General features: G+C 44.6%; 6 protein-coding genes and 2 long non-coding RNA genes across 12 annotated transcripts in view; 5 read left to right on the top strand and 3 right to left on the bottom strand.

Annotated features, from left to right (window-relative positions):
• Positions 1–10126, top strand: part of dzank1 (double zinc ribbon and ankyrin repeat domains 1) — a 19301-nt gene extending 9175 nt beyond the window's left edge. Inside the window, 15 exon segments of the mRNA XM_041982479.1 lie at positions 3626–3709; positions 3787–3868; positions 3871–3908; positions 4477–4638; positions 5002–5143; positions 5215–5318; positions 5398–5481; positions 5553–5615; positions 5659–5690; positions 6127–6179; positions 6265–6341; positions 6417–6477; positions 6480–6543; positions 8854–8928; positions 9775–10126. Coding sequence (XP_041838413.1) covers positions 3626–3709; positions 3787–3868; positions 3871–3908; positions 4477–4638; positions 5002–5143; positions 5215–5318; positions 5398–5481; positions 5553–5615; positions 5659–5690; positions 6127–6179; positions 6265–6341; positions 6417–6477; positions 6480–6543; positions 8854–8928; positions 9775–10015 — 1362 coding nt within the window. The 3' untranslated portion in view covers positions 10016–10126.
• A 14384-nt stretch (positions 10127–24510) lies between these two features.
• kat14 (lysine acetyltransferase 14) lies at positions 24511–42589 on the bottom strand. The gene is made up of 10 exons (XM_041983995.1): positions 42331–42589; positions 41880–42001; positions 32527–32648; positions 32287–32459; positions 29806–30240; positions 29147–29733; positions 25498–25631; positions 25249–25424; positions 24986–25176; positions 24511–24910 (listed from the first exon to the last, which is right to left on the bottom strand). The coding sequence occupies exons 1-10, from the start codon at positions 42587–42589 to the stop codon at positions 24737–24739; spliced, it is 2373 nt and encodes a 790-aa protein (XP_041839929.1). The 3' UTR covers positions 24511–24736.
• Positions 42495–49135, bottom strand: LOC121638931 (protein PET117 homolog, mitochondrial). Its single transcript, XM_041984037.1, has 3 exons — positions 48982–49135; positions 42709–42856; positions 42495–42626 (listed from the first exon to the last, which is right to left on the bottom strand). Exons 1-2 carry the CDS (start codon positions 49075–49077, stop codon positions 42710–42712), a joined length of 243 nt encoding a protein of 80 aa, XP_041839971.1. The 5' UTR covers positions 49078–49135; the 3' UTR covers positions 42495–42626; position 42709.
• Positions 49136–60148: 11013 nt separating this feature from the next.
• LOC121638913 (CSC1-like protein 2) lies at positions 60149–103770 on the bottom strand. 5 transcript variants are annotated; one of them, XM_041983990.1, is made up of 24 exons: positions 103512–103770; positions 92826–93037; positions 91607–91686; positions 88706–88744; positions 86650–86740; positions 84696–84733; positions 84433–84575; positions 83050–83101; positions 81697–81805; positions 80177–80247; positions 80018–80098; positions 78114–78237; positions 76068–76201; positions 72816–72953; positions 72564–72717; positions 72382–72488; positions 70560–70646; positions 70425–70490; positions 70073–70235; positions 69819–69924; positions 69576–69743; positions 68805–68920; positions 63205–63288; positions 60149–60897 (listed from the first exon to the last, which is right to left on the bottom strand). In XM_041983990.1, the coding sequence occupies exons 2-24, from the start codon at positions 92991–92993 to the stop codon at positions 60697–60699; spliced, it is 2520 nt and encodes an 839-aa protein (XP_041839924.1). In that variant the 5' UTR covers positions 92994–93037; positions 103512–103770; the 3' UTR covers positions 60149–60696. The 5 variants fall into 5 exon arrangements, with proteins under 5 accessions (XP_041839924.1, XP_041839926.1, XP_041839925.1 ...); XM_041983992.1 differs by having other exon boundaries at positions 60149–60894; XM_041983991.1 differs by having other exon boundaries at positions 103517–103770.
• Positions 93322–94446, top strand: LOC121638051 (CSC1-like protein 2). Its single transcript, XM_041982478.1, has 4 exons — positions 93322–93341; positions 93723–93857; positions 93956–94109; positions 94185–94446. The coding sequence occupies exons 1-4, from the start codon at positions 93322–93324 to the stop codon at positions 94329–94331; spliced, it is 456 nt and encodes a 151-aa protein (XP_041838412.1). The 3' UTR covers positions 94332–94446.
• Positions 103771–107495: 3725 nt separating the features above from the next.
• On the top strand, positions 107496–111451 carry LOC121638933. The gene is made up of 3 exons (XR_006010111.1): positions 107496–107546; positions 107638–107728; positions 111007–111451. It is a non-coding gene; the product is annotated as an uncharacterized LOC121638933 (long non-coding RNA).
• Positions 111452–124208: 12757 nt separating this feature from the next.
• Positions 124209–125029, top strand: LOC121638932. Its single transcript, XR_006010110.1, has 3 exons — positions 124209–124445; positions 124540–124633; positions 124785–125029. It is a non-coding gene; the product is annotated as an uncharacterized LOC121638932 (long non-coding RNA).
• A 12898-nt stretch (positions 125030–137927) lies between these two features.
• Positions 137928–138395, top strand: part of srd5a2a (steroid-5-alpha-reductase, alpha polypeptide 2a) — a 6195-nt gene continuing 5727 nt past the window's right edge. The window contains exon 1 of the mRNA XM_041981911.1: positions 137928–138354. Coding sequence (XP_041837845.1) covers positions 138083–138354 — 272 coding nt within the window. The 5' untranslated portion in view covers positions 137928–138082. The remainder of the gene's footprint in view (positions 138355–138395) is intronic.

The raw sequence follows: 138395 nt of genomic DNA, 5'->3' as shown, positions 1-138395 counted from the left end.
ATGGATGGATGGATGGATAGATGGATGGATGGATGATGGATGATGGATGATGGATGGATGGATGGATGGATGGATAGATGGATGGATGGATGGATGGATGGATGGATGGATGGATGGATGGATGGATGGATAGATGGATGATGGATAGATGGATGATGGATGGATGGATGGATGGATGGATAGATGGATGGATGGATGATGGATGGATGACGGATGATGGATGGATGGATGGATGGATGATAGATGGATGATGTATAATGGATGGATGGATGGATGGATGGATGGATGGATGGATAGATGGATGGATGGATGGATGGTGGTGGATGGATGGATAGATGGATGATGGATAGATGGATGATGGATGGATGGATGGATGGATGATGGATGGATGGATGGATGTTATTACTTATAACAGATGTTACACCTGCATCTCACCGTCTACCTCAGGACCGTCTTTACACAGCTGATCAGTCATTGTTAAATGTTGCACAGGGCAATTTATGTACATAGATTTTTACTCAGTTTTTTGTCTTCTATCTAGTTTTGTAGTTGTTTTCTTCTATTTTATAATCTTTTATGGCATTCAGTGTGGACGGCAAAGTAAGAATTTGGTTGTTGAGGAAGCTTGTTTCCTTACTGGCCAGATCACAAGAAACACTGAAGGTTGAAATATTAGTCTGATTAAATAGAGCAGTTTCTACAACTTTAAGGTCTAGAACACTTAGAAACATCGGATCGGCTGCTGTACAAAGTGCTGTACATAGAAATGAATAGGGAAATAAATAAATACTAAAAACGGGAACAGAGTCTCATGCTGGGCTGAAAGCCAGAGAATAAAAAAGGGTTTTAAGAAGAACTGGACAATGAGGAGGCTTGTCTGATGATTTTAAGCTTCTTTTAGTAGTTTATAAATGTCTTAATGGTCTTGGTCCCTCTTATTTATCTGACTTGCTTTTTTAAATCATGAACCCCCGTGGACCCTGTGGTCCTTTGCTAGCGGTCTATTAGTTGTTCCAAAAGTGAGGACCTGAACATACGGCGAGGCCTCTTTTCGTTGTTAGGCCCTCGTCTGTGGACCAGCCTGCTAGAGAACCTCGGGGCTGCAGAGACTGTTGATGTTTTTAAAAGAGGCTTAAGACCTTTTTAGCTTTTAACAAATTTTTTTTTATCTTAAGCTATTTTTAATTATATATCTTATTTTATTTAGTTGTTTGTTTATTTATTTATTTACTTACTCTTAGCTTATTGTTTCTTAAGGTTTTTAATCTTTATTTTAACTCCAGTGTTTTCCTCACGGTGTGGATGGATCCCCATGATATTGTTTCCTCACAGCAGCGTCAAGCCAGATGTTTATCACTTTTAGTGTTTTATACTACTTTTAGTAAGAGACAGGATCTGCATGGACTCTCCGATCGGCTGCGTCCTGCTGGAATGTGGTCACATGATCACCTGCACTAAGTGCGGGAAGCGGATGAACGAGTGTCCGATCTGCCGGCAGTACGTGTTCCGGTCCTGACCTGGGCCCAGGTAAACCCCCCGGTTTAACCCGTCAGAACCATCATCTCAGCTTCCTCTTCCTCTGCAGGGACCATCTCCATGGCAACAACTCAAACCAGATTTTTCTAAAGGGAACTTCTGCAGAGACTCAACGTTTTACCTCCTGTCTGTTTTTCTGCTTCCAATGAAATCACCGTACTGACTGGTTCTGAACCAGTTCTAGGTTCTAGACCCAGCCTCCAGGTTCTGAACCAGATTCCAGTTCTGGACCCAGATTTCAGGTTCTGATCTAGATTCCAGGTTCTGGGCCCAGATTCCAGGTTCTGAACTAGATTCCAGGTTCTGGGCCCAGCACCTCTGAACCTCCTGCAGAATCTGGCCGAACCTCCAAACACAAACGTGTCTTCTAGTGCTGAGATCAACACCAAACATCAGATCCAGAACCAGGACCTCTGAGTGGGTCCTACATCAGAACCAGAACAGATTCCAGTTTTTTTGTAATCAGAACCGCCTCCTCGAGTCTGGTCCGTTTCAGCAGCTTCAGGATTAAACCAAACAAAGCTGCCAATCAGAACCCAGGTTCTGGTTCTGGTTCAGGTTTAGGTTCAGATATTTCAGTTCTTTCTAAGCAACAAAATCATCTTTACCAGCAGGTGTGTGTGTGGTGTGTGTGTGTGTGTGTGTTGTGTGTGTGTGTGTGTGTAAACGTCATCAAAGGGTTAACCCGGTTCTGGTTCTGTGATCAGATCAGATTTTTCTCTGTTTGGATCAGCTGATGTTCAGACTGAACTTTGATCCTGATCAGGGACCAGATCAGGAGCCAAATCTGGATCAGGGATTGGATCCAGGTCAGGTCAAGATCGGGGAACAGATCCAGGACCAAAACAAGATCTGGGTCAGGGACCTGATCAGGAACCAGGTCAAGATCCCGATCAGGTTCTGGGTCAGGGACTGGATCAGGATGTGAAGCTTGTTCCTCTCGTGGTCATGGTGGACCGGATCTTTGGATTGGGTCATGGTGGAGCAGGTTTTGGTTCTGTGCAGGTGGAGAGAAAAGTGGGCGCAGCTTCAACCTGGACCCTGAACCAGCTCTCCCATACTGACCCTGTGAGGGTCTGGAGCTGCGGTTTGGAATCAGATCAGCTGATTGAATTGTTGATGTGTTTTTTTCCTGAAATATGTGAAATATTTTAAAGTTTTCTGAGTGAATCATGTTGAATAAAAGTGATTGAAACTGGAAAAAAAAAAAAAAAGTACAGAGACAGAAATCAAGGAGTCATGTGTAGAATGGTGTGTGGGGGAGTGTATCTGCTTTGTGTGTATATATGCATGTGTGTGCGTGCAACTGTATGAAAGACTGACTTTTTTTTTATGTAGTCTCTTTTGATGTGTGCAAAGACTCGGTTTTGTTTTTAATATGCATAAATTGATTTTTCATGTAAAGCACTTTGTGTTGCCCCAGCATCATTTGATGTGATGTGGAGGGGGAGCTTCCACAGTTTCAGACCAGCAACTGAAAAAGCTCGGTCCCCTCTGAGCTTCCATCTGGACCTCGGTACGTCCAGCAGCAGGTCAGCTGACCTGTAGGGGTGGAGTAGCTCAGAGAGGAAGGCAGGACCATTTACAGATAAAACAAATACAAGAATCTTAAAATGAAGTCTGTAGTGCTCTGGCAGCCGTGTGAGGGAGGCCAGGATGGGGGTTATGTGCTCCCCCTTACATCCAGCTAGGAGGCATGTGAGGGAGGCCTAACCCCAACATAAAGAGCGTTACAGTAATTCAGCCGAGACATAACAAAGGCATGGACCACTGTCTGACCTTAGCTAGCTGCCTGATGTGGAAGAGCTGGACTTCGATCCAATTTAAAATCACCGTCCATCTTAAAACCCAAGTTTGAGACTTTTTTGTTTTGCATGGGTTAATCTGAGGCTGCTTACGCTGCTCCACACGGAGTAAAACGTGTTACATGATCTCAGACCTGTTGTCTGATTGTATCCTACGCTCACGTCCAAATTAAAAATGCCAAACCTTGCATGCGAATGGTCGTGTGCACAGATTTCCATAATACGTTCATTTGCTAAATGAGGGCCACTGTGTTTGAAGGTGAGACAACTGTTTTGTGTTTTAGGATCATGTGGTGTGCGTTTCCTGTGGAAGTGGGAATCCCGCCAACATCTCCAGCTGTCTCACCTGTGAACACCATTTGAAGCCGGTACCGTCCCTCTGCTCAGGTATGTTGGTTTTAAATCTGCTGCCCGGCTCGGTTCTGATGGCCTTCTGTTGCTGCAGGTGGGCTGCGGTGATGTCAGAGCCCCCTCTGTTCCAACAACCAACAGCAGGATGTCCACCTGCTCCAGGTGTGAACGTCTGAACCAAGTGATGCCAGATTCTGCGACTGGTGCGGCGCCAAGGTGAACCACATGACCAGTGACATCACTCTTAGCCGAGCTGAGTTGTTCTAGATCGGGTAGCTTAGATCAATTAATGTAGGTCAGTTAGTGGCGCTTCTTAGCCGAACTCAGCATAGACAAGTTAGTCTAGTCTTGCTCAGTTAACTTAGCTAAATTAGTCAATAACATTTAGATTAGCTCAGTTAGCCTAGCTTATTTATAATGCTACTTTTTTTTTTTTTTTTGCTTTTCTTACGTCTTGTAAATAATTTATATTGCACCTTCTTGCTGTGATGTATGTTCACCTTATTCTGCCTGCTTTCTGCACTTTATTCTGTAAGAAGAGCTGCTGTAACGAGTGAATTTCTCCACTGTGAGATTAATAAAGTCTAATCGAATCTAATGTTATTCTGTTCTCATGTTACTTTAGCTGGCTTTAATCCTTAGGTTGGATAAAAACGTCATCATGTAACCCAGACTTTCATCAGCTTCCTGCCCGTTTCTGAGCATGCTCAGTTTCCTTCTGCTTCCAGCTCTGCCTAACTGGTGGAGTGAAGCACTGTGGGAAATGTGTGTTTTGTGTTTTTAGAAGGCACAAGCTGTTAACCGTGTGGCATGTTGGAGATGTGGAGCGAATGGACATCCATATGCTCTCTTCTGTGCTGCCTGTGGTGTTCGCCTTGAAGCCCCTGCCCCGCCTACTTCCGGCAGTGACATCACACACCCCGTCAGGGACGCCACCTCCAGTCGGGTACTACACCACTGATGTTAGATCATCCACATATTTCCACTCACACGCTAACTAGCTGTGAGCTGTCAGTTTGTTTGCCGGCGTCAGCAGGCTCCACCCCTTGTCTGAAGGGGGCGGCATGGCTCAGTGGGTAGAGTGGTCGTCCTGTAGCCCAAGGGTTGCCAGTTCGATCCCAGCCAGGTCGAGCTCATGTCAAGGTGTCCCTGAGCAAGACACCGAACCCTAATTGCTCCTGATGGGTGGTGGTTAGCGCCTTGTATGGCAGCTTACACCATCAGTGTGTGAATGTATGAATGTGACGTACATGTACAGTGCTTTGGATAAAAGCGTTATATAAGTACAGACCATTTACCATTTATGAAGGTAACTCCGCCCACTGTGGATCAGTGCACGCAGACAGTAGGACTTTATTATCCGTCAGCAGCTGAGCTGGAGAAGAAGGAGCAGCAGAGGGTACTCCAGGTGAAACGCCGCCCACCGCTGACCGCCATCAGCCCCGGCCGAGGTGATGTACCGCTCTTTACACAGCTGTTTCTATGGTAACTGCTGGTCCTGAGTCTGTGACATCATCTGCAGGTTACTGGAGGAAGCAGCTGGATCACGTGTGTGCTCACCTGAGAAGTTACGCCCAAAACAACGCCCCTTTCAGGGCTCTGCTGGGAGAGCCTCGTCTGGGTCGGGTACGCACCTCACCTGCTCCTCACCTGTATGACTTCATCATGTACAGGTGTGGCTGACACTGTGTCCTGCCATCCTCAGATGGTCTCTGCTGTGATTCAGGATGATCACGAAAAGGTCAGTCTTACCTTCAGCTTCATGTCAGCTCGACAGGACGAATATCAGGTAAGTTGAAAACCTGAAGAGATGAAGAGATGATGAAGGTTGGAAACTCATCAGCTGTCGTTTCCTGTCAGGATGGTTCTGATGGACCGGCAGGTGGAGGATCTGGACCGCAGGTGGAGGATCTGGACCGGCAGGTGTAGGATCTGGACGTGCAGATTGGGCTGAGACTCTGAGTGATGTTACAGAGCAATCCATCAGCAGCAGCCTCAGTAAGAACAACATATAGAGGTCACATGATGATCACATGATGGATGACGGAGTCAGACTGGGTTCAGGTCTGTGTTAAACTCATACAGAACCAGGTTTCCAGCTCAGGACTGCATCTCAGTCTTGTTGGCCCCATCCAGCTGGGACCTCTGTGAGGCTGGAGTGGTCATCCTCACCGTGAGACAGATGGTTCACACACTGTCTGAGCGTGCTCAGTGTGACTCTCTCTGCACAACAAACTCACCTGGTTCTAGTAGTTTTTCTGATGTTTTGACCTGCTCATATGTCTGAGAAGTTTTTTCTTATCTGTAAAATCAATAGAATCTGTACAGAACCAGATCTGAGACCGGTTCGGTCCAGAAACCTTCCTGACTTTTTATATACGAGCAAATCAGCTGCACACCTGGTTCTGAAATGAATTTGCTTTGTGACTTACAGGATGTTGCCGGGCCTCATGTGGGATCAAACCAAGACTAAAGTCCACACCTGCAGTAAGATTAGCATCTCCTACAGAACGACTCACTTTCTGTTTAGTCAGAACTGAAACGTTCTCTCTGATCGGTTGTCTGGTTACAGGCGTCCAACAGCCAGCTACTGAAAGAGCTGGGTCAAGGTGGGGTCGGATCAGCACTGTCCAGCAGCTCCTCGATCAGGTTCTGATCTCTGTCCAATCAGCAGCCTGCTCAAACCTGACAATTTTACTCACCTGGTGTGTCTGTCTACCTCTTGGGGCAGATCCTTCCTGCTGCGGCAGTGATGGCCGACATGCCCTGTCTGTTGCCGTGGTCACGGTCACCATTATGTACTTCCTGTTCTGGTGCAGCGAGGAGCCGACGTGGACCAACGGTCTGGACCGTAAGAATCGCTGACAGCAGCGTCCAAATTCATCTTTAAGGTCAAAATGTTTACATGGTGTAGTGCTGAGCTGGAGCAAAGAAAGCACCTGTTCAGCATCGTGTTCCACATACGGCGGGGCCGGCGTCTGCGTACGGTAAGACCTGCGTACGGCGGGGCCGGCGTCTGCGTACGGTAAGACCTGCGTACGGCGGGGGGCGTCTGCTTACGTAAGACCTGCGTACGGAGGGGCCGGCTTCTGCTACGGTAAGACCTGCGTACGGCGGGGCCGGCGTCTGCTTACAGTAAGACCTACGTATGGTGGGGCCGGCGTCTGTTTACGTAAGACCTGCGTACGGCAGGCCGGCGTCTGCTTACAGTAAGACTTGCTTACGGAGGGGCCGGCGTCTGCTTACAGTAAGACTTGCGTACGGAGGGGCCGGCGTCTGCTTACAGTAAGACTTGCGTACGGCAGGGCCGGCGTCTGCTTACAGTAAGACTTGCTTACGGAGGGGCCGGCGTCTGCTTACAGTAAGACTTGCGTACGGAGGGGCCGGCGTCTGCTTACAGTAAGACTTGCGTACGGAGGGGCCGGCGTCTGCTTACAGTAAGACTTGCGTACGGAGGGGCCGGCGTCTGCGTACGGTAAGACCTGCGTACGGCGGGGCCGGCATCTGCTTACGGTAAGACCTGCATACGGCAGGGCCGGCGTCTGCGTACGATAAGACCTGCGTACGGCGGGGCCGGCATCTGCGTACGGTAAGACCTGCGTACGGCGGGGCCGGCGTCTGCGTACAGTAGTGTTAATTTCGTTAACGAAAACTAAACTAAAATATTTTTGTCAACGCACATTTTTCACAGGATGAAAACTAGACAAGATGAGAATAAAAGCCCCGTTAATAACAATAACTTGGACTAAAACAGAATGCATGTTCGTGGACTAATAAAGATGAGACGAAAATGTAGTTCACTAAATAAAAACCTGCAGCAGGCAGGTGCACAAACACCTGGGACAGACAGGAGGATTCATGGCAAAAAGTTAAAAGTAAAATATTAGTAGCCATGCTTTGCACGGGGCCCAGGAGAAAGAGAAGACATGACATATGGACAACCACCGGCTGTAATGTAGAATTGTGTGTGAAGTTGAATTTATGCTAACTTAGGTACGTTTACTGGTCGGGCAAGTATGTTTTTAGTTGGATTGCGAGGTTTAATTCAAGCAGACTGAAGTATGAGCTAATCAAGGAGCTGCAAGTGAACTATAGTTAACACAAAACACCTGGGCAGGTGTACATGGATGCAAACTAAACACTAAAACGTACTAAAACAAATCATCTAGATAAAATTATATGCCACACTTAATTCAAAACAACTTTAACCTCCATTTTCATACATGAAATAGTCTAAATGTGGTATAAAAGTAAGTAAAATTGTGTTTTGAATGTTTGGGGTCGCCAGAGTTTTGTGATATGAATGGGGTTCCAAGCTAAAAAAGGTTGGGAACGACGGCTCCAGGAGTTTGTTTCCTAACGTATTTATTTAGTGACAAAAATGCTGTTCTGTTTGTCGTCAGGTTACCATCACAAGGACATTTGGTCTGAACTGGCATCATATCACTATAAATAAATGGATGTAAACATAAAATGTCTGCAATTATTTCTGCATAAATAGGAAAATTATATTAGTTATGTTTTAAGTATGAGTTTTAAATGTAGTTAACAATGTTTTACTAACTACTAACAATGTTTGGTATTATCTGCTGACAAAAACACTAAAAGGGTAAAATGATTGTCCTAAAACTAGACTAAAATGTTGACAGTTTTTGTTGACTAAAACTAGAAAAATAAAATGTTTTCTTGGACTAAAATAAAGACTAAAATGCTCGACTTATAGTCGACTAAAACTTGACTAAATAAAGACGACATGACGTTGACTAAATGTGATAAAAACTAATAAGCGGGTTTGAAACTGGACTAAAACTGAGACTAAATTTAAAATGGCTGATAAAATGAACACTAGCGTACAGTAAGACCTGCGTCCGCAGGCTGGCGTCTGCGAATGGGGGGGGGGGCGGAACATTACGGCGACATGTTGAAGTTTCTCCCCCACAGTTACAGCACAAATTCAGCAAGAAACTCCAGGAATCTGGAAACACGTAATCACAAACCAACCATCACAAGGAAGTACTTCTGCAGGAACAAGATGGTCAGCAGCTGAAATTCTGAACCATGATGTCATGGAGGCTCTGCCCTCGGTGATGATGATGAAGGTTTCTGTGACTATGTTTAAAAATGAAGCAGCCAGTTGAATGTGAGCTGATCTCTTCTTCAGGATGAAGAACACAGCTCTCCATGATGCTGCAGCTCTGGGTGCCAGAGGTCTGCAATGTGCTGAAGTCCTGCTCAGGTATGTCACGCCGCTCAGGTACATCACGCCAGCTCAGGTACATCCGCCAGCTCAGGTACGTCACACCTGCTCAGGTACGTCACTCCAGCTCAGGTACGTCACACCTGCTCAGGTACGTCACACCTGCTCAGGTACGTCACACCAGCTCAGGTACGTCACACCTGCTCAGGTACGTCACACCTGCTCAGGTACGTCACTCCAGCTCAGGTACGTCACACCTGCTCAGTACGTCACCAGCTCAGGTACGTCACACCAGCTCAGTACGTCACACCAGCTCAGGTACGTCACTCCACTCAGGTACGTCACACCTGCTCAGGTACGTCACTCCAGCTCAGGTACGTCACTCCAGCTCAGGTACGTCACACCTGCTCAGGTACGTCACACCAGCTCAGTACGTCACACCTGCTCAGGTACGTCACACCTGCTCAGGTACGTCACTCCAGCTCAGGTACGTCACACCTGCTCAGGTACGTCACACCTGCTCAGGTACGTCACTCCAGCTCAGGTACGTCACTCCAGCTCAGGTACGTCACACCTGCTCAGGTACGTCACTCCAGCTCAGGTACGTCACACCTGCTCAGGTACGTCACTCCAGCTCAGGTACGTCACACCTGCTCAGGTACGTCACTCCAGCTCAGGTACGTCACTCCAGCTCAGGTACGTCACACCTGCTCAGGTACGTCACTCCAGCTCAGGTACGTCACACCTGCTCAGGTACGTCACTCCAGCTCAGGTACGTCACTCCAGCTCAGGTACATCACACCTGCTCAGGTACGTCAGGTACATGTTTAGAAAACCTGAAGCTCCTCCCAACCCTGATGTCACTTCCTCTCTTCCTTCTTTCAGATGCAAGGCAAGCATGCGTCTCAAGAACGGCGCCGGTCAGACGGCGTATGACGTGGCGGTGACCTCCAGCTGCAGCGACATGGCGTCTCTGATGACAGCCCAGACTGGACTGGATTTACTGGGCCAACTGGGACGACCTAGACTGAACCTGATGTGTTCTGACTGGTTTATCTGCAGCATCGGGAGCTTTAGTCCCAGACAGTCTGGTCAAGGTTCTAGTAAATTAGAAAAGAAAGTATGAGATCATCACAGGAGGAAGTGACCTCAGACTTTCAGCACCTCACTTCCTTGTGAAGGACCAATCAGTTCAAGTTCAAGTTTATTTATATAACACATTTTCTGCAACAGCAGAAAAACCCTCCACACTTGAAAATAAAGCACTACACAATAAAACAATAAAAACCAATGAAAATAAAACAAATACAATTGGTAATTAAAAAGATTAAATCAATAAAATAATAAAAAACAACAAACCAGAATTAAAAACTAGAATAAAACTAAAAATTAATAAACACGCGAATGTCAAGCTCAGTTTTGTTCAAATGCGACAGACTGAGCAGCTCTGATGTGAAGCTGCTCCACAGCTTCGGAGCAGCAGCAGAGAAAGTCTGTCACCCTGGATTAAGTCCGGCAGACGGGACCTTCAGTACGAGCTGTGAGGAGGACCTAAAGTCCTGCCTGGAGCCTACTGGTGTAGCAACTCTGACAAGTATGAGGGAGCCAAACTATTTATATGAATAAAATCTTGCTTCAGGACAATCTTAGTTCCCCCTGAAACAAATACCTGGCTTGTTCTCTCAGGACCAACAATCACCTGAACCTCCATTCGCACCAATCAGTGATCCCCAAAGAGAAGGAGCACCTGTCCTAGAAGAAGAGAGAAACAGGTGGAGAGCTGGGATTGGTCTAAAATGTTCAGGCTGTTTTCCATCTTGTCTAATTAATTCTCACGTGTTCTGATGAAATCCTGTCAGGGGTTCTGACCCACTTTGTTCAGCGTAATGTAGATAATTAAAATTTAATCAGGTGTGACATACCTGAGCTGGGGCGATCAGTCTAATCGGACTCTTTATCTATCAGATGAAAGGTTAAAGATGTTCTTCCCTTATAAAAACGGTCTGATATGGAACAGAGTGACTTCCCAAATATGAAGTTAGAAACAGACCAATTTTTGAGCCAGGTTGCTGGAGATTAAACAAAATAGATAACTTATGGATTTAAAACACCTCAAAAATGGTCACAAGGGAGAAAACACCTCAGAACCCCAACGTCAGCATCCAGAGCAGCGAGAATCACACATAACAAAGATTCTCTACCATGTAGACTAGACACAGGACTCCCGTTGGACGGTGGAGAGTGTGGAGACATAAACGGTAGCTTCCTCCTACCAACGTAAAAATCAAGGCATCATCAGAGATCAGCTGCAGTGTGTTTATGTGTGTGAACGTGTTCCTGTGAGGTACTGAATGACTCTGTGTTCCTCTGTATCTGGTGGATGTGAAGCAGAGGTGGGCGTCACGTTTTTGGCTTTAGGTCTGCATCCTGGTACTTTGCATCCGTGACCATCCAACGGGCTGTGGCATCCAGACGCATTGTTCTTGTTCTTGTTGTTCTTGAAGTGTCACGCTGGATGGCAAATAAATCTGACTGCTCTACAACTATTTCCAGAAAGTACTCGTAGGAGGACTTGATAGCGTCTGATTTTGGAAGGTCGGCCTGCCATTCTGGGTAATCAGTGACGTTGGCATCGTGGGTTCTCCAACGTTGTGAGTGTGGAACATCTTCCTGTGAGACTTCATCATCTTCATTTTCCTCTTCATCCACAGACTCATTGTCATCAGGCAGGTCATCTGTTTTCAAAATAAACCAGTAAGCATAAGATTAGAAAAGGTCATATAAACCTCTCTTCACCCACCGATGCACACACACACACACACACACACACACACACTTCATTCCATACAGTCTGTTACTCTGACTGAATCCTGATTTCCTAACTCTCCCTCAAACCTGATTCTGATTCTTCCTCGCTGTCTGAAGGACTGAGCCTGACCGCTTGATCCTGTTCCTTAGATCCATAAAATGTTCCTGCTTCCATTTCCTGTGAGTAACAGTAGATATTACAGCAAAAACCTGGTTATTATTATTTGAGTCAAACAAGAAATAACTACAACTATAAATAAACATCCATGACTAAACAAATTACACAAATAAAGTTTGTTTAAAAATAAATTTATGGACTTCCGGTGACGCCATGTTGGAGATAACCGCCTAAAATAGGTCTCCGTCTGAAAACCTCAAACACCCTAACAAAAAACATAACTGGTCGGCATAACAGCAGAATTCAACATGGCGACATCTTTAAGAAGCAAAAATTCAAGCAAGTAAGAAGCCACAACAGAAAAGAACAGAAATCTAAAACAGCTAACTTTGCCGCAGGCTGTGAGTAGCAACACCGACGTTAATAACCGCGTCAGTTCAAGTAACGCAGAGAACCGAATATTCTGTGAACTGGAGAAGCTAAGGCAGCAGAACAGAGAAGGACATTCGCAAACCAAGCTATCGCTAACTAAACTGGAAGCAACGATGCAAGAACTGAAAAGTGACATGATTAAAGTTGAAAAGAGGACAGCCGAAGCAGAGGGCCGCATTAGCAGCATGGAAGACATGACACAGAGACACGAGAGGGCAATAAAATATCTGCTGCACAGGGAGACTGACCTGACGGCCAAATACGAGGACCTGCAGAATAGCTCACGACGAAACAACTTGAGAATACATCGAGTCCCAGAAGAAGGGAAAGGATGTAGCCGCTTTCGTGAAGGAGCTAATTCAAACAACCCTGCAGCTGATGCCTGAAGCTAATATGCAAATAGAACGTGCCCACAGAGCGCTAGCCGCTGAACCAAAGAACCCCACATCTGCACCCCAGTTTGTGGATTACTCGGTGAAAGAAATGATTCTGAAACAAGCATGGAGCCAGAGACAAGTGCTTTATAAAGAAAGCCCTATCTTCTTCGACCACGATTACTCCCCGAATCTGCAAAAAAGGCGTGCCCAGGTACGAGACGCTATCAAACAACTGAAGCACAAAGACATCAAAGCCAAATGCATCTACCCAGCGCAGCTAAAAGTACTCACAGAGGAAGGAGAGAAGACCTACTCATCGCTCGTTGATGCTGTACGAGCTCGGTATCCAGGTACGAGCTCGGTATCCAGGTACGAGCTCGGTATCCAGGTACGAGTGGATGGGAGAGAGGATGGAGCACGAGCTGGCCCGCTACAGGTGGAACACGGTGGGAGGAAAGCGCACGAGAGATACGGCGAGACTATCCAAAAATGACACTAAGGCTTTCTCCGATGGAGATGAATAACTGCTGGATGTGCCAGCTATTTTTGCTAGAGTTCTACTTCAACAACGTTAGGGAACAACGTGATGTTCCAAAATATCAGACGGCCTTGAGAGCCGCAGCTCTACGAGCTGGAAGCACAAAGCCGAGCACGGAGCGTGTTTCCCACAGAGGAGCTGTTCCCATCCTCTACCCGGAACGCTGACGGACGGGTTTTTCACAGAATTATTCTGAATGCCGGTTGGGTATGTGGAAGTTTTCTTTACTTACTATGTTCTGTTATACTGTGTTCGTTCAGTGTTGAGATTGGTATTGGGCTACTGTTATTTCATGGTTATTAACACAAATATTCCAAGTTGTATGTTTAAAGCAGAAGAGGGAGGTGAAAATACAGACACAACACATGTAACCATTGTATGAATAGAATAGAATAGAATAGAATACTTATTAATCCATGAATTAGTTATAATGTAAAGGGCATAAACCCCCAATTAAAAAAAGAAAAGTTTTAGTCAATTGAAAAAGATGCACTGCTCTATTGCGATGATCCAGGAGACACACCTGTCAGAAAATGAACATCTAAAACTAAAGAGAGAATGGGTGGACCAGGTATATGCCTCCTCCTTTGGAAGGAAAAGGGGAGTGGCCATTCTTATAAATAAAAACGTCTATTTTAACCATAGAGATACATACGCTGATAAGGAGGGCAGGTATGTGATGGTGACGGGAAATTGGAGGTAATAAAATTACTCTGCTTAATCTTTACGCCCCAAATGAAGACTGTCCCAAATTCTTCAAAACTATAGCTTCAGTGTTAGCAGACAAAGCTGAGGGAACAATTTTGGTTGGTGGAGACTTCAACTGCGTGCTGAGGCAATACTTAGACTTCCAATGGGAGGGGGCCCTATATAAAAAAAACAAAAGCCCTAAAGGCTATGATGGAGGAGCTGGGCTTAACAGACATCTGGCGCTACTTGCATCCTCGAGTAAAGGATTTTACTTTCCAGTCTCAGGTGCATGGTAGCTTTTCCCAAGTGCATGTAACATAGAACCAATAACTATATCAGATCATGCACCAGTCTCACTCAAGCTGAAAATGGGGTCAAACAACCAGTTTAAGTACTGGAGACTTAATGTGTCCTTGCTAAATGATGAAAAAATAAAACAAGACCTTCAAAAATCCCTAACAGAATATTTTGAGCTAAACAATAATGATACAATTTCTCCCTCAACCCTGTGGGAAGGGAGCAAGGCTGTAATGAGGGGTAATGTGATAGCCATCTCCTCAAGATTAAAGAAAGAGGCTTACTGAGCAGAACAACTTGGAAAAAGAAATTAAGGAAATGGAACTAAGGTTTCAACAGACCCATGATCAGAAACTATTACACTCACTAAAAGAGACCAGACAGAAACTAGATGATTTGTTAACATACAAAGCAGAAGGAGCCTTACGTTTTTTAAATCGAAAATATTATGAATACGGAAATAGGGCCAGCCGACTCTTGGCTTTCCAGTTACGCAAAGCTCAGTCTAATAGAGTTGTGGGCAAAATAAAATGCACTCTTACAAACCGGGTGCTCACGCAACCAAAAGACATTACTAAAGTGTTCGCTAATTATTATCAAAAGTTATATGAGGAAGAACTACCAGGAAAAAAAGAAAAGATTGAACATTTCTGAAATCAGTTAAACTGGCCAAATTAACACAGGAGGAGGCAGACATAATGGCACATCCGATAACACAGGAGGAAATTAAAAAAAGCATTCTTAAATTAAAAAACGGCAAAACGCCCGGAGTGGATGGATTACCAGGAGAATACTATAAGGCCTTTTCGAATGAATTAATACCTACTTTAAGTAAAGTATATAATTATGCACTGACAGAGGGGGACCCCCCAGGATCATGGTCAGAGGCAGTGATCAGTGTGATACCAAAAGAAAATAAGGATCCAACCCTGTGCACCTCCTACCGTCCAATAAGTCTCTTATGTGTAGATATGAAAATTTTGACCTCAATTATAGCAAACAGAATCCAGAAGTATATCAAAACTCTGATTAAACCTGACCAAACAGGCTTCATTGCCAACCGACAAGGATGTGACAATGTCAGGAGAGCCCTGAATTTACAGACAATAGCAATGAAGAGGAAAACCCCGGCAATGCTTCTCAGCTTAGATGCCGAGAAGGCATTTGACCGGGTGGACTGGCTGTTTTTGGAGCAGTCGCTTAGACATATGGGTTTTAAAGATGTATTCGTTGACTGGATTAAAATATTCTATAAAAATCCCAGATCCAGGGTCAGAGTAAATGGCCATTGTTCAGATTTTTTCCCTCTGGGACGAGGCACACGACAGGGGGACGCTCTTTCCCCCTGTTTGTTTGCTCTTAGTATTGAGCCATTGGCAGAACTAATAAGAGCCAACTCCTGTATACAGGGAATAAGGGATGATGCAAATATGCAACATAAGCTTGCGCTCTTCGCTGATGACATCCTACTGTTTCTTGAAAACCCGGTCACCTCCATTCCTGCCCTTCTACAAAGCCTCAATGAATATAGCGGTGTCTCAGGATACAAGGTTAACACAAATAAGTCAGAAGCAGTGATGATTGTAGGGGAATGGCCCTCAGAATTAGACAACTTGGTTTCAATTTAGAATATCAACAGAAGGATTCCGGTACCTTGGCATCTTTCTTACACCTAAAATTCAACACAACTGTTTACTTCAAATTATGGAAAATTACTGAAGGAAATTAAAAGAGACCATTGACAGGTGGGATGTATCCCGCTGTCTCTTTCTGGGCACAATAGAATCGGTTGAGAATGAAAGGTGTCCTACCAAGACTCTTATTCTTATTTCGTTCTCTTCCCATTTTAGTGCCACAATTTGCATTCAAAACACTAGAAAAGATGATTATCCAGATTATTTGGCAAATCGAAAAACCAAGGGAACGTTTGAAAAGTATTAATGACAAAAAAAGAAACAGGGGAGGGCTTTGGACTACCTGATTTAAAGCTTTACTATCTGGTCAAGCACAACTTCGCACAATCTCGCCTGGGTAATTAATGATTGCAGAAATTCAATGGGTAATTCCAGTTGAAACAAAACTCACTTCTGGATTATTGCTGCCACACTCTCCCATTCATGAGCAAGCATGCTAGGAAAAAGGCCAAGATTAATAACCCATGGATCCTACAAAACACTTTAGGATCTGGGAACTCAATTTGGAAACGTCTTGGAGGTACAATGGGGCTATCTCATGCCATGCCCATCGTAGGTAACATTGAATTCCTACCATCTATATCAGATATGGGCCTTTAAAAGGTGGGCTGACAATGAACTGATTGTTATACACCATTTGTTCTGTGGGACAGACACAGACAATCATTCTCACAAGTACAAGAACAGTTTTCTTTGCCTTCAAGCGAACCTGTATAGATACCTACAGGTTTAGAGCTATATAACAAGACATTCGGGAGTGGACACGGTTATGAGGGAACCTACTATATTGAATCCTTTTTTGTTAACCTGTTTGAAAACCAAGCATTAGCAAAGAAATTAATATTGAAATGTATAAAAAACTGATGGCAAATATGTCAGACAACACCCTACATATTAAACACCAATGGGAGCTTGAGATGAATGTAGTTTTAACAGATGAGATGTGGGGAAATGTATGTTCTGACTGTCACAAAGGAATTGGAAGCCAACTCTGGAGAGAGTTCGACTGGAAAACAAAAACTAGATTTTTTAGAACCCCTATAAGGACATACACGTCTAAAAGTACCACTACAGACAAGTGTTGGAGAAACTGTGGCATGGTTGGTGACTACACCCATGTTTTTTGGGACTGCCCCAAAATAAGATCATTCTGGGAGAATATCAAAAAGAACATAGAGGACATCTTAAGGACAGACCTCCCCATGGATCCTCTCATATTTCTTCTGGACTTGTACACCAAAGACCTTCTCACCAAAGATCAGTGTTATATTTTGCATGTCCTACTGCTGGTTGCACGAAAGACCATCACCCTAAACTGGCTTAAGCCTTGCCCACCAACTATAGCTCAGTGGAAGAAAAAATTAAAACAGGTTTATTTGATGGAATGTCTGACTGCCCAACTACAACTTAAAATGGATATTTTTTCAAAAAGATGGTCGAGAGTATCTACTCTTTTTGACTAATACTTGTTTTGTATTGGAATGTATGTTGTGTATTTCCCTCATTCTGCATATGCCTACTGTCCTTTTTGTACCTACTAGGATGAGCCCAATCTCAACACGTGTTGAGATTGGGCTGAATGTCAATATGTTATGTTAATTGCCTGTGATTTTGCATTCTAAGGCAATAAAGTAAAAAAAAAAAAAAATTATGGTAAAAGTGCAAATGCAACTCACGTTTTAAAATAATTGAGCCACTCCTACCATAGACCACATGGACGACTGGAGGTATATGACAGTTTGACCAATCTCCTAAAACATGGACGTAGTTCAGCCAATTTACAAACATGACCAAAGTGTAAGATGTTTGGTAGTAAATATATATATATATATATATATATATATATATATATATATATAGAGAGAGAGAGAGAGAGGAGAGAGAGAGAGAGAGAGTCAAGCTGCACGCTTATCTGTGGCGGTAAGGAAGGATTGGCTGGAAAGACAATAAGCTCAGTCTTGGACAGGTTTAGCTGAAGGTGGCGATCCTTCATCCATGCGGAGATATCAGCAACATGCTGATATTCACATTGAGACGTTGTGTCGTCAGGTGGGAAAGAAAGGAAAAGCTGAGTGTCATCTACATAGCAGTGGTAGGAGAAGCCATGAGAGCTAATGATGCACCGAGTGAGGAGGTGTATAGAGAAAAGAGAAGAGGGCCAAGCACCGAGCCCTGAGGCACCCCTGTTGTCAGGTCATGTGATCTGGACACGCCCCCTCGCCAAGATACTTTGAATGATCTCCCTGTGAGGTAGGACGTAAACCACGAGAGGACAGATCCTGAGATACTGTCCAAGACTGAGCTTATTGTCTTTCCAGCCAGTCCTTCTTTACCGCCACAGATAAGTGTGCAGCTTGACTCAATCACACTTGTGCCTACATCTTCTACCAGGAATCTTGGTGTCATGGTAGACAACCAGCTGACCTTTAAGGACCATGTTGCCTCGGTTTCCCGGTCTTGCCGATTTGCTCTGTACAACATCAGGAGGATCAGACCCTACCTGACTGAACACACGACCCAGCTCCTGGTCCAGGCTCTGGTCATTTCACGCATTGACTACTGCAACTCCTTACTGGCTGGCCTGCCTGCATGCTCAGTTAAACCTCTGCAGATGATCCAGAACCAGCAGCACGTCTGGTCTTCAACCAGCCTAAAAGAGCTCATGTCACTCCGCTGCTAATCGCTCTCAACTGGCTTCCAGTTGCAGCACGCATCAAATTCAAGGCTCTGCTTCTGGCTTACAAAACAATAACCCAAACGGCTCCGGTCTACCTCCACTCCTTAATCCAGAGCTACACTCCCTCTCCACAGTTACGCTCTGCCAGTGAAAGACGCCTAGTGCTCCCACCACAAGGTGGCGCCACATCAGTAGCTAGACTCTTCTCCTCTGTTGTTCCCCGGTGGAGGAACCATCTACCAAACTCCGTCCGATCCACAGAGTCCTTATCCACTTTTAAGACTAAGCTAAAGACTCAGTTGTTTAAAGAGCATTTCCACATTTAGCTTAACTAAATGAGTTAGAAAGATTTGTCCAGCTTTTTGGCTCAACCAAGTACTGAAGAAGCTGCGTGCACTTATGCCCAAGATGATATTACGTGATGAAATCATGCACTTATGACCATGTTGATATTGTTTGATGAAATCGTGATCCTGTATTTACTTAAAATGACTACAAAAAAAAAAAAAACATTAATTCACTGCACTAGCACTACATGACAGCACCTAGGTCCAACTGGACTCAAAAGTGGTCTGACACTTAATTATGACGTCCCATCTTGTTTGAATTCATGCTTGTGTTGTTCTTGCTCTCAAATGTAAGTCGCTTTGGATAAAAGCGTCTGCTAAATGACTGTAGAATAGAATAGAATAGAATAGAATAGAATAGAATAGAATAGATACCAAGCTCCGAGAGTGTGGAGAACAGTATATGATGGTTGACCGTGTCAAAGGTAGCTGACAGGTCCAGCAGTATAAGGACTGAGGATTGACCAGCGGATCTGGCAACCCGTAGGGAATCAGTAACTGACAGGAGAGCAGTTTCAGTAGAGTGACCTTGCCTATAGCCAGACTGATATGGATCTAACAGGTTGTTGTCTTGGAGGAACTGTGAGACCTGACTGAAGACTGAAGCTCTAGTAGTTTAGACATGAATGGAAGCAGTGAGACCTGCCGGTAGTTTCCAACCTGGGCTGGGTTGAGTGTGGGTTTCTTCAGCAGCGGGGAACCCGAGCTTGCTTGAAGGCAGAAGGAAAGACACCGGATTTAAGAGAGGAGGTGATAATATGGGTTACTGCAGGTTTGATTGTAGGTAAAATGCTCTGCAGGATGTCAGAGGGAACAGGATCAAGAGGACAGGTCGTGGGTTTTGAGCTGACTAGAAGTTTAGAGACTTGGTCCTCATGTAGAGAGCGGAAGGAGCAGAGTGAGGCACCAGTAGCTGGTTTGGTAAGGCTGAGTTGGTCCGGCTCAGTGAATTGGTTACTGATGGTAGCGACCTTTTCAGTGAAGTAGGAAGCAAACATTTCTGCAGTCAGCACAGTGGGAGGCTGAGCAGGTGGTGGAGATAGAAGAGAGTTAAACACCATGAACATGTCGTGTGTTGGGAGCATTGCGGATCTTGTTCTGATAAAAGGTTATCTTGGCCTCCTTTAGGCTGGATGTGAAAGTTTCAGGTTTTTGAAGACAGAGAATTTAACCAGGAAGTGGTCTGAGAGGTGCAGCGGGGTGACGGACAGGTCGGCTGTGGAGCAGTTTCTGGTCAGAACCAAGTCAAGAGTTTTACCAGCTTTGGTGTGTTGGAGGAGTCTGAACCAGTTTGAGATTGAAAGAGTAGATGAGAGCCAGAAAGTCAGTCGCTGTGGTTTGCCAATGTGAATGTTCATGTCTCCCATGACAGTTAGTGGTGTGTCATCATTAGGGATGTCAGAGAGAATCGTGTCCATTTCAGAGACAAACTCAGCTATACTGCCACCCGGAGGCGGTAAATGACCAGAATGTATGCAGTGATGGGTGTAGAGACCTTTACTGGTGATACTCAGGTGATGAGCAGGTAGCCATAGGACGGAGAGGTAAAGTTCCACTTTGTAGAAATAAGAAAGCCCGTTCCACCTCCTCGTCCAGCTGAGCGAGGTGTTTGGGTTAATTCTGCATTGACAGAAAGGGCAGCTGGTGTAGCTGTGTTTTCTGGACGGATTCAGGTCTCAGTCAGTGATGGACTCAGACCTAAAAACCACCAACCAGACTAGAAATCTGAGTGTAGTGACTCAGACCTAAACATTGAGAACCACATGAAGGGAACCACAAAGTCAGTGAGCCCACGGGAGGGGAGGCCCACGTCACCCTTTCGGGCTGAGCCTGACCGGGCCCCATGGGCAAAGGCCCGGCCACCAAGCACTCGCCTCCATGGCCACCTCCAGGCCTGGCTCCAGAGGGGGGGCCCGGTGACCCACATCGGGGCAAGGGAAACCTGGGTCCATGATTTGTTGTCATCGTAGGGGTGTTTTTGAGCCGTGCTTCGTCTGGTCCCTCCCCTAATAATAATAATAATAATAATAATAATAATAATAAAGATGGATGGATGGAATTTAATTTCTTTAATCTTGTATTGCTTTCTGCACCCTGCTCTAATGTTTTATGTAAAGTACTTTGAATTATCTTGTATATGAAATGTGCTGTAGAAATAAATTCGTCTTGCCTTACCCTTCTGTTACCGGACTCCTGTACGCGTCACCTGCCTGTTTTCTCATCCTCACAGTGTATATATTGAAATGAAATGAAATGAAAAATACTTTATTAATCCCAAAGGGAAATTCAATATTGTAGTAGTAGTAATTTTTTAGTAAAACAATCACATTAATTAATTAAGGGCTTTGTTCTTCAGCCTGATAGCTGCTGGAAGGAAGGATCTTCTGTATCTCTCTGTCTTGCATCGGACTTGAACAAGCCTCCCACTGAACACACTCTGTTGTTTCGTCACGGCGTTGTGTAGAGGGTGTGAAGGATCTTCCATTATCTTCGTCAGCTTGTACAGAATTCTTTTTTTGATGATCAACTCCAGCGGCTCCAGAGTTACTCCAAGCACAGAACCAGCTTTCTTGATCAGTTTGTTAATTCTTTTCAAGTCTCTGGTTCTGATGCCGCTGCCCCAGCAGATTGCTGCAAAGCTGATTGCACTTTCAACAACAGACCTGTAGAACATTTGCAACATTTTGGTGCAGACGTTAAAAGATCTCAGCTTCCTTAAGAAGTAGAGTCTGCTCTGACCTTTCTTGTAAATGTACTCAGTGTTGCTTTTCCACTCAAGTCTGTTGTCCATCTGAACTCCAAGGTACTTGTATTCCTCCACCACCTCCACCTCCTCTCCCATGATGGAAACACTTCTATGTGTGTTCTTGTTCCTCCTGAAGTCAACAATCATCTCCTTTGTTTTCTTGGTATTCAAGATGAGATGATTGTCACCGCACCATTTCACAACTGACCGACCAGTTCTCTGTACTCTGCTTCTTGTCCATCACTGATACACCCAACAACTGCTGAGTCATCAGAGTATTTCTGCAGATGACAGAACTCAGAGTTGTACTGGAAGTCTGAGGTGTACAGCGTGAATAGAAATGGTGAAAGTACAGTCCCTTGTGGTGTTCCAGTGCAGCTGACCACCATCTCAGACACACAACCTTTCAGTCTCACAAACTGTGGTCTGTTTGTGAGGTAGTCGTAAATCCAGGTGGTTGTGGAGGGATCCACCTGGAATTTCTGCAGCTTCTCACACAGCAGAGCAGGCTGAATCTTATTAAAAGCACTTGAGAAATCAAAGAACATGACCCTCAAAGTGCTGCCTGACTGGTCCAGATGAGAGTGGGCTCTCTGAAGCAGGTATATGATGGCATCTTCAACCCCAAGCCCATTACGGTATGCAAACTGTAGTGGGTCCTGAAAGGTGTTCACCTGCTTGCTGAGGTGAGCCAGTAAGAGTCTCTCCAGGACTTTCATGACGTGAGATGTCAGGGCGACTGGTCTGTAGTCTTTTGGTTCAGCAGGTTGTGGTTTTTTAGGCACTGGAACAAGGCAGGATGTTTTCCACAGCACCGGGATTCTTCTCTGGCTCAGGCTGGTGTTGAACAGGTGCTGGAGAATCGGACATAGCTGTTTTGAGCAGGTCTTGAGAACTCTGGGACTGACACCATCTGGACCTGCAGCCTTGTTCTGGTTCAGTTTCACCAGTTGTTGCATGACTTGGTTACAGGAGACAGACAGAGTGGAGGTGGAGGCAGAGGAGGTTTCAGGAAGTCCTGATGTGGAGGGAGATGAGGTTGTGTCCAGGTCCTTGACTGAGCTGCAGGGTGACAGAGTGGAGGTGTGACAGGAAAGCTGTGGGCTCATGGAGGGTGTGTGGCTAGTTGGGGTTGAAGCAGGAGGTGAGCTAAACCTATTGAAGAACATGTTCAGTTCATTCGCTCTGTCCAGACCTCCATCAGTCTGATCCTCCTTTATCCCGAAGCCAGTGATCTTCTTCATTCCTGACCACACATCCCTCACATTGTTTTCCTGAAGCTTACTTTCCAACTTCTTCCTGTAGTCCTCCTTGCACTTCTTCATTTGTGTTTTAAGTTGTTTTTTGTGTGGACTTCAATAACTCCCTGTCTCCATCCCTAAAAGCTTTCTTTTTGATGTTCAGCAGCTTTTTCAGGTCACTGGTGATCCAGGGTTTGTTATTGGGGAAGCACCTCACTGTTCTTGTTGGAATGGTGCTGTCCACACAGAAGTTAATATAATCTGTCACACACTCAGTCAAGGCATTGATGTCATCTCCATGAGGTTCACATAGGACGTTCCAGTCTGTAGCCTCGAAGCATCCTCTCAGAGCATCTTCAGCTTCATTAGACCAGGTTCTAATAGCCTTTCTAATGACTGGTTGTTGCTGAACGATGGGCTTGTAGGAGGAGGAGAGAAGAACCAGGTTATGGTCTGATCTTCCTAAAGGTGGCAGGGCAAAGGAGCTGTATGCATTTTAATATTTGCATAAAAATAAGTCCAACGTTTTGTTTTCTCTGGTGGAGCAGCTGACAAACTGTTGGAAAGTTGGTAGAGTTGCAGAGAGGGAGATGTTGTTAAAATCTCCAGAGATAGCCACAAATGCGTTTGGATGTTGTGTTTGAAGCCTGGCCACTACAGAGTTAATGACATCACAGGCTGCGTCTGGAGCGGTACCAGGTAATATATATACCGCTACCAGAATAACGCATGTGAACTCTCTGGGTAAATAATACGGGCGGAGACTCACAGCTAGCAGTTCAATGTCTCTTTTGCAGATCTTCTCTTTAACAGTGACATGTTCAGGATGACACCAGCGCTGGTTTACCAGCACCGCAATTCCACCTCCCTTCAGCTTCCCACTGAGTTGTTTATTGCGGTCTGCACGGACCGTCCTGAAGCCGTGTACAGACGCATTACAGTCTGGGATGTGTTCATGCAGCCATGTCTCGGTGAAGCACATAATACTGCACTCTCTGTATTCTTTAAGAGACCTGGTTAGCACCTGAAGTTCATCAATTTTGTTAACTAGTGATCTCACGTTTCCCATAACAACCGTTGGAAGAAACGGTTTGAATCGCCACCGTTTTTCTCTCTGCCTCGCTCCTGCCCTGCATCCTCTTCTCTTTCTTTTCAACTCCGTTGGGATTTGAAGTGTTGTTTCACTGATAATCTTGAGTTTGGAGAGTTTTATCAGTTGATCCCGATGGTAAACAAGTCTCGTTGCCATGGAGACTCACAATAACAAGTCTTGCAAAAAGAAAAAATATTCAGAAAAATCTCCCGTATAGCACAGCCTCTGACCAGCGCGAAAAATCTACCCGAACAGACACAGATTGACAGCTGATATCTTAAAAAAGACGGCTATATTGCAAAAAAATCATAAGTTAAAAACAGAGCTACTACAATTGCTGCTGCCACCTAGCGGCGCATTATGAAGAATCTAATTCCTTTCAAGCCTTATATTAAAGTACTGATGTCATCACACTAGTGGAAGTATATACATGTATGCAATCAGTAGTTCATCTGTTAGTATGTGTCTTACTTATACGTAAACTCTGCGAGCTGGAATATTTATGCGCTGGAACGACATACGAACACAGATGATCCAACTAAAAACCTCCTGGAGACAACACGTGGGCGGAGGTTCTTTATTCATCACATCTACATGAGAAAAAAACAGGTTTGAAATCAGCTGCAGAGGAAACAGAAGGTTTCTGCGGGGCTGGAAAAGCCCCACCCCTTGTTTATGATTTAACATCTGAAACTGGACCAAACGGCTTCACTGTATAAAACATGTCAGCTGACCCAAACTGCTTCAACGGGCCATACAGGTCCGGTTCTGTCCATGCTGCGTCAGGCGTCAGCGTCTCAGTCGCAGGAAGAAGGCGTGCCGGCACTCGCTGCTCTCCATGGGGTAGTACTTATCGTAGAAGTCCAGGATGTACTCCTCGGCCTTGAAGCCGAACTTCTGGTACAGCAGCATGGCCGGGTTACTGGCTGACACATGCAGCGTCACATCCTTCCCCATGCAAGTCTGAAAAACCCAAACACACCTCAGAACCTAGGCCTTCAGAACCAACACTGACACCTCTGCTGGACCTGGACTTACCTGGATCAAATGGTAGATCATGAAGGTCCCTATCCCGGCCTGCCTCCACTCCGGGTGGACCAGCAGGAAGGAGATGTAGGCCTCGTTGTATTTGACATCCGGCACCATGAACCCGAAGCCGACCACCACCTTCTTATACAGGACCACCACGCTGAAGTCCGGGTACTGGAGGCACTCGGACAGGTCCACACCTGGAGGGGGAACCAATGGAGGTTTGATTCATGGAGGACAGGTCAGGAGGGGAACCAGGATACGCTGCCTACCTGGCCAGAAGCTGTCGTGACACATGGCATTGACGGATGGGATGTGGTTCGGGCGGACGTAGCAGTAGTCGAGCGGAGCATCTGGTTCAGGAGTCCAGTCCAGATCTTTCCGATGAGGGAACGCCCGGATCTCAGCCAGCAGGCGGAGCTTCACTGGGCGAGACTCGTAATCCCTCCTGAGAAACACAGGTGAGATTCTCTTCAAGTGTCAGGAGGCTCCGCCCACCTGAAGGTCACAGAAAATTATACCTGATGAATGGTTTCAGGATCCGGGACGTGTACGGACTCTTGATGCTCTGGTCCAAACCGCCTTCAGCTCCCATCAAACGGTTCCAGAAAGACACGGACTTCTGCTGGATACTTTGCCTGCTGGGGGGGTTCGTCTGCAGGGACACACACCGGGTTCAGTCTACAGGTCGGACCAGAACCAACCCACACAACTCTACCTGGGTCAGGAGGACGTTCTCAGAATCTGAGATCAAAGCTAACCGGGACATAGTGGGTCACACATGGAACTACAGTCAAGACCAGAACCAGATGGACAGAGGTTCAACACAGTATCAGGTGGGTCAGGTGGTTCAGGTAAACACGAAGATGAAAGTCATGTGACACAGCACCTCTGCCTCAGTTACAGTAGAGGAGGATCTCCAGCTGTGGTAAGTAAATGTTTATACAGCACCTTTCAAGATAAAAATCACAACATGCTTAACAATAAAACAGAACACAAAATGACAATAACACAGAGAATAAAAACAAACAAAACTAAGTAAAAGCAAGTTTAAAAAGATGTGTTTTTAGCTGCTTTTTAAAAGAGATCATGGAGTCCACAGATCTCAGGCTGAGAGGAAGGAGGGAAGAGGGAAGCAGCCACGGCTGCGAAGCCTCCGTCACCTTTGGTTTTCAGTCGTGTTGGCTTAACAACCAGCAGACCTTCATCACTTGATCTCAGAGACCTGCTGGGAACGTAGGGCTGCAGAAGGTCTCTGATACCCTCAGGTGTTTGGTCATAAAGGACTCGATAAGGTAAAACCAGAAGTTTAAAATGTACTCTGTAATAAATGGGAAGCCAGTGCAGCTAGATCAGTAATGGAGTAACATGAGAGAATTTGGTGGATTTTGTTTTCAGCCTTGCAGCAGCGTTCTGAACAATCTTAATCATGTGAAGATGGAATTCCAGTAATGAGGTCTGGATGAGATGAAGGCATGGACCATCATCTTCATCTCAGATGGTGAGACAACTGGACTCAGCTTGGCAACGTTGCTGAGATGATAAAAACAGGAGCGAACAAGTGATTTTATATGAGCATCTAAAGACAGTGCAGGGTCAAGAGTTACACCAAGGTTCCTGACCGAGGGCTTAATACATGAGGCGAGTGGGCTGAGACTCTCAGCTATCTATGGGAAAATCTGTCAGGGGCACAAACAAGACCTCAGTTTTTATATCATTACGCTTAAGAAAGTTATCATTCATCCAACTCCTGACAGCATCCGGACACCGAAGCAAGGTCTGAATCTTAAAAACATCCTGAGGTTTAAAAGAAATAAAAAGCTGAATATCATCAGCATAACAATGATAACAATGATAATAAATAAAAGAGCCTATAATGTGCTGCAGAGGCAGCAAGTATAAAATAAACAATAAAGGTCCAGAACAGATCCCTGTGGAACACCAAAATCAAGAGATGAAAACGAGGATCTGAACTTTGCAGCAGCCACAGAAACTAATCTCCCAGAGTTTAGTACATTTTCAGGGCCAGAAGCAGGTCTCAGTACTGAGTTCCTTCCTTAAATCCATCCTGATCCACCTCATCCGGCTCCTGATCCACCTCATCCGGCTCCTCTGGAGCAGCAGTTCTACTCTGATTTCCTGCTGGATGGTCGAGCTTCTCATCTTATCCCTACAGATGTCCAGATGAGGGCTGCAGCCATTAATTTGTTATAGAGATTCTTTAAAAAGTAAAGTTTTAATAACTTATTATTAATTGTAATAACTGATTAATCTGCCACTTTAATAGGTCAATTAATCTGAAAAGTTTTTTCCTGTTCCTTTGAAGATCTTGTGACTAAAATGCAACAGAGGTGTAATGGTAGAAAAGTCAGTAACAGAAATTTATATATAAGCTGTTGCTTCGGTGACAAAGGGCAGCCTTGGTGGAGTCCAACCCAACCTGGAAATGATTCTGATTTACTGTCAACGATGTGGACCAAGCTCTGGCACCGGTCGTACAGGGACCGGACAGCTCGTACAAGCGGGTCCAGCGCTCCACGTCAAACACCATCTCCAAGTTTACAAAGCACATGTAGACTGGTTGAGTGAACTCTCATGCCCACCCCAAAACCTTGAAGAGGGTGTAGAACTGGTCCATTGGTCCACTGGTCCTCCTCAATCTGAAGTTCGACTATCTGACATACTGTAAATGTGATCCCCCTGTAGGTGGAACACACTCTCAGGTTCCCCTTCTTGAAGAGGTAGACCACCACCCCATCCTCCCCCACCATCTGAGCCAGCTTGTTGAAAGCTGACAGCTCCGCCCTTTTCTTTACTCAACTGTCCAAGACTTGCAGCTGCAAGTCCAGCAACGTGACTAGAAAGTTGATCATCGAACTGCAGCCTTGAATGTCCTGGTGCCAAGCGCACATGTGGACACTTTAAAACAAGGGGCCGGTTGTTCAAAAGATTTAATCCGGATAAAAGCTATCCGGATTTTTTGAATCCATTTTTTCAGGATGGCGGATCACGTAATCCGGCTTACTTTTGTCCCGGATGTCCAAAGCAAAACAGGATTGGATCGCCCTGATCCAAAATCCTGTTTTTCAGGATCACGTAATCCGGATTTCGAGCATGTAGGTCAGTGTTCGCTGTCGGCCATGTGAAGAGCAGCAGGTAGAAGAGACGTTTGCCTGCTTTGCGAGTGGAACCACCGGGAGCAGGTAACATCATACGTGCATGTATTGCTCTGCTAACATGGCGACCGGGCGGATTCTCCCTCTCTGTGTTAATGACGCCCCGTGTGGACGTACCGGACCAACCTCGGGCGGGACGTGTAATGAGGGATGCAATCGTTAGAAATGTCATTTTTTGACAGGTTCTCCTCTGATTACGCTGTGATGAATAACAGGAAAATGGAACATTTTATTAGTGTTTGTTATTGGATCTGTTTGGTCGTTTATTTCGTGGGAACATGATGATGTCATGTTTTTATTTTTACTTTGTGCTTTTTAACCGTTTTATTTTACTACGCTGTCCCTATGTTAACTACTTTATCACTGGAACAGTTAAGTCAGGTGTAAAATACAAATATAAGCATGTTTACCGAATAAAGAGTTCTATTATTTGATCAGCTGTTAGGTTTTACCGCAGTTTCTTTCTGAAATCCGCCTGGTAATCCTTCCCTCTGCTGGGATCAGGATAATCCTGTTTTTTTGGATCAAAGTTATCCGGATTCTACTCAGACGTTTTGAACAACCCAAACTGAGGGTTTTATCCGGATAACAACCAGGATTTCAGAATCCAGAATTTCTGTTTTGAACGACACAAGATTTGATCCTATCCGATAACCGAAATCCGCTAGGATTACGTTTGAACAACCAGCCCCTCCTGGTGTTAATTATGGACAATTCATGATGAACACAGAAGTCCAATCACACAACATGTGACTTTCCACATCCCAGAGCTAACTTTAGCTTCTTGTTCACAAGAGAGGGGGCCCATGTAACAGGCTGAGGCCCACCTCTAGGCCAGGCTCCAGACCCTGGGAGGCCCTACCAACATAGCTCCTGGGATCACTGGGATGCTTCCATTACGATAAGGTGGCAGCTCAGGTAGGGGCCAAGGTAATGTTTCTATATAAAAGTCAAACATAATTTGGATCTGAATCAGAAGTGGGTCAAGGTTCACCTGAAAGCGGTCCAGAATTCGCAGTTCCTGGCTGCTGGTGCAGTATCTCCCCTTGAGTCCGCCCACCAGCTGAGACCCCGTCTCCTGGGCACTGTAGATCCCGCCCACCAGGCTCAGCGCGGCACTGACAGCTCCATCAATGTCCAGCAGGGGGAGCCCCCGCTGCCTCTTGGCCTGGCGGACCAACAGCTTCCTGTGAAGGCGTTTTGCCGGCGGCGTAACAGCAAGCGCCAGCGGGCAGGTGTCAAGCCGCCGTAGCAGCATCCTTTCCTCGTACAGGCTGAGGATGGCGTAGCGAGGACTCTGGGCAGAGCTGGAGACTCCGTCTCCTTTCTCCAGATGCGCCATCCTCCTCCGTTCGACGCCGCCTACTCCACCCCCTCCACCAGAGGATGTAGGTGGACCTTCGCGCCGCCCCACTGGCTCTTCAAAGTCTTCCTCATGCCCATGGCCATCGTCATCCTCACTCTCTACTTCTCGCTTGATCGGCGGTACTGGGCGGAGCTTCTTGCGGGCAACAAGGTTGGCGGTAGGAGGAGGGATGTACTCCATCCCAGGGTCAATCATCCCCCCCATCTCCTCATCATCTGCATTGAGGACACATCATCAGTGACACCACAGCAATGCCACCTTGACATGGTGGGCAGTCACTCACTCACCGTGGAAAAGCGCCTGCGGCGGCATTGCATCAGGAATCAGGTCAGCCTCTGACAGCAAGCTAGGTGTAGCCGAGTGAGAAGCTGGTGTTCCTGGAGCGGAGAAGTCCGGTGATGGTGACGGTGATGGGCTGGTAAGTGGCGTACGGTCTGAGGAGCTGAGGGAGGAGAAGTCAATGACCTCACCTTTCTCCAGAACCAGCTCGGGGCGCCGCCCGCCGCTCCCACTGCGACCTCCACCTAGTTTGACGGGCGTGGAGGAGGCACTGCAGTCAGTGTAGCCGCCCACAGCCTCCTTCTGCGCTCGCCGGATGTCCTTGGCCTCCTGAGTGCGGGAGCGTTTTTCCTTCAGCTGCATGGCATTCTCCACTGGGTTCCTGGTGCCCCGTTTCCTCAGGCCCTCTACAGTGATGATCGGGTCCAGTGCTGGTTTGGACACTGCGGGTCGACAACAGTTCAGCACTAGAACAGCCTCCGAGGACTGCATCGCCAGGACGTTCCTCCTCGGACCGCCTCGCCTCAGGACGTTCCTCCTCGGACTGCCTTGCCAGGACGTTCGTCCGAGGACCGCCTTGCCAGGACGTTCCTCCGTGGACCGCCTTGCCAGGACGTTCCTCCGAGGACCGTCTTGCCAGGACGTTCCTCCGAGGACCGCCTCGCCTCAGGACGTTCCTCCTCGGACTGCCTTGCCAGGACGTTCGTCCGAGGACCGCCTTGCCAGGACGTTCCTCCGTGGACCGCCTTGCCAGGACGTTCCTCCGAGGACCGCCTTGCCAGGACGCTCCTCCGAGGACCATCTTGCCAGGACGTTCCTCCTCGGACTGCCTTGCCAGGACGTTCGTCCGAGGACCGCCTTGCCAGGACGTTCCTCCGTGGACCGCCTTGCCAGGACGTTCCTCCGAGGACCGTCTTGCCAGGACGTTCCTCCGAGGACCATCTTGCCAGGACGTTCCTCCGAGGACTGCCTTGCCTGGACATTTCTCTGAGGACCATGTTACCTGAATGCTAGGCTAGGTGTGGGCAATATCGCCAAAAATTTGCCTCACAATATTTTTCCGAAATATCTCAATTTCAGACATGATGTCTTTGGCCACACAATAAGTCACAGTTTCGGTAAAATCCTTCCACTGTTTGCCCGACTTTCCATAAGGTATACAGCTAAATTTAGACTATACGTAGCTGCTGAAGGACTGCTGTATAATAAGCACTCTAGGTTAGTAACTGGTTACTGGTTAGTTACTAACCAGTAACTAGTTACTGATTAGTAAGTAGACTTCGAATGTTCTTTTTATTTGTTATCTATTTTGATGTGTGTAAAGGCTTGTTTTATCTTTAACATGCATGAATTGCTTTTCTCATGTAAAGCACTTTGTGTTGTGTCAACATGAAAAGTGCTATATAAATAAAGTTTAATTGGATTTGATTTGGTTACTAGTTAGTAACTGGTTAGTCAGTTCTAGCTTCTTGCTGGAAAAGAGAATATTTTGAGAATTTTGTTGAGCATTTTAAAAGAATATTTTAAAGCATTTTAAAACCTATTTTCTGGTTTAATGTATTCGGTGGCTCTTATAACCACGATTATTTTACGTGGATAAACATTTAGCTAGTGGAAACTCTGATCGGCCGGTAACTTTACAAACTTACTAGCCACATTGGTTTGTGATGAAAAAAGTTCATTTAGAGCCCTGTACATACTTGGGCTAGTCTTATTCAGCTGAAAGCCCTTGTATTGTTTGCCATATCGATGATTCGGGATGTTAAATGAAAAATGTTTCTCTAACCCGACAAAACGGTTGCTGCGCTGCACTGCAAATGGTATTCCAGTGGTATGGGTATCTTTGACAGGCTTACCCCAAATTTCCACTGAGTCCATGTGCGCCATGGTTTCGTTCCAACCTCTGTGGCGCATCAATCCACACCGGAAGCGTGTCAGGTGCAAAGCACATGCAAGTGCAGTCCGAAATCACGAAATCACAGGAGCATCTTGTGATTCTCCACTTCCAGGATAAATGTCTCGTCATCCACGATGAAAAAAACCCAAAAGAAAATGACATCCTGACTGGTTAATGGCGTAATGTTTACATTACTGCTGCGCTTGATACGTTCTCAAAAATAGAGCCCAGGGGTAAAACCAGCCAGGACCACCACTGAGCAATGATGGAGGGTCTACCTACTGTATTTGCTCGGATTCAACTTCAGAAGCGGCAGCGCTGTTTTAGGAAGACGTAACAAACAGCAGGACGTACTAAGGCTAAATTATTTTAAAAGGCAGATTCTGGTTTATATCACTGTCTTGTTTGGAGCCAAAATTAACATTCTATTCTACAGAATAGAACGGTACTCGCAGAGACGTCTCACCTGGACGGTACTCGGAGAGACGTCTCACCTGGACGGTACTCGGAGAGACGTCTCACCTGGACCTCCTTAACTGGATGGTCCTCAGAGGAATGTCACATTTGGATGATCTTTGGGGGAACGTCTTACCTTTAGTCTTGGTGCTGGACTTATCCACCTCCGGTCTCAGGGTGGGGGGTCGGTTCTGGACCAGCTTCCACCAGCCAGGTTCTCCAAACTCCTGCGCTCCAGAGCGGAAGAAGGTTGGACTTCCAACCGACAGGCAACCGGCAACCGTGCTCCACCATGTCGACGTCTTCTTCCTGGCAACAGAAAGACGTCAGCTGGGTCAGACTAAAGTGTTGGAGAGGACATGTAGGAGTAGCTCACCTGGTTCCCAGCAGGAAGTTCCAGTGCCGACCAATGAATGCGCAGATGTCTTCCTTCCACCTGAAGTAGCCCTGGCGGCCTGTACCCTCCAGAGACAGGTTGTACATGGCCAACATCACCACCTGACCATAGGAGACGCTTAATCAGAAACACAGCTGTGGGTCTGTGAAAGGTTTTTAGTTTAGTTTATTAAGAACCCCTTAGCTGCAGCAAAGCCACGGCTATTCTTCCTGGGGTCCAGCAGACGTATGCAAACAATAAAACAAAGAAAATACAGAAACATTATAAACGTAAAACAAAACAAAAGCCGTGTATATTTAGCCTTCACATACAGCCAAGTGAGCTTTACGCTTCCTCAGTTCTTCATATTCACATTATGAGACACATAGAAGGTGTGTCCCAGTTCAGGGTCTGCACACTTCGAAGTTTATTTTAAAAAAGTATGCTTTTTTTAACTACACTTTAGCATAAACGTTACAAAACCAAGTACATTTAAAGCATGTTTGTTAAATGGTGACATTAAAATTCGGTAATATTTGATATTCATGGGCTTTTAAGGGGTTAATGAAGTGTGTACCGGCTGGAAAACAACAGAGCCTCAAACCGTGTTTTTTTTTTTTTTTACTGTCGGTGTTGCCGCTCGTGTTCAGTGTCCTCTAAAGTGTCCTATGAGTAATTTCAGAAGTTTAAGTGATTCAGCGTCCTGTGTTGTTGCTATGGGAAACTCTTGTTGACTAGGTAGGCTGTCCCATTCCCCAACGCTAAGCAGACTTCAAAGTGTGTAGCCTGCGTAGTCTGCACACTTTGAAGTGTGCAGACCCTGAATTGGGACACACCTTATGTCATACAACGCTGTGTACCACCCTTACTTTTTATAATGTATACACGTACATACATCCATACATACATGCATACACACACACACACATATTTCAACCATATATTTGCATGTTCTCCCCGTGTATGAGTGGGTTCACTTTGGTTACTTTAGCTCCTTCCCACCTTCCAAAGACATGCATGTTAGGTTAATTAGTGACTAAATTCTCCCAAGGAGAGTGTGTGTGTGTGTGTGTATGTGTGTGTGAATGGTTGTTTGTCTCGTACTGCGTTGGCCATGCGTTGGACTGGTGACCTCTCCAGGTATACCTGCCTCTTTATTTATATATATATATATATATATATATATATATATATATATATATATATATATATATATATATATATATATATATATATATACACACACTAGTGCTGGGCAACAATTAAAATTTTTAATGCAATTAATCGCATGACATGCTGCGATCAATCGTGATTAATCGCATCGTTACACGTAAAATGTCTCTTTCCTTTAAAAAAAGGCCTACAGCTATAAAAAGAAAATGCAGTAAGTTTTGGTTTACTAACACGACATCAGGCGTCTCCAACCTGCAATTTTTTAAATCTATCTTTCTTGTCATCAGGTTGGAAACCATGGACTTTTTTTTTTTCTTTCTTTTACAGCATTTTCCACAAATATCTACATTCCTTAGCAGAAAGTCTGTCTATCCTCTTTTTTTTTTTTTTATAAAGGTTTTATGTTTTTCTTTATTTTAAAACCTAAAAATGGAAATAAAAATGTGGTTCTTCAAAAATAACAAACATCCTATGGTGGCTCTTCATTAAAAATATATATTAAGTTTCCTTTTTGAAAAGTCTGGTAACATTTGCGTCTCTAAAGTAGTTTTATTTAGCTGCTGAGGGAAAAATGGCTCTTTGGATTGGAAAGGCTGCAAACCCCTGCACTAAACACATAAACAGGTTTAGCAGCAATTTTCAGATAAAATATTTCTTCATATATAAAACCAAATATTTATGAGAAAGAAGGATGAAATGTTCAGGATTTACTAACTAAAAGGTAAAAAGTCAGCAGGATGGATTTAAAGCTGTGAAGCTGCTTCCTTCTAAACACAGAAGGAACAATATGTGATGAATATCAGCATCAGGTGAACAGACAGAAAGCAGGATTAGAATCTCACAGCTTCTAGATGGTGAAGAGAGAGAAATATTCACAATATGCACAATAACTTCCATCCATGCAGCTTCACTGCTTCATTATCCACATTTCTGGCCTATAATTTATCTAAACTTTATTTTCAGCCTCCGCTACCGGGAGTTAAGGGTTAACATCTCGTTTCCGGGTGTAGCATCAGGTCTGTAGATGTAACTATAAACATGTGTGGTATCCACAGAAAGTCCAGAATCTCAGCTACCAGCTCAGTAAAACCATTTCTATCACCAACACACACAGTTAAGACAACAAATATGTAAACACAGATGCTGTCTCCCCGTGTCCACCCCACGGCATGAACACGAACAAACGACTCCTCTACTGAAAGCTCACATCTCACAGATTCCACAGCTGGAAGTTTCATCTCGCTACGACCAAGATTCACCGAACCAGAAGCAGAAGAAGACCCGATTTATGCTTCACGTTTGTAAAAGTCAGAAAACATGTCTTACCTTTGCTGTCTGGCATAAATTAAAACCGCATTTATTAAAAAAAATAATAATAAAAAAGTTTCCCGTCCAAAAATTACGATGTTCTGTCCATCTGCATGTATTTTTACAAAGAGAAACGTTGGTTCGTTTATTCTTCTTCCTGTTCCAGACAGAAAACATCTCTTTATGTTAATAAACCCGCTCTCTCCCGGTCACGTCAGACGCACCGCTGCAGCAGGGATGAGAGACATGGACGCCATGTTTCTGTCATCAAAGCCAACGGCCAAAAAAAAAAAAAAAAAAAGGCGTTAATTAAGCGTCGCGTTAACGTGCCCAGCACTAATATATATATATATATATATATATATATATATTTATATATATATAAATATATATATATATATAAATATATATATATATATATAAATATATATATATATATATATATTTATATATATAGTGTAGTGGTCATCATGTTCACTTCACACGCGAAAGTTCCTTTTTTCAAAACCAAGCGGAAACACCAAACAAGGTCTGTGTGGGGAACCAGAGCACCCTGGTGAGAAATGGGCTACTGGAACAAGACGGAAATGGACGAGAGGCGAGAACAAGGCTCTGTTGGAATATTACTACTCCAGTAACCCTAGTCAGGGGTTACATGCAGAGAAAGTGGGAAATATGGAATCTTCGAAACCCACAATCAACACTCACTGCCAAACAACTAGTAGCTCAACGTTCCAACATCCACAGATGGCAACTGCTATCACAGCTTGAGATTAACGAGGTACAACGCAAATGCTATGGCAAGGGGGAGCCAGGACGCCAGGTCAGTGGGGAGTTAACTACAACTCCCCATCTAGAGATTGGGTACGAAGCCCCAATAAGCACAATCACACTGAGCGAGGCAGCAACTGACCTAAGAGATAAGATCATGGCAAACATGAACAGCAGGCAACTCCAACGCCAATTATAGAAGCTGAGTGGAAGGACCATCGGAAAGTTTCCTGGAAGATGTGTATGCAGCTTTGAGAACGATTCCTACAATGACCATCACTGAAACCAATGAGCTGATCTACACCTCAGCAGCAGTTATCCTTGAGGTGTTTGGCTATCAACCAAAGAGCAACCATGAAGATACATATCCACCATGGAAGAGGAGGTTGGAGGCTAAAATCAAGGCAGCTTGGAGAGAAGTGAGCCAACTATCAAAGCTCCAGAAAGGTGCAATGAAAAACAGGTACCCAGGAGGTACAGCCAGATGCCCATACCTGAAGCATACCCGCCTAAAGAGGTACACGAGAGAAATTGAAGCAAGGCGAATAAACCGGCTGTTCTCAACTCAACCAGCTAAAGTGTACTCTCAGTGGCAGGGTAATAACACCAGGGCAGACCCGCCAAGGCTGGAGACTGAACAATACTGGAAAAGCATATGGGAGAAGGAGGCATCGCACAACAGCGATGCACAGTGGCTGATGGATCTAAGAGCAGACCACAGCAACCTCCCTGAACAAGAACCAGTAACCATCACAGTGGCAGACATTCAACAAAGAGTCTCAGGTATGAAGAACTGGACAGCACCAGGGCCTGACATGGATCACACATAGGGCTGAACGATAAATTGCATTTGCGATAATATTGCGATAAGACAAAATGAGATTTTCTAACTGCAAAGGCTGCGATTTGAATCGTCGCGAGATCTGGTCACGTGACTTGCGAGCGGTGCGCAGCGTGTACTACACGCCGTGTAGGCAGAGAGAGAACGCTGCAACCTGTTGGCCTCAAACTCGACAGAAGCTGCACAAAGTTTAGTACCAAAGAGGAAAGGACGTCAGGGGTGTGGAATTATTTTGGGTTTAATAAAGAAGCTGCTGCGCAGCGTCAGGTGTTGCAGAACCTGCCTTGCTACTGTTGCTACCTCAAGACGTAACACTACAAACCTTTATCAACACTTGAAAAACCATCACAAAGCCGTGTACGATAGTCACATGACTAAAACGCCATCGACCAGTGCTTCTACTTCAAGTAAGCAAAGTACAAGCCGACAGGGATCACTGACCGAATTGTTTGAAAGTGTAACTCCTTACGAACATAATTCAAAGCGGCACGCGGAAATAACTCTGGCAATAACGGAGTTCATAGCTAAAGACATGATGGCCATCAGCACGGTGACCAAGCCTGGGTTTACGGCTTCGATCAACACAATGGATGAGAGGTACACACCGTCACACACACATTTTAGCCTGGTTGCTATACCTGAGCTATATAAGAAATGCAGACAGAAAGTCGCAGCGGAACTGAAAACACTGATCTGTGGTCAAGCCGCACAGCGAAGCCAAACCAGAGTCTAACAGTGCCTTACACTGACGAAGACTTAAAGCTCAGAGCTCGATGCCTTCAAGCATCTTATTCCCCAGACGACCACACGGGGGAAAACACTGCAGCCGGCCTGAGAGATGGGCTTACTAGCTGGGATCTACAGGAAGAAAACCACGTATCCATAACGACGGACAACACATAGAATATGGTGATGGATGGATGGACAAGACTCCGGTGTTTTACGTACCGATTACATCCTGCCATCGGTACGTAAATTAGTAATGCGACTTATATACTGAATCCATGCGTGTGCGTGATTGTGTGTGAGCAGAGAGAGGCGGTGTGTCTGTGTGTGTGTGTCAGACAGACAGACAGACAGACAGACAGGCAGGCAGATTATTTAATAAATAAATTATGGTACTTAGACCAGTACAGTGTACAAGAAATAAAAAAAATAAAAAATAGCAGAGAATTGAATAATGAATAGAAGAGTTGGAGGGAGGAATGTGAGTGTGTTTAAACTGATAACACTGTATCACACAACTTTATAAATTCTACTGTTCTTGTATTATTTTTTATTACAGGCTCTGCTGGTGGGACACGTCTCCCACGGCTGGAAGAAGGAGGCAGCAATGCCTGAAGGAGCACAGCCTCATGGCTGAATGCCCAACAAGATGGGGATCCAAGGCAAAGATGATCTCCAGGGTGCTAGAGCAGCTCAAAGCCATATTTCAAGTACTGTCAGGTGACGGATATGCCGCTCCCTCATCCCTACATGGCAGGTTATTGAGGTGTTGGAGTCTGTTCACAAGGCACTGCATCTGCTCCAGGACTTTACAGATGCTGTCTCTGGAGAGAAGTATGTGAGCATCTTCTACCTCAAACCAGTTCTTCACCTTCTGGCCACATCAGTTCTGGCTGAAGATCAAGAGGACACTGACCTGACTAGGTCAATCAAAACCAAGGTCCTGGCATACCTTAACGACAAGTACAATGAGCCCAGGACCCAGGAGCTTTTGGATGTTGCATCCTTCCTGGACCCCAGGTTTAAAACCCAGTACATCACCACAGACAACATTCCTGCCATTAAGACCCGACTCAAGACTGGAATGCTGGAACAGCAAGGTTTCTAACCAGGTTATAATAACTGTGTCTCTATTATTTCACAACACACCTTGTATTTATTTCTTCATAATCTAACTTACTGATTACTAATTGCTGTTTTTTTTCTCGCACAGAAACCCCTCCAAGGCCTGAAAGTCTGCAGCCCTCTGGCAAAAAGGTGAAGAAGTCTCTTGGTTGCTTCGCTGAGGCCGAGTTAAAAAGTTACCTCATGAGCCCGGCCACTGATGGAGAAGAGGAACCCTTGGAGTGCTGGAAAGTGCTGGAAAGCTACGTAGAACTAAACAGAAGAATCTTTCTGGCTGACTGTGCCGTTCATTTCACACTCATGTGTGTTGTTACTGCTCTTACTGAATGAATACAGTATTTTCATTAGTGTTCAAAAAGTTTTTTCTTAATTAAGCTTTAATAAAAACACACACTTGTTTAAGGTTTAATAAGAACACACACTTGTTTAAGGTTTAATAAGAACACACACTTGTTTAAGGTTTAATAAGAACACACACTTGTTTAAGGTTTAATAAGAACACACACTTGTTTAAGGTTTAATAAGAACACACACTTGTTTAAGGTTTAATGACACACACTTATTTTGTGTTCATTGGGATTTTTGATTTATCTAAAAGAAAACGTGTCCAGAACATATTAAAGAACATATTTATTCTCTTTAGTTTTCCTGCACTTTAGTATGTGTGATGTTAATGTTGGATATCCCTAAGCTTTATTCTATATATATATATATATATATATATATATATATGTAATTTTAATTTATTTATAAACTGACTAATTAAGGTCAGGCAGTGTTTAAGAAGTTTAGTTCACAAGTTTACATATCATGTTTCATGAAACATAAAAGTTGGAAATGTGGTAAAGCCACAGATTTTATTTGCGTTATTGCTGTAATCTGCTGCACTTACATGTATGTTTACACCACACTTGTTTGGCAGAGTTTTGTTAACTTGCCCTGGTGAGTACTTGCTTAATACTTTCACTTGCAGTCTTGTAAGTTCACAACTAATTAAAGTAGATAAACAGTCACAGTGTTGTGTCTTTATCTTAACATCAGCCTAACGTATAAGAAAGAACCATTTATTTACAATAAATCTGGTTGTTTATTATAGTGAAGATTGATTTATTACTTGTGTTTGTTGAAAAGTTTATAAAAGGACGTTGAAAAGTAATCGCAAATGAAATCACAATTAAATTATTTTCCAAAATCGTTCAGCCCTATTCACACCTACTGGCTGAAGAAGCTAACTGCACTCCAGCTGCTGAAGGATGGGACCCACCCTGAATGGCTAACTGAAGGCCGGACAATCCTGATCCAGAAGGATCCCCTGAAGGGAACAGTTCCATCCAACTATCGGCCACTAACCTGTCCCCCACCACATGGTAGCTCATGTCAGGCATCATAGCGGCTAAGATAAGTGGGCACATGGATCAATACATGAGCACAGCACAGAAGGGCATTGGTAAAAATACCAGAGGAGCAAAACACCAGCTGCAGGTAGATAGAACAGTCACTCGGGACTGCAGAACCAGGAATACCAATCTGTGCACTGCCTGGATTGATTACAAGAAAGCCTATGACTCAATGCCACACACATGGATCATGGAATGCTTGGAGATGTATAACATCAACAGGACTCTAAGAGCCTTTATTGCAAACTCAATGCGGCAGTGGAAGACCACCCTTGAGGCCAACTGCAAGCCAATTGCACAAGTGTCCATTAAATGTGGCATATACCAAGGAGATGCCCTGTCCCCTGTGCTGTTCTGCATAAGTCTGAACCCCCTCAGCCAAATAATCACCAAGACTGGCTATAGATACCGTCTCAGGAATGGGTCCACCATCAGTCACCTCCTCTACATGGATGACATCAAGCTGTACGCCAAGAGCGAGCGAGACATTTACTCACTGATCCACACAACCAGGATCTACAGCAATGATATAGGAATGTCATTCGGACTTGAGAAGGTGGATGGTGACAAAGAGAGGGAGGGTAGTCCATACAGAAGGGGTCTCACACCCAGACGGCAGAATAGCAGACATTGAGGAGAGCTACAAGTACCTTGGAATCCCACAAGCAAATGGCAACCTCGAACAGGCCACAAGAAAAGCAGCCACAGCCAAATACCTCCGACGAGTAAGGCAAGTTCTAAGGAGTCAGCTCAATGGCAAGAACAAGGTCTGGGCAATTAACAGCTATGCCCTGCTGGTCATCAGATACCCTGCGAGAATAATATGCTGGCCAAAGGAAGAGATTCAGACCACAGAAGACACGAAAGCTCCTGACCATGCATGGAGGGTTCCACCCCAAATCCAGCACCCTGAGACTGTACACTAAGAACAAGGAAGGAGCAGAGGACTAGTGAGGGTCAGAACCACTATCCAGGATGAAACATCCAACATCCTTGAATACATCAGGAAGATGGCCTCAACGGGCAAAGTGCTCGGTGAATGTCTCAGGCAGTGGAAAACAGATCATGTGGTGATGGAGGAACCATCATGGGAGGAAAAGCCCCTCCATGGGATGTACCACCGACAGATAACTGAAGTGGCTGATATCGTGAAATCCTATCAATTGCTAGAAAGGGCTGGACTGAAAGACAGCACAGAGGCACTGATCATAGCTGCACAGGAGCAGGCCTTCAGCACCAGAGCAATAGAGGCCCATATCTACCATACAAGACAAGACCCCAGGTGTAGACTGTGCAAAGAGGCCCCTGAGACAATCCAGAACACAACTGCAGGGTGTAAGATGCTGGCAGGGAAAGCTTACAAGGAGCGTCATAACCAAGTGGCTGGTATAGTGTACAGGAACATCTGTGTGGAGTACAGACTGGAAGCCCCGAGGTCAAGGTGGGAAACACCTCCGAAAGTGGTAGAGAATAACCGAGCTAAGATCCTGTGGGACTTCCAAATCCAGACCGACAAAATGGTAATGGCAAACCAGCCGGACATTGTGGTGATGGACAAACAGCAGAGGAAAGCCATTGACATCGCAATACCAAGCGATTTTAACATCAGGAAAAAGGAACATGAGAAACTGGAGAAAGACCAAGGCCTGAAAGAAGAACTTGAGAAGGCCTAAAGTGAAGGCAACAGTGGTGCCCGTGGTCATCGGAGCACTCAGGGCAGTAACCCCCAAACTGGAAGAGTTCCTACAGCAGATCCCAGGACAAACCTCAGACATCTCGGTCCAGAAGAGTGCAGTCCTAGGAACAGCAAAGATACTGCAGAACCCTCAAGCTCCCAGGCCTCTGGTAGAGGACCTGAGCTTGGATGGATGAGAGACCGCCCACGGAGGGCGAGGGGACAATTTTATACATATATAAAAAAATAGATAAAAATATACTTAAACACATATATACATATACACACAGACACATATGCAAGGGTGAAGGGATGTGGCTACAGCAGGAGTGATTACCTGTTGCCAGGTGAGCCTCATCCTCTCGTAGCTCTCCTTCCCGTCCTCAGAACAATCACTGCAAATGAACTTGAAGAAGTTGTCTCCTTTCAGGTAGCTGGGCTGTTCCCCACGGAGCTGAGCTGGAATCAGAGCACGGTTACACAAGGGACTCCTAATCTCAGACACGCCCCCCCCCCCCCCAAGACACACTAATTTGAGAGACCCCCTTCCCCATGGAGCCCCAAATCCCAGAGACAAACCTCTCACAGGAGCCCCTAAAGAGACCCTAACCTGAAAGACCCCCTTCCCAAGAAACTCCTACTCGCCCCTACCCCAGGAACTCCTTATCTGAGAGACACCCCCTTCACAGAACTCCTGACCTGGGAGATCCTCTCCCCCAAGAGCCCCTACTTTGAGACCCCCTAATCTGGGGTCCCTGTAATCCGGGTGTCCTGGTAATTTGGTTTACCTGCAAGGATCCACTTGTGGCAGCGGTCGCAGTAGAAGGACATGTCCTCGCAGGCCCAGCCTCCGTCTGTCTCCTCACCCACGTCGCTGGTCAGCGAGTCCCCACTCTGATCATGTGACAGATCCACAGACCCCTGGTCCTCCGACTCCACAATCAGTAGTGTCTCCCCCTCCACCTCCCCCTCCTCCAGGCCCTCTGAGGCTGATGTGCAGGCCGCCTCGTCCTCCCCCCCCACCAGAGGCTCGCTGCTGCTGTCCATCACCTTTGGTACACCTCACACCTGAACAAGAGCACACCTAGATAGAAATGCATCAGTTACCATGGTAACCTGGCCCAGTTCAGACCTGTTAAAATGCCTGAAGGAGTGTCTCTACCTACCTCAGGTGTCCTGTGGGCGGAGCTGAGACTCTCTGTGCCGCCTCTCCTCCAGTTCCTGGGTCAGAACCTTTTGCTCCTGCAGCAGCCTCAGGTTCTCCTTCTTCCGCTCCAGTCGCTCCAGATCCCGAACCACGCCCTCGTGAAGACGCTGCAGATACATGGAAGACATCAAACTTACGGTTCTGATCCACACGGTATCAGGGCTCCGGTCCAGACCTGTTTTGGTTGGTTCTGAGAGTCAGAAAGACCAAAACAGACAGAACCAGAAGTTCTAATGAAACCAAAGACATCAGAACCCTTTTAATAACAAAACCCAGTTACACGTCCAGGTCCAGTTTGACTGGACCTCTCCACCCCAGTAAATCAGGAGAGGAACCTTTCAGTTCAGATGGTCCAGTTGGAGATGTTGACCCAGCTCCTCCATTTTTAGCTGCAGGTTAACTCACCTGGAGGAGGAAACATGAAGACCCTCCTCTGTTTTCGCTCATGTTCCCTGAATCTTCTCAGCAAACATCTCCGCCTACTAGTCCCTCCTCTTCCTCATCCTCATCCAAAAATCTGTTTTTCTTCTTCTGGCTGATTTAAGTTTTAAGATGATCAAATCCTCAGCAGCCAGATTCTGGTCCCGATTCCGGTCTCAGCAGATAAAGATCATCGGGCCGTTTTTGTCCCGATTTTGTCCTTCCTGACCAAAGACAGCAAACGCCCGATTATCTTACGTTTTATAAGATTTTCCTATAAAATAATCCTGTGGTCTGAGTTGTTACGAGCCAATTCATCCTGAGAATCGCCTCCAAAACAGGTCGTGGCCGACAACTGGTAATATTTAACATGTTCAATATTCAAACCAAAAATCTTCACGTGTGAGGAAAGTCACCGACTCCGGAGTGACTGTGTGGAACAGAACGCAGCCAATCAGAGAGCAGGCTGGCAGGGGAGTAAGGAAGGATATAAAGTCCGTGTTCTCTAGTCGGTGGTTTTCACTTCTGGATTTTTCTGTTAATAATTGTCCCAACACCACCATCATTCCCTCATCTTGTATGTCCTCTTCCATGCTGGGTGTTGTGTTTTTCAGTTGTTACTATGGTTCTTCTTTGTTTTTCCGGTTGTTGCCATGGTGAGATGTCCGGCTCGGAGGACTAGATTCTAGGTCGGTTGCGGGACAGCATCGTTGTGTTTGTGTTGTTCTGTGATGAGATTATCGGCGCCACCCAGTGGCGGGCCGTGCATATCACACCTAGGCCTTCAATGCCGTGTCACTTAGTCCAGCCTACATTTACGCACCTCATAATAACATCAGTATGACACCATGGCTCGAGAATACATACGGAAGCACGCTTTTTAAGCCTATTCATAACAGCGGTGGCAGTACTACTACACTTAACTGCTCAGTCGATCAGCGGGATGCTAATTTCAAGCTCAACTGCACAGGAGACGTCTGATATTTACAGTGTGTGTGATGCGCGCAGTGTTTACAGTGTGTGTGATGCGCGCAGTGTTTACAAGGCACACAGCGCTGTCCATGGTGCTACTTGGACCCTGAACCATCTACATGCACGTATGGAAACAGGCAGAGGCCCATGGCAAATTTGTGTCCAGGGCCCTTGGTGATGATAGTCTATGTTTTCAACCAACAAGCACACATTCACGATTAAGAGCGGGAAACTAAGATCACGGATATTGTCAAAACTCCAAAATAAAAAGCTATTTTAAGAGATAAAATAAAACGCTTGCACTCACCAATGCAGATCTCCTCCACAGTGCCTGCTTATTTGAAAATAAAATCCATCCTCCTTTCCTTTCTCAAGAAGACTTCAATGGCTCTGTTGTACAGTTTATCTGTGCGTTTCAGTTCCATTAATAAGTGCTTTTCTTTGGACATGGAGGCTAACACTGAAAGCCGTGTCTGCCCGGTCGTATTTCTGGCATAAGTTTTAATGCTCTTTAATGCCGAGAATGACCGCTCAACAGAAGCAGTGGACACAGGGATAGTCAAAACAGGCCAGTGCGTAAAGTTGCCCCATACTCTCAGCGGGACTTTTCCCTTCAAAATCAGCCATGGCAAACATTACAGTCAGTTCTGTTTTAAGTCGGGGAAGATCAAACAGTATACCGTGGCTCCGTGTTAAGCTGGAGAAGTCTGAAAGTGCTGGGGGTCGAGAAGGGACAGAAACATCAGCATTTCGTGGTCCTGAAATCGATTCCGTATCTGGGAAAGAATGTTGTCCAGAATGCTGTCGTGGAGTTGTTGGTAGTGCGCACACAGGTCGCCTTGTGCCGCGCCCTGGCCTCGGCGCACGCTTGGAGCACTTGAGATGCGCACTGTTTCTTCGTATATCTCACAGAATCTGCCCCTCGCTCGCTCAACTGTGTCACAAAACTCCTTCCCCCTTGCCATGCAGAACTGTACATCCAGCGATTTTTTCTGCAGTATCCAAAAAGCACATCAGCATACTCAAATACTCCGTTGAATGTGTTGAGCAAAAAACAAAACTCAAAATCATCCAGACGTGCAATAAATCCATCTGCACACAGTGTCCTGATCATACTCATCATGGTGTTCCACAATGTGATCAAACAACTCACAGCACAGCTCTCTTCTCATAGACCGTATTCACCAAACGTGATGTGTATGGCCACCGCGTCGGCGCGACGTGAGGAAGACGCCGCTTACACAAGTCATCCAGTAGTTGAGTGCGTTTTGGAGATCTGGAGAAGAATGCAGCGAGGCCGTTCAGGTTGGCAAAAAAGACCTTGCACTCTTTCAGCTTTGAGACCCCCTGAGTTAGTACTAGATTAAGATGATGTGCATAACAGTGAATGAATAAGGCCATAGGTACCTTCTCCTTTACTTTAGCCTGCACCCCATTGAGTCCAGAGGCCATTACCGCTGCGCCATCGTAACACTGTGCCACAACTTTGTCCAGAGAACATTTATATTCCTCAAAGAAATGAAAAATAAGAGCGGCAAGGTCATCAGCTCGCCTGCCACTGGTCACATCCACAAACTTGACATAATGCTCCTTGACACCTGTGGCCGTCACATAGCGCAGAGAGCTGTGCCATGTTAGCCACGTCTGTGGTTTCATCCACCATGACAGCGACAACAGGGGCTCTCTTGATCTCCATTTTGATCTCCTCTGCCATCACTTCAGCAACAGCATGAATTAGGTCGTTTTGTATTTTTCCTGATGTCCCAGTAAATACCGTTAGTGGACAGGTGGTAGTGCAAGTCTGTGTCATGTTCAGCCAGAAACGAAAGAAGCTCCACATAGTTGCCTCTATTTAGGGACTGCGGGCCTTCATCGTGTCTCCTAAATGAAAGTTCCTGTTTACCTAAAAACATGACACAATCCATCAGTCTTTTTAATATCTCCCTATTTTTCTTTACCCTTTCATTGTGGAGCTCCGTTTCCCTCCATGCCTGTTCGCTGAGCTGTAGATCCACTCGGGTGTCCCCAAATGTTTTTACAAGCACCGTAGCCTGTCGGTGCCCAGCCGTGCTTTGGTGTCTCGTTGCTGCCTCGGTGAAACAACTTCGGTTGGCAAATCCAGAGTAGCTCCAAACACCAAATCGGTCCGTTGCAAGCAACAGGCATTCCCAGCAGTACAGTTTACAGCGTTTTTCAGACGCTGTGAGCCACGGGTACCGTTCATAGTTGCCTGTCTGGAAATGGTGCACAAACCCTTTTCCCTGCTGGGACAGACTAGCTAGCTCGGGGGTTGGGCGACCTCTTCTCACAATTTCCAACTTTTCCTGAAAGGTCCGTCTTGAAAATGGCGCTGCAAGTATATCTGCAACCAGATCTATCTCTTCTCCTCCTTCAGCCATCGTGGATTAAAAGATATAGATATAGCTGTTAGCTGTTAGCAATCGGATCTCTGGGTTTAGTTCTGAAATTTTGTAAACTGCCGCCTTTTAGGTTCTCGCAAGTGCTCATCCAATCACAGGACACGTTCATGTCCAATTCAACGTGGACCTTCTAGCTGGCCTTGGTGTCGCCGACTCGAGATCTGATTGGCTATTGCAACTTACTGTGTCCGTTCAATTACAGCGCACGGGAGCCTGCTCTGTTGATTCTTAAGGCCTTAGGCAGATTTAGTAGAGCCTGACAACACAAGTTGGCTTAAATATGATTGGATAAAAACCTCTACTGTAATATGCACAACACTGGATGCAGCTCAACCACGTATATGGATATAATATGAAAACAGACAAGAGATAAAATTTGTATATATGTATATTATTAATTAATTAATTAATGTATTTATTTATTAATTATTATTCATTCATTAATTTATTTATTTATTAATTTCCTGAGTATGCTTAGGCATCACTGGCGCCACCACACACAGTACGATCAACACTGTTAATGCCTGATTTTTATCTTCATGTGTGGGGTCTCAAAAACAGATAAAACATCTCAGATTAAAAAAAATCCTTCTGTGTATAGTATGTGTATACAGATACACAGATAAACCATGGACTGTATATAAAAGATGGGCGGAGCCTCCGTGACATCACCCGTAGGTTTCTGAAGAGCAAACGTGAAGCTCATTGGGCGGTTCCTACCATCGCCATCTTGGTAGCGTCATGCTTGCTGTCGCTCCCGGAAATCCAAAAGTAGGCAAAGAGGTCAAACTGAGAAGAGGACTGTGAGCGTGGGGGTGGATAACTGACGTCTATCAAACTCCGAGCTGCCTGTAGCTAAGAGCTAACTGAACCAACTCGGATCTAATCCGAGCTAACCAGCTAACGGAGGTAGGTGGGCTAAAGCTAAGGTGAGCTGCTAGCCGGCTAAAAACCGCGGTTGTGATGCACTCTCCCTTCTTTCTGTGGATATTGGGTACATGTCAATCAAAAGGACACACCCCTAATTATGCCAAATTTCAAGATTAAATAACATCCAAATGGATGAGTTATAACCCCCCCCCCCCCCCCCCCCCCCCCCCCCCCCCCCCCCCCCCCCCCCCCCCCCCCCCCCCCCCCCCCCCCCCCCCCCCCCCCCCCCCCCCACACACACACACACAGTTGTCATGAAGGTAAACTTGACCTTTTAATCCTAAAATGGATTTTTGTACCAGGCTTTAAACATGTTTATTTCTGCTGTGAAGTTGGTCTTTTTAACATGGGAGTATATTTGCTGTGTTTTGGAGCCCCTAGTGGACGAGGGGGGAACTGCATTTTTTTCCACATTTCACCGCCAGAGATTTCCGCTTGGTCTAAATCCAGGAAGACTAAAAGTATTGGAGAGAAATCTAGTTTAATGTGATTTCTCATAATCAGATTATGATTTATACATGATAACTGAAATAATCTGATTATTCCAGAAATCACATGATCACTGAAATAAATCACTGAAACTCAGTCACTCCAAGATAGAGGACACTACCACACAGAGGACTGAGACAGGAAGTAAACAGAATCTTTCCCAATCCTTCAAAACAAAATTCCACTGAGCCCTGAATTGGTTTAATCTCCACCACTACAAAACAGTCAAGAACTTTCAATCCACATCTCAGAATTCTTCCAGTTAGAGCTGTAATTCTCCAAAAAGCGTCACCTTTATCAGGAAAACAAAAATGCACCCTCATGTTTGTCTTCAAGACACCACAAAAAACAAACAATAAGAATAAACTTAGAAACACAGATTTGTTTCTGTCACTGGTTTATTTTCAGACAAACTGGATTCTGTACAATAATTTGTATTTCATTTTCTTTATTTTACTGGGACATTAACAATTAGAGGTTTTTTGTTAGACTTCTCTTTTACTGAATCTTCCCAGAACAAATAAGCGGGGTATTATTTGTGTTTACATTAAATAAAAATAGATATTCTGGAAACATTTCTGGATTTTTAGCCTTCTATTGAACATCTGTTTCATTTATTCTACATTTCTTCCGATTTCTAAACGTTATTATTAATCGTTTTGAGCTCCTCTGTTGTTCACACACAAATGAATTAATCAGAGGAACGTCATTCCAGACAAAAACTAAAATAATTTACTTTTTTCCTGCTTGAGGCTTGTATTTTGAAGAGCTGTGCCGGAAGTGGCTACTGTTAACTTGACAGAGGCAGCAGCTACAATAATTTTTGACCCCGCAGCTAAACGGATCGGCCCGGTTCGGTCCTTTCTGGAAAGCCGCTGCTAGTTCATTAAACAGCGACAGGTATCAATTAAAGCGGAAAACGGTGCGTTCACGTCCCGCTGCACCAAAGCTAACCGTTATCTGAACCGAACAGAACACCGGTTCGGTTCGGAGTGGCTTACCTCTCTGTCCCAGCCCTGTTTGATGTGGACCGCAGTCACTGTGCCCAGAGTCAGAACCACAGAAACTCCCAGAACCACTTTGGAGGTTGTAGACATCACGTTCACGTTAGCCTCACGTTTGCCAGCAGCTAACTGGCTCCGCTGCTCTTCTTCTTCTTTGTTGGAGGACTAACAAATTCTTCTTCTTTTTATTTATAACTGTAAACATAGAAATGAAGCAGCGCCACCAGCTGTTGGAAGTCAGACAGGGTTCTCTGTTCAGATATCACATTTATTATTATTATTATTATTATTATTATTATTATTATTATTATTAAGTAACCACTAATTAATGATTTAAAAAAGGGAGGTTTATGGGATTCATTTCTTTGTCATTTCAGCCTGCGAGATGTAAAAAAAAATTTAAATGCAAATATTTTATTTTATGGAAGAATATTGCGTTTGCCTGGGAAAAAAAGCTTAGATTTTTCTGTAATGAGATAATAAAGATAAAATCTCAATGTCAGCTTTATTTATATAACACATTCAATAACCTACTGACAACCAAAGAAGACAATCATCAACAATAACAAACAACAAAAGCAAAACAATAAAACAGTGAAATAAAACAGATTAAGATCCAGTAGAGGTGACTCTGCGCAGCCAAAGGCCAAGGTGAACAAGTGGGTCTTAAGACGTGTTTCAAAAATGAAGAGGCTATTCTCAGACCGCACAGAGAGAGTCTACGTTCCACAGCTGCAAAGGAGATGCCCCGCCCCCCACTGCTGAAGCCAAGGTCTGGCTGACCACCTCAGCAGCTTCTACTGCAGACTGGAGAAGGAGCACTTCACACCTGTTCCTCTCCTTCTGCACCCCTTCCACCCATTGACCCCTCCTGGCTCAGCACTCATCTCAGCACCCCCTCTTCAGTCCCCCTGACCCTCTTCAAGTGACTGGTTGGTCCAGAGATAGAAGACCAGGAAAGCTCCGGACCCAGATGGAGGGTCTCCCTCCTCTCTGCGGGCCTGTGCAGATCAGCTGGATCTGGCCCTCGCTCAGCTCTTCAACAGATCTCTGGAGCTGAGTGAAGTCCCTTCCTGCTTCAAGAGCTCCACCATCATTCCGGTCCCCAAGAAACCCCCATAACAGGACTGAATAACTACAGGCCTGTTGCTCTGACATCTGTGGTCATGAAGTCCTTTTGAACACCTGGTGTTGGGCCACCTGAAGTCCAGAGGTCAGCTGGAGGCCTGGTGCATTCAGAACAATCTGGAGTTGAACAAGACAGTGGAGATGATTGTGGACTTTAAGAGACACCCCCCTGCTCTACCCCCCATCACGGTCCTCAGTAGCATTGTGTGCATTGTAGCGCGCTTCAGGCCCGATCAACTCTCAGGATCTGAGGTGGGAGCAGAACATCAGCTCCATCCTCCAGAAGGCCCAGCAGCAAAGGTTCTTCCTGCCCTGTGGGCTGCTGCTGCAGGTCTATCCAGCAGTCATGGAGTCTGCCTGTGCTCCATCACGGTGTGGTCTGGAGCTTCCACCAAGAAGGACGGAACCAACAAAACCCTGAACAGTCTTTCTGAACTGCTGCCATCTGGCAGGCCCCTCAGAACCCTGCAGACCAAGACCAACAGGCTCATCAGAACCCTGCAGACCAGGACCAACAGGCCCATCAGAAACCTGCAGACCAGGACCGACAGGAACCTCAGAACCCTGCAGAAACCTATATATATATATATATATATGAACTGTCTCTAGCACTACATGACAGCACCTGGGTCCACCTGGACTCCCAGGAGTCTGACCACCACTTAATGACGACGTCCATCTTGTTTGAATTCTTGCTTGTGTTGTTCTTCCTCTCTAATGTAAGTCGCTTTGGATAAAAGCGTCTGATAAATTACTGTAGAATAGAATAGAATAGAATAGTAGAATAGACTTTAATATTCATATGGACAATAACTTAATGCTCTGTCCAAAGACTTTTCATCTTGTCTAGAAAGTTAATTTCCAGCTCACTGTAAAGGTCATATCTTGGATTTAGTCTGCTGCTCTGGTATCACTGCCATCGACTGTAAACCTCATACGCTGCCTTACACTGACCATAGACTCATTATTTCAATGTCAACCTCCTTCTGTCCAGAATCTTTCTCCCCTGACCGTCTCATTCCGTAGTGTTAAGGACATCAACACTGACACTTTTTCTTCTGAAATCATCAGTTTTCCCAGTCCACATGCCAACTGCTCACCTGATGACCTGGTTTCCCACTATAACAACAATCTCCATACTCTTCTGAATACTCATGCTCCACTGAAAACCAGATCCGTCTCTTCCACCCACTCTGCACCCTGGTTCACTCCTGCCCTCCGTCGACTCAAATCCCAAAGACGATAACTGGAACGACTCTATAACAAAACTGGACTCACTATACACAAAGAAATGTACAATAACCATGTAGTGCTATACAAGGACAGTCTCTCCTTAGCAAAATCTGCTTACTACTCTGGTGTCATTCAGTCCAATCAACACAACTCCAGAACTCTCTTCTCTCTCCTCACCAATATTACAAAGGGCTCAGTCCTGGGGCACCTCCTCTTCATTATCTACATTCTTCTGCTTGGTTTCATCTTTCGCAGACACAATATTAATATTCATGGCTACATGGACGACACCCAGCTCTACCTCTCTACCAAACCATCCTCTTCACTTCCACCAACCTCCCTCACCACCTGTCTACAAGAAATTCATTCTTGGTTTTAATCCAACTTCCTCAAACTCAACAGTTCTAAAACAGAAGTCCTCCTGGTAGGCACGCCCCCCACTCTCTCCAAATCCAACAGTTTTCCCATTTCCATAAACAACTCACCTGTCCTCCCCTCAGGTAAAGAGTCTGGGTGTCGTCCTCGACAGCACTCTTTCCTTTCACTCCCACATTAACAGTGTCACCCCGTCTGCATATTTTCATTTGAGAAACATTTCTCGTCTCCGTCCCTCTCTCACCCCCCACACCACTGCCATCCTCGTCCACAGTCTTGTTACCTCCCGGATTGACTACTGCAACTCTCTTTTCTTTGGTCTCCCTAATAAATCCCTCCAGAAACTGCAGCTCCTCCAAAACTCTGCAGCACGCATCATTACACGGACCCCTTCTACCCACCACATCACCCCCATCTTACAACAACTTCACTGGCTCCCCGTAAAACAAAGAATTAACTTCAAAATTCTCCTCAATACGTTCAAAGCACTCCACAATCTGGCCCCTCCATATATGATCTCCTGCACATTGCCACTCCGGTCCGTTCACTTCGCTCCTCCTCCTCTCTCCAGCTTCTTGTCCCCCTTGCCCGCTTCGTCACTATGGGGAGCCGAGCATTCAGCCGCTCTGCTCCCCATCTCTGGAACTCTCTTTCCCCTGATATATGTACCATAGACTCTCTTCCTCTCCTCAAATCACAACTCAAAACACATTTGTTCAGACAGTCCTACGTTGTCTAGTCACACACTCACCAACTTTATGTTGTCCTCCGTTCACTTTTGTATTTATTGTTTTTTTAACTATTTTAATGTTCTTTTTTATACAGTGTCCTTGGGTGTTTTAAAAGGCACTTTTAAATAAAATGTATTATTATTATTATAATCCACCCATTCATCCATTATCTATCATCCATACATTATCCATCCATCCAAACATCCATCCATTATCCACCGCTGCCCAAAAAGGCCCGATAGGACTCCTTCTTCAGCTTGACGGCATCCCTTACTGCCGGTGTCCACCAACCGAGTTCAGGGTTACCGCCATGACAGGCAACTTTACGGCCACAGCCCACTCGGACTCAATGTCCCCCGCCTCACCCGGGACATGGTTGAAGCTCTGCCAGAGATGGGAGTTGAAACTCTTTCTGACAGGGGACTCTGCCAGACGTTCCCAGCAGACCCTCACAACACGCTTGGTTCTACCAGGCCTGACCGGCATCCTCCCCCACCATCTGAGCCAACTCACCACCAGGTGGTGATCAGTTAACAGCTCCGCCCCTCTCTTCACCCGAGTGTCCAGGACATGCGGCCGCAAGTCCGACGACACGACTACAAAGTCGATCATAGAACTGCGGCCTAGAGTGTCCTGGTGCCAAGTGCACATGTGGACACTCTTATGTCTGAAGGTGTTCATTATGGACAGTCCATAATGAGCACAGAAGTCCAAGAACAAAACACCACTTGGATTTAGATCAGGGGGGCCATTCCTCCTAATCACGCCCCTCCAGGTCTCGCTGTCGTTGCCCACGTGAGCACTGAAGTCCCTGAGCAGAACGAGGGAGTCCCTGGAAGGAGTGCTCTCCAACACCCCCCCCAAGGACTCTAAAAAGGGTGGGTACTCTGAACTGCTGTTTGGTGCATAAGCACAAACAACAGTCAGGACCCGTCCCCCCACCCGAAGGCGGAGGGAGGCTACCCTTTCGTCCACCGGGGTAAACCCCAACGTACAGGTGCCAAGTCGGGGGGCAATGAGCATGCCCACACCTGCTTGGCCCTAACCCTATCCTGGATCACTGATTAGACTCACCAGAGGATCTGCTGAGCCACGCTTTGTCTGGTCCCTCCCCTAGAGACCTGTTTGCCATGGGTGACCCTACCAGGGCATAAAAATCAATAAAAATAATAAAAATGTAAATTTGTGGTTAGAGGCTTCATGACAACCATCTGTCAGCTTCTCATCATTCATTTCCTGCACCTTCATCTGTCCATTCATACGGAATATGCTAGTTTGTGTGGTCAGAGTCCAGCCTCATCCTGACTGCAGAAACCAGACAGGCTGGAAGGGGAGGAGAACTTCTTCTAGAACTGGTTCTAGATGCTACGATCATGGTGAGGAAGCAGTTTTATCAGACTGAATTTCATCTTTTTGTTTAGTTTTACAGTTCTGATTGTCTCCACAAACAAAGAAAACAGCAGATGAGAATCAGTTTTATTCATCATGGAACATAAATAGGACAAAATTTTCACTGTACACGTGAAGGGCAAAGTAAAAATAAATAAGTGTCACAGCAATAAATTAAAACCATGAAATGAAGCAACAGACTGAAGCTTGGAGCGGAAACGAGGATTCGGGCTCGTGTCCGTGCAGGATGGTGCAGTCCGAAATCTATTTACATTTTTATTTTTACACCTTTCATTTCCTGTAGCTTTCAGCCGACGCTTCATTTCTTCACATTTCAGGAACTTCAGCTTTAAAAAACTAAGAAAAACAAAAAGCAAACCTTCAACGCATCTTCAGTACCGAACTCTGCAGCCAGCAGGACACAGAACCAGAACCAACCCAGAACAGCTGGAACCGGGTTTTCTTGGGCTTATTTGCATAAATAACTGAGATTACTTCTGATTATCTTAAGACTACTTTCTGGTGGATCCAGTTGAAATGAGTTGGGTTCGGTTAATTTTTACACCGAGAAGAGACAGGGAATTAAGAACTTGTGAACTTTCTGTTTTGTGGGGTTCAAAGCTGCCGAGCCGAAACTGGATTCTTGTGTTCGGACCTCCAACATGCGGCTGAAGTGAACAGGAAACATCTGGACACAAACGCTGCAGGTTCTCCGGCGTGTAGCCGCGAGCGAGCGGCGGCTACAGCTTTCATAGTCCGGCTCTGTGTCAGCCACGCGCACACGCACACACAGCCGCAACAAAAACTCATGTAAACATTATAAAAAAAAAAAAACACCTGAGACTATTCCATCATCATCATCATCATCATCACCATGTCGCTGCATGTCAGCATCTACCACTGCCAGCCAGGTCAGTTTCCATCGGATAGTTTCTATGTAGAGAAGCCATCATGGTGGCGGCGTGACGTTAAAGAGCACATTTCCACTAGAGGGCAGCACCGAGTCATATCTGGTGCTCGTACTTCTCAACCCGACTCGGTTTATGTGGTTTTCTGTTAGTCAATGTGGTAGCACGGTACTGGTTGAATCCCTGTTTCCACCAGTTGAATCTTCCTGATCTCCTTGCTCACGAGTAGATGCCCTCTTTTTTCTTTAAGGTTTTAATTAGTGGTGGTCATTGAAACATCCAAATACCACCCAACAACCTGTAGAAGGGCGAAACAACCGTCACTCCCTGATCCCAAAAGAAATGGAAACCTTACTTGTGAAACAGAGCAGCAGACCCACAGGAAGGAACTGGGGCTGAGCCTTTAAAAGCAACCCCAGCTATTAGCACATTTTGGCCTCAACACGTAGTTACTGCCCCGTTCTACTAAAGATGTACTGTCTCTGACGCGTGAACATTCCTAATTACTTTATAAATCGCATGTATTTACTACGTTTCTGAACTATGGAGGTCACCATTATTTTTCTGGCACAATGCATTCTGGGAGATGACGTGTAAGGGTTGCACTCTACAATACATGGAGGTGAAGGCAAATGCGACTTGTTTTTCTGATGAGGTGGATCTGCATGAACAATGCTGCACTGCGCGGCTGTGGTTTCAGCAACGTGAGGCTTCGCTGTTTTCCGAGCGATAATTAGAGGAAAGCTGAAGGGGATGAGGTCCAAGGACAGAGCACAACTTCCCAAAGACACATGTTCTCCACACTTCTCTCCACTTCATTGACCACAGATGCTAACGGAGATAACGGGGCTAACGGACCCGACCCTGGACCATCAGATCCTGGACACTGAGGAACCTGACAAACCTGTTACCCAACAACTACGGATCATATTGAAAACTACGGATCATATTGAAAACTACGGATCATATTAATGCAGGTAAGCAGCTGGGAAAATCAGAGGAAAACCATCAGTCTTGTTTCTCAGTCTGAGAACGTTTTCATGTGCCTTTATGTACATAAAATTTCAATATATCTGTTGACGTGATGAAACGTAATCACCTTGTTTGTGTGATTTACCATTTTAATCTTACATTATTATATGAAGTGTAAGGCACTACTGTAATCTGTAGAGGAAAATATTAATCCTGGAGTGTACCGCGAACTACTGCAGACGGAAAGCAGAGATCTTTGCAGCAAACATCTCATTGCGTTTCATTGGCCAGCAGCTTATAAACAGATATTTTGGTCAATTCCATCATCTTCATCCATCTGACCATCCTCATCTTTCTTCATCATTGCTTTCCATGGTCGAGACTGCTACAACCCTCATACATCATCACCTAGAACGTAAACAACAATGATTAGAAACCAAAGAGAGTAGAGGATTTCTAATATCATGTTTATATGGCTATAAAGTTTTTTGTCGCTAGTAGCCAGAGTTGCTAGTAGGCTCGAAAATTCTTCCTTTTGAAACTTGTGTTTGTTTTCAACCAGCTGCTATGAGTGCGATTGTTCTCATCCTTGCTTGTGTACCATCAGGGGCGCATTAGAGAACTCAGACCAGATAGAAGCTGAAACTGTAGGATGGAAACACGATAAACATGGAGATGATAGAGTAGCTCAGTGATTGGTTCATTTTGAGATCAACCAAAACAGTAGCATTGTGGACGGTATACACACACCCTAAACCAAACACACCGTGTCTCGCTTGTGAAACTTTCAGTTATCGTTACCCCTCTCGACCCTGAGACCAAACACCTGGTCTAACTGGTCCCTAACTGGTCCCCCTACTGGTTGCGCTCATTTTGCAGCTTGCAGACACATAGCGCTATTTTCTGAGCATGTGCACAAACAAGTATATTCTCCCTGGTAGCGGATTTAGTTGGTCCATCAGGGGTCAGATCAGAGCAAAATCACATGCGATGGCGTCTTAAAATCTGAACATAAACAATCAACATATGAGGATCTGTTAGCGTCATGTGTTAGCTTTGTGTGTTAGTTTTATGTGTTTTACACATTAGTTTATGTGTTAATTTTACATGTTAGCGTCATGTGTTAGCTTTGTGTGTTAGTTTTATGTGTTTTACATATTAGTTTATGTGTTAATTTTACATGTTAGCTTCATGTGTTAGCTTCACATCTTAGTTTTTTGTGTTTATGTATTAGTTTGTGTTAATTTTACATGTTAGCGTCATGTGTTAGCTTCACATGTTAGTTTTTTGTGTTTATGTATTAGTTTATGTGTTAATTTTACATGTTAGCTTCATGTGTTAGCTTCACATGTTAGTTTTTTGTGTTTACGTATTAGTTTATGTGTTAGTTTTACATGTTAGCGTCATGTGTTAGCTTTGTGTGTTAGTTTTATGTGTTTTACGTATTAGTTTATGTGTTAGTTTTACATGATAGCGTCATGTGTTAGCTTCACATGTTAGTTTTTTGTGTTTATGTATTAGTTTATGTGTTAATTTTACATGTTAGCTTCATGTGTTAGCTTTGTGTGTTAGTTTTGTGTTTTAAGTATTAGTTTATGTGTTAGTTTTACACGTTAGCGTCATGTGTTAGCTTCACATGTTAGTTTTTTGTGTTTATGTATTAGTTTATGTGTTAATTTTACATGTTAGCGTCATGTGTTAGCTTTGTGTGTTAGTTTTATGTGTTTTACGTATTAGTTTATGTGTTAATTTTACATGTTAGCGTCATGTGTTAGCTTTGTGTGTTAGTTTTATGTGTTTTACGTATTAGTTTATGTGTTAGTTTTACATGTTAGCGTCATGTGTTAGCTTTGTGTGTTAGTTTTATGTGTTTTACGTATTAGTTTATGTGTTAATTTTACATGTTAGCGTCATGTGTTAGCTTTGTGTGTTAGCTTTGTGTGTTTTACGTATTAGTTTATGTGTTAGTTTTACATGTTAGCGTCATGTGTTAGCTTCACATGTTAGTTTTTTGTGTTTATGTATTAGTTTGTGTTAATTTTACATGTTAGCGTCATGTGTTAGCTTTGTGTGTTAGCTTTGTGTGTTTTACGTATTAGTTTGTGTTAGTTTTACATGTTAGCGTCATGTGTTAGCTTCACATGTTAGTTTTTTGTGTTTATGTATTAGTTTATGTGTTAATTTTACATGTTAGCGTCATGTGTTAGCTTCACATGTTAGTTTTTTGTGTTTATGTATTAGTTTGTGTTAATTTTACATGTTAGCTTCATGTGTTAGCTTCACATGTTAGTTTTTTGTGTTTATGTATTAGTTTATGTGTTAATTTTACATGTTAGCGTCATGTGTTAGCTTCACATGTTAGTTTTTTGTGTTTATGTATTAGTTTATGTGTTAATTTTACATGTTAGCTTCATGTGTTAGCTTCACATGTTAGTTTTTTGTGTTTATGTATTAGTTTATGTGTTTATTTTACATGTTAGCTTCATGTGTTTGCTTTGTGTGTTAGTTTTATGCTTGTATGTTTAATCCAAACTGAAACTTCTGCTCAGTTTGACACAAGCTCAAACTGAGCAGAAATGAATGGTTTTATATTTGTTCTCATTAAAGCAAGTCAGGCTGAGCTAACTAAACAATGACGTTAGCTAGTGATGTTAGCTGTAGCCTCAGCTTCCTAACTTTTAAGTTCCTACTAACTAAGGAACAGAGGAGCCTTTTCAGAAGCTAAAGCTTGAGAGAAATGTAAAAAACAGCAGATAACGTCATAACTAAACTAACCAAACTAAACTAAATACTTATTACTAATGAAAGCTGTTGTTATGTTTCTGTTTCAGACGGTAAAAACTATCACTGAAAAGCGGCTGATTAAAGGCGTGTTTGGTTTCCTGATCTGAACTTTGAGTCCTGCCTCGTCTAAATATAGATATATAAGCCCAGTTTCCACTGACAGGGCAGAGTGGGATGCTAATTTTGTGGTTCCTACCCATCCTATTTTGTTTGGTACCCCAACAGCAGGATCCCATCTAAACAACTGACCTGAAAGGGTGGAGTTTGACACGCTACAGTCTGTTAGACTAAAATGAGTCCCTTCCTGTGCGTCCTGGCATAAAAACAGAGCAGGAACGGCTCCTCGTTCAGAGCAACAGACTTTCTTTTTGTTGATTAAATCTCTGTTAAAACGGCTGGTGGACGACCTCCATCCTCCTCCGTAGTTTCTGAGTCATGTTCTGGTTGTGCTCTAAGGAAGCAATGGCGTCACGCTGACGCATCTATCGCTATCCGGCTGATGCTCCGCCTCTCAGGTAAGGTTACGGTTGCTGTGGTTACAGCTTACAAACCATATCCGCTCCCTAACCGCCCGACCTGGTGGTGGAAACAAGGCTTTCCTGAACAGATGGCTGCATGTCAGGAAAACTGCTTGATGGATTTGAGCATGCTCTGTAAGTCAGAGGTCAGAAGAGACAGGAAGTGAATCTTGACCCTGAACACATCTGGATAGACCTGCAGCTGAAAGCAGTGATGACATTTTTTGATGTGTGGAGACGACGTCGACCATGATTGTTTTTTTCTACCACAGTGAAGGAAAACTGACCCAACGACAGATGGATGATCCGTTAGACAAGCTCTGGAGCCTGTAAGGGTGTTTCAGGTTACCTGGAGACGTTGCTGGACTCTACATGATGCAGGTTGCTGTACAATAAGCTACCACACACACTCACACACCTCCAAACAAACAGAAAACATTTCCCTTGAGAGTCCTAACAGCTTCAGGCTTTGGGGGTAGATCTTCTGGACGAAAAGCACTGCTCTTCTGCATCTACCCGAGATCTGACAACACCGCTGCTGCTGCTGGAAAAGTCTGAGTCTTAAAGAGTTCAGTTTCTAACCGACAGACACAAACGTCCCTGTTCCCTTATTCACAGGTTAAGGTAGTTCAGGTGAAATCAAAACCAGAAAAGAAGGTATCCTCGCATCAGGGCTGCTGGTTCTGGAGCTGAAAACTCATCCAGCAGGTGGGAGGACATACTGCCAAGATGAGATGAGGAGGGAAACACAGCGTAGTCCTGCAGTGGATGACATCATCCGAAGGCAGCGACTTCGTTAATGTTGGAACAACATGCAGCGAAAGCCTGGCGGTCATCAGAGAAACAGAACTTCTACGTGGTGGGTGAAGAAAAACCAGCAGGATTGATGTTCAACGGAGCGGAAAGGAGAGGAGAGAAGGAGAGGAGAGAAGGAAAGGAGAGAAGGAGATGATGGGAAGGAGAGAAGGGAAGGAGAGGAGAGAAGGAGATGATGGGAAGGAAAGGAGGGAAGGAGAGGAGAGAAGGAGATGATGGGAAGGAAAGGAGGGAAGGAGAGGAGGGAGGGAGAGGAGGGAAGGAGAGAAGGGAAGGAGAGGAGGGAGGGAGAGAAGGGAAGGAGAGGAGGGAAGGAGAGAAGGGAGGGAGAGGAGGGAAGGAGAGGAGGGAGGGAAAGTAGGGAAGGAGGGGATCAGAATGAGTGGAGGGGAAGAGGGACGTCTGCATAAGCGAAGCTTCTACGTCTATAACAACTGCCGGTGACGTAACACCGGACGGTGGCATCACCATGGGTTCGATTAGAGGAAAAAGACAACATCAGCATCAGCAGGTCTGGATCGGACAACCTGCAGACGGATCAGGTGTCAAGACACAAGTGCGAACAAAGTAAATCCAGCCGAGGCACGACTTTAACCCTCCCCAACCAAGAAAAACAAAAAATTTGGCTTTATGGTCATGTACAGGGACTTCCTGTGGGGACAGTCTGATGTCCTTCAGGCCGCCACTGGTGTGCAGGGCTGGATGTGGGTGACCCAACGCCGGCGTCGAAGGTCAGGGTCTTCAGGCTGAAGTGGGGGGGGGGTGCTACCAGTCTGCTGGTAGCTCCAGCCAGCCTCCTGTTTGACTGATGCGTGGGTATGAACTAGCTCCGCCCCCTCCCTCCAGCCTGGCCTTCGGCTACTGATGGACCTCGTTTGCGATCAGACTGTCCTCTCCTGACTGGAAACCCGCCTCGTTGATGCTGTTCCCTCCGTTCAGCATCTCCTCATCCTGGGACGAGCCCCGGTCCTCCTCGCTGCTGCCACCGCCCGGCTCGTCCGAGTTTGGATCCTGGAGGACCTGGGCGATGTAACTCTGCTGCTGCTGAGTCTGCTGCTGCTGGACACAGAACCACAACTGGGTCAACAGCGGCAGAACTGCTTGTCACCCTCGTCTAGACTGCAGTGAATGTCTGAAGGTTTCATTTTATTAAGCTGAAAAACGTCAGGAAACGATGATTTCCACATCTCATCCATAAACAACATCTCAGATGATGAAACTGAGACATTTTAGCATTTGATGGAAAATATGAGCTGATAGTGAATCTGATGGCAGCAACTCATCTAGGAAAAGTTGGACAGGTGAAAAGCTGCATCTCTGATGGGATGGGGCTGCATTAGTGCCTATGGCGTAGGCAGCTTCCACATCTGTGAAGCTCCATCAATGCTGAAAAGTACATGGAGGTTTTACAGCAACATCTGCTCCCATCCAGACAACGTCTCTTTCAGGGAAGGCCTTGCAGAATTCAGCAAGACAATGCTGAACCACATCCTGCATCCATCACAGCAGCATGGCTTCACAGGAGAAGAGTCCACTTCCAACTTGGAACTACTTTTCACACCATGCTGAACGTCACCCTGGAACTACTTTTTACACCATGCCGAACACCACCCTGGAACTACTTTTTACACCATGCTGAACGTCACCCTGGAACTACTTTTTACACCATGCTGAACACCACCCTGGAACTACTGTTTACACCATGCCAAACATCACCCTGGAACTACTTTTTACACCATGCTGAACGTCAACTTGGAACTACTTTTTACACCATGCTGAACGTCACCCTGGAACTACTTTTTACACCATGCTGAACGTCACCCTGGAACTACTTTTTACACCGTGCTGAACACCACCCTGGAACTACTTTTTACACCATGCTGAACATTACCCTGGAACTACTTTTTACACCATGCTGAAAACCACCCTGGAACTACTGTTTACACCATGCCGAACATCACCCTGGAACTACTTTTTACACCATGCTGAACGTCAACTTGGAACTACTTTTTACACCATGCTGAACGTCACCCTGGAACTACTTTTTACACCATGCTGAACGTCACCCTGGAACTACTTTTTACACCGTGCTGAACACCACCCTGGAACTACTTTTTACACCATGCTGAACATTACCCTGGAACTACTTTTTACACCATGCTGAAAACCACCCTGGAACTACTGTTTACACCATGCCGAACATCACCCTGGAACTACTTTTTACACCATGCTGAACGTCAACTTGGAACTACTTTTCACACCATGCTGAACGTCACCCTGGAACTACTTTTTACACCATGCTGAACGTCACCCTGGAACTACTTTTTACACCGTGCTGAACACCACCCTGGAACTACTTTTTACACCATGCTGAACATCACCCTGGAACTACTTTTTACACCATGCTGAAAACCACCCTGGAACTACTGTTTACACCATGCCGAACATCACCCTGAAACTACTTTTTACACCATGCTGAACGTCAACTTGGAACTACTTTTCACACCATGCTGAACGTCACCCTGGAACTACTTTTTACACCATGCTGAAAACCACCCTGGAACTACTGTTTACACCATGCCGAACATCACCCTGGAACTACTTTTTACACCATGCTGAACGTCAACTTGGAACTACTTTTCACACCATGCTGAACGTCACCCTGGAACTACTTTTTACATCATGCTGAACGTCACCCTGGAACTACTTTTTACACCATGCCAAACATCACCCTGGAACTACTTTTTACACCATGCTGAACGTCACCCTGGAACTACTTTTTACACCATGCTGAAAACCACCCTGGAACTACTGTTTACACCATGCTGAACACCACCCTGGAACTACTTTTTACACCATGCTGAACGTCACCCTGGAACTACTTTTACACCGTGCTGAACACCACCCTGGAACTACTTTTTACACCGTGCGGAACATCACCCTGGAACTACTTTTTACACCATGCCGAACATCACCCTGGAACTACTTTTTACACCATGCCGAACGTCACCCTGGAACTACTTTTTACACCATGCTGAACATCACCCTGGAACTACTTTTTACACCATGCCGAACGTCACCCTGGAACTACTTTTCACACCATGCTGAACACCACCCTGGAACTACTTTTCACACCATGCCGAACATCACCCTGGAACTACTTTTCCCAGACGTCTTGCTGCATCAGATTCAATATTAGCCCAGATTTTCCATCACATGGTGAAACGTCTCAGTTTCATCATCTGAGATGTTGTTTATATTCTACTGGGGATAAATTATGGCTTGATGAGATTTACGATTCACATTTGGGTACTTTTGGGGTGTAGTTTGTTGCTGAGCTCAAGAGTCCTCTGTGAATGAACTCACCTGAGATTTGGTGGTCGGGGATGAGGAAGGACGACTTGGGCGTCCATTCTCGACAGTGTCCACATCATTCTCCTTTGTGTCGATCTACGATGGAAGCAGATGGAGTTAGTGGTGGACCGGACGGCAGATAGGCCTGTCGCGATAACAAATTTTGCTGTGTGATCAATTTTCTCAGAAATTATTGCGATAAGCGATAATATTGCACAAAGCTGTCATGTGTTGTCATTTTAAGACCATTTCCAACTAAAATAATGACATACCATAATAATGCAAATACACCCTCAAAGATCAATAGACTTTCATTTCTAAAGAACATTTTACACTGAAACTGCAGGAAATTTTAAATAACTAATAAATAATTGCTGCTGGGCGCCGTTTGCCCTGGGGGTGGTCCTCAGAGAGAATGCATGTTGGTGTGTGTATGTGGAGAGGGTCGGGTCTGAGGCCCGCATTCCCCTAGCCTTTCTGGGGGGGGGGGGTTGTTGGGCGAGTGAATGGGTAAGGGTTGGGGTAAAGAGCAGTGGTTTTTGGGGGCAGTAAAGGGGGTGGGGGGTGGTTGGGGGATTGGAGGACCTGTGGACATGTTCTTGTCCCTGGGGTGCCTAGCCTTGGTGGTGTGTTGGCGTGGTTTTGCCTGGGGCGGTTGGGCCCCGTCGGGTTCCTGGGCAGGGCTCTGCTGGGGGGAATGGGTGGCCCTTGGGCCTGTGGGGTGCCTGCCCTCGGTGCGGCCTGTGGCGCCCGCTGGGCCTGCTCACCGTCGCCCTGTTCTACCTGGTGCCCCTGCCCCGTTGCGCCGGGTGGGGCTCCAGTCTGTGGGCCCCTCTGCTCTGGTCTGAGTGGCCTATGGGGCTATTATTGTAGCAATATTATCTACAAATCCGTGTTGAAAGTCACAAATGCATACAGAGAGTCGTGTATCCGTATCTTAATTTGTGTGTGCACAGTTGGATTCGCAAATGTGTAAATAAATCCACAAATGTGTGATGAGATTTCTGTGTCTGTACAAGAATCTGCAAATGTGTAAAACAACTTGTGTGTAACCCGGTTTGCAAATGTGTAAAAAAATTCCACAAATCTGTATTTAAAGTTGCAAATGTGTAGACCAATCTGTAAATGCGTGCTAAGATCTGCACATGTGCAGACCGATCTGTATCCACAGAGAGACATGAATGCCTGGAGTATTTCAGCTACAAGACCCAGAAATACAGACAAATCGCTGGTTACGAGTCAAGCAGCTTCTGGATTGGCTCTCTCTACACACGTGGATTTTGCTACACTTGTTCCGTGAGAAATCCACAAATGCGTGTCAGGATTCGTATCCGTAACGCTTGGGTTTGCGTGCCCTGACCGCTGGCTCACAGGCTGCCTCACTCCGGCTGCCGTTGGTTCGCTTGCTCTGCTGCTGGCGGTAATATAATTACTGCGGTCAAGCCAGCCGCCTTTCGTTTTCGCGTAGTCAAGCCAGCCGCTCCTACATTTTCAGTGCGCACCTACCGTCAGTTTACGGTAAATGCAAGCGTACTGCTGCAAGGAAATTATTTCCGGTTCACAAAATAAAAGCACGAATTTAAATGTGTATTATCAAGTGATGTTTTAAGAAACTGATTCACGTTAACTGTAAACTATCGGGGTATACTGCTAACATTTACACTAAATAAATACCTTAGAATGTATGGAGTTGAAAACAGTTTTATCTATCTATCTATCTATCTATCTATCTATCTATCTATCTATCTATCTATCTATCTATCTGTCTGTCTGTCTGTCTGTCTGTCTGTGCTAATAAACATATACTGAGGCCTTAAAGCAAATACTAAGTGGTGTATGTTGATCATCCTTGACGGCACTATCATTCTGGACTGCTTTGGGGTCAATAGGTCACATGACCTCAAAGCTATTGAGCGAAAATGCTCATATTTACACTTTAAAAATCATTTAAAATATATTAAGACCTTAAAGCAAATACTAAGTGGTGTATGTTGACCATCCTTGATAGCACTATCATTCTGGACTGCTTTGGGGTCAATAGGTCACATGACCTCAAAGCTATTGAGCCGAAAATGCTCCCATTTGTTATGTAAATTTGATCAAAAACCAATAGAATAATGAAATGAAATACAATATATACAGTGGTCACACAGTAAAAGGACTTCAGATATCTCAAATTCAAACCTTTTTAAAACAAAAACAATTCTTCAACATGTGTAACTTAAGCATTGTGGGGAAAAAAATGATGATAATGATATCTAACATTAAAATGACCTCAAAAACAACATCAATAAATACACAATGATAATAAATAAAAATAATACTAGTAATAATAACAATTTGAATTAGGAAATGACCATAAAATAGTTAATATATACATTTAACTATTTACACATGTCACTCTCAAAATGTCTATCAAAATATATATTTGGAAGTAAAGTAGATCTAAAACCAATAGAACAATAAAATTAAATAAAATAAATAGAATGGTCAAATGGTATATGAACTTTTCAAATAGTTTTAAAAGAAAAATAATTCTTCAACATGTGTAACCTCATCACTATAAGAACAACAATAGTACCAATAAAATTGAAAATAACAACAATAATAATAATAACAAATAAACAAAGACAATAATATTTAAATGACCAAAAATGGTAAACATATATATATTTACTGTAACTATTTACACATCAATATCAAACTATCTTAAAGGCACTTTTCAAATAGTTTTAAAACAAAAACATTTCCTTAACATGTGTAACCTAATTACAACAACAAAAAACAAAACCTGTTCCTCCTCTCTTGCTCCTCTCATTACCAACATCATTCATTCCTCTTTACTTTCCGGAATCGTCCCTCCTGCACTTAAAACGGCTACAGTTACACCTATCCTGAAAAAACCCGGTTTGGACCCCACCAATTTTAATAACTTACGCCCTATGTCCAATTTACCTTTCATTTCCAAAATTCTTGAAAGGTCTGTTGCCTCTCAGCTTCATAACCACCTCATCACAAACAATATTTACGAGCAGTTTCAGTACAGTTTTCGTCCCCTCCACAGCACTGAAACGGCACTCCTCAAAATCTCCAATGACCTTATAGCTTCAGATTCTGGTTTACTGTCCATTCTCATCCTTCTTGACCTCACAGCAGCATTTGACACTTTCTCACCGCACTCTTCTTGACAGACTGTCATCTATCGGTATCTCCGGCACCCCTCTCACCTGGTTAACTTCTTACCTCTCTGGCCGCACACAGTTTGTTCAACTTAAATCACACAAATCCAACCCTTACCCTGTCTCTGCTGGTGTGCCCCAGGGCTCGGTCCTGGGGCCCCTACTATTCATCATCTACATTCTTCCACTTGGCTTCATTTTTCGTCGACATAATATTCATTTTCATTGCTACAAGGACAACACCCAGCTTTACCTCTCTACCAAACCATCTTCCTCACTTCCACCAACCTCCCTTACCCACTGTCTCCAAGAAATTCATTCTTGGTTTTCTTCCAATTTCCTAGAACTCAACAGTTCTAAAACAGAAGTCCTAATGATAGGCACGCCCCATATTCTCTCCAAATCTAATAGTTTCTCCATTTCCATCAACAATTCAACCATCCTTCCCTCCCCTCAAGTAAAGAGTCTGGGTGTTGTCCTTGACAGCACACTCTCTTTTCAGTCCCACATTAATAATATCACTCGGTCAGCATATTTTCATCTGCGAAATATTTCCCGTCTCCGTCCGTCTCTTACCCCCCATACCACTGCCATTCTCGTCCATAGCCTTGTCACCTGACGAATTGATTACTGTAAATCACTTCTCTTTGGTCTCCCCAACAAAGCCCTCCAAAGACTGCAGCTCCTTTAAAACTCTGCAGCTCGAATCATCACCCGGACACCCTCCACTCATCATATCACCCCCATCCTGCAACAACTTCACTGGATTCCCATAAAAAAAAGAATTAATTTCAAAATACTCCTTATCACTTTCAAAGCACTTCACAATCAGGCTCCACCATACATATCTGAGCTTCTACACATTTCCATTCCTGTCCGCTCACTCCGCTCCTCCACCTCTCTTCAACTTTCTGTTCCCCCTGCCCGCCTTGTCACTAAGGGGAGTAGAGCATTCAGCCGCTCAGACAGACAGACAGACAGACAGACAGACAGACAGATAGATAGATAGATAGATAGATAGATAGATAAAACTGTTTTCAACTCCATACATTCTAAGGTATTTATTTAGTGTAAATGTTAGCAGTATACCCCGATAGTTTACAGTTAACGTGAATCAGTTTCTTAAAACATCACTTGATAATACACATTTAAATTCGTGCTTTTATTTTGTGAACCGCAAATAATTTCCTTGCAGCAGTACGCTTGCATTTACCGTAAACTGACGGTAGGTGCGCACTGAAAATGTAGGAGCGGCTGGCTTGACTACGCGAAAACGAAAGGCGGCTGGCTTGACCGCAGTAATTATATTACCGCCAGCAGCAGAGCAAGCGAACCAACGGCAGCCGGAGTGAGGCAGCCTGTGAGCCAGCGGTCAGGGCACGCAAACCCAAGCGTTACGGATACGAATCCTGACACGCATTTGTGGATTTCTCACGGAACAAGTGTAGCAAAATCCACGTGTGTAGAGAGAGCCAATCCAGAAGCTGCTTGACTCGTAACCAGCGATTTGTCTGTATTTCTGGGTCTTGTAGCTGAAATACTCCAGGCATTCATGTCTCTCTGTGGATACAGATCGGTCTGCACATGTGCAGATCTTAGCACGCATTTACAGATTGGTCTACACATTTGCAACTTTAAATACAGATTTGTGGAATTTTTTTACACATTTGCAAACCGGGTTACACACAAGTTGTTTTACACATTTGCAGATTCTTGTACAGACACAGAAATCTCATCACACATTTGTGGATTTATTTACACATTTGCGAATCCAACTGTGCACACACAAATTAAGATACGGATACACGACTCTCTGTATGCATTTGTGACTTTCAACACGGATTTGTAGATAATATTGCTACAATAATAGCCCCATAGTGGCCGCTGCTCCGTATGCTTAGGTCGTCCTGGGCCTGGTGCTCTGTGGACCTGCTGCAACGCCACGCTGCTGCGATGCCACGCTGCTGCGACGCTGCCCTTTTCCATATACGCCGGCCCACTGAGAATCCTCTCGAACCTCTTGATTAGCCGGCATTGCTCTTGATGTGTATTTCAGCGTGAGAAATCGGAGGTTTAACGCGAGAAGCCACTCAAATGCACAAGTCTCACGGCCGAGTTGGCAGCCCTGTAAACAAATGCAGCGTATCGGCTCGTACAGGTTAAGTGCTTCACCACGGTCCCGTGCTGCAACATGCTGCTGTCATGTATGACATGAGAGAGATCACTCTGCAAGAAACCAGAGCGTTCAGTCCAGATACTCCATAGTGAAACTGTTGCACAGCTTATGTTCAACTTAGATAGAAAAAAAAATTATTGTGGCTGAAAAACTCACTGCGCTCATTTTTTTCTTCCCGTGCAATTAATTGACTTATTGCTTATCGCGACAGGCCTACAGCAGAGTTTAGGTTTCACACATCTTCGGCAAAGCCTTACCTTGTAGTTGTGAGCGCTCAGGTACTTGAAGTGTCCGAAGCACACATGAGACAGACAGACCACGATGGTGACGACCAGAACCACCAGAGTGAACATGGAGGTCGGCGTTTTTAAACCTGATGGCACATCAACACATAGCTTTACCTAACATTCAAGGAAAGGCAGGTTTTTTTTCACGTCATAGTTCATGTAAAGTAAGTAAAAATATGATGATGTTTGGTTTGTTTCAATGATCTGAGCTAGTGGGACATGCTAACCATCCATCCATCAATCCATCCATCCATCCATCCATCCATCCATCCATCCATCCATCCACCATCCACCCACCCACCCATCCATCCATCCATCCATCCATCCATCCATCATCCATCCATCATCCATCCATCCATCCATCCACCATCCACCCACCCACCCATCCATCCATCCATCCATCCATCCATCCACCCATCTATCCATCCATCCATCCATCCATCCATCCATCATCCATCCATCATCCATCCATCCATCCATCCATGCTTGCTACCGGTTGATGATAAAATGATTAAATAAAGGGAAACTGAAGTTTTCAGACAGGAAGTAAAACCTTCCTGTGATCCGGTTTAATCTTGTAGAAAGTTTTTCCTGAGCTGCAGCTCAGCTGTGAAGTCAGAAATGGCTGCTATCTTATCAGAGTGGGTTTGGTTTCCAACATGGAGAGTAAAGTAAAAGTAAAGTACGGGAGGCCGACATGAACGTGGAAGCTGACTCAGGTGAGGACGAGACGAAGCTTACCTGTGCGCATCGTGGAGAAGAAGAGCAGCCAGAAGAGGCAGAGGATGGGCGCGGCCACTACCTGAGTGACGGCTCCAGAGTGGATCTTTTTGTCCAGTTTGGATGGCAGGTACGCGTAGTACATGTTGTACCTGTCCACCAGGTGTTTCAGCAGCATGTACATCAGACCTGCAGGGGGACAGGTGAGCTGAGGACACATTCTACTGGACTGAAGGGCTGTAGCGGAGACAGGGTGATACTGACCGAAGGGGACAATGATGGGACAGGTGATACTATAGGCCATCACCACGGTGAAGACGTTCATCATCCAGGCGTACGCCGCCCCGAACTGGAACTCGTAGGCCTGATGCTGCAAGACAAAGACAGAAAGTCAGAGAATCTCCTGGACAAAAGGATGTCCAGGTCCAGGTCTTTCCTCTCATCCAGAACCCGTCCTCTGAGTCAGAACCCGTCCTCTGAATAATAACTGCTCCTGTCTCTGGCCCGTTTGTCCTCACCCTCTTGACGTTGCGGCGGTCGGCGGCCGAGCGGGCCAGGCAGAGCCGGATCATGTACATAAGCAGACCGGGAATCCTCAGGAGATCCATGGCATTCCCAATAAAGGCCGAAGCGATAACGTAGTTGACGAAGAACGCTCCGTTGTCCGGCAAGAAGACGCACCTGAAGGTAGCACAGGATTACTGATTACTGTCGGCAGAAAGAGAGTCGAGCTTTCAGATCTACGAACGATAGAGGATGGAAACTGACTCTTTACTCAAATTTCTGATTTTAATTTCAACATTTTCCTAAAATATGTTTGTTTAGAAACGTTGAGAGTTGGAAATAAAGTGAAGATAGAAAGTGACCTACTCAAATCTGACTGTGGCGTCATCCAGGAACGTCTTATCGAACAGCCAGCGGAAGAAAACGTCCAGACTGGAAACGCAGACAGGAGTAGTCAGTGTGGACCGTGGAGCGAACGTCTAACAAACCAAAGATTCCTACCTGCTGAGGCCCAGAGACGGCAGCAGCAGAACCATGAAGATCAGGAAGGTGTAGCATTTATGCATTGTCGTCCTGTTTTCTCCAGACCTGCAGACAAACCCAGTCAGGCGCGTCTAACTAACGGTTACCTGAAGGAATTTATGTGGGAAAAAATGGTCAGATTTTTTTATTACTCCCAAATTACTACAAATCCAAAAGGGCCGGCCAAGTTCTGGGAACTGTTGGAGGATAGGTGAGGACCCCCTTGCCGACTGTTTTCATGCTTTTTGGGACTGCCCAAGAATTCGGCCTTACTGGACTGAAATTACACAGATGATCAACACAGTGATGGGACTTAAAAGTAAACATGACTTTAGTAGAATTTATCTAGGAAATATACCACCCATAGTCAACTCTAGAGACAAATACTGGATTAACATATTACTGGTAGCCGAGCTATGACAAGAAGATGGTGAACAGAGGAAACCCCGACAAAGAGGGAACGGATCAGGATTGTTAAAGAAATATATCATATGGAAAAACTCACTTTCTCCTTGAAACACAATCTGGATAAATTTACAAACTATTGGCTGAAACTGAAAACCTGCCTGGAAGGTCTGTCTAACCAATAAGACACAAGCCTCATCACGCTCTAGAAAAATACAGAAACACATTTATAGACACCCGTGTTTCACTCTTAACTGGTGTAAATACGCATATCAGGAATATAAAAACATTAGTGCGTGTAGTTACATCATGCACACGAATAACCTGTACATGCACATACTGGTAGACCTGAAGGTGAAAGTACATCCCCTAATACCTGAAACAGCAAAAATATGACGCCTCTGAATGAATCGTGCAGTACGTCTTGCTAAGAAGTGTCACGGAGGAGACACTTCAATCATGCCTGACACGGGCCGAAACAGGACAATACTGAACAAAAATCAACCTCCTAAGTTACGGGAAGAAAATACTGCAACTCAGGTTTTTATTTTTTAACTATTCACCCGTCTGTGCCCTGATAATGTTCTTGTAGTTACTCCATGTTCCTTGTATTTCTGTTCTGTTAAATAAACACTAAAACCTGTTAAAAAAAAATAACACAACAGAAACTATTTCCATGTTTCCACTTTTTCCTCATTTCCAGTTCTTCCTGCTACTATTTACCTGCTATCCTCACTAAACCAACTCCAGCTCAGCTGCTTTGTGGCGCCACCGTGCATCAGAAACGTCTTCTTGGCTTTATTCCAGCCATAGAGGAGCATTATTTTTCTTCTTTTCACACACACATAGAACTTTCTGCTCACTGGTTGATCTTTGGCTGCTCCTGATTGGACGTTACCGTCAATCTAAGCTCTCTGATTGGTGGAAAGTCTGACAGGAAGTGGCTTCATCATCATGTCCAGGTCTAAATAGAGGTCTCTTAGCAACATAGTAGTGATGGTGATGTTTTTATGATGAAATGTGATAAATGATGCTGTTATCATGGATCATGGTGGATTTACCAGATAGAGTCTCTGAATAAAACTAAATTTAGTGGCTGGATTGTAAACCTCCTGGACGGGATAGAAATGCTGGAAAACTTCTGTAGATCAGCTAAAGGGTAAAATATCCATCACATTTACCCCACACACCACCGCTCCTGGTGGAGGAGGAGGTGGAGCTCAGAGACCTGATGGAGGTTTAAGGGTTAATGATTTCCTCATACTGACCACCAGGGGGCCCCTTTCCTGACCAAACACATACGTATGTAGACGTGAGGAATAACTGAGCTCATACATCTGAATGTTTGTGTTGTTATTACAGCAGCACTAGTGAAGAGGACGGAAGAGGAAGGTACCTGGTCCAGTGAGCCTCAAAGAAGGCAGAGTAGTAGACGATGGTGGGCAGCAGAGCAGAGAAAGCCCAGAGCAGCAGAGTCGGGAAGAACTGAGTCACGATGGGATTCTGTTCGAAAGACAAACAAACAGAGTAAGAACAGCTGGATGAGAGGGATGTCTGGTTCTCTTCAAGGAAACTTACGTTAAGATACTCCACAGGCTTGGTGACGTTGAACTTGTCCATGGTGGAGATGATGATGGCGGGTGTGGTGAGGAAGAAGAGCAGGATGAAAAGGATGCAGTTGATGATGAAGCAGCGGATCCACCAGGAGATCCCCCCTAGTGACAGGTGCTCCCTGCAGGGGAGAGAGAAGAGCCACAGGACATCAGCTGAAGTCAGAGGGTGGAGGGGTCAGTGGGGGTCGTGGAGGTTGTGGGGGTCGCGTGCACATACCAGCGGACGTTTTGCGGGTCGGGAGCGTATGAAACGCTCCAGTTGTAAACATGAAGGACTTCACTGAACTGAGAGGAACGAGGCTCCTGCCGACAATGGCAACCCTGAACCTGACACGCGTTAAAATCCTTCAGGATGCTGTGGAAAGAGGGGCGGAGTCACAGAGAGACATGAAGCAGATAGAGGGAGGAGTCACAGAGAAACAGGAAGCAGATAGAGGGCGGAGTCACAGAGAGACATGAAGCAGATAGAGGGCGGAGTCACAGAGAAACAGGAAGCAGATAGAGGGAGGAGTCACAGAGAAACAGGAAGCAGATAGAGGGAGGAGTCACAGAGAAACAGGAAGCAGATAGAGGGAGGAGTCACAGAGAAACATGAAGCAGATAGAGGGAGGAGTCACAGAGAAACAGGAAGCAGATAGAGGGAGGAGTCACAGAGAAACATGAAGCAGATAGAGGGAGGAGTCACAGAGAAACAGGAAGCAGATAGAGGGAGGAGTCACAGAGAAACAGGAAGCAGATAGAGGGCGGAGTCACAGAGAAACAGGAAGCAGATAGAGGGCGGAGTCACAGAGAAACATGAAGCAGATAGAGGGAGGAGTCACAGAGAAACATGAAGCAGATAGAGGGAGGAGTCACAGAGAAACATGAAGCAGATAGAGGGAGGAGTCACAGAGAAACAGGAAGCAGATAGAGGGAGGAGTCACAGAGAAACAGGAAGCAGATAGAGGGAGGAGTCAGAATGTGACGCATACAGACCTAGATAATGTAAGAATGGAGTCATCTGTGTTTCTGAACATTACTGGTATGATTCTCCTAAAAAGATTTAATTTTTAAATCACTGGACTTAAAACATCCATAAACAAGATGTTTTGGTGTTACCACCATCTGTTGTTTGGGGTACAGGAAGTAGCACTGGCAAGACACAAAAGGGTCATAGGACCTAGGTCACATGACATGTGTTAGTCCAATAGTATGAGAGAAGATGGTGTCCTGGCAACCTAAACAAACCATTGATCCTCTCTGGAAAAGCATGTGGACAAGCAAAGGAAGTGGTGGACTAGAGGAACCACGTACACTTCCACCTTCATGGAACCACACCTAAAAGCTTGAGCCTCAGATCAGCCCACTAAGCAACAGGCACAAAAACAGCCTTTAAATAAAAGAATTCAGCAGGTCCATTTCACCCTTGATGTCTTAAAGCAAGAAAACAATGTGTTACATCAGAAGTTGGCCACAAACTACCCGAAGACATTTTACACAAAGTGATATTTTGCAGTGTTTCGCCTACACTGACTCAGCCGTGGCGGGCTAAGCTTCAAAATGCCGAGAATTAAAGCGTCTCACATGGACAGTGTCAAAATTTCTTAACTGAACCGGCAGAAGTGCAGCAGCTACCCTGCTGTCAGACATCTGCTCTGCATGTGAACGCAGCGTCTGTTGTGGAGTCTGAGGACAGGAAAGGTCGCTGCAGATAAGCTGCTCTAGATTTTATGAGCTGAATAGTCATTATAATACAGTGTTTCCAAAAGGGGCGCGCTTGAAAACTGACCGCATGCATGAAAACGGAGTACACGCATGATAAACACCACAGGACATAAAGTGCCACAGCCTGGCACTTTACTGGCACTGTCCCTACAGACCAGCTGTCAGCAGCATCAACCTAGTTACATACAACACTGCAAAATACCTGGCCACCAGAGCTCCACTGGTCGGCACCACTTCACATCACATGCAAAAGTCCAAGGACTGTGATCAAAGTCTGTAGACTCTCAATGCAGGGTGATGAAACCATGTTATCATGTGATGTGACATCCCTGTTCACAAGCATGCCAACAGTACTGGCAGTGAGGAAGCAACTGAACCAGGACACCACGCTAAGGGACAGAGCATAACTCAGCCCAGACCAGGTGAGCACTTTGTTTGAATACCACCTATTTTAAAAACAAAGATGTCTTTCATAGACAGAAACATGGCTGTGCAATGGTTCCCCCATGTCTCCCGTCACAGCTTCCATCATGGCCAACCTCTACATGGATAAAGTGAAGGAAGGTACTAGAAACTTATTGTGGAACTAGGGCTGCAACGATTAGTCGACGTTGTCGACAATAAAAATAGTCGACAACGAATTTAGCCGTCGACTATTGTCGGCAAAAAAAAAAACCCAACAACAACAACAAAAACCTACAGAGTGAGACATCGTCTTCTTTTTTTTATCTCTGCTGAGAGTTGCACATGTGCAGTAAAGTCCGCCAGGGGAAAATATGGCGGCGGACCAGGGAGCAAAACGGCGGCAGAGGTCGTCAAAAGTCTGGGAAAACTTCACGTTAAACTTACTAAATCAATTAGATACGTGAGGTTTGTAAAGCGGACCTTTCGTACCACAAAGTACGTCTGCAACGCTCGAACATTTAAAGAGCGTCAGACTTACAGAACAACCTCATCCAAGATTTCAAAGCTGGAAGTGAAATAAGATTCATTTAATAATCATGAGATACAGAATCCAGTCGTTTTAACAGTCGGTGACTAATCGACCATCAGACCAAGTGGAAGTCCTCCAACTCCCTGGTTTAGGTACGTGGATGACACATGGGGTAAGATCAAGAGCAATGAAATCAACCCCTTCACTGACCTCATCAACTCTGTGGACAATTACACCAAGTTCACTAAAGAGGAGATGATGGAAAGCTACCTCCCCTTCCCAGACTGTGGAATAAGCCTTAGAAATAACGCACAGCTTCAACTCCACCCACACTGACCAGTACCTGATGTTCAGCTCTCACCATCCTCTGGAGCCCAAACCGGGAGCAACCCGGGAGGGACTGTCCACCAACCAGGAGCAACCCGGGAGGGACTGTCCACCAACCAGGAGCAACCCGGGAGGGACTGTCCACCAACCAGGAGCAACCCGGGAGGGACTGTCCACCAACCAGGAGGCCAGGGACAAGGAACAGGGACATATAAAGCATTAAAACACTACCCCGAGTGGGCTTTCACCAACACCACCATCTTTTCTGGACTAACACCTGTCACGTGACCCAAGTCATGTGACTCCTTTCAGTCTACACTTGCCCGTGCTACTTCCTCGCTACAAACAGCTGATGAGGGTGTTTGGATGAACACCGAGACGTCTTGTGTTTTTAAGCATGTTTTAAGTCTGGTGTTTAAAAAATAAAATCTTTTTAGAAGAATCTTCTACCTGGATAAATCTCCACAGACATTACTGGGACGAGTACATGTCAGAGGAGCTTACATGGCGGTCATGGCCTCGTTCTGGAAGGTGACAAAGGCCATGCCCAGCGGTTTGGTGTGGACCTTTTCCTTCTCCTTCCGGTATTCCTCCTTTAGCTTGGCCTCCCTCTTGGTGTAGTAGCTGACCGCCTCCTCCTGCAGGAAAAGCTAAGTCTTAGAATATAATTCCTCTTTAAGCTCAGGTTCACGTTGGCACCCAGCTCAGTCGTGATCGTTTACTAGATACCGGAAGATTCCACCAGGGGGCGCATCGGAGAACCAATCTGGCACAATAGAGTTGTGGAACTTGTATGATAACTTGCTAATTACAGGAGCCTATGCTGAAGGTTTCATGACACACACACAGCAATAGCTTCTACTTAATCCACTTTTTATTTAGCTTTTTCTATTTTCCACGGACATCGCGAACAACTGAAATTTCTCCCATAGAAATAAACAGAAAACCCAATCCCACGATGGAGCCCATCACTCATACAGATCTAACAGTTTTCCCTCGAATCCCTTCAGAGCTCCACCGCTGGCTCCAACCCCTTCATTTTTCACCAAGGTTTTTCTGCTCAAGTCTAGAGGTGAGAGACGTTTTTCACCTGCAGCCAGAGCTACATGGACGGTAGAATAAAACCACCCTGAATGTTACCAACCTCTGACCCTAACCTCTGACCTCTGACCCTAACCTCTGACCTCTGACCCTAACCTCTGACCTCTGACCCTAACCTCTGACCCTAACCTTTGACCCTAACCTGTAAGCCATCCCAGTTCTGTCATTACCACGGAAACCAAGGTAAACACAGTCTTCTTGCTGTTATCAATATCTGTACTATTATTTATTATTATTTACAACTTGCCTTCATAATTCTACATTTTTACCTTTATTATTTTTAATTGTTTAGAACTTTTTTTAGATGAAAGAAATTAGAACGTTTTAAATTTAGTCTTTATTTAGACTGAAAACAGTTTGCTTTGGACTCAATGCTGTTTAAAGGTTTGCAGACGCCAAAGAATCTCTGAATTTTACACTAATTCTCAACTTAATCCTGCCGGATGATCTAAAATAAAACATTTATCTTATCTTGACCACCTAAAATTTCCTGGATATGCCAACGGCAGCTGCTCCCATCCAGAACCCGTCCTCTCATCCAGAACCTCCGTCCTCTCATCCAGAACCTCCGTCCTCTCATCCAGAACCTCCGTCCTCTCATCCAGAACCCGTCCTCTCATCCAGAATCTCCGTCCTCTCATCCAGAACCCATCCTCTCATCCAGAACCTCCGTCCTCTCATCCAGAACCTCCGTCCTCTCATCCAGAACCCGTCCTCTCATCCAGAACCTCCGTCCTCTCATCCAGAACCCGTCCTCTCATCCAGAACCTCCGTCCTCTCATCCAGAACCTCTGTCCTCTCATCCAGAACCCATCCTCTCATCCAGAACCTCTGTCCTCTCATCCAGAACCCATCCTCCCATCCAGAACCCGTCCTCTCATCCAGAACCCATCCTCTCATCCAGAACCTCCGTCCTCTCATCCAGAACCTCCGTCCTCTCATCCAGAACCCGTCCTCTCATCCAGAACCCGTCCTCTCATCCAGAACCTCCGTCCTCTCATCCAGAACCTCCGTCCTCTCATCCAGAACCCATCCTCTCATCCGGGACCCGTCCTCTCATCCAGGATAATGTCCTCAGAGATTATAAAAGTTATGTCTGATTCTTGTATTTGCTTTGATACCTTCTTTTAAATCTGATGATCTGAATGGTTGTATAATTACTGTATAATTAGTGTCAGTAGGTCGGTGGTTTGATGCCCGTTACACTTCCACGTCACCACATCAACTTCTAGAATATCTGCCACGGTGAAGCAGTAGTAAACGTAGTAAACGTAGTAAAGACGCAGGTAATTTAGGACCAGGTCATGGTTTTTACTGCTATTAACCCTGCTACCCTACACTGGCTCTCAATGTCCTACACTGCCCCCTACTGGTGTTAACGAACAACGCTGCATAGGAACCCGTGTGGAGAAGAGCTGGATAAGACGTTAACGTGAGTAAAAACGTCACCTCTTCACAGCCGGTGATGGCGCAGCAGCAGAGATGTCCGCAGGGCTTGGGGTTGATCATGGTGGGAACGTGTTCCTTTGCCATCAGGTCGGTAAAGAACTTCTTACTGCGCTCCGTCTTCTTTCTGAAACACAAACAGTGTCTTCAGCTTTGAACCTGCAGGAGGACACACACGAGCACACAGACCTGCAGAAATCTGCCTGAACTTCGGTTTTATTGTTCGGAGCTTCACGCTGAAAACTAGGCTGGTTAATCCTGGAAGGGACGACTAAACGGGGACGGCGGACAGGAGACTCCCTGAGGAGGCTGAGGGCTAAAAGTGGGTTTGATTTCTCATTATTCAGAGTAATTCAACCCTCTCATCTGCTTGTTGGTTCAGAGTTTTATTCTTTTAGATTCTCAGCATCATAAACATCAGCTGTAAACTCATGAGTTCATTCTGAGGGGCCGGTTGTCCAAACGTGATCCTAACGGGTTATTGGATAGGATCAAATCTCGGAAATGTGGAAATCCGGATTCCGAAATCCACTTCACGTAATCCAATCCTGGTTGTTATCCGGATAAAACCCTCAGTTTGGGTTGTTCAAAACGTCTGAGTAGAATCCGGATAACTTTGATCCAAAAAAACAGGATTATCCTGATCCCAGCAGAGGGAAGGATTACCAGGCGGATTTCAGAAAGAAACTGCGGTAAAACCTAACAGCTGATCAAATAATAGAACTCTTTATTCGGTAAACATGCTTATATTTGTATTTTACACCTGACTTAACTGTTCCAGTGATAAAGTAGTTAACATAGGGACAGCGTAGTAAAATAAAACGGTTAAAAAGCACAAAGTAAAAATAAAAACATGACATCATCATGTTCCCACGAAATAAACGACCAAACAGATCCAATAACAAACACTAATAAAATGTTCCATTTTCCTGTTATTCATCACAGCGTAATCAGAGGAGAACCTGTCAAAAAATGACATTTCTAACGATTGCATCCCTCATTACACGTCCCGCCCGAGGTTGGTCCGGTACGTCCACACGGGGCGTCATTAACACAGAGAGGGAGAATCCGCCCGGTCGCCATGTTAGCAGAGCAATACATGCACGTATGATGTTACCTGCTCCCGGTGGTTCCACTCGCAAAGCAGGCAAACGTCTCTTCTACCTGCTGCTCTTCACATGGCCGACAGCGAACACTGACCTACATGCTCGAAATCCGGATTACGTGATCCTGAAAAACAGGATTTTGGATCAGGGCGATCCAATCCTGTTTTGCTTTGGACATCCGGGACAAAAGTAAGCCGGATTACGTGATCCGCCATCCTGAAAAAATGGATTCAAAAAATCCGGATAGCTTTTATCCGGATTAAATCTTTTGAACAACCGGCCCGATCAGCTGGTTAAAAACATTTTCTTTGCCTGATTCCCTCGGCGATCAGACAACTTAATTCTGATCATTTCTCACCGAGTTCGCTTGATTTACCGCCCGGGCGACCATTCAGCTAGCTGGGTGGGCGGAGTTTTCTCTCCATTTAAAACGATCAGCCAATGACCTGCTCAGAACACGTCTTCAGCCCCTCAGTGCCTCAATTTATTCAAACAGAATAAATACAGTAAAAGAAAACCAGACAGGAATAAATACAAATAATAAAATCAATTAAATCAACAAAATAAAATAATCTTAACGCTTTGTCACAAGTCTGAACATCCAGGGGAGGAACTAAATGTCTGGAACAAACCAATCAGAGCAGGATCGTTGAAAAGCTTTAAAAATGTTCCAACTTGATAAATAATGTTGATGTTGGCCTTCATTTAAATTCAGCAGATAAAATTAAAATGACGTGGACCGCCTGCTTGCTTTGGTAAGGTATGATGACAGCCTGTTGGCTCCAGCTGGACCGGCCTCACCTCTCAGCATTCAGAGCCATCAGTTTGGCCACGTTGTAGCAGATCCGGGCCTCCAGAACCGTGCAGTTCTCATACGCCTGCCTGCAGCACAAGCCAGAGAAGCAGCGTGAAAACCAAGGCCAGCCCAGAGACGCCTTCCCTCCGATTACCAGAACTTACTCGAAGTGCTGCTTGATCTGACTCTCCTCTGCATACTTCGAGATGCCGTTAATGAATAAAGTGCGTTTCACCTGAAAGACCAAATCTTGGATTAATGCACAGAGATGGACAAAAACCCGACATTTGACTGTTTTCATGCTATCAACGAACGAACGAACGAACGAACGAACGAACGAAGGAACGAACGAACGAACGAACGAACGAAAGAACGAACGAACGAACGAACGAACGAACGAAGGAACGAAGGAACGAAGGAACGAACGAACGAAGGAACGAAGGAACGAACGAAAGAACGAACGAACGAACGAACGAACGAATGAACGAACGAATGAATGAATGAACGAACGAATGAACGAACGAACGAACGAATGAACAAATGAATGAAGCCTTAAGCGGCGTCGCTCAACGGTACAGTGGGTCAGTTATAAGGACTTCCTGTTTCATGGCGTCGGACCAATATTCGCCATGGTTAAGTTTGGTGACTGGTATACTACTGTGGTGTCATGAAAGGGTTTTGGGGGGGGGGGGCTAGTATTTCTGGCAAAACACAGACAAATTTGTTTAAGTACGAATGGACAAAAGATGATGACTCAACGGACATTATTAATTAATAAATAATTAATTAATTTATTAAAAATAAATAAAAGTAGCAGCTAATAAATAAAAAATTCAGACTATTTCTTTGCTAAACAATATTATTTGGGGGCGCCCAGACGCTTCATTTTAAGGGTTGGGTGCATGTGGCCGTGGAGATGGGGTGGTGGGGGGGGGGGGGGCTGATGTCGATGAAAGGCTGATTACAGTATTGTAAGGGGCACCATGGAGCCATATTGCAATTTTTCCATGATATGTTAATTTGACTGACTTCCAGACCTGCTGAGTTTGGTGTCGATCAACGGTACAGTGGGTCAGTTATAAGGACTTCCTGTTTCATGGCGTCGGACCAATATTCGCCATGGTTAAGTTTGGTGACTGGTATACTACTGTGGTGTCATGAAAGGGTTTGACCTGGTGTGAAGCACTTTCAAGTTTATGGGGTTAATAACTGAGAAGTTTGACCCCAGAATACGAAAAGAAGCATTTTCTCCTGTAAGTGGGCGGGGCTTATGCCTAGTTCTGAAATGGTCATAAAGTTCTGTTCAGGACCAGACCCTGATTAATCTCTGTATGTTTAATGTGAAATTTAAGAGATTGATATTGATTTATGATGTCATGGCGCCTTATGGAAGTTCACTATGGCGCCCTGCAGCGTAGAGAAACAGTTTTCACTGGATATCATCCCCAACTTCTTTTCTGCTCTCTGACCCAGTTTGGACCTGGTTGTGTCCAGAATGTCAGAGAAGTGGGTCTTCCAGGTCTTCCAGGGGGCAGGCGAAAATGAGCATGTTCAGGCCCAAACTTTCATTTGGGAGAAGGAGAAAAATAATGGCTTAACCTTCACTCCGCCTTTGCTACTCAGGTCTAACGACAAAAAGGTCTGATGGTGATCTGGCACCAAGACTCTGGACTGGTTTGTTTACCAGATCGTCTTCTTTGTAGTGCATCTTGGACGTGTGTCTTCTCATGCTGTAGACAGTCAGCAGCAGATACATGAAGGCAAACGTCGTGTGGAGCCACAGCAGATTGGTCCTGGAAGACGAAATCATACATAGTCATTCATTCGTTCATTAAGATAATCTTTCCTATCCAACCGGAACTGTTTCCGATTAAGCCAGACAAACAGTTTCCGTTCATTTTCAGTCTTTCTACTGTTCTCAGCTAACAGTTAAAATCTCCTTATAATTGGCTATAACACTTTTTCTCCGATTCCAGTCCTACTGCTACAGTAAGCAAACAGTGTAACGAGTGAATTTCTCCGCTGTGAGATTAATAAAGTCCAACCTAATCTAATCTAATCTAATCTAATCTTTTCCACTTTTTTCAGTCATTCTGCTTCGGACTTTATGCTAAGCTAGGCTACCAGTGTTTCTCTGCAACCAGTCTTTATGCTAAGCTAGGCTAATAGTGTTCTTCTGCTACCTGTCTTTATGCTAAGCTAGGCTACCAGTGTTTCTCTGCAACCAGTCTTTATGCTAAGCTAGGCTAATAGTGTTTCTCTGCAACCAGTCTTTATGCTAAGCTAGGCTAATAGTGTTTCTCTGCAACCAGTCTTTATGCTAAGCTAGGCTAATAGTGTTTCTCTGCAACCAGTCTTTATGCTAAGCTAGGCTAATAGTGTTTCTCTGCAACCAGTCTTTATGCTAAGCTAGGCTAATAGTGTTTCTCTGCAACCAGTCTTTATGCTGAGCTAGGCTAATAGTGTTTCTCTGCAACCAGTCTTTATGCTAAGCTAGGCTAATAGTGTTTCTCTGCAACCAGTCTTTATGCTAAGCTAGGCTAATAGTGTTTCTCTGCAACCAGTCTTTATGCTAAGCTAGGCTAATAGTGTTTCTCTGCAACCAGTCTTTATGCTAAGCTAGGCTAACACTTTCTGCCATTATGTGCCAGAGTCTGCTGTCATGCTTGTACTTTGCCGTTTCACTAATCAATAAAGACTGTGAAGGTACATCTCGCCATGTTGGCGCTGGGCCAGAATTCCCATCTCGTAGGGAAGGAAAATGTGATTAATATTTGGTTATAAGGTTTAGAAATGGACTGCATATGATCCTACAGTTGGAACATAGAAACACTATCCTGAAGTTAGAACTCAGCAGACAAAAACAGGTTCAGAGCAAAACAGAAAACAATATGTTGTCTAAACAAACTAAATAATGACGTTAGCTTCACATTCTCCACTAATCTTGTTGCCCATGCAACACTGCAGAGGTTTTACTCTAAATTTCTGCTCTATAAATGAAGATTTGGTCTGATTTTGTGACTACTCATTAACTCACCCAGACTTCAGGTTGGCTATGGTGGTGCGTCCAAAACTGTAAGCGTTGTTTTCTGGAAGAAATTAGAAGTATTCTTGTCAAAAGAGAAAAGAAATGAAGCCAGTTACTGTTTGTAAGTTCAAACAGAAGCTACTTATTAACCAAAGTTATGAATGACTCAGACTTCAGTCTGACTTCTGGTTAAAGATAGTTGAAAACCAGTTGACAACCAGATGTCAACCATCTAATCCAGTGGTTCCCAACCCCCAAAGACCACAGGGGGTCTCTGAGGCTTTGAACATTAGCGCCATTTTGATTAATGTCCACAATTTTCCCTATTTTAATGAATAAAAGTAAGGCAGTATGTTTTTAATTTAACTTTGGCTTTATCAAAAGACAGGACTAAGCCAGAACACATTATTTATGGTGAGAATTTTACTTTTGAAAGCCTAAAACCAGCATGGGTCCAGCACAGGGTGGAGCAGGGGGTCCACGGCATCTTAGTATATGCATGAAGGGGGTCTCCGAGGAAAAAAGGTTGGGAACCACTGATCTAATCAATCCCTATAAAACTGAAAAATGTATTTGTGCTGCCTGAGGGACTAAAGATCACCAGCATCCAGCCTTGTCCCCAGCACACAGAGATTCCTCCTGATTCTGTGAATCTTCTGATGATATTCTACACTGTAGATGGAGGATCTTCAAAGTCTGAGGAACATTTTTCTGAAATTGTTCCACAGTTTTAGATCCAGTTTGTCTCAGATTGGTGAAGCTCTGTCCATCTTTCCATCTGAGAGACTCTGCCTCTCTGAAATGCTCCTTTTATACCAGTCATGTTACTGACCTGTTACCAGGTAACCTGATTAGTTTTCCAATGCTCCTCCAGGTGTCTCTGGTTTGTACCAGGTACTTTTCCAGCCTTTTCTTGCTCCTGGTCCAACTTTTTTCAGACGTGTTGCTGCATCAGATTCACTATCAGCTCATATTTTCATCACATGGTGAAACGTCTCAGTTTCATCCTCGGACATGTTTGTTATCTGCTACTGGGGATAAAATGACCTGGTGATTCTGGTTTTATTCATATTTTACACAGAGCTGATGTTTTTGGCGTTATCTTGGTTTACTGCTCTACTGACCACAGTGACAACACTCAGCACTGTTTCTACAGACCAGATCCAACTGAGTCCAGGTTCTGCTACAACCACTTTCTACCATCAGACACCAAACACGGTCTACAGGTGCACAGTGCAGCACCTTTACCTTCTTTGGAAGGAGGTCCAGGAGCTCCTTGGCTCAGGAAAGCATCTTTACTGATAATTCTGACTAAAACCAATCAGACACAGAGTGAGAACACTGTGAAAGGAATCCTGATGAGTCCTACAGTCTGCTGCTTCCAGCTCTTACCCAGCAGGTCTCCAGAAAAGTTAACAGGCAGGACGATGCCAACCGAGAGGACGCCGACGACAACCAGCAGGCCGATGATGTGCCGCTGGAAGGACAGATAGTGCACAGCGTCCTCACCACACTTCTCCCGGATCTCCTCGTCCCTGCAGCAGGAGAAAGACCAGATTCAGAACAAATAACACCTTTCTACATGGAAACGTGCAGTCCAGTCTGGAATATAAGAAGGATGCATCTTTATTAAGAGAAGTGGAGCAGATACTCACTTTATTCTAAAAATGGCCGTCAGCCACGAACAGAAGCCCTGAAAGATGAGAGGAAAGTTGAGCTGAGTTCATCAAGGTCACTTTGATACTGATGCACCAAAAACACAAACAGAGCTCAGATTTATTCACATGGTCCAAAACACTGAAGACAAGTTCTTGGAGTCACACTCTGCTCTCTAAGCATGACTTCCTGTGATGTAATTCTGAGGGAGGTCAGCTGACTGAGCGGAGCCTGGTGATTGGCGGCCTCAGACCTACCTCTTAGCCGGATTAAGGTAGACAGATTAGAAGTAAACAGAAATCTGCTGAGCTACACTTTCTCTGCAGGATGGCCTGATCTGACGTCCCATCCTGCAGATCATGTTTGTACCACCGGAGGATGCCAACACATCATCGTGCAGAAAAACATTTCAACAAAAACAAAAGCAAAATCATGGATCCCAGGTAGAACCAGGGTTTCAAATTCAACTTCGTGGATTTTGTCACATGTCTGGATTTGTCTCTGAAGATTTTAAGTCTTAGTTAACCTCTTTATCTCAGACCCCTGTATAGGCTTCAGCATGAGATGCTACAGTCCAGCAGATGTTTGCAGGCAGCAGGAAGAAACAATGCTAACATGTAGCATAGCAACATGACTAGCAGGAAGCAGCAATGCTAACATGTAGCATAGCAACATGACTAGCAGGAAGCAGCAATGCTAACATGTAGCATAGCAACATGACTAGAAGGAAGCAGCAATGCTAACATGTAGCATAGCAACATGACTAGCAGGAAGCAGCGATGCTAACATGTAGCATAGCAACATGACTAGAAGGAAGTAGCAATGCTAACATGTAGCATAGCAACATGACTAGCAGGAAGCAGCGATGCTAACATGTAGCATAGCAACATGACTAGCAGGAAGCAGCAATGCTAAGATGTAGCATAGCAACATGACTAGCAGGAAGCAGCAATGCTAAGATGTAGCATAGCAACATGACTAGCAGTAAGCAGCGATGCTAACATGTAGCATAGCAACATGACTAGAAGGAAGCAGCGATGCTAACATGTAGCATAGCAACACGACTAGCAGTAAGCAGCGATGCTAACATGTAGCATAGCAACATGACTAGCAGGAAGCAGCGATGCTAACATGTAGCATAGCAACATGACTAGAAGGAAGCAGCTATGCTAACATGTAGCATAGCAACATGACTAGCAGGAAGCAGCTATGCTAACATGTAGCATAGCAACATGACTAGCAGGAAGCAGCTATGCTAACATGTAGCATAGCAACATGACTAGCAGGAAGCAGCTATGCTAACATGTAGCATAGCAACATGACAGAGAAATTCAGCTAAAAGACTCCACCAAGCATCGGCATCCAAAGCAAACACAGTTTTCTGGGAATGTAGAAACCACGAGAACAGCTCTGTCCACCTTCTGCTCATTTCTCCACACAAACATGAGTCACATGACAGCAGAGACTCTGCTGCTTCCAGAGACATCCGTCATTACGGTGGGACAGAAACTCTGGAGCTAGCAGCCAGAACCAGAAACCAGGTCTTACTGTTGCTGTTTGTGGTGAAAAGCTCTAAAAACTCTGCTAATGTGTTCTCCTATGACACTGGCTGTGTCCAAATGTCCGCCCTACTCCCTAACCCTCCTTCACTACATAGTGACTCGTTCTTCTTGGCGATTCGGACACGAAGCTGTCTATTTTTTCCTCGCCGCAAACCACGTGACTACCGCCGTCATTACGGCAATCACAACCCACGTCAAGATGTCATTACAAATCCAATCCAAAGTTGTATGTAACTATCTTTGTTTTTATTCCTTATGTTGTATTTTATTCTTTGTTTAGTTGCTTATAGGTAATTTCGCGCAGCTAAATTTTTTTGCCTCCTTGCGCCATGTTGAATCTGGAAAAATAAAGATTGGGAAGGAGGAGGGTGAGTGACTAAGGTGGTCTTACGTTATCCCTCTGGTCGAAGTCGACGGAGCTGGACACTGAGGTGAGGCGTTCATAGCGGTCAGGAGTCTCGGAGTGCATTGCTGAGGCGACGCTGTGGACACAGACAGGAAGTAATGAGTTAGCTGTTAGCATCTAGCTACTATGACCTTTGAGTTTTGAGTCTGACAACTGGGTCGACCCGAGTGCCCCCCCACACAAGGGGGGTTGAGACACTGAACACAAAGCGAGCTAACAGGAAGAGTAGTACAAAAACATGGACTTGCTTCAGAGACATGAGACTTAAACTAAATTGAAACCATCATCAGCTCCTCCTGAACCAAGTCCTGACTGAAAAACCACTGAACTGGGTCTGAACTACAAACCATCACATATACTTCCTGTAACCGATCGATCCTGTGTGATTGATATAAAAATCAAGCATTCAGATAAAGGATGTCAAAATTTCAAACAGATGTATGAAACAGAACTGTAATAAATTCAGCTCTATCCGGTCCAAAGTCTCTCATGTACCCATGGTGGAATAACAACCGCAGTACACAAGCAAGAACGAGAACTATGTAGCTGGTAGGCTATGCAAACACAAGGCTAAAAATGAAGAATGTTCTGGGCCAAAAACTGGTGTGTTTTGTTAGAGATTCTTACATAAAACTGGAATCCATCAGTTTGCAAATTCAGTCGCTAACTAACTTGAGTTAACTACCTTAGTTAACTACTGTACTAAGCCACCTCAGTTAACTACCTTGGTTAACAACTCCAAATACCAAGTCAGTCAACTGCCTAAAGTAGCCATCTCAGTTAGCTACTTCATTTAGCCACATTAGCTAGCCATCTTAGTTAGCCACCTAGGTTAGCCATCTCAGTTAGCTACCTCAGCTACAATATTTAGCCACCTCAGTTAACCACCCAAGTCTTATTTCAGACAAACATCAAAATAAGTTGTTTTTACTTAAAATGTTTGCTAATTTATTTTATTTTATTTTATTTTCCAAATTTTTACTCCAAAAAGTCTTATTGTTGTCTTGTCCTGTAACTTTAGCCTTCCTTGCAACTTGACATTTTCGGTTTCTCTTTGGGCGTAAGGGGAGTCAAAGACCAAAGAATGACCAGACTCTAGCTTTGGAGCTGGAACAGCTAATTTTGGACAAACTGAGGGCCTGTATTAAAAATGCTAGTTTGACACAATCACCGTCATTAACAATGACTTGTGTAAAGGAGTGGATCAAGAATAAAACCTATTGAGTTCCCTTTTATTTATCATAACTCATTTGATAATGACCTTTCAGCTGATTAAACTTCCACAACTCAAATACCAACTACATAAGACCTAAGTCCTGATGTGCTGGGTTAGCTACCTAGCTGGCTGGCTAGCACATCACAGGGTTCACGACACACTGACACAAGGTTGACAGGCAGCCTGTTACCTTTTCACCGGTTCATAGTTATCTCTGTCACGTCTTCGGCTGAGTTCACGTTTAACATGGAAAGAAGTGTGAATGATTAGCATTTGTTAGCATCACATCTGTTAGCATCTTTCAACAACGACCAACGTTACTGCACACAGTCAGAATTCAAACTGTATGGAGGGTGATTAGTGCCACAACAATTAGCCATCACCACACCTGCTAACTTGTACTTTAACTGTTATGTCATAAAAGTAAAGCTTTTTATTTTTATTGATGTCTCAAAAGTGACAGAAAATCAGGAATAATTTTTAGCTTTAGAACCATATATGTTTCCACAAACAATAAAATTTAAAAGGAATTACGAGTGAATTTGGTTAAAATAAATGGACCAAAAGTGGGAATCTGCTGTAATTGTTCATCCCTGCCAGCAGGTGGCAGCACAACTTCTATTTGCTTTAAACCATAACATGATCACTGGCATTGACAACCCTCCAAAAGTTCACACAAAAACAAACCAAAGTGAAGAAAAAGATGATGGAAAAGTTGTGTTAGTGCACCAATCAGAGAGCAGAACCCTGTTAATGAAAGCGGAAGAGGAGGAAGAGGAGAAGGAGGAAGGTGTTAACAGACAAACCAGAGGATCACCAACATACTAAATCTGCTCCTTCAGGATGCTGAAACGTTTCCTCAGTCTTCAGAAAGGAAAAGAGGGAAAAAAAGGAAAAAACTGCTGTGAGAAAAAGTCAAAATCACAGAGAAGCTACATTTTAAGAGAAGTAGAAGAAGACACATTAACTACTGATGTGACACCTTCAGCTTTACAAGCGTCTTTATCATAACAGTACAATCGGTTTCAGGGTGAATCCCTGCAGGCTGATTGATCTGTAGCGCCCCCATGTGGCTGTTTCTCTGCTTGTCCTCCTGGAAGTGTTTCCACCAGATTAACATCTAGAGCTACAAGTTAGCAGTTTGATCTCCTCCTTCAACGCTCTTCTGTCCGAACGGAGGAGAAATTAGTTTCACATTCAGACCTGCGTCCAATCAGGACTTCCTGAAGCTGATGTTCGTAGAAATCTATGATTTTTTCCAAAGTCATCTATCCTGGTTTCTATTCCCCAATGAGGAAACTCTGAGGAGAGCTTTTAAAGACGCATTACGTAACTTTCCAACCTTAAAACTTTGTCCTGGACTCACTTAACGGAACAGTGAAGTCTGTGATCTCCATGTCTGGAGGCGTCACTGGAGGCCGAGGAACCGCTTCACTACTTCTTCTGGGACACTGCATGATGTAGCAACCGAGTTTGCTTTACGCACCACGTCACATGCTAGCAACATGCTAGCAACACGCTAGCAAGCGGTTATAGACTACATCTGGGGTGTTCAACCTGCGGCTCCGGAGCAACAAATGGCTCTCTGGACCTTCCACAATGGATCCTAATACACGGCTAAAATGCTAAAAAGCTAACTCATGTTTTTAAATATTGATATAATAACAAATGCAGTTTTTTAAAGCAATTTTTCTGTTTTTTTTTAATAACTGCGCTAAATTTCCACAACATAATGACACTAAACTTAACAGTAATATTTTTTTAATCTAATTTTCTTGTCATTATGTCATTATAAATTAGTTTGGACTTTTTTTCATCATTTTCCACAAATATCTACATCCCATAGAAGAAAGTCGTTATTTTAAAACCTAAACACGAACATTAAAACAGGGCTCTTCAAAAATAACATATTTCTTCTAGTAGATATTTATCAAAAGTTCTAAGTCATCTTTTTCCTAAATATCTGGTAACATCTGCGTCTCTAAAGGAGTTTTATTCAGCTGGCTGAGGGAAAAATGGCTCTTTGGATCGGAAAGGCTGCAGACCCCTGCACTAATCCAAACAAATACTGGAAATAGACTTTCTGCCTCTTCTGCGGGGGCATTGTGTGTCCGTTATATGTAATTCTGAAAAGAATCAGTTCATTTTCTGCTTGATGCTGCTTATTTCTTATTCTTAAGGAAATCTGGGAGGACATGGGGCTCTTGGTTGCTCTAACAGCAGTGGAAAACTTGGACAGTTGAGGAGAAACACTGCATGCAAAGAACACGGACCTTTAACTGATGAAGACTGTCCCTGTCTGAGACCTCTAGGTATACACAGGTTCCCTGGGTGGGCAGAAGACAGAGACGTTGGACAGAAGTGGGTCAAGAATGTTAACAGAAAGGATTCTTTTCCCAACAACAGCAGCATGGAAAGTTTCAGTGAAAAGTTGTCAGTCTGTGTTGCTGTCAAGCTTAACATGACGCAACAAGTCATGCTTATTAAGCTAGTTACTGCTAATGGACTACGACACACGAGGCGTCCCCGCTGCTCAGAGTAAATGACTAATTTAGCAGATAATGTAAAATGTGACTAAAGGCCCATTTATGCTGAACGCAGACGGACGGACAGTTTCGTCCGTCTTCTGCATCGGTTACGCACGTAATTCTGTCCGTTTTCAGGGAGCTTAGCTAGCCGCTGCTTGACGCGGTAGACAGAGCAATACCACCGGAACTGAACTCAGCACTGCCCCCTAGTGGAGGAACTGACTTAACAACCATGGCAACACAAGCAGTATGAGGACGCCAACGTATGATGTTTGAAACGGACGAAGCTGTTTACGTACGTAAGGGAGCAGAAACGGGCCTTAAACGTTGATCGGCCATGCAGGAAAAAAACATCTGGACTTTAGTTCTGACCTCATGGATTATCGTAAAAGTGGGAAATTTGCGTGAAGCGTTTTATTGTGAGAACGTGAAACATTCGTTGGACCGGATGGAAACTTTATTCTCCTGCGGTTCATAGAAATGATTTGATTCCAGTTTTCAGAGGACAGATGTGAAACTGGGGTAACGGCTGGTTCTCGTTAATCAAGGGGACGCAGCGTTTCGCTGCCTGCAGGCCGGTGACGCTCCGAGTTGCTGATTTCTTAGCATCATTGGTCTGGATAGCTCAGGCTCCGTGTTAGAGACCAGAGTTCGATTCCCCAGGGGATGAGCATTTGCACCTTCCAGTTGGGTCCTTAGGTGAGACCCTTAACGCTGCTGTCTGACCGCTGTAAGTCTCTTTGGAGAAAAGCATCTGCTAAATGACTGTAATGAAGCAGTGATCAGGCTTTAGATGGTTTAGTTGTACTACTGCTATATTACTAGTATATAGTAGTATTACAGTACTGCGATAGGGAGGACTTCTTTCTCGTTTCTGGTTATTGTCATAACCACTGACTAACATGAAAAATAATTTCAAGACTGGAGGTTAAGAGGCGTTCATCACACGTGTGGCTGTAGCTCAGGAGGAAGAGCAGTCGTCTTCCAGCAGGAAGGTCTGCAGACGGACGCAGAAACCAGGCTGTGTTTCGCTGTTCTGAACGGACGTCGTAGCTCCCTGCAGCGCCCTCTGCAGTCCGGATGTGCTGGTTCCAAGCCGGACTCGCATCCTTACCGTCCTAACAGAGCACCGCCAAATACTTACAACAAAACAGAAAACACACCCCGATGATGCCCGACTTCCTCCACCTGAGTTTACCTGTCTGCGTCTGTGACCAGCGCCAGGCGGCCATAATCCCACGCCACCTTCCTCAGAATGGAGAAGACAAACAGGAGCACCTGAAGAAGAAGAAGAGATGGTGGCATTTTATTTATGTGTGTGAGATTGAACAGGAAACAGGGTGGTGGGTATAATGTTTTTCCAACGGTCAGTAAACATCCCAGCAGCAAACTAACGAGACGAAAACTGAAATTCTTTCATTTTTTTATTTTCATGTATTTTTTTTATAGATTTTATAGAATTTTTTATTTCTTTGTTTGCTGCTTATAAAGAATTTTATTCTGTTTCTGTGCGGATGCTAACTCTAGCAGTAATTCTTGACCATGCTCAGGCCTCCAGCTCCACCTGAGGGCCGCGGGACTGCACAAATTATTAACTGAAGATTAATTATTGGTGTTTAACAGCTGCAGATTATTAGAAAATTATTGGAGTTTAACAAACTGGGTCGTGTTTTTCTTAGATAGAATTCAAGGAAGGCATCGTGCCGCTAGGACATCAAGCTGCTATGTAGCTGACAGATCTATAAACCCCGCCTCCATGCTAAGGATTCGGTTGCTGTGGAAACGCAGCAGAGATCAGGATTTATTGAACTAAACTGTTCCAGACTGAAAACGTCAACATGGTCGTTGACAGAAATTTAGCTTTACTGTTGATCTGACATCCTGGCCAGGTCACCTAAGTGACATCATGAGCTCAACATTTATTTGGTTAAATAAAGGTTAGAATCTAATTCTAAGAGAAGTTAATTAAATGAATAAACTGTTCATTTAAATGGTTTATTATTTAAATACATGAATAAACTCTTTTATTTACAGTTTATCTAATTTGAACTTTTTATTATACTGAATTTATTTATTTTATCACAGCAACGTCCTGGTTTCATTCCATGAACTGTTAGCATGTTGTTAGCATGTTGTTAGCATGTTGTTAGCATGTTGCTCATCTGGTTAATAAGTGACATGATAAATAAACGGATCATGTCATATTTTACAAGGTTTTAGCTGTTAAGCTGGTTGTTGATCACTAATTAAACCAATAGTGAGATCAGTACTCCTAACACCGGTAAGTTCTGAACACATGGCCCAAAGTTAGGACCCAAAGAAAAAAGGTTCAGAACCTTTTTTAGAAGATGAGTTTAACACGAATGATACTGATGACGATACTGGACCAGGGTGCTGCGTTGCCCTCGGCAACTCACCAGGAAGCACATGAAGTCGAGGGCGAGCACGGTGGGCACGCCTCCGAATGGCAGCCCCTGCAGCACCGTGCTGCGGATTCGGGCCGAGTAACAGTAGTCTTTGGATCCGCTGTTGGCCGAGCAGTTCTCCTGACCGCTGCAGACCTGGCTGCTACCAAATATCGCCATGGTAACGATCAGATGATGCTCACTGCTGCATCCTCGCTGAGAACCTGAAGAAGAGAAAAGAAAAATGTAGTTTATTATCGTGACATCAATCATCTGCCATAAGATCCTCATCAGCCGAACCACCAACCAACCAGAAGCGAGCAGCGTGAACAACCCGTCCAATGAGAACCTGAGAAGACCAAACGAAACCAGGTGGTTCTGTCTAATGTCCAAACAAAAACAAGATACTAGTTTACAACCATCACTCCCACAAATCTGCTGGTATTTCATCAGAACCACTAACTGAACCATCCTGGAGGATGAGCTTCCTGAGTTGTAAACATCATGGATGTCAGACACGCCAGTTCAGTCCTGATTTAACCCCAAAACCTCCAGCAGGTCTCCCCGAGGTCTCTCCTCCACCAGGAGCGGTGGTGTGTATCTCTGTGGGGTAAATGTGATGGATATTTTACCCTTTAGATGATCTACAGAAGTTTTCCAGGCATTTCTATCCCATCCAGGAGGTTTACAATCCAGCCACTAAATGTAGTTTTATTCAGAGACTCTATCTGGTAAATCCACAATGATCCATGATAACAGCATTATTTATCACATTTCACCATAAAAACATCACCATCACTACTATGTTGCTAAGAGACCTCTATTTAGACCTGGACATGATGATGAAGCCACTTCCTGTCAGACTTTCCACCAATCAGAGAGCTTAGATTGACGGTAACGTCCAATCAGGAGCAAGGATTTTAACGCGTGTCAGGTTCAGGGTTGCCATTGTCGGCAGGAGCCTCGTTCCTCTCAGTTCAGTGAAGTCCTTCATGTTTACAACTGGAGCGTTTCATACGCTCCCGACCCGCAAAACGTCCGCTGGTATGTGCACGCGACCCCCACAACCTCCACGACCCCCACTGACCCCTCCACCCTCTGACTTCAGCTGATGTCCTGTGGCTCTTCTCTCTCCCCTGCAGGGAGCACCTGTCACTAGGGGGGATCTCCTGGTGGATCCGCTGCTTCATCATCAACTGCATCCTTTTCATCCTGCTCTTCTTCCTCACCACACCCGCCATCATCATCTCCACCATGGACAAGTTCAACGTCACCAAGCCTGTGGAGTATCTTAACGTAAGTTTCCTTGAAGAGAACCAGACATCCCTCTCATCCAGCTGTTCTTACTCTGTTTGTTTGTCTTTCGAACAGAATCCCATCGTGACTCAGTTCTTCCCGACTCTGCTGCTCTGGGCTTTCTCTGCTCTGCTGCCCACCATCGTCTACTACTCTGCCTTCTTTGAGGCTCACTGGACCAGGTACCTTCCTCTTCCGTCCTCTTCACTAGTGCTGCTGTAATAACAACACAAACATTCAGATGTATGAGCTCAGTTATTCCTCACGTCTACATACGTATGTGTTTGGTCAGGAAAGGGGCCCCCTGGTGGTCAGTATGAGGAAATCATTAACCCTTAAACCTCCATCAGGTCTCTGAGCTCCACCTCCTCCTCCACCAGGAGCGGTGGTGTGTGGGGTAAATGTGATGGATATTTTACCCTTTAGCTGATCTACAGAAGTTTTCCAGCATTTCTATCCCGTCCAGGAGGTTTACAATCCAGCCACTAAATGTAGTTTTATTCAGAGACTCTATCTGGTAAATCCACAATGATCCATGATAACAGCATCATTTATCACATTTCATCATAAAAACATCACCATCACTACTATGTTGCTAAGAGACCTCTATTTAGACCTGGACATGATGATGAAGCCACTTCCTGTCAGACTTTCCACCAATCAGAGAGCTTAGATTGACGGTAACGTCCAATCAGGAGCAGCCAAAGATCAACCAGTGAGCAGAAAGTTCTGTGTGTGTGTGAAAAGAAGAAAAATAATGCTCCTCTATGGCTGGAATAAAGCCAAGAAGACGTTTCTGATGCACGGTGGCGCCACAAAGCAGCTGAGCTGGAGTTGGTTTAGTGAGGATAGCAGGTAAATAGTAGCAGGAATAACTGGAAATGAGGAAAAAGTGGAAACATGGAAATAGTTTCTGTTGTGTGTTTGTTTCAATAACAATATTTTTTCTCCTGAAAGACTTGAGAGAACGATGAGATGAGAAAAGGTTTGGTCACTGTTGATCTGTGTGTTATTTCTACAAAGTTCTGTTAGTAATAAATTCTGCTTTCTTCTTCTGGTTCTGGTTGTTTCTTTGACCAGAAACAGGAAACCAGGCTGATTTATGGATTAAATGTTCTGTGTGAAAACATTTAGCTTTTATTATTTCAGCTGTAAAAATCTACAACATAAATTGTTCCATTTTTCCACGTCTGAATACAACAGATTGATAATAATGTAAAATTTCCAGTAGTTTTATTTGGTTGATCATTAATTCACATAAAGACACAAAAAGCCGATTAAAAATAAACTTTCCAATCAAAGTTACATAAAATGTTTCTCCTGTTAGGGTTTGTTTATCTTCTTGTTTCTTGATATATTTGAGTTAAACTGTGTTTCAGGAAGAAAATAATGTCTAAACCTCACGTTCTGAATCCAGATCTCCTGCTGAGAGGAAACAAGTTCATCTGGTTTCCATCTACTATCCACCTCATATCAGCCATAATCCACTTTCCACCAGAGCTCCCGTGTGTAGACGGCGTGTGTAGACGCTGTGTGTAGACGGAGTGTGTAGACGTGCGATCCAGTTAGGTGTAAGAATGATGATGATGAAGAAGGATTTATAATTAGTGGTGGTGTCATGTGACCACTCTCCACTTCAAGTGTCTTCAAGTCGGATTTAATTAATTCAATCTAATAATCTGTAGGTGACCCCCCCACCCAAACACACACACACACACACACACACACACACAATGCCAATAATCTGATTAATAACGTGTGTTTATGTTCCTGCAGCTGAAGAGAACATTCAACTCTGCATCTCTGAGCTGGACTACATTTCCCAGCATGCCCCGCAGCTCCCTCCACTCTGACCCACTGATCTGGTTGCCACAGCAACCACGGCTGCAGCTCCTGACCCAGTTTTTCCGCCTCGTCAGCTATGTTCCCATGAACAGACTGACGGCTGATGATGTAACTGTGACATCATCAGTTGGAGAACAAAGAGAACAACAGGAAGTGACCTGCTGACACCGTTTGTTTGTTTAGAGTCCGGGTCCAGAGTTGTAATCCAGAATCTCAGTCTAGAGTGGTAATCCAGAGTCTCAGTCTAGAGTGGTAATCCAGAGTCCCAGTCCAGAGTGGTAATCCAGAGTCCCAGTCCAGAGTCGTAATCCAGAGTCCCAGTCCAGAGTGGTAATCCAGAGTCCCAGTCCAGAGTGGTAATCCAGAGTCCCAGTCCAGAGTCGCGGTCCAGAGTCGTAATCCAGAGTCCCGGTCCAGAGTCGTAATCCAGAGTCCCGGTCCAGAGTTGTAATCCAGAGTCCCGGTCTAGAGTCGTAATCCAGAGTCCCGGTCTAGAGTTGTAATCCAGAGTCCCGGTCTAGAGTCCCAGTCCAGAGTCGTAATCCAGAGTCTCGGTGTAGAGTTGTATTCCAGAGTCCCGGTCTAGAGTCGTAATCCAGAGTCCCGGTCCAGAGTTGTATTCCAGAGTCCCGGTCTAGAGTCGTAATCCAGAGTCCCGGTCTAGAGTTGTAATCCAGAGTCCCGGTCCAGAGTCATAATCCAGATTTGCTTCTCTACCAGCAAACAGAAACCAGCTGATTTACTGAATCAGAACCAGAGCCAGTCCAGTTTTAAGGATCTTGATGTGATTTCTTTTTTTCCATCACTCTGAACCCTCTTAGAGAAGATTTCAGTAGTTTCCAGGAATAGTTCTCCAGGATCCATGAAGGACTTTCCAGGAATAGTTCTCCAGGATCCATGAAGGACTTTCCAGGAATAGTTCTCCAGGATCCATGAAGGACTTTCCAAAGCTTTTCTCTGGATGTTTCTGCCTTCTGTTCTCTTCTCTGTCCAGATGATCCCACACTGCTTCAATAATGTTGGGGTTCGGGTTTTGGGGTGGATCCAGTTCTTCCATTGGACCTGTTGAGGTCCAGGTTTTGGGGAGGATCCGTCCTTTCTTCGGAGCTGCTGAGGTCCGGGTTCTGGGGAGGATCCAGTTCTTGTGTCATGTGACATACCTCAGCCTTTTCTCCCTGTTTCCCTTCCATAAGAACAGCCACGTTTCCATGGAGACCATCTCTGATGAGGGCTTGGCCATCAGTTGATGGATCAGCTGAAGGTCCAGATGCATCTCTCAGGTTCTGGTTCAGGTCTTTGCTGGTTTTCCCACATGAAACTAAAGAAATGGGAACAAATGATGCGTCTTTGTGTCAAAATGCCTAAAGATCCGGTTTAAACCGGTTCTTTGCTAAGTTGTGTGTTAGATGTCCACACAACTCTGGTTCATCCTGTGAGTTAGGAGCCTTTTTATGGATCAGGACTCTAGATCAGGTCTGTTAGAACAGGGAACCCTGGTGGACTGGTCTAGACTCTAAGATCAGATCAAGGATTAGGATTTGTGGTGCTGAACTCTGCAGCCTGTAGGGGGCGCTGTCTCTGCTGTTGTCATGGTTTCTGAGAGCAAGCAGCAACGATCCGATCTGGAATATTCCTCTGGTCCAGCATCATTCGGATACCCTCCCCCTCCCCCTCCCTGTTGCCATGGCGCTGCAGCAGAATGACTCATCTGAAGCCTCCAGTTTCTGAGCTGCAACACAGACCTCGTCCATCAGTCCAGGACATCCGGTCCAGATCCATCTGAGGCCCCAGACGTTATCAGGCCTGAGCTTCTGTTCTGTGGAGCAGCTTCCAGCGACGTCTGCCGCTGGCAGATAAGAGGCGGAGGCCTCCACCTCGCATTCGAGGCCTCCACCTCGCATTCTTTACTGCCTCGTCTTTGTTTTCTGCTTGTTTTTTTTCCAGATGTTCTTTGCTTTTTTCAGATCGTTTGATTCTGATTATTGGATTTTAGAGGATTTGTTTTTCTTTCCGTTTATTTATTAATCTATCTATTAAATTATTTTAGTTTTATCCAAATTATTGTTTTTCTTGGTTTCCAGCTGACAGGAAGTGTCCCTCCAGTCTAAGTCACTTCATCCCACATTCAACACTTTAAAACCCACCTGAGGCAACAACCCAACAGGAAGTGGGTTCAATGACCCAGCTAGATCCTGGACCGGTCCAGGTCCTGGTTCTGAAATATGTCCTTCTGTTTTAAATAACAGAGGAATAAAAGAGGATGATGGTGGACCTTCTCAGAGCTGAACTTAAACTAGTCAGAACCGGTCCAAGTCTTACTCCACGGACCCCCTACAGGGTAAAGCACGAGCTGGTCTTCGTGTTTTGTGGTTAAATAATTAGAGTGAGGCTCCAGGTCGACGAAGACCACGTGAGAATGAAGGTTTTATCAGGATCCAGCAGGAGTCTGAACCAAGAACATGTGTGAGACCACGGTGAGGCCCAGCGATCCTCAAGTGGTTGAACATCTGTCAACAGCTGAAAGGTCATCTGATCCAGGTCTCTGGTTTGATCCTGACAGATCAGACTCATTATTTACTGAAGAGAAACTAAAAGCGGAGGGGGGTCTGCCTCTGGGCTCTTGGGGCTATGGATCCTTCGCGCTGGCCGCCCTGGATGGCCAGTGTCTGGCCTGGGCCCCGTGACCACGTGGGGCTCTGGCTGGGGCCTTCGGACCATTGTGGTCTTCATGGTGGGTGGTCCTGGGTTGGTGCTCCAGGATGCTGCTGATGGCCCGGGTCTCTGGGGCGCCCTAGTCTGCCTCTAGCCTCCGTGGAGGCGTGGCCTCATCTCTGATCCTCCTCTTCCTCATCCTCTGCATGCTGACTCAGCACTGAGGTGTCCAGTTTATACACTCAGAGATGTTTTGGTTCAGGTGTGTGTGTTTCTGGTTCTTTGGTTGTTGTTGTCTTGGTTATTTTTTAGGAACTCCTGATGATTGTCTGCTTAGTTTACCTGTAACAGCTGTAGGAAATTCTCTGTTTCTGTACAGGTGTAGCAGCTGCTTGTCTGCTGTTAGGTTGGACTGAAGCTTTTTGCCTCTATCTGCTGGATCTTTGTCTCCTCTTCATTACTCTTCTTTTTCTGCCAGTCAGGTCCAGCTAGATTACAGGAATGTCATAAAACTAAATAAATAAGATAAAACAATATATTTATACAAATAAATAATGAAAAAAAATGATCAAGAGGAGCCTTAAACCCTTAAAGCTCCTTGGCAAAGCAAATTTGTCCGGCACATCACAGCAGCCAGACCATCATTCTGCCGCCACCATGCCGGTGACAGACCAGAGTCCCTCCTAGAACTGGTCTGCTGCTTCAATGAGGCGGTCCGGTTCATGGAAGCAGGACTACATGCGGGCTGGAGGCAGTGGAGGACTACTGGGTGGAGGCGGTGGAGTAATACAGGGTGGAGGTGGTGGAGCAATACAGGGTGGAGGCGGTGGAGTAATACGGGATGGAGGAGGTGGAGGACTACGTGGTGGAGTAATACAGGGTGGAGGTGGTGGAGTAATACAGGGTGGAGGCGGTGGAGCAATACAGGGTGGAGGCGGTGGAGTAATACGGGGTGGAGGTGGTGGAGTAATATGGGTTGAGGCGGTGGAGTAATACAGGGTGGAGGTGGTGGAGTAATATGGGTTGAGGCGGTGGAGTAATACAGGGTGGAGGTGGATGGAGGTGGATTTAAAGACGTTAAATTTAAAGACGTTAAATTTAAAGACGTTAAATTTAAAGAAGTTAATTTTAAAGACGTTAAATTTAAAGACGTTAAATTTAAAGAAGTTAAATTTAAAGACGTTAAATTTAAAGAAGTTAAATTTAAAGACGTTAAATTTAAAGACGTTAAATTTAAAGAAGTTAAATTTAAAGACGTTAAATTTAAAGACGTTAAATTTAAAGAAGTTAAATTTAAAGAAGTTAAATTTAAAGTCGTTAAATTTAAAGACGTTAAATTTAAAGACGTTAAATTTAAAGAAGTTAAATTTAAAGAAGTTAAATTTAAAGACGTTAAATTTAAAGAAGTTAAATTTAAAGACGTTAAATTTAAAGACGTTAAATTTAAAGAAGTTAAATTTAAAGACGTTAAATTTAAAGAAGTTAAATTTAAAGACGTTAAATTTAAAGAAGTTAAATTTAAAGACGTTAAATTTAAAGAAGTTAAATTTAAAGAAGTTAAATTTAAAGAAGTTAAATTTAAAGACGTTAAATTTAAAGACGTTAAATTTAAAGACGTTAAATTTAAAGAAGTTAAATTTAAAGACGTTAAATTTAAAGACGTTAAAATTTAAAGAAGTTAAATTTAAAGAAGTTAAATTTAAAGACGTTAAATTTAAAGACGTTAAATTTAAAGAAGTTAAATTTAAAGACGTTAAATTTAAAGACGTTAAATTTAAAGAAGTTAAATTTAAAGAAGTTAAATTTAAAGACGTTAAATTTAAAGACGTTAAATTTAAAGAAGTTAAATTTAAAGACGCTAAATTTAAAGACGTTAAATTTAAAGACGTTAAATTTAAAGACGTTAAATTTAAAGAAGTTAAATTTAAAGACGTTAAATTTAAAGACGTTAAATTTAAAGAAGTTAAATTTAAAGAAGTTAAATTTAAAGTCGTTAAATTTAAAGACGTTAAATTTAAAGAAGTTAAATTTAAAGAAGTTAAATTTAAAGACGTTAAATTTAAAGACGTTAAATTTAAAGACGTTAAATTTAAAGAAGTTAAATTTAAAGAAGTTAAATTTAAAGACGTTAAATTTAAAGAAGTTAAATTTAAAGAAGTTAAATTTAAAGACGTTAAATTTAAAGACGTTAAATTTAAAGACGTTAAATTTAAAGAAGTTAAATTTAAAGAAGTTAAATTTAAAGACGTTAAATTTAAAGACGTTAAAATTTAAAGAAGTTAAATTTAAAGAAGTTAAATTTAAAGACGTTAAATTTAAAGAAGTTAAATTTAAAGACGTTAAATTTAAAGACGTTAAATTTAAAGAAGTTAAATTTAAAGACGTTAAATTTAAAGACGTTAAATTTAAAGACGTTAAATTTAAAGACGTTAAATTTAAAGAAGTTAAATTTAAAGACCTTAAATTTAAAGACCTTAAATTTAAAGAAGTTAAATTTAAAGAAGTTAAATTTAAAGACGTTAAATTTAAAGAAGTTAAATTTAAAGAAGTTAAATTTAAAGACGTTAAATTTAAAGACGTTAAATTTAAAGAAGTTAAATTTAAAGACGTTAAATTTAAAGACGTTAAATTTAAAGACGTTAAATTTAAAGAAGTTAAATTTAAAGACGTTAAATTTAAAGACGTTAAATTTAAAGAAGTTAAATTTAAAGACGTTAAATTTAAAGAAGTTAAATTTAAAGAAGTTAAATTTAAAGAAGTTAAATTTAAAGACGTTAAATTTAAAGACGTTAAATTTAAAGAAGTTAAATTTAAAGACGTTAAATTTAAAGAAGTTAAATTTAAAACACGCAGAACGTTTTTATTCTTTTACAGGAAAGTTTTAACAGCAGTTTTGTACAAATCCAGAAACACACACATCATTTTCTGCTCACCCACGTCCTCCCTCGTCACTACGGAATAAAACAGCTGTTAATGGAAAACCGTCCCACAGACGCCACATTATAAATAAGGCGGATTACTAATAAGTATTAATAAGTATTATTAATAATACTCGCGTTTATGAAATCACGTTAGAAAATTCTTTGATCGGCTGGATAACAAAATGAAAACAGCTTCCATCACTGCTCACGTTGTGGAGGAAATTTGACTTATTATGTTCTATTATATTATAATCACATTATCACATATTCATTCATTTATTAATTAAATTCTCATGATTGTTCAGCATTTTATCTGTTGTGCTAAAAGTTCACTAAAAGGACAAAGGTACCCCTGACCTCCATCTCCTCGGGATGGTGGGTGCAGGCTGGTCGTAGCTTAACTCCTTAAAGACAGCATAGATGGCACCAACCTACAGGTTTACACACCCACTCCAGATCTGAGAAGGGAGGGATTCACTCTCCACCTTTTGGGTCAGGATGGCCTCCAACCGTCAGCAGAAAGGAATAAAACGCGAGTCAGGACGACAACTCTCATAATCATCTTTGTTTACTTCCCTTTAATAAACGTTGTTCCACTTTCTCTCAGCCAGACTCCGGGTAAGTCCTCTTCCTCCCATAGAAAGGTTGTTCTCGTCTCCAGAGACAAAGCATGATCTCACATATCTGCAAAGTTACTGGAGGAAGAGCCAAAAGGAGGTCAGGACCTTCACTGGAACGATGCTGCTTCCTCCAGGACCAGAACCTGAAAGGAAACTTCCTCCAGGACCAGAACCAGGAAGGAAACCTCCATCAGGATCAGTTAAGATCTTCTGTTATTTTCATATTTACCCGCAGGCCAGACTAGACCCTCTGGAGTGCCAAGTTTTGGACCCTAGGCCATATGTTGGACACACTCGGACTAACACTGGTACCGGGTCAGTTCAGGTCTATGTGGGAACAATCTCAGTTCCCAAAGAACTTTGGAAGGTCCTTCAAGGCTCCTGGAAAACTGTTCCTGAAGACAAAGAAGGTTCAGAACCAGCTCTGTCTCTGACTCCGCAAATCAGCTGGTTCCTGTTTTCATGGTGATCCAGAACCAAACCTGGACCAGGACTCTGGACCAGGACTGTTGTAATCTTAGTTTTCAACATGAACTAAAGCAACCAGAACATGGGTTCTCTGGAGTCTGAGAAGATCCTGAAGTTAAGCTGATTCCTGCTTCAGTCTGAAACCGGGCCGGTTCTGTTCAACCAGTCAGCAGACTGAAGAGTTCAGCTTGGCCCAGATCTGTCACAAAGAACCGGACCAGAACAATCCGAATCATTGCTGACATCTCTGAAACTTCTGATCAGGGTCCATCTGGACCAGAACCTGCTGGCTGGACACACAAACATTAGTTCTGGAAGATTCTGAAGCTTTTGGGGTTCAGGTGTGAAGTTAAAACCCGGTCCGGACTGGTTCAGGTCCCACCAAGTCTCTGACCGTCCAGCAGAAGCTTCTGGAAGCAAAGTTCCATCTTTCCTCAGCACCAGCTGGAAACAACGATTTTCTGGTCTGGCTCCTGGTCCACAATCCGGGTCCAGAGTCCGGGCCAGACCTGATCGTGGAGCAGCTCTGTGAGATTCGGACATCTGTCCGGTCGGTTCTGGACGCACCTGCAGTCAGGCCCGAACAGAACCGCCCTCCCTCCGCCGCGGCCCGCCCGACACAAAGCGGCGGATCCCCGCAGACATCCCCATCACATCCCGCAGCAGACGGCCGCGCGGACAGCGCGCGTCCTCTGCGCACACGTTATATAACCGAGCACGCTCCTGTCATGGAGCGGCCGGTGGATGCTGGAGAACCGCAGCCCGCAGGAGCGGCGACAGGCCGCCTGAGAGGCAGCAGCAGCGGCCTGTCAGCCGCCGACCAGCCCGCAGGGGATCACGCAAAGCCGCAGCACCAAGCCCCTAATCAATAAACCCAATTAGAACAAAGCCGGTACCTGACCGTCCGAAGCCGAGGCGCCGCCTCTCCTCCGCTGCTCTCTGGGCCGATTTCAGCGCACAAAACGAGCCGTTAATTCCTCACAAATCCAGCGCCGTCCGGACTGCGAGCTGCCGCAGCGCCGCCATCCCACAGAAAGGCTGATTCAGGCCGTCTGGAGCTCGCGACAACCGCGGGGGAAGAAGCAGAGTCCCGCCGCTAGAGCGCGTTCCTCCGCCGCTACGAGCCGCTGCTCCTACGCCGGGAGTCCGTGTTAAAATGGAGGTGGTCTCTCCGGGAATAGAAACAGAGCCGGTGCAGGATGAGGAGGAGGAGGAGGAGGAGGAGGAGGAGAGTTGCACACTAACGCCGACAGGTGGCGACAAACAGCTGATCCTGATCGTGTTTGAATTGAACAGCAGAAGAAGAAGAAACCTGATCATGTTTGTTATTTGGGTTGTGGCTCATCTGAAGCTCTTTTTTTCACACAAATCCAACCTAATCCTTCTGTTTGGTGATTAAAACTTACTTTTGTTTATTCAATTAACTTGAGATCAATAAAATTATTCCTTCCATTGCTGATTAAATGAGTTTTATTCAAGTGCATTTGTTAAGTTACTTCAGCTCAACAGACTTAGGCTGGGCTTACACCAGAAGACTTTTAGAAGATTTGCACAAGACTCTGAAAGACTAGCAGCTCACATCTAAAGACCAATGTTTAGAGTCTTAAGTCTCAGCCTGAGATTTGACAAAGACTGTGAATCTATAGGGTCACAAATTACAAGACTGCAACTAGATTCTTTTAGCATTTGTTGTGACACGTTGGACAGTTGATGTGGAACAGGGCTGATCTGCACACAGTAAAGAGGGAATCACACATCATCATTTTTAAGTGTGGCTTTACATCTCCACCAGGTGTTACACCGACTCATCAGAATCTGGAGGATGGATGAGTTTTTATTCTCTTATTTGTTAGATCATTATACTGTAACACATAAATGATCCACAGCAGACGTTTACTTCTAATAACCACCGCTCCTCTTTCTGGACGCTCCACCGACGTTTCATCACCGCTTCTTGTTCCTGTTTTTTTTTTCTTTTTTTTTTGCCCGTGGTCTGAATGTCGGGATTCCTGTTTCTGCTTTTTAGAGCTCATCTATTGGTTGTTGATCGTGTTTCGTGACTGCGACTTGCGATAATATCTAACATGTTAGAAATTGGAGAAAGATTGACGTTAAACAGCCAGATTACCAGCTGACACCTAACGACGAGATGACGGGAGCGCTGTGACTCCAGCAAAACTCCTAAGATTTCCTAAAGACCTCCGTTTTTAGTCTGCCACCGTGAAAACCGTTTGGTGTGAGCCCAGCATTACGCTGGTCATTCATGTTTCAGGTTAAAGTGAAAATTAAACAAGTTTATTGACCCAGAATGAAACAGGTTCCTGTAAAATTTAATGGGGCTTTTTTTCTAGAACATATCTAGTGGATATAACTTAATTTTTATGCTTGTTAGTAACATTAATCTTAAATAAGTTACATGAACTTTAGAGGGCAAAATAATTAAACACAAAGTTTATATTGATTTCAGAAAGATGTAAATTAAACTGTCATGTGCAGTTTCCAATCACAGGGTACATGCCCTGTTAAATGAGGTCTGGGCCCCGGTATGATCCCAGGAGTTTGATAGCCACAAGGACAGAAGACAGGTATCTTAGGCTAAAATGTGAATTCAAATAATGTAGTTTCATGGAAATAAAAGCTCCAGCTGTCTCTGAATTCTCCATTTACAATAATGCTGGATCTTCTCTGAAGCCCCTCACCTTTAAAATGGCCACACCTGCACCTGGAGTTTCACCTGAGTTACATGTCCTGCAGGTAGCCGATGAGCGATTGGACAGGAGGCAGGAAAAGTCCCGTCTTTTCGCATAAAGGAAAATCAGCTAAAAGAAAAGTCAGAAGAGAAAGTGAAGAGAGAAGCAGGTGGTTCCTGACTTCTGAGAAGAGGTGACCTGAACCAGCTGATATCAGCGGGCACCCCAGAAGCTTCCAACCGTTCCACCAGTAGCCCTTTAAACTGGCTCTTGGCGGCCTGCTTCTGGACCAACAGCCTGAAATGATCCACATTCTGCATCAACTGTGCAGCAACAGTCAAGAGCTACTCAGGAAAGAGCCACAAGAAACCGTTCCAAGCTAAAGGACATCCTAATCGCCACTTAGAACAACAAAGTCCACTGCTCCGCACCAACAGTACTCACAATACCGCGGGAGAAAAGCTCCCGGACGAGCCCCCAGCTGTTACGACCCGACTCATGTGGAATGAGAGGCGTAACAAAAGAGAACTGCGGACAGATGTTGACGTGGAAGCTACCAGAAAATGAGGAACAAACAAATGGTGGTAAATCAAATCAAATCAAATCAAACTTTATTTATATAGCACCTTTCATACATAGAAATAGCAACTCAAGGTGCTTTACAGAGAGTAAAATCCCCCAGAACCCCAACCCAATAGCAGCAAGCCCACCTCCCACCCCTTCCCATCAAACACACACACACATCACAGAGGGTAAAAGCAAGTTAAAAGGACCAAGGAAATGCTGTCATAAATTCTGGGGTCTAGTGGTGTGGGGAAACTCTGAGATAAAACACTGTAAAACCAAATCTAAAACAATCTAAAAACCAATCTGGGTATAAAAGTAATAGTAATATTGCTAAGACCCATAAAATAAGAGAACCCGTGAAATAAGAGAATTAATAATATAAATAGAAGCTGAATACAGCCTGTGTGTTAAGACTAAAGAAATGAATAAATACAATAGTAATAATAAAAGTAATGATTAAAATGCTAAACTAAAAAGGTGGGTCTTGAGTCTGTTTTTAAAAATATCCACACTAGGTGCTCCCCTCACGTCCTCAGGCAGGCTGTTCTACATACGAGGGCCGTAGAAATAAAAGGAGGACTCGCCGTGGGTTTTTGTTTTTACTCTGGGAACAGTTAAAAGGCCAGTACCAGAGGACCTGAGGGGTCTAGTGGGCTCATAAGATAAAAGCAAATCAGATAAATAAGGTGGGCTAAGACCATTAAGAGACTTAAAAACCAATGTGATGTGTTGGAGTTAGCGAGGCTGCTTAAACCAAAAAAAGCAATAAAACATCTATGTATAAACTCAAAACCAGCCAGTACTGTCATGGTTTCTGGGTGTTGGTGTGTGTTATGTTCATGTTTTTGGGTTTCTGGTCATGTTTAGTTAGTTTTTCCTTGTGTGGTTTTCTGTTCCTGCCTCGTTAGTTCACCTGGACTGATTAGTCATCCACTTCACCTGTGTCTTGTTACTCCGTCTGTGTATAAGTACTCCTGGTTTTCAGTCACTCCTTGTCAGATCCTCTCATTTGGTCATGTGTGGTTTTGTTTGCTGGATTTATCCCTGTCTTGAGTTCTGGAGCTAAACCTGTCACCTGCACCAATTCTGCCTCTGACTGCCTGCAATTGGGTCTTCACCTCCTCCGACGTCTGCCATTCATGACAAGTACAAAAAGGAAAACCAAGACTAAGTGAATAAGTGAAACTAAAGACTGGCCTACCAAGCTATCCTACAAACAGAAAATAAAGCAGCTCCACCAGCTAAGCTTACACACAAAACACTATCTACAATTACAAACACAAACTATCCCAGCCCAACACATTCCAACTTTAATAACTATATGAACTATAACAGAAGGAGAAGCCAAAAGGGCTTTACTTATTACCAAAGAAAGGAAAAAAGAAGAAACATGACTATTTACCAGTCAGCAAACAAAAGGAAATAACACAAAGCCAAACAGGTTTACCACTGCTGGAAAATACTACTCTTTCTACACCAATACCACCAACTAACGCACACGGTCACCAAGTTCAAGCAAGCCAAGGGCAGACTGTGCAAACAGCTGCAGAAGTCTGAGATTTCCTGGTGGGTGACAGCAGCAGCAGCAGGGATTGGATCAGCAAGGTGTGACGGTGCCAGCCAGTCGCAGCCAGGTAGCAGCAAGCAGGCATTTGCATGCAGAATGGGACACAGGTGAGCCGGCAGACGTAAGCGTTATTACACTAATTATTTCATGCTGGGTAAAAACATTTCAGCTCTATGTTGATATTTGATCCCTTTCCAGAGATCAACAGGACAGATTTAGTATCAGTGAATTCCCGGAATATCAGGATTGTGAAGATGCTGCCGCCATGGCGCCGCCTGAAGAACTGAAGGTAACCGACCTAAAAGCCATGATGTTAGCACCCAGTGATCCGGGGTTAAAATGATCAGACCAAACCGGAGAGTTTTCCAACTGTCATGATGAATAAGACAGAGGCTGATTTATTTATTTAATTAATTCAAGGCAATAACCAGAAAACGTTTTCAGGTGGCTCCTCCACCAGAAACGTGTTCTTCCTGCATGTTATAGACAAGGAGGAGAAGTTCAGGCAGCAGGTTCAGTACAAAACATGACTCAGCAACTTTTACTGGAGAATAAATTCCAACATCATGTTTAAAAATATTTCTTGGAGCTCATTTCCAATGTTGTGGATTTTGCCCGGTCGAGTCCCCGACTCCGAAGCCGTGCTCCGTCCACGAGAAGGGGCGCGCCTCCCAGCTGGAGCTCCCTGTCGGCCTCCCTCTCTCCTTCTCCCCGGTCGGCTTCGGCTTGACGGTTAACCTTACTCGTGCGTTAAAGAGAATCTGACTCCGATAGTTTCCTTTAAATGGTTTATTGCAGTACACAAGGGTTGCTGGTGAATTCAAAACACCCGAACTAACTAAGTCCTGCTACGCAGGATCTTTTTAAACTCCTCTCTCGACCCCTCCTTTCCCTACAAAAGTTCTCTCTCCCACATCTGGCTTCCATCAACCCTTTCTCCACTTCAACACACACACTCCTTTGCACACACATCTGCTTGCACAATCCTTGTAGGGGAAAAACATCTCCTGATCTTTCCAGTCACAGAACTTCTGTTTACTCTGGCTTGTTTTCCTCGCATTCCGTCCCGGTCATCTCGCCCTGGAGTTGGTCACGTAGCTCTCATTAATCAGAAAGGGTCGTTTAGCGAACAGTGTCCTGAGTTGACTTCTCACCACAGAACCGTATCCTTAACTGACTTTTTCTCCACACCAACAATAATCATATTTTTTTCCTGCAGATATAAATGTTCTGCTGTCATTTAGCAGACGGTTTACTGGTTTATCTTAACCTGGACTAAACTGTCACAATTCCCGGTTCATGTTCTGGTTTCTTGTGTTTGGTTTTCGCCATGTTTTTGGTTTGTTCTGGTTTTTGGTGTTTAGCGTCGTGTCCTGTGTTGCTGCTCATTAGTTCACCTGGCTGTTAGCTCATTCACCTGTGCCTTGTTAGCTCCTGTGTGTGTCTAGGTCCCTTCCAGTTCCTCCTCACCAGTTCACTGCTCTCTGTCTGTTTCTGTGAGGGTTTAGTCCATATCATGCCAGGATTTTGCCACCAGAGTCTTGGACCTGCACCTGTCTGCCTCCCGCCTCATCTGCCTGCATCTGGGTCCTCACATCCACGGCTCGTTGATACTAACCGGTAATCTCGGGTTCAGGCTGTTACATCCTCCGCAAGGAGCCACAACTTTTTTCTTGTTCATGAGGCCACGAGAACAAAATGACGTCATTTTGCTCTCATGCAGTCATCATCAGCTGAGCAGAACTTTCTTCTCTTGAAGTGTTGTGTGATTGGTCGGACATTTGAGGTGGGCGTGGTTAACACAGAAGCGGGTCCACGTGTCCCCCGATGTGAGGCTGAACAGATGGTTTGAATGAACAGCTGATCGAGCTGGTGAGAAAGTACGCGAATCTAAACAACAGGTGGGATTTAAAGGGACCCTGTTACGCTATCTGGACTTTTCTGAGCTTCCTACCACGTTGTCGCCATTTTTATCACAAACATGTCTGAGTTTTCTAGTGTGTCTCTACATTCAGTTTCCATGGCGCTGACAACAACTGGTTTTGTTGGGAGGGGGCTCAGTGATTGGTCATCTTCTCCAGGTTGTGCATGTTCATGAGAATAAAAGGCACGCCCACGTCCCTCCTCAGTGTGAGGCGGAGGACGTGGCGGTGGAACCTGCAACCTTTTCAACACGGCACACCAGAACTGCTTCTCCAGCTGTGAGGAAAGCTGCACTTGTTCAACTTCCCGAAGGAAGCAACGGTCAGACAGCAGTGGATGGAGTTTGTTTCTGGGAGCCAGACACAGAGTTGCTCCAGTGTTTGTATCCGTGACCGGCGCTGGACGAATGAGGGCCGGGACAAGCAGGGGTCGGCCACCAGGCTTCGGCTCTGTTCCCACAGACAAGGACCACGTTTCCAAACCTGAGCCACAAGCTGGAAGTAAAACCGAATAAGTTGTCTGTTTTGTTTGGACTGTTGGTGTGTGAGCAACGGTCAGACTAAAGGAGTTAACCAGCAGGTAACACACCTGTAATGGTGAGCAGGACGTTAGCGATCAGCAGTGGTGTGCACAGACAATTTCAGGGGCAGGTGCTCAGTGAAAAATAAGGGCACCTTCTGCAGCGTGCGGAAACGCCAGCTGCCTTATTATGGCAGCATGAGGTTTAAAAAGAAATAAAATAAAATTTTTCTTTTACAAAGTAAGACTAACACCAGACTCACTGTCATGATCAAACTTCAGACCTTCAACCTGAGCTGCAGGACACCTGGACAGAGGACTCGCTCTGACAGATTTTCTAGAACTAAATTGACGTTTTCTCACTCCAACATATTCTTTTTATCTTAATTTATTAAACTATCTTTAACCAGGACAGTCGATGGTGACATCAACATGGAATACGTACAGTAAACTGTACACTTTTAAAAAATAGTAACTCTGAAAATGTCGTGCCTGCTCCCTCCTCTCAGGTGCGCTCCACATCTCTGGAGTTCTGATCACTGGTCTCAACACTACAACACCCAGAAACCCTCTGCTTCAGACATCTTGGACACACCTGCTTCCTATAACAATCATCATCAGCCTGCACCTGGTCGCCTGCCTTCATAAGCTCCCTGTACAGACTGCTAGCTTGTGTGGTATTCTTACTCATGCTCGTAACTCAGAACAGTTATTATTGTACTTCAGAGGCTTCATTAAAAGTTCCTTTGTTCTAATCTGCGCTTGTGTCCGGCTCCTCTCTGGATTCATTTGTTAGAAAAGGGTTCTGGTTTGGTCCAGAAGGCAAAGGGAGGGTGCTCTAGCACCACCTAGTGTTTATCTGTGCACGCCACTGGCGATCAGCACTGTAGATGCAACCAGGCTAAAAACACCCAGCTGGTTAGCCACGTGGAACATTAGGTGTACATGGAGGCCAGAAATGGTGTAATGGCTGCCCTGGCCCAGTTCACAGCTCGACACAAAGCTGGGTCTGATGTCTGGGTAAGTAGACATGTGGTCTGTTTCATGTCATCTTTGGTCCAGCAGTTTATCTTCACTGTTACTGTTCAACTTTTACTAAATGTGAAATGCTATTATTATTTCCAGAGAACCTCTGGGATCCTAGTGGCCAGGACACCAACATGGCAGCCAGGCTGAACCTCCACACGCTGTGTTGCTTCACAGCGTCCTGGGACAAAGATGTCAGCAGGAACCCAGCGCTCAGCCCTGGCATCATTCACATCAGTGGCAACATCCTGCAAGACAGGACCTGAGAACGTGGCCCAGTGGAAATCCATTACCAACCACATTCAGACGGCCCATGTCCATGACGACCCTCTGTTCCCCAAGTCTGCTCATCCTAACCAAGTTTCCAGAGACCCAAACAATTGGTTTCAGCCGGGTTAGACACGGCAATCCACAAAACCCGTCCTTTCTAATGGCATGCACGTCTGCCACACCCTCTGTTACCTTTGGTCTCTGGAACTGTCAGTCTGCAGTGAACAAAACAGAATTTATCAGTTCATTGATAAATCTCTCAGACATTCAGGTCCTAGTCCTGACTGAGACCTGGATCCGTGTAGAAAACACAGCTACACCAGCTGCCCTTTCTGTCAATGCAGAATTAACCCAAACACCTCACTCAGCTGGACGAGGAGGTGGAACGGGCTTTCTTATTTCTAAAAAGTGGAACTTTACCTCTCCGTCCTTTAACTACCTGCTCATCACTTGAGTATCACCAGTAAAGGTCTCTACACCCATCACTGCATACATTCTGGTCATTTACCGCCTCCGGGTGGCAGTATAGCTGAGTTTGTCTCTGAAATGGACACGATTCTCTCTGACATTCCTGATGATGGCACACCACTAATTTTAACGGGAGACATGAACATTCACATTGACAAACCACAGGCAACTGGTTCAAACTGGTTCAGACTCCTCCAACACACAAAGCTGGTAATACTCTTGACTTGGTTCTGACCAGAAACTGCTCCACAGCCGACCTGTCCGTCACCCGGCTGCACCTCTCAGACCACTTCCTGGTTAAATTCTCTGTCTTCAAAAACCTGAAACTTTCACATCCAGCCTAAAGGAGGCCAAGAAAACCTTTTATCAGAACAAGATCCGCAATGCTCCCAACACACGACATGTTCATGGTGTTTAACTCTCTTCTATCTCCACCACCTGCTCAGCCTCCCACTGTGCTGACTGCAGAAATTTCATTTCACGCATTGACTACTGCAACTCCTTACTGGCTGGCCTGCCTGCATGCTCAGTTAAACCTCTGCAGATGATCCAGAACGCAGCAGCACGTCTGGTCTTCAACCAGCCCAAAAGAGCTCATGTCACTCCGCTGCTAATCGCTCTCCACTGGCTTCCAGTTGCTCCTTATAGGCTGGAAATCTGGAAAACCTGCCGGATTGGGGCCCCCGAGGACCAACACTGGCTACACCTGAGCTAGACTCTTCTCCTCTGTTGTCCCCCGGTGGTGGAACCATCTACCAAACTCCGTCCGATCCGCCGAGTCCTTATCCACTTTTAAAAGCAAGCTAAAGACTCAGTTGTTTAAGGAGCATTTCCACACTTAGCTTAACTCTTCTACTCAGAATGAGGTAGAAAGATTAAAGCTAAGACTGTGGATGCCACCACGTCCAACAAACTGAATTTTTTTAAATTAACAGGACGTGATGTCACCACCCACATACACACTCTGAAATAAATCTGATAATAAATGTAAACAGCTATCTTTTGACTACGGTATTTAAGAATGCGTCAGATCAGATTATTACAGTAATCTGATTACTCCTAGATATCTGATTTTGATGTTCATGTAAAGGGTCTCTGTGTTTTATAAAAACAATTATCTGAGAATGTCTAAAAAACAAAAAAACAAACTGGTGTTAAATAAATTTGGAAATGAATCCACGTTGGGTCGATTCAGGAAATACAGGGTGTGCAGAATTATTAGGCAAGTTGTATTTTTGAGGATTAATTTTATTATAGAACAACAACTATGTTCGCAATGAACACAAAAGACTCATAAATATCAAAGCTGAATATGTTTGGAAGTTGGAGTGGGGCTTTTTTAGTTTTAGTATCTTAGGAGGATATCTGTGTGTGCAGGTGACTATTACTGTACATAATTATTAGGCAACTTAATAAAAACCAAATATATACCCATTTCACTTATTTATTTTCACCAGGGAAACCAATATAACAACTCAAAATGTACAAATATACATTTCTGGCATTCAAAAACAAAACAAAAACAAATCAGTGACCAATATAACCACCTTTCTTTGTGAGGACACTCAAAAGCCTGCCATCCATAGATTCTGTCAGTGTCTTGATCTGTTCACGATCAACATTGCGTGCAGCAGCAACCACAGCCTCCCAGACCCTGTTCAGAGAGGTGTACTGTTTTCCCTCCCTGTAGATCTCATATTTGATGAGGGACCACAGGTTCTCTATGGGGTTAAGATCAGGTGAACAAGGAGGCCATGTCATTATTTTTTCTTCTTTTAGACCTTTTCTGGCCAGCCACGCAGTGGAGTACTTGGATGCGTGTGATGGAGCATTGTCCTGCATGAAAATCATGTTTTTCTTGAACGATGCTGACTTCTTCCTGTACCACTGCTTGAAGAAAGTGTCTTCCAGAAACTGGCAGTAGGACTGGGAGTTGAGCTTGACTCCATCCTCAACCCGAAAAGGTCCCACAAGCTCATCTTTGATGATACCAGCCCATACCAGTATCCCACCTCCACCTTGCTGGCGTCTGAGTCGGAGTGGAGCTCTCTGCCCTGTACTGATCCAGCCACGGGCCCATCCATCTGGCCCATCAAGACTCACTCTCATTTCATCAGTCCATAAAACCTTAGAAAAATCAGTCTTATGATATTTCTTGGCCCAGTCTTGACGTTTTATCTTGTGTGTCTTGTTCAGTGGTGGTCGTTTTTCAGCCTTCCTTACCTTGGCCATGTCCCTGAGTATTGCACACCTTGTGCTTCTTGGCGCTCCAGTGATGTTGCAGCTCTGAAATATGGCAAAACTGGTGGCCAATGGCATCTTGGCAGCTTCACGCTTGATTTTCCTCAGTTCATGGGCAGTTATTTTGCGCCTTGTTTTTTCAACACGCTTCTTGCGACCCTGTTGACTATTTTGAATGAAACGCTTGATTGTTCGATGATCACACCTCAAAAGCTTGGCAATTTTAAGAGTGCTGCTTCCCTCTGCAAGACATCTCACTATTTTTTACTTTTCAGAGTCCGTCAAATCTCTCTTCTGACCCATTTTGCCAAAGGAATGGAAGTTGCCTAATAATTATGCACACCTGATATAGGGTGTTGATGTCATTAGACCACACCCCTTCGCATTACAGAGATGCACATCACCTGATATGCTTAATTGGTAGTAGGCTTTCAAGCCTGTACCTGTTGGAGTAGAACAACATGCATAAAGAGGATGATGTGATCAAAATACTCATTTGCCTAATAATTCTGCACACAGTGTAAGAGGTGATTCCGGCTCTGCTCAAGTCACTTTCGCTGTAGTCAGGCAGCAGAGGATGTACTTCAACCTGTCAAAGACAATGATGGTGCACTTCTACACCTCCATCCTCCTCCATCACGAGTCCATCCTCAGTTCCTCCATCACCAGCTGGTACGCTGCTGCCGCTGCCAAGGACAAGAGCAGATTGCAGCACATCGTTCGCTCTGCAGAGAAGCTGATTGGCGGCAATCTGCCTTCCTTCGAGGACCTGTTCACCGGCAGGTCCCTGAGGCCTGCAGGAAAGATGGTGGCTGACCTCGCCCACCCCGGTCACAAACTCTTTGAGAAGTTCTCCTCTGGCAAGAGGCCATCAGGACCAAACAAACCAGTTTCTTCCTCTCTGCAACCGGCCTCATCAGCATGGCCCAGGACCCCCCATGAGTCTGACACTGGTTCAACCATCACCAACGAACCAGAACAAATTCCTGGTGGGTAAATAATAAATCTGATTCTGATTTCACAGAAACAGTTTTTATGAAAAAGAAAAAACCTGAAGTTATTATTACTTCTATTTTCATAAAATACATGTTTGAGGGCTGAGTTATTTCTTTTTTTCATATATCAATCTCAAATGTACAAAAACCTGTTTAAATAAAATCCACTTAACATGTAAAATAACTTATTTCATTTGATTTTGGCATAAACTGACATCATGTGATCAATCTAACAATTAAAGGATTAAATAATGTGAATTATTACATATTTGGTCTTTTTTATTAGGACTTAAGATGACTGAAATAAATATTAATCTGTAATAGATTTTAAATAAAGCTTTTGGAAGAGACGTTTTCATCCTAAATGACCTGAAATGGAAACTGAAGCGGACCACAAGGTTTCATTCAGACGACTGATTCTAGAAAAATAAATATATTTTCATTCATTCTCTGTCCAGCTTCGTCCAGCTCAGGTACACCTGGACAGGTGGAAAGAGACAAACCACTGCTCACGCTCACTCCTCGGGAGAAATTAGAGACCAGTTAAGCTAACATGCAACATATTTTAGCATTATTAATATTATTCTATAAGCCTGGTAAAATGTCTATAAATATTTCATCACAGTTTTCTTATGTATTTATTTCCAATATATTTATTGATTTTTTTTATATGTTTCATAACAACAGAACATGAGTCTGTTCATTCAGGACCATCAAAGTGATGAAGGGATGTTGGAGAGGTTAAAAACAAAGGATGGAGGGAAGCAGACGGTCCGATATTCCAGAGGAAAAATTCCATGATGATCCTGTTCCAGTTTGTTAAAGTGAGAGTTTGTCCTCTGGCAGCTGGTGAGAAACTAGGTTTCCTTGACTCAGCATCGGTGAGGAGGTGAGATTAGACCTCCTTCTAATCTACGTTTAATCAGATGTCCTCCTGGATTATTGCAGATTATGGAGCTGTTTCATGCTTCATCGTTTTCAATGACAGCAAACCACAATCTGAGCTGTTTCCAGGTCCAACCAGACTGAAGAACCCGATCCAGATCACCATAAACCTCATCTGGGATTAACTAAAATAATGTGAGTTTGGGGAGATCTAAACCTCGTCGTGAGTTCAGCAGCTGCAGCGTAGAAATGTTTATTCTGTCGTCAGTGAACCAACCAATCAGCAGGAGGAACATTCATGTTGATGATGGACACGCAAAGACGGGAAAAAAAACTCTTTAAAGAACCGGAATATCATCCAGGATAAAAAAGCCGATGTGGACCACAGAAATAAAGTTATCCCTTCAGGGGTGGGGCTAGAGGAGGGCCAGGGTGGCCCTGCCCAGCTCTGATTCTGAGTCTGATTAGACAACTCAGGTGATTGGCATCAGGATTTACTTTTACCAAGGACCTGGACTTACAATCCATCGTAAACACTTGCTTGCTGATGCTCTGTTTTGTTTTTTATGGATTTTTTATGCTGATTTCCCCTTTTTTACTTACAAACCCACACACAGTTTTTTTTAATATCTATGAATATCTGGTACTAAAGCATTTTTTTTGTAGGAACAGCAGCATCTTTCATAGCTCTTTTATCTGCAGCGCTCCGTGTGTGTGGCCTACACACAGCTGAAGCTAAATAGCTTAGAAAGGTGCTAACGCTACGCCAAAGAGCAGCAAGATGCCTTCCATCTCCACAGAGACTACCAAGACTTATTTAAGAAGATAACAGCGCTGGAGGTAAAAGTTTGCCACCTTGAAGTCAATATTAAAGTAAATGGTCGGTGTGGAAATGAAACGACCTTGTCACTGATTCAAAACAGCGGAGCAAGCTAACAGACGGCTAAAAGGCACAAATAACACTACCAAGAAAGAGGCAGCCTCTGTGAATTACAGTAAATCATCGGGTGGGTAACAACCCTCCCTGGAACTGGTACAAAACCAGAAAGTAAACGCTGCCTTCTGGAAAAGGAGGACAACGTATCTCAGGTCGGTGCAGCGAGCTGTGATGAGACCGACTGGCCTCATAACAAAGCACCTCTTCTACCCTCTACATGGTAGGAAACAGGACACCCAGACTGGGAAGGTTAACAACAAACCTCCAAAGCACCTGAATGTGGAACTACAGAACAGATTTCTCTGCTATCGGAGGACTCGGATCTTTATGGACGACCATCTATCCCAGGACTGCGAGGTGAGGACTGATAACCGGTCAGGAAGGAAAAGGCCGCGGGGAAAGCTGAAGGCTGGGCCTGAAACTCTGATTACTGGTGATTCTGCTGTAAATGATGTTCAGAGGAAGGAACAGCAAAGTCCTCTGCTTTCCTAAAGATGTGATCAGTGACCTGCAGGAGAGGATTCTGGAAGCCGTGGCTGAGAACCATGCTTCTTCCCCACTTTTCTACACAACACACCACTATGATTAAAAACACTGTAAACGACCAACACCACACATTTAGCTTCTATCTCACCTCTGCAGCTACCCTCTGAAGATCACCTGGGCCTAGTGTGCGGAGTTTCTTGGCCAGCTCAGATACACTGCCACTATGTTCTCCACAGAAAGTAGGGAGGGAATCTCTGAACAGAGCCAGAAGAGAAAAGTTGAGCTTTGGTTTCCAGGTAAAACAACAAGAAATGTCAAGTTCAAGCATGACAGAGGTTAACACAATATCAGAAATATTAAACAGCACAAAATACGTATTAATTTACGCGATACTTCGTATGTTGTCTGTGAACTGCTGCATGATTCTCTGGACAAAGACTGAGTCCATGGTCCGTTTCTGGAGCTGGCTGTACAGAATGTCCACATGAGGCTGAGGGATCTAAGCATAGCATTTTTATGATACACACTCAAGATTTACCATATAAGGTTCTCTGTCCTACAGACTGGATTCACACACGAACATGTCTTCTACGCACATGAACATCCTATATGCAAACTCTATGATTGGAGGACACAGGACTGAGGAATTTTCTTTGTTTAAACCATATATAAGACAGAACTGTACATCAGGTCTTGGGGTCTTCGTTCTGGTTTTGGGACCTCCAGATTTTGCTGCAGAAATCTGTTTTGATGTCTGAACTTTTGTAATAAACTTCTTTTTATTATTCAAGTCAGCGTCCAGAGACATTTTTGCCTGAGGTTCAACTTTTCCACATCTCCTGATCAAAATACATCAAGGCATGATGTGATGGAACAGTTTCAGGAAGAAGCTGAAAGTTTCATCCTCCAGTAGTCTCACAAACCCTCCAGCTTCTCTTACAGTGGTGGGATCAAACTCTTCTAAGTCCCTGATGGTCTCAAACACTGGATCAGGTCATCTTTGTGCTCAAACACAGTGCTCACAGCCCGGATATGGAAGTTCCATCTTACTGTGCTTGCTCTTGGGAGTCTGTGTGCCACCACTTTATCAAGCACACAGGTTCTCTTGGGAGATTATGAGAAAAAGCTAGAGAATCCAGCCAGGTCAGAGAAGAACTGACTAACCTTTGGGATATGAGATGTGACCTGCTGCATAATGAGGTTGAGTTGGTGAGCGTAGCAGTGAACATAGTATGCATTCACATACACATCTTCTTCTGCACACCACCTGTGGCTCCTCTCATGACACTTGCACCATCATATGCCTGGGAAATGAGCTTGCTCTTCTGGTCATCAGGGAGAATGGAGCTCAACCTATCCAGAAGCGCTGTGGTTATGGAGTCAGCGGTGGCGCTGTGGAGAGGTATGAACTCAAAAAACCTCTCTTGCACATAATGGGCTTTGTCAATGTAACGGATCACAAGCACCAGCTGATGCTGAGTTGAGATTTCCATTGTTTCTTCAGCCTGAATGGAGACAAAGTCTGCACTCCTGACTTCTTCAATGATGCACTCTCTCAACACTGAGAGCTGCAGTCAAGGAGTTCATTCTGTACAGTCTTGGACGTTCCCTGTCTGCAGGCGCTCATGTAGAACTGCATCTAGTGATGCTACAAAGTCCACCAGTCCTCTAAAAACGCCAGGATTTTCTGAGCTTTCACTTTCATCATGTCCACGCAGGACTAGCTCAAATGCACCACAGAACTTGACACAGTCTATTATTTTAGACAGGATGTGCCTGTGTGACGGTTTTGCTCAGGTGTATCACAAACCAAATTTTATTCATTTATTTTTCTGGGGTGCCAGCCAGGTCTTTCTCCTGACATTTATAATTTCCCTGAGACCTAATAACCACTCCACAAGGGATGTTCATAAATAGTTCATACAAACACCCCGTTGGCAAAGATAAAGAAACATACCCAACACCAGTTCATGATGACACTATACATTTATACATATAGCAACCAAGCAAACAACAAAAAAAATAATACCATGGCAATCGTACAGCTCAAAATAGTTTAATCAAAAAAATGAAACCCCCCAAAAAAACAAAACAAAAACCAAAAACATGAATAATAGTTCAGTTCAGTTCAGTTCAGTTCAAGCCATCAAAAATTAGAAAAACGAAAAAGAGGGGGAAAACCATCATTTCAATTCGGCCTCTGAATAAATCAGTTCCACCTTGTAAGGCCTAGTTCAATCCAGGTCCCAACCAGTTTAACGAAAAAACACCATAAACTCCACTCCGGGTTTTCCAGTTAGTCCCGCGGCGGGGCACCAAAACAAGGAAACGACGGATGTCCGAGGGCAATCTCTCCTCGGCAACACCAAGCAAGCAGAAAGGGAAAAGGACAACACCAGACTGGGACTCACGACACCGGTCCTCCACTCCAGCATCCAGGAAGAATAAAGACCAACTCCATCCGGCGAGTCCGTTGTCTGTCGCGCTGCCCAAGAGCAAACCTCCAACCGCTCCTCCCGTGCTGAACTCGTCCGCCCTCGATCACACCTGCCACCGTTCTCTCTCTCTCTCTCTCTCTTCCCTCTCACTCTCCGACTGTCCGACTCCTCCCCTTCAGGTAAATGCTGTCCCATTTTTATAACTTTTTGGTCCAGCCTCTCAAGGCAAAAAGAAAATTCTACTGGCTGATTTCAGGCAGGGTGGAGCAGTGAAGCAGGTGTGTTTAATCAGAGACAAACATATGACATGGCAGACGATCAGGCTGTCACACTCCTCCCTCCTTGAAAGAACTTGCTATATACTGCAAAACCTGAATCAATTAGACGCACAGCGAAGGGTCAGAAAAACCTCGGAAATCCTCTTCATCACTGTCCTCCTCAAATATTTTTAAGAGTTGACTACGTTGTGCCCTATCCACTTCAGCTGCAGTAGGATAACAGGGCTTCAGTTGTGTCACATGAACTATCCGCAGGTCTTCACCAGTATTTTCCAAAACGACCTGGTAGTTGATTGGACCTACTTTCTGAGTGACCCTGTATGGACCCTTCCAACGGGGGGCAAGCTTGGCTGAATAGGACATGTCTGCTTTTGAAGTAGGGTGAGAACGGAGCCAAACACGATCATTCACTTCAAAATCTGTATCCCGTCGTCTTTTGTCGTAATACTGTTTTTGTCTTTTACGTGCTCTTTCCAAGTTCTTGTTAACAATTTGTTTGAGTTCTGCTAACTGTACGGTCGTAGGATAGGCAGGTGAATCTGGGTCACATAAGAGTGGGGAGAACTCATTGTCCATGGGTCCACTTAGTGGTCGCCCCAGATTTAGTTCTGCAGGGGTAACGCCTGTGGTTTCGTGCACAGCAGAATTGAGAGCAAATCTGAATTCCGGTAAATACTTATCCCAGTTCTTGTGGTTCTCCCCCACGTATGATGCAATCATAGCCTTGAGGTTGCGGTTTACTCGTTCAGTCAGGTTGGTTTGCGGGTGATATGGGGAGGTCCTTTTCAGTCTGAGATTCCATCGACTACAGATTTCCTCAAACACAGATGACACAAACTGGGGACCCTGGTCTGAAAGGATGTATGCCGGTGTACCCCATCGGGTGAAGATTTCACGAGTCAACGTGTGGGATACAGTTTCAGCGGTGGCCTTTCGTAGAGGGAATAACTCTGTCCAACGAGTATAATAATCCACAAAGACTAGCAGATACAAGTTTCCGTTGCTGCTACGTGGAAATGGTCCCATGAGGTCAACTCCCAGCATCTCCCAAGGCCTGCTGACAAAGGTTTGTTGAAGCTTCCCTGGTGGTTTCCGGGTTTCTGGTTTATACTGCTGGCAAACCGGGCAACATCGCACATAATCCCTCAGACTCTAGACCCTAGACTCATTCTGGGCCAATACATAAGAGCCTGTAATCGTTTATATGTTTTGTAACGCCCTAGGTGTCCAGATAAGGGGTTGTCATGGTAATGGTGAAGTACCTGCTGCCGGAGGGAAGATGGGATGAAGACTTGATACAGAGTTTTGTGAGGTAACTGGAGAATTCTGTACACCTTGTCCTCCACCACCGTAAATCTGATTGTGGGACTTTCCGCAACTTCCCCTGTTTCCATGATTTTTTCATACAGGCTTTGGACCTCAGGATCCTCCTGTTGAGCTTTCCAAATGTCCTCGTCTGTGATCTGCAGGTTTCTAGAAGTATCGGTTGCAGAGCGCAACACAACGGCACAAGTTGGAGGTTGGAGATCTGGTACTGGTGCTCTTGATAGGGCATCTGGAACAGTGTTGTAACGTCCTTGGCGATACTCTACGGTAAATGTAAATTCTTGAAGACGAAGGGCCCACCGGATTAATCTTGTGCTTGGTTTCTGGGTTTTGAACACCCAAATCAGGGAAGAATGATCAGTAACAACAGTGAAGTGCCTCCCCTCCAGGTAATACCGCCATTTCTCCAGGGCCCAAACAACGGCAAGACACTCTTGCTCTGTAGTGGAGTAATTCCTTTCAGCTTGATTTAGTGTACGGCTGGCAAAGGCCAGAACCTGTTCTGTCCCCAGACCGGTGGACTGTGCCAGTACAGCTCCCAGACCGACATCACTCGCATCCGTGTACACAATGAATGGGAGACTGAAGTCAGGATGGCCAAGTACGGGTGGAGAAACCAAAAGTTGTTTGAGGGCCTCAAAGGCTGCCTGACACTGTGGGGTCCAGATGAATCTTGCTCCCTTGCGCTTCAGGGCATTGAGTGGTTTAGTGAGCTGAGAAAATCGGGGCACAAAACGATGGTACCATCCAGCCATTCCCAAAAATCTTTGTAGTTCTTTTATATTTTGAGGAACAGGGAATTCCTGAACAGCCTTAGTTTTTTCTGCATCGACTTCCACCCCAGCTGAAGAGACGATGTGACCCAAGAAGTTCAGGGATGTACAAAAGAATTGGCTCTTTTTCATATTCACGGTGAGGTTTGCGGCTCGCAACTTGTCAAATACGGCTTGTATGTCCTGCATGTGCTGTTCCTGGGTGTTTGAATAAATGATAATGTCATCCAGGTAGACTAGACATACTGTTCCTCTCAGGTCACCCAAAACCAGCTCCATCAGCCGCTGGAAAGTGGCCGGGGCGTTTTTAAGTCCAAAAGGCATCACTTTAAATTGGTATAAGCCAAGTGGGCAGACAAAAGCAGTTTTTTCACGGCTTTCCTCATCCATTTGGACCTGCCAATAACCACTGTTAAGGTCCAAGGTTGTGAATATGGCAGCTCCAGCCAGAGATTCCAGGATTTCCTGGATGTTGGGTAAGGGGTAGGCATCTGTATGGGTGACTGCATTTAGTTTCCTGTAATCCACACAGAATCGTGGTTTAGGATCCTGTTTTTTCGGCACTAGGACCACTGGGGCGGCATATGGAGAAGTAGATGGCTCTATAAGGTCCTTTTCCAACATTTCCTGTACATGCTCCTTAATTACCCCAAGTTTGGCTGGAGATGTCCGGTAAGGTTTTTGTTTTATAGGCACATTGTGTGAGAGGAAGATTTTATGTGTGAGAACACTTGTACAGCCCAAAGTGTTGGTGCAAACGTCTGTGTTGTTTCTCAATTGACATAGTAATTGTTTTTTTCCAAAGTCATCCAGATGAGCACTATGAGTGGCAGCTTCCAGGGGATCATGGCATGGGGTGAGAGGAAGTAAATCTGCTGGAGCGACAGAAGAAAAAAAAGCAAGATGTGGAAGTGATCCAACTTTGAGCATTAGAGCAGATGCTCCCAAGAACTGATACTGGTGTTCCTGTTTTGTTTTAAACCAATAACTGTTCTCAGAGACATCAAACTGTAATCCGGAAAAGAAAATGAAGTCAAGTCCGGCCACTGCAGGAAAAGCTAGGCTCAGTGCCGGCAGGATCACACTGGGTATTGTCACAGTCACAGACTGTAAGGTAAGAGTCAGTTCAGTCCATCCTAAAGGCTGTCGTCCTTCACCATCTGCTAAATACAGAGGTCCTCTGGTCCAGGGCTTCAGCACATCCTGGTGGCCTTTTACTCCTGACCAAATATTTTCATTTAACAGAGTATATGATGAGCCTGTATCCAGGATTGCAGTACCTTTCCATGGCCCAATGTTCAGTGGAATCACCAACTGGCAGGGCAGGCGACAGTCAACAAGGGACGGTAAAGAGTTTGTTGAAGGAAGTCCTCCTAGGTGACCTGAGGGCGTGAGAGAGCTAAATGTAGCTGGATCTTCAGGGAGCTGGGACTTTCTAGCAGCTTGCTGGGAGGATGAATTTGAAGAGGGAGTACGGTTTTTATCGGCCTTCCACTGTGGACATGAAGCGGGCGCATGGCTACCTTTACAGCGCCAACAGTACACTGCAGGAGGTCGAGTGAAGGTAGATTGGCTTGGCTGGTTTGGGGTGTCTCTGTTTGGTTGGTTAGCAGCTTCAGAGGTAACCGCCTTCTGAGCTTTTTTCCACACATTTCTCCTCTGCTCATATCGCAGCTGGTTCTGTCTGTCTTTCTCCATTTGTTGACCCAGGCGAACAAGTTCATCTACGGTGGTAACCCTGCTCCTCAGCTGACTGGCCAGTTGGGGGTTGATGTTCTTTAAAATCAGTTTTATAGTCTCTTCTTCAGTGATGTCTGGCTTCCAACGTTTACAAAGGGATTGATACATGTAGGTAAAGTCTCTGATGCTTTCCTTCTCTTCCTGGACTCTGTTGCGCACCCGCTCAGCCAATTCATCCTCGTAGTCTTCGGAGAGAAAAGCAGCCCGAAAATGCTGCTGGAATTCACTCCAGGATTGGATTTTATGACGTGCTACGTCCCACCAGTCTCTGGACGTACGGTGGAGCACATTACGAAGAGTGGCGATGAGCTCCTCATCAGTAAGGGGGTTGAGAGCCAGGAAGTCCTCACACCGCTCAAGGTACTGTATTGGATCGGGGTGGTCATCAACTTTCCCATATGTAGGAAATTGAAGTTTGATGGGACTTTTCCCCATAGATCTATGTCTAGAGTCATTCTGCGGTGTTGATTTGTCAGGTGACACAGTGGAGTCCTCTGGAAGATCGGGTCTGAAGGTTGACTGTAATCTGGGACGCCCTACAGATGTCAGAGGGTGTTCCCCATGGAACACCTCAGGATGGGTCTGTATGCTTGCCTGTCCTGTGGAAGTAGCCGCTTTGGCTGCTGTCATATCTGCTGCCATGGAATGAACAATGTCGGAGCAGAGAGAGAGTTCCTCCTTCAGGGTTTTCATAACATCAGGTATAGGAGCAAGTACCGAAGTTAGTTTTGTTATGATCTCAGTATGCTGTTCTTTTAACCTCCATCCAATAGAACTGTCAATTTGTGTCCTTAGATATTCCAGTTGCTTGTCCATATGCTTGATCGCTTGTTTTTGTTGATCCTGGATGAAGCTGGTCAGCTTGGTGTTCAATACTCCCATTTGTGAGGTGATAGATTTTGTTAGTTGCTCCATATTCGCTCTAGTTTCCTCTTTAAGATGTTGTTGTGCCTCCTTAATTTCCTGAAGCTGCTTCTGCAATTCCTGTTCAGAGTTCACAGCCTGGATTCCGTCCTTGACCTCCGATTTCTGTTGTCCAGAGTCAGGCTTACCAGGGGTCAGAGGAACAGAAAGTGCAGGTGTTGCAGTCAGGTCCATATCCAGCAGTGAATAATTTGAAGAGCCCGAATCCAGAACAGTATTGGAAATGCCTGGTACATCCATCATGTCAAGGAGTAACTCCGAGTCGGCAGCCATTTTGCTTGGTTTGCTGTTTCAATAAAGTATTTGTCCTTTGTCTCTGTTTTCCTTCACAATACAGTGGTAATTGGGTTTTTCCATTCAATGCTGTCAGTCTTTCTTGGGTCCCATCTGGGGTGCCATTTTTTATGTGACGGTTTTGCTCAAGTGTATCACAAACCAAATTTTATTCATTTATTTTTCTGGGGTGCCAGCCAGGTCTTTCTCCTGACATTTATAATTTCCCTGAGACCTAATAACCACTCCACAAGGGATGTTCATAAGTAGTTCATACAAACACCCCGTTGGCAAAGATAAAGAAACATACCCAACACCAGTTCATGATGACACTATACATTTATACATATAGCAACCAAGCAAACAACAAAAAAAAATAATACCATGGCAATCGTACAGCTCAAAATAGTTTAATCAAAAAAATGAAACCCCCCAAAAAAACAAAACAAAAACCAAAAACATGAATAATAGTTCAGTTCAGTTCAGTTCAGTTCAAGCCATCAAAAATTAGAAAAACGAAAAAGAGGGGGAAAACCATCATTTCAATTCGGCCTCTGAATAAATCAGTTCCACCTTGTAAGGCCTAGTTCAATCCAGGTCCCAACCAGTTTAACGAAAAAACACCATAAACTCCACTCCGGGTTTTCCAGTTAGTCCCGCGGCGGGGCACCAAAACAAGGAAACGACGGATGTCCGAGGGCAATCTCTCCTCGGCAACACACAAGCAAGCAGAAAGGGAAAAGGACAACACCAGACTGGGACTCACGACACCGGTCCTCCACTCCAGCATCCAGGAAGAATAAAGACCAACTCCATCCGGCGAGTCCGTTGTCTGTCGCGCTGCCCAAGAGCAAACCTCCAACCGCTCCTCCCGTGCTGAACTCGTCCGCCCTCGATCACACCTGCCACCGCTCTCTCTCTCTCTCTTCCCTCTCACTCTCCGACTGTCCGACTCCTCCCCTTCAGGTAAATGCTGTCCCATTTTTATAACTTTTTGGTCCAGCCTCTCAAGGCAAAAAGAAAATTCTACTGGCTGATTTCAGGCAGGGTGGAGCAGTGAAGCAGGTGTGTTTAATCAGAGACAAACATATGACATGGCAGACGATCAGGCTGTCACACCTGTTTTTGTCGACCTCCTCATTATGCTTACGGATCCCTATCCTGTAGCCTTCATCAAGCTGAGCAGAAATGTTCATTTTCCCAAACATGGCGAGTCGCAGTGCGTTTTGATGTGGATCCCAGTTTGTTCGTGCTTCTTTGCTTTTTCTGAAAAGTGCTTTAAATCAGTCTTACCTGTCTGAATCCATGGTGGGTCTGATCCAGGTGTTTGAAAAAGGAGGCAAGGAAAGCAGAATAAAGCATTAGCGTCGCTACATGCAGTTAGCCAAGCCTTGTTGCTAAACCAGGTCCTGGAAATGACCGGGTGTACCGTCTCCCTCTGTCTTCGGACTGCTGATTGATGGAAATATCTGGCTGATCAGGCCCAAGCTGTTTCACTTCAAGCTTCTCTTGAAATGTCCTCCTCTCAAATGGTTTTGTTATAAGTGATTTTACTGAGTTACTCATTTTGTCGTTAGCCATTTCTTCTTCTTCTCCGACTCTGGCGCACCTTGTCACGAACGATAGTGACGTCATCCCGCAGCGTAGTCCGGGCAGGGATATGCAAATTCAGCTAAGCTTCTATCTCTTGCATTGAAGAGAAGCAACTGCGAATGTACAACTTACAGCGAGAGTCTGTGAGTAAAGATTTTTGCACCCAGGGGAGGAAACACGTGACCAATCAGTAACTTTAAACAACGTAGATGAACAGAAGAAATTTACTCGCTAATTATATATTATTTATCTTGCTCATCTAAAAAAGATATACATATATTTCGAAGTATTTTATTTATTTTTTTTTTGTGGGGAGTGGTGAGTGGTGGGGCGGCGCCCTAGCGCCCTCTATTGGCCAGCCGCCACTGTACAGGACTGGTTTTTAAACCACTGCTTGAGCTGAGTTTTGAAGGTAGACAATGTTGGACACTTCCTTATGAAGAGTGGAAGACTGTTCCAGATTTTACTGGCCTTTACAGAAAGAGCATTTTGTCCAAAGGCTGTTTTTCTGTGTGGGACCTCACAGTCCCCTCTAGACCAGGCCCTGGTCCTAAGACCACTGTGACCCCTTTTTTTAAGAAAGTCAGACATGGGAGGTGGGGCAAGTCCATGTAACACCTTGTATATCAAAGAAGCAAATTTAAAATTTTTAAAGTTCTCTAAGCTCAACAACTTGTACTTTTTCAAAATATTACATTACATAAGACCTTAAGTGATTTTTTGTAGAGTGATTCTATGATTTTGCCTGTATTTACACCTGCCAGGGACCAACATGTGATACAATATTCAATATGTGACAGAATCATTGAATGTAGAAACATGCTAGCAGCACCGAGTGTTGAAAGGTCGTATTTGTTTAAAATTGTTCAAATTGAATTTCACTGTGTTAGATATTCTTTTAATGTGGCTCCTAAAACTTAGTGTGGAATCAAGTGTCACACCAAGGTACTTGAATTCAGAGACAATTTCTAGATCCTGTCCTCCCAAAAATACACCTGAATGTTCGATGTCCAGTGGTTGCTTTGTGACCATCATACAAACAGTTTTAGTTGTATTTAACTGTAGGCAAGATCTAGAAAGCCACTAATTTACAGGAACCATAGCTGAAGTAAGAACAGAGGCTGCTGCTTGAATATTTTTTGCACTGGTGAAGATGACAGCGTCATCAGCGTACATTTGAAATTCAACATTAACACATGAATTTGGGAAATCATTAATATACATGGAAAATAACAAAGGCCCAAGTATTGACCCCTGAGGTAACCCAGCAGGGACATCTAGAAATGTTGATTTGACACTGTTAATGCAGACACACTGTTTCCTAAATTCTAAGTATGATTTTATCCACTGAATTGCGTCCATGGAAAAGTTAAAGTAGGTTAGTTTAGACAGAAGAATTTCATGATTTACTGTGTTAAATGTCTTTCACAGGTCAAGAAATACTGCACCAACACAAGCATTAGTATCCAACATTTGTTTAATCTTTTCTATGAACAGTTTGCAAACTCTGTGGAATGATTTTCACAGAAACCAAACTGCATTGGATGCAAATGTGAGTGGTCTTTATTTAAATGTTCATTTATAATTTTTGTTACCCACCTCTCAGCAACTTTAGAAACCACGGGGAGGATACTGATTGGCCGATAGTTGGCTATATTTGAACTATCACCAGATTTAAAGATTGGTGTGACTGTATTTTCCAGGATGATGGAACAACTTTTTGTTTAAATGATAAATTGACCATACAGGTTATTGGTGAAAGTAGTGATTCTTTGCATAATTTTATGATATTTGTATCCAGCCCTTGAACATCCTTGGCCTTTGAATTCTTTAATGAGCCAATGATGTTTGCAACTTATTTCTTGTAGAGAAAAAACAGGCTGTGCAGGATCAACGGGTCTGGCAGTAAAAATGGATGGTGGAAACATTTCTGTTACCTCCCTCACTGAGTCAAGGAAAAAAATATTGAATTCATTAGCTAGGACAGTTGGATTAGTTACCATTGCATTGTTAATTTTAAGCGCAGTGTTTTTGTTTGAGTCTTTCATTTCTTTGCCAGATAGTTTATTAAGATTTTGCCAGATCTTTGCTTCAATAATAACATCCATGAAGAATTTTGCTTTAGCCTTTAGCAGACTTTGAGTTACTTTATTTCTTAAAGGTGTGAATTTGTGTCTGTCTGTAATGAGACCAGTTTTTAATGATTTTTTAAGTTGTTCACTCGGTCCTTCATTATTTTCTTGCATTCTTCAGTTAACCAAGGTAATGAATTCCCCTTTCTCTTATGTTGGTTCCCCCTTCTGGTGAAGTTTGACATAACTTCTTTTATTTTTGTGAAGAACAAATTGCTGGAGATCTCAGTGTCATTGCTTTGTAATGTTTCACTCCAGTCAGTCCTTTGCAAAGCTTCCTCCAAATTTTGCAATTGAGTTTTTGGAATTGTACAACAAGAAACTGTGGGTCTGTGTGAGTCATGAAAACGACTTTTTGTGAGCTTCCTTGATAAAAAAAATAGCATTATGATCTGATAACCCAGTGTTATAGTTGAAGGTTTTAATGATTCTTTCAGGTTGGCTTATAAATAGTAAATCTATGAGTGTTTTTGAACGTGAGGTTATCCGAGTGGGTTGTTCTATTAGCTGTGTTAGATTAAAATGGTCAGTAACTTGTTTTAGATTTTTTCTGGTCTTTTTTTCATTCCAGTTTATATTAAAATCTCCAACAAATATTATCTCTTTATGTAAATCACAGTGGTTAAGAAGACATTTTAATTTATCATAAAAATCCAATTTACTAGTTGGTTTACGATATACACAAATTAAGGTAAATGACATGGTAGTCGAAAGTGAGATATTCACACCAACACACGTTGGGTGTCTTCTGGCCATACAAACTGTTTACATTTTAAGCTGCTTTTATACAATAGAACTCCTCCACCCACGCCATGTGTCCTGTCCTTCCTGCACACATTATACTCAGGCAAAGTTATTACTGCATCTGATGAGGAAGATGTCAACCATGTTTCTGAAAGACCAAGAAAGTCAATGTTGGAGTCGCAAAGTAGATGTTCCAGCTCTTCAGGTTTGGATGCCATACTCCGTATATTTAAATGTCCACCCAATAGCCCTTTGGTTGGCTTGTGGATCCCAAATTGTTCTGGCCTGGTTTAAAGTATGAAAGATCTTTGTAGATTTGTGTCTTCTTAACACAGGATTTCTAGTTTGTTCATTATTTTTACTTGAGTGGGTGAGAAGAGTGATGTACAGCACTCACCAGTTGATGTTCCCCTAGTGCACACATTTGACTGTGCCTTTGGTAGATGTGGTGGTTGTCCAGCTAGCAATGGTGGTGGTTGGTGGTGGTTTGGCTAGCAATGGTGGTGGTTGGTGGTGGTTTGGCTAGCAATGGTGGTGGTTTGGCTAGCAGTGTGCAGTGTGCTGCTAACATGTGCTGAAAACAAACTGCTTTTATTAACAACTTTTACATGTTTTAGGAACACAGCTTCTTTTAGGGGCAAATGGATTAAATGTGAATAAGTCAGGAGTGAAACTGTTCACCTCCAACCTTTTTACTTCCTCCGTCATCCCGCTGCACTTGGTGCTCTGACTGAGATCTAGGAGAAGTTCTCTCCCAGGATAGACCAACCAGAACCCAGAGGAGCTGCATCCGCCCCCACCCAGCCTCCAGAACCCAACTAGAACCCAGAGGAGCCGCATCCACCCCCACCCAGCCTCCAGAACCCAACTAGAACCCAGAGGAGCCGCATCCACCCCCACCCAGCCTCCAGAACCCAGAGAAGCTGCATCTGCCCCCACCCAGCCTCCAGAACCCAGAGAAGCTGCATCCGCCCCCACCCAGCCTCTAGAACCCAACCAGAACCCAGAGGAGCCGCATCCGCCCCCACCCAGCCTCCAGAACCCAGAGAAGCTGCATCTGCCCCCACCCAGTCTTCAGAACCCAGAGGAGCTGCATCTGCCCCCACCCAGCCTCCAGAACCCAGAGAAGCTGCATCTGCCCCCACCCAGCCTCCAGAACCCAACCACAACCCAGAGGAGCTGCATCTGCCCCCACCCAGCCTCCAGAACCCAACCAGAACCCAGAGAAGCTGCATCTGCCCCCACCCAGCCTCCAGAACCCAACCACAACCCAGAGGAGAAGCCGCATCCGCATCACCCAGCCTCGAAAAACAAAGACATCGGCGGAGACAAGAGGAAGGATCTTTATTTACCCCCAATCCATTCAACAGCACCAAGAACCAGGACGGTGAACCCTAACCCCGCCGTCCTTACCATGTGGAGCTCCCCAAGGTTCCATCCTGGGGCCTCTTCTGTTTAACATCTACATGCTCCCACTGGCACAGGTCATAAAGAACAACAACATTAGTTAACATAGCTACGCAGATGACACACAGATTTATATTACAATGGCCCCGTACAGGCTCTTGGTAAATGCATTGAGAAGATTAATAACTGGATGTGTCTGAACTTTCTCCAGTTAAACAAAAACTAAAGTGAGGTGATGGTTTTTGGAGCCAAAGAGAAACGATTAAAGGTCACCACAGAGCTTCAGTCTATACACCTAAAACTCAGTCTTTAGACCTAAACTTTGAGAACCACATGAAAGGAACCACAAAGTCAGCCTACTAAGGGTAAAAGATGTGATGTCTCAGCAGGACCTGGAAAAACTAGTCCAGCTTCCATCTTTAGTCGGCTTGATTATTGTAACAGAGTTTTTACAGGTTCTACCTAAAACATCAGTCAGACACCTGCAGCTGATCCAGAACTCTGCTGCTCCAGTCCTCACTAAGACCAAGAAAGTGGACCACATCAGTCCAGCTCTGAGGTCTTTACACTGGCTGCCGGTCCGTCAGAGGATAGACTTTAAAGTTCTGCTGCTGGTCTAGAAAGCTCTGAATGGTTTAGGACCAACATACATCAGAGACCTCTTGACCCAGTATGAACCTACCAGAACCCTCAGGTCATCTGGATCCAGGTTCTTATCAGTTCCAGAGTCAGAACCAGACATGGAGAAGCTGCATTCAGCTTCTATGCTCCACATGTCTGGAACAAACTCCCAGAAAGCCTCAGATCAGCTGAAACACTCAGTTTATTTAGATCCAGGTTAAAGACCCACCTGTTCTCTGCTGCATGGACTAGTTTTTATTTAGTCCAGATCTGGATCTGGTTCTTTAAGCTGGAATCATGTTTTAATATTGCCTTTCCCCACACTGGAACTTTATTTCTTGCATTTTATCTATTTCATCCTGCATCCCCCACGGGAGGGGAGGCTTATGTCATCCTTTCGGGCTGAGCCCAACCAAGCCCTATGGGCAAAGGCCTGGCCACCAAGCATTCGCCTCCGTGCCCACCTCCAGGCCTGGCTCCAGACGGGGGCCCCAGTGACCCATGTCCGGGCAAAGGAAACCTGGGCCCATGATTTGTTGCCATCATAAGGGTGCTTTGAGCCGCGCTTCGTCTGGTCCCTCCCCAGAACACCTTTGCCATGGGTGACCCGACCAGCGGCATAAAGCCTCCAACAACATAGCCGTGGCGGCTCAGGGAGGAGAGTTTATATTTAATTAATTTTATTTCTTTTAATCTTTGTTTTTTAAATGCACTCATATTGCTTTCTGCATCCTGCTGGAATGTTTTATGTTATGGAGTTACACTCCATCAGGGACCAGGGGCCCCATTTATCAAGCAAAAACCGGCATCCGCCAAATATAATCAACTTTTGGGATTTGATGAAAACCAAACTTGATGGGAAAATGTTCCAACCTCCACACAAACTCTGATTCAGGCGCATGTACAGAATCTAGAAATACGGGAAACGGCGACACCAACAGTCCAGAATAAAACCAGGAAATGATGTGAAATGTGAGATATTTATACACAATCCACTATTACCTTCCACACCACATGTTAGATATTAAAGCTGTTTGCAGAAATGAATAAAAACACATTTCATATTAATCCTCCTAAGAGCCACGCTCAACTCAACTCAACTTTATTTATATAGCCCTTTAAAACAACCACAGCTGAAACAAAGTGCTGTACATAAATGGACAAAGCAACACATAAAGTACAAAAATCAACCAGGAAATAAATAATGTCATAAAATATAATAAAATAATTGTTCATTGTTTTTAAACAGTTTTAAAACAATAAGCAATTTTAAAAGAATAAACAAATTAGAAACAAATAAAAACCAATAAATAAAACAAACCACTGCACACTAAAACAGGAATAGTCTCATACTGGGCTGAAAGCCAAAGAATAAAAATGGGTTTTAAGATGAGTTTTAAAAATAGACAATGAAGAAGCTTGTCGAATGTGGAGAGGGAGCTCTTTCCACAGTTTTGGACCAGCGACTGAAAAAGCTCGATCCCCCCTGAGCTTCCGTTTGGACCTCGGTACGTCCAGGAGCAGCAGGTCAGCTGACCTGAGGCACCGAGAAGGAGCGTAGGGGTGGAGTAGCTCTGAGAGGTAAGGAGGCGCCAGACCATTTAAAGATTTAAAAACAAATAAAAGAATCTTAAAATGAACTCTGTAGTGCACTGGCAGCCAGTGAAGGGAGGCCAGGATGGGGGTTATGTGCTCCATCTTACATACTCCAGCTAGGAGGCGTGTAAGGGAGGACTTGCTAACCCCAAAATAAAGAGCATTACAATAATCCAGCCGAGATGTAATGAAGGCATGGATTACTGTTTCAAAATGTTGTTTTTTAAGAAAAGGTTTGACCTTAGCAAGCTGCCTGATGTGGAAAAAGCTGGACTTCACTACAGAGCTGATTTGACTATCCAGTTTCAAATCGCTGTCCATCTTAAAACCCAAGTTTGAGACTGTTGGCTTTAAAAAACCTGCCAAAGGACCCAAATCAATGGTGCAGGGTTCACAAAAGCCACTGGGACCAAACAACATTACTTCAGTTTTTTCCTCATTAAGTAATAAAAAGTTTAGGGCCAACCAGGCTTTTATGTCTTTGAGACATGCCAGAAGAGGGGCAAGGGAGAAAGACTGTTTCTTTTTAAGGGGCATATATATCTGACTGTCGTCAGCAAAAAAGTGATAAGAGATGCCATGCCTTCTCAGGATTGAACCCAGGGGCAGTAAATACAAAGAGAAGAGCAGAGGCCCTAAAATCGACCCCTGGGGAATCCCATAAGGAAGTAGAGCAGAGCTGGATTCAAGGTTTCCAAAGGTCACACTCATGCTTCTGTCGGAGAGATAAGACTTGAACCACTCCAATGCAGTACCACCGATGCTCACTAGGTGGCATAACAGAGCCACTAAAGTGTTGTGGTCCACAGTGTCAAAAGCTGCTGTTAAATCTAATAAAATAAGAATAACATGTTCACCAGAGTCATTTGCTAAGAGGATGTCGTTAAACACTCTTAGCAAAGCTGACTCGGTGCTGTGCAGAGTTTTAAAACCAGACTGGAACACCTCCAGGACATCATGATCATCTAAAAACAGCTTGAGTTGAGTGTGGACGACTTTTTCTAAGATTTTAGAAATAAAAGTCAGCCTCGAAATAGGTCTGAAATTGGCCAGCACGTTGCCATCAAGGCCAGGTTTTTTAAGTAAGGACTGGACCACAGCATGTTTAAAACTTAACGGAACAACTCCAGATGACAAACTACTGTTAATAATGGCCGCTCAGGAAAACCAGGATTTCCAGGAAAAAGGGAGATGATGTTAATAAGAAGCTCAACCACTAAAACATGTTCTGTCATAGTGAAACAAAACTTCATGTTATAAAACCCATCCAGATAAATAAGGAGCCAGTCTGCTGCCAGCATGTAGCATCCAGTGTGGAAAGTAGCTTTGGTCCTTCATTCCAGCAGAGCGGGACCAGACTGGAGGCTGGAGGTCTAGAAGTGATGCTACGCTAACAAAACACACAAGAGGAGGATTTCCTTTATTTATTCTTACACAACGTTTTTATTGTTGTCCTCATTTCTGTCCTTTATTTCCTGCAGCTCCTTGTCCACCTGGTTAGTAGAGGTGATGGTGTCCCTCTGCCCCGCCCACCCAGAGCCCCGCCCACCCAGCTGGAACACCAGGAACTAGAAAGAAATATTATTTAACACTAAATAAACTGCTACCAGTCCCAGATGTATCTGAACATATTTATATTATACATTAAAACCAAAGACTACATTATTGTCATCATTACTGTCATCTAGCAGCTTTTCTCCAGAACGATCTACTGTGGGCTGCAGCGTCTTGTCTAAGGCCCCGACTAGAACATGTTACTGTTCACCCCTGTGGGAATCGAACTTCGGTCTCCCGCATAACAGACGGATGTTCTACCGACTGAGATATCCATCCGTACGTTCCGACTCCTCTGGTGTTTCTTCCTTCTGACCCTGTGATGACAGCATCTCCACCTGCTGCTGCTATTCTGTCTTTCTGACACCAGTGACGTCCACGCCGTGTCCACCAGTTACACAATATTACGTTTGTCAACGTGGTCCATCAGGATCTCTGTCTCACATCCCAAAAAATTCCACTTTTCATTATTTTTCCCTCCCGAGCCATCATGGAAATGATGTGATGAATATGTATTACAGGCGTCCACCTGACCATTTATAGCCACCATGTGGGCGGGGCAAGGCGCTCCCTCACCTGCATTGCTTTAGAGTTGGTTCTGGTTTATAAATGGAAACAGGTGGAGGACGTGCATGCGCACGCTTTCATGAATCTGAATGTAGAAGTGCAGCAATTCCTTTTGTGCAGCAGACTCCGCCTGTAGTTTGCTTTGCTACGCACAATTTGATAAATGAGGTCCCTGGAGTTACGCTCCACTACGGACCAGGAGTTACGCTCCACCACGGACCTGGAGTTACGCTCCACCACGGACGTGGAGTTACGCTCCACCACGGACCTGGAGTTCCGCTCCACCGGCTCCATCACGGACCTGGAGTTACGCTCCACTACGGACCAGGAGTTACGCTCCACCACGGACCTGGAGTTGCGCTCCACCACGGACCTGGAGTTACGCTTCACCACGGACCTGGAGTTACGCTCCACCACGGACCTGGAGTTGCGCTCCACCGGCTCCATCACGGACCTGGAGTTACGCTCCACTACGGACCAGGAGTTACGCTCCACCACGGACCTGGAGTTACGCTCCACCACGGACCTGGAGTTGCGCTCCACCGGCTCCATCACGGACCTGGAGTTACGCTCCACTACGGACCAGGAGTTACGCTCCACTACGGACCAGGAGTTGCGCTCCACCGGCTCCATCACGGACCTGGAGTTACGCTCCACCACGGACCTGGAGTTACGCTCCACCACGGACCTGGAGTTACGCTCCACCACGGACCTGGAGTTGCGCTCCACCGGCTCCATCACGGACCTGGAGTTACGCTCCACTACGGACCAGGAGTTACGCTCCACCACGGACCAGGAGTTACGCTCCACCACGGACCTGGAGTTACACTCCACCACGGACCTGGAGTTACGCTCCACCACGGACCTGGAGTTACGCTCCACCACGGACCTGGATTTACGCTTCACCACGGACCTGGAGTTACGCTCCACCACGGACCTGGAGTTACGCTCCACCACAGACCTGGAGTTACGCTCCACCACGGACCTGGAGTTGCGCTCCACCGGCTCCATCACGGACCAGGAGTTATGCTACATAAAGGAACAGGAGTTACACTCCATCAGGGACCTGGATTTATGCTTCACTATGGATCTAGAGTTATGCTCCAGGTCCAAGGCTTAGAGCCTTGCTCAGCGAGCCACAGTGGTTTTTACCTTCATTTGCCAGAATGAGGACTTTACCCCAGGTTCTCCAGACCCAAGCCCACCTCTGTAACCACTAGGATACCACTAGTGCTCAGGGGGGAAATTGCTTTGTTCCAGTAGTACAGGGGCAGTAAGTAGAAACACACAGGTGATATAAAAAAGAACTCAAATACAATAAATAATAACAAGTCCAGGAGCTGAGCCAAAAGGCAAAGCTATCGATTTACCGGTTGATCTACGTTCCTACTCTCTCCTATGGTCACGAGCTGTGGGTAGTGACCGAAAGAACAAGATCACGAATACAAGCGGCCAAAATGAGTTTTCTTTCCAGGGTGGCCAGGCTCTCCCTTAGAGATAGGGTGAGAAGCTCGGTGATCCGGGAGGGGCTGAAGAAAATGGACGGATGGATGGTTGGATGGACGGATGGATGGACGGACGGTTGGATGGATGGATGGATGGATGGATGGATGGATGGATGGATGGACGGTTGGATGGATGGATGGATGGATGGATGGATGGATGGATGGACGGACGGTTGGATGGATGGATGGATGGTTGGATGGATGGATGGATGGACGGTTGGATGGATGGATGGATGGATGGATGGACGGACGGTTGGATGGATGGATGGATGGATGGATGGACGGTTGGATGGATGGTTGGATGGATGGTTGGATGGATGGACGGATGGATGGATGGATGGATGGATGGATGGATGGATGGACGGACGGTTGGATGGATGGATGGATGGATGGATGGATGGATGGATGGTTGGATGGATGGATGGATGGATGGATGGACGGACGGTTGGATGGATGGATGGTTGGATGGATGGATGGATGGATGGATGGATGGTTGGATGGATGGATGGATGGATGGATGGACGGATGGATGGATGGACGGATGGATGGATGGATGGATGGAAGGAACATGTCCAGTATCTGGTCTGCAGGGTGAGTATGTACATGAACATGCTGTTAGTCTCCAAATCAGTTGAACGTGATTAAATAAAAGAAAGTTCTAAAACTCATTTGGTGTAAATCTGTGTATTTCATGTCTTTTGCATTTCCACTGCATTGAAGTCGGGTTTAACCTTGACATCATCGCTGTGTTTAAACCACTTCTAGAATTCCATAATTCTGCTTGTTACAGTTTCCTCGTGTAATAACTAACCAAAAATTTGAAGGCTGAGCTTATTTGTTATCTGTCTTTTTGCTGTTAGATTCATCATAGTTGGTAACAGCTGATTTAGCACTTTATGAATATTATATTAAATCATAAACTGTAAATACTGTAAATAAATGGTGTTTTAGAATTATAGTCAGTTTCTTTATTTAGGGTAAAACATTTATGAATCATTGTCTGAAGGAAATTTATTATTCTCCGTCCTGGTGATGTGATTAGTCTTGGCTTTGCCCCCCTCCAAAAAAAGAAGTAGCTATAAATGTTTTTATTCTATATTTTTATGTGTCCCCAGTGTTTCCATCAGCGGCTGCTGGAGCTCTGAAGGATTCCGGTGGGATTCTGGGAGGGAAGCAGTCCGACCTCTGAGCTTCTGTGTGCAGGCGAAGCTGCTGAGGAGATCCGGTTAATCTGCGGGTAACAAAAGGCTGAAACAGGAAGAACAGTGTGTTGTTGTGTGTTTCCGTGTGTGTGTGTGTGTGTGTGTGTGCTGTAAACCCAGCAGCAGTAACTACGGAACTACTTTATCACTTTCTCCCTCCAGAGTTGAGTCATTTCTTGGTGTAGAACCGGACCGGGACCAGCGCGCACGCAGCGGGCTGATGGAGTGCCGACACGCCGCCGTCTCCAGCCTGAGCTGGGCTCTCATCGTCCTGGCTCCGCTCTATCTGTTGCGCCAGATCCGCTTCTGCGCGCAGTACGGCCGGTACACGCCGAGGGGCTGGCGCTGCTGTCCGGCCAGGCTGGGCTGGTTCCTGCAGGAGGTTCCAGCCCTGCTGGTACCGCTGCTGCTACTGCTGGGATCCGTACAGACGGGGTCCGGGACCGGGAGGACGCTGCTGGTCTGCACCTTCATGCTGCACTACTTCTACAGGTGAGCCTGACGGAAGAACTCAGGAAGAACCTGAGTTCGAC

The sequence above is a fragment of the Melanotaenia boesemani genome, chromosome 4, assembly GCF_017639745.1.
Source record: "Melanotaenia boesemani isolate fMelBoe1 chromosome 4, fMelBoe1.pri, whole genome shotgun sequence".
Lineage (NCBI taxonomy): Eukaryota > Metazoa > Chordata > Actinopteri > Atheriniformes > Melanotaeniidae > Melanotaenia > Melanotaenia boesemani.
The sequence above is the reverse complement of the archived record's forward strand: the minus strand, read 5'-3'. Positions and strand labels throughout refer to the sequence as shown.

Excerpts from the sequence above, each read along its gene's own strand:
- kat14 (XM_041983995.1), bottom strand. The coding sequence starts at position 42,589 with ATGGACAGCAGCAGCGAGCCTCTGGTGGGGGGGGAGGACGAGGCGGCC. Across the intron at positions 25,632-29,146 it reads GAATTCTGGACCGCTTTCAG|ACGAACCCCCCCAGCAGGCA; the intron begins GTGAACCTTGAC and ends GTGTCCCTGCAG. Across the intron at positions 25,177-25,248 it reads TCACGACAGCTTCTGGCCAG|GTGTGGACCTGTCCGAGTGC; the intron begins GTAGGCAGCGTA and ends TTCCCCCTCCAG.
- LOC121638931 (XM_041984037.1), bottom strand. The coding sequence starts at position 49,077 with ATGTCTACAACCTCCAAAGTGGTTCTGGGAGTTTCTGTGGTTCTGACT. Across the intron at positions 42,857-48,981 it reads AACAGGGCTGGGACAGAGAG|CGTCTTCACGAGGGCGTGGT; the intron begins GTAAGCCACTCC and ends ATGTATCTGCAG.
- LOC121638913 (XM_041983990.1), bottom strand. The coding sequence starts at position 92,993 with ATGGCGATATTTGGTAGCAGCCAGGTCTGCAGCGGTCAGGAGAACTGC. Across the intron at positions 84,734-86,649 it reads ACTTCGACCAGAGGGATAAC|GGCTTCTGTTCGTGGCTGAC; the intron begins GTAAGACCACCT and ends CTCATCTTTCAG. Across the intron at positions 78,238-80,017 it reads ATGGCTCTGAATGCTGAGAG|AAAGAAGACGGAGCGCAGTA; the intron begins GTGAGGCCGGTC and ends TTTGTGTTTCAG.
- LOC121638051 (XM_041982478.1), top strand. The coding sequence starts at position 93,322 with ATGTCAGACACGCCAGTTCA. Across the intron at positions 93,858-93,955 it reads GACCCGCAAAACGTCCGCTG|GGAGCACCTGTCACTAGGGG; the intron begins GTATGTGCACGC and ends TCTCCCCTGCAG. Across the intron at positions 94,110-94,184 it reads AGCCTGTGGAGTATCTTAAC|AATCCCATCGTGACTCAGTT; the intron begins GTAAGTTTCCTT and ends TCTTTCGAACAG.